This window comes from Aquarana catesbeiana, linkage group LG04 (assembly GCF_042186555.1).
Source record: "Aquarana catesbeiana isolate 2022-GZ linkage group LG04, ASM4218655v1, whole genome shotgun sequence".
Lineage (NCBI taxonomy): Eukaryota > Metazoa > Chordata > Amphibia > Anura > Ranidae > Aquarana > Aquarana catesbeiana.
The window spans coordinates 620,180,762-620,324,940 of record NC_133327.1 but is presented as its reverse complement, the minus strand read 5'-3'; the positions used below and the strand labels follow the sequence as shown (position 1 = coordinate 620,324,940).

At 43.0% G+C, this 144,179-nt stretch overlaps 1 protein-coding gene and 1 pseudogene across 1 annotated transcript; one reads left to right on the top strand and one right to left on the bottom strand.

Annotated features, from left to right (window-relative positions):
* Positions 1-30,021: 30,021 nt before the first annotated feature.
* On the bottom strand, positions 30,022-138,848 carry PARP1 (poly(ADP-ribose) polymerase 1). Its single transcript, XM_073628305.1, has 23 exons — positions 138,485-138,848; positions 112,327-112,489; positions 106,747-106,865; positions 102,778-102,992; positions 89,513-89,609; positions 82,199-82,315; positions 80,923-81,099; positions 80,696-80,834; positions 72,209-72,349; positions 70,904-71,137; positions 67,009-67,077; positions 65,249-65,381; positions 63,840-64,035; positions 59,170-59,298; positions 55,472-55,555; positions 55,262-55,384; positions 54,995-55,123; positions 54,241-54,339; positions 52,429-52,581; positions 48,498-48,625; positions 36,645-36,706; positions 33,853-33,967; positions 30,022-31,954 (listed from the first exon to the last, which is right to left on the bottom strand). The coding sequence occupies exons 1-23, from the start codon at positions 138,602-138,604 to the stop codon at positions 31,870-31,872; spliced, it is 3,027 nt and encodes a 1,008-aa protein (XP_073484406.1). The 5' UTR covers positions 138,605-138,848; the 3' UTR covers positions 30,022-31,869.
* On the top strand, positions 98,480-99,636 carry LOC141140612 (adenosine receptor A1 pseudogene; annotated as a pseudogene).
* Positions 138,849-144,179: the final 5,331 nt, after the last annotated feature.

Genomic DNA, 144,179 nt, shown 5'->3' with positions numbered 1-144,179 from the left:
TTAGATTTAATATTATTAATATAAAGACCAGAATTTTTTTGAAAGGCAACTAGTTCTAGATTTAGATTGCGTAACATGGTCAAGGGTTGTGTTATAAATAAGATGACATCATCAGCAAAAAGGCAGATTTTATGATGGTAATTTGCAATATCTAAACCTTTAATATTAATGTTATTCTTAATCGAAATTGCAAGAGGTTCAATCGCTAATAGAAACATAGTGGTGATAAAGGGCATCCCTGTCCAGTGCCTCTTTGAATTTCAAAAGGGGGCGATCGAAATCCAGCATATTGTACAAATGCTTTTGGTTTATCATAGAGAGAATTGATCCAATTGCAAAAGTGAGGACCGTAGCCCCAGTTTTTTAAGAAGGAAATTTAAGTATAGCCAAAGGACAGTATCAAATGCTTTCCTAATATCAAGAGATATAAGGAAACAAAGAATTTTTCTTTTTTTTTTTAGATAAATGGATAAGATGTAATATTCTGTGAATATTATCACTTGCTTGAAGTCTAGGCATGAAACCTAGTTGGTCTTACTAATTAACTTATTTATTCCAGTGTTCAATCAAGTCACAAACATTTTTGCATATATTTTAGCGTCGTAGTTAAAGTGATTGTAAAGGCAGAAAGTTTTTTTATCTTAATGCATTCAATGCATTAAGATAAAAAGCCTTCCGTGTGCAGCAGCCTCCCTAATACTTACCTTAGCCCCATCTAGATCCAGCGATGTTGTAGGATTGTCTCGGCTGCCCGGGACTCCCCTCCTCATTGGCTGAGACAGCAGCGTGGCACCATTGGCTCCCGCTGCTGTCAATTAAAGCCAGTGAGCCAATGAGGAGAGAAAAGGGGACTGGGCCGGGTCGTGGTTCCGTGTCTGAATGAACATGCAGAGCTGCGGCTCGGGTGCCCCATAGCAAGCTGCCTGCAGTGGGGGTACTCAACAGGAGGGAGGAGCCAGGAGAGCTGAAGAGGGACCCAAGAAGAGGAGGATCTGCTCTGTGCAAATCCACTACACAGGGCAGGTAAGTATAACATGTTTGTTAATTTTAACTTAAAAAAAAAAAAAACAAGACTTTACAATCACTTTAAGAGAAATAGGGAGAAAGTTATACCAAGTAGTATTATCGCAATTTGGATCAGGTATCATGCAAATAGAGGCAAGAAGTGTAATAGAATTTAATTTATCACCTTATATTATAGCATTATAATATGAGGATAATTGAGGGGCAAAAAAAAAAATTACCAAATTTCTTATAGTAAAGAGCAGAAAGACCATCATCTGGACCAGGTTTTTATTAGTTTTGAGAGGAACAGAAATATATTATTTTCTAGTAATTTAAAAATAGTTTTTGGAATTGCGGGTAGGTGTATAGATGAAAGGTAGTTTTCAGCTAGTTTATCATCATAAGTGTCTGGGGCTTGATAAAGATACAATAAATGTTCATGAAAAATTTCTAGAATTTTAGAAGGATTATGTGTAAATGAATTTGAGTGAGTCTTAAAATAGATTGGTTTAAATTTATGGTCAGTTTTTAATCTATTAGCCAAGAGAGTATGTGGTTAACGTTATATATATATATATATATATAATTTATTTTTTGTCCAATTGATATATTTTTCAGATTGTGTAGTTAAACAAGGGTTAAGTTGCGTCTGAACATCTGATAATTTATTAAATAAGGATACAGAGGGATATTTTTTATGTTGGTCAAGTAGAGTATTATATTCTTTTTCTATATTTTTAATTATGTCAGTGCGTTTTCTTTTAATTGAGCTCGCAATTTGTATGAATTTACCACGTATAACTGCTTTATGTGCACTCCATAAAGTATTGTTAGAAATGTCAGGGGAGGTATTGAGATCAAAATATTTTCTTAGGGATTTCTCAATTTCAGAGAGAATACTTAGTTCATACGTTAGCCTCAGTTCATACTAAAATTGCAACCTGTTCAAACGAACCAATTGTGGAGTGTATGTTAAGGACACCCCGAAATCGGTTTGCAAAACGCAGTGCGATTTGCAGAATCGGATTGCATGGGTGTGAACACCCAATGCGATCAGATTCTGGTGCGGACAAAAGAGGGTCCTGCACAAGTTTGCTGTGAATGCCGTGCAATTAGAGTCATACAAATCCATGGCTCAAATTGCACAGGAATGTGCTGTGATTCCTGTGCGAATTACATGCGGTGTCCCGCACCACATTAGTGTGAACCCAGGCTTAAATTGCTACTAAACCCAGGACCCTGTATTCACTATATCTGGTCTCCCACAGTACACAGAACATGGAAATGCAATTATTTAAGTAAATATAAATAGCTGAATACCTTTTCTCATCAGCAGTATACAGTGGGGACGGAAAGTATTCAGACCCCCTTAAAATTTTCACTCTTTGTTATATTGCAGCCATTTGCTAAAATCATTTAAGTTCATTTTTTTCCTCAATGTACACACAGCACCCCATATTGACAGAAAAACACAAAATTGTTGACATTTTTGCAGATTTATTAAAAAAGAAAAACTGAAATATCACATGGTCCTAAGTATTTAGACCCTTTGCTGTGACACTCATATATTTAACTTAGGTGCTGTCCATTTATTCTGATCATCCTTGAGATGGTTGTACATGTTGGAGTCCAGCTGTGTTTGATTATACTGATTGGACTTGGTTAGGAAAGCCACACACCTGTCTATACAAGACCTTACAGCTCACAGTGCATGTCAAAGCAAATGGGAATCATGAGGTCAAAAGGAACTGCCTGAAGAGCTCAGAGACAGAATTGTGGCAAGGCACAGATCTGGCCAAGGTTACGAAAAAATTTCTGCTGCACTTAAGGTTCCTAAGAGCACAGTGGCCTCCATAATCCTTAAATGGAAGACGTTTGGGACGACCAGAACCCTTTCTAGAGCTGGCCGCCCGGCCAAACTGAGCTAACGGGGGCGAAGAGCCTTGGTGAGAGAGGTAAAGAAGAACCCAAAGATCACTGTGGCTGAGCTCCAGAGATGCATTCGGGAGATGGGAGAAAGTTGTAGAAAGTCAACCATCACTGCAGCCCTCCACCAGTCGGGGCTTTATGGCAGAGTGGCCCGACGGAAGCCTCTCTTCAGTGCAAGACACATGAAAGCCCGCATGGAGTTTGCTAAAAAAAACACCTGAAGGACTCCAAGATGGTGAGAAATCAGAGTCTTTGGTCTGATGAGACCAAGATAGAACCCTTTGGCCTTAATTCTAAGCGGTATGTGTGGAGAAAACCAGGCACTGCTCATCACCTGTCCAATACAGTCCCAACAGTCAAGCATGGTGGTGGCAGCATCATGCTGTGGGGGTGTTTTTTAGCTGCAGGGACAGGACAACTGGTTGCCATTGAGGGAAAGATTAATGTGGCCAAATACAGGGATATCCTGGACGAAAACCTTCTCTAGAGTGCTCAGGACCTCAGACTGGGCCGAAGGTTTACCTTCCAACAAGACAATGACCCTAAGCACACAGTTAAAATAATGAAGGGGTGGCTTCACAACAACTCTGTGACTGTTTTTAAATGGCCCAGCCAGAGCCCTGACTTAAACCCAATTGAGCATCTCTGGAGAGACCTAAAAATGGCTGTCCACCAATGTTTATCATCCAACCTGACAGAACTGGAGAAGATCTGCAAGGAGAAATGGCATAGAATCCCCAAATCCAGGTGTGAAAAACTTGTTGCATCTTTCCCAAAAAGACTCATGGCTGTATTAGATCAAAAGGGTGCTTCTACTAAATACTGAGCAAAGGGTCTGAATACTTAGGACCACGTGATATTTCAGTTTTTCTTTTTTAATAAATCTGCAAAAATGTCAACAATTCTGTGTTTTTCTGTCAATATGGGGTGTTGTGTGTACATTAATGAGGAAAAAAAAAATGAACTTAAATGATTTTAGCAAATTGCTGCAATATAACAAAGAGTGAAAAATTTAAGGGGGTCTGAATACTTTCCGTCCCCACTGTATAGCAGTCTTGTGATTTCTATCAGTTCCTGGTGAAGCTTGTAGAAGGACTTGTCATACTGCACTGAGCTGTCCTATGAGGCTGCAGGGCCCCTGACCCTCTGTCTGGACAGTGTCGATTGGCCCTGTGCTGAGCACATGCACTCTCCCAAGAGGGGGAAATTGCAGGGAGGGGAGGATCTGTGCATACAACATCAAGCAGCTTTTTTACACAATGCAGAGTATTAACCCCTTAGGTTCCTCAGTGAATATAACAAGCATGCTTTACTGCATATACAGATCAGGGACGTGCAGTCAGGGGAGCAGGTGACCTGGGTCACAGTCACAGAGACCCCAAATTTGGGGGGTATATAGCTGAAGTCCTACCCCACCAATGGTCAATTTGGAGCCCCTACGACCTATGGTTCTGGAGATACAGGGCTTCTTGTGCAGCCTGTCAGACTACATACAGAGCGGCCAGTTTAAAAACAAGCTGGCACACTATTTGCAGCAGACTGAGAGGATAAGCTCACAGTGCCTCTCCTCACTTCTTGTCAGAGGCACTGAGCTCAATGGACAGCTTGGAATCTTGGACCAATGGTAAAGTATAATGAGCCCAAGCTGCCCAATAAAAATGCTGCAGTGGAGGCACGCCTCTCATTGCAGTGTCATAGAAGGGGGAATGTGTCTAAAAGCCAAATGCTCCCTACCAGCGCAGCCCTCTTAACTACAAGGAAAAAACGTGTTTATGGGTATAAGATTTACCCATAATCCGATGTTTTTCTCACACAATTAAGAGGGAGAATGAGAATCTGCTGCTGCTATAAAGGTACAAGCTAAATCATATATTATGCTATATGTTATAAGATAATGATTTATCTATTTACTGTGAGACTACTGGTTGGAAGTTATAACTTCAAACTTCAGTAATTTGTCCATTAAGCCACCTGCTTGAGTACAGTTTTGAAAATGTAGCAAATTATCTTAAAAACAATATATAATAATTATTTGTATATTACTTGCCACTTAGGCCAATTCTGACACTTCTCCCCTACATGTAAAAATCATAATTTTTTGCTAGAAAATTACTCAGAACCTCAAACATTATATATATTGTTTTAGCAGATACCCTAGGGAATAAAATGGTGGTCATTGCAACTTTTTATGTTACACGGTGTTTGCGCAGCAATTTTTCAAACGCATTTTTTTCTTATGAATAAAAAAAAAAAAAAAAAAAAAAACACTAAAGTTAGCCTGATTTTTTTGTATACTACTCTGCAGAGGCGCTTTGCGGTGGTTTTTAACCCTTTCTACTGCAGCTAAAACGATGGTAAAGCGTCGCTAATAATAGCGGCGCTTTACCGCCGACACACCTCCCGCCCAGTGTGAAAGGGGCCTTACAGAAGAGGTCTAGTACTAGAACTATTGCTCTAGCTCTAACGTTCATGGCATATGTAACCTGTGTGTATCTGGCTCTGATACTAGCCAGTGCCTCACCAGTCACTAACCTCACCGCACGTCCCTAATACAGATGGATTTTACTGTTGCGGGTTTGGTAACACTTTAAGATCCCAGAGTGATACCAGGGAACTAATGGGGAGAATTATGTGAACCTGAGTAGTCAGGGCTAAAATTTGACCCTTGAGGGTACTCAAGGCCAAGGCACTGATCCAAACCAGCATGGAGAAGAGACAGGATACGTCCCGTGGATTACCATCTAGAATGGAATTTTTACTACTCACACCATATGAGGTAACCCTTCCATGTGCAAAGATGGATTTTCTGAGAAGTCGACTTCCTAGCATTCAAAACAGACAACAGGCCTGGAAAAAGTCCACGAAGAGTCTACCAGGTGTCAGACTATGTACCAAGTTCTTCAAGGCTTCATTCCACCAGGATGATCATTTGAATGACCTTTGCCTCCATCTTGTGAAGCAGCTGAAATAGAAAGGCTTAGATCAGCCAAAAGAATACCACTTGGTCACCAGTGGATCCACTGCAAAGGTCTGAGGACCCCTGGTCCTGGCCATAAATTTGTTCATGTTGCTGTTGAAGTGAGATGCCCCAAGATCCATATCTGGTATTCCTCATAGGTGACAGAGGTCCCTGAACACTTCAGAGAGGAGAGACCATTTCCCCGAACCCAGACATTGAGGACTGAGAAAGTTTACCTGCTACCACTGTCAATCATCCCTGCAACCGATTTGTCCACTGTCTAAAAGGGATAGGCAAATGTCCCTAGCTCCAGAATGTTCATGGGAAGTCTAGGCTGCCTTGACGACCAAGTCTCCCGAACCATCTCTGACCCTGGGCACTTATAACCAAGCCCAAAAGGCTCTCATCAAAACCGTTCAGGTTAACTGATGAAATTACTTTCCCGATTCCAGCATGGAGCTGGTCAGCCACCAGATGAGGGATATCCTGGCCTTAGACAGACAAGAGCATAGTGCAATCCAGAGACTGGGGTAGTTTGGCCTACATTGTTAAAACACAGCTGCAGGGCCTGAAGTGAAACTAATTAAGCCTTACCACTTTAAAAAGGAGGCTACCATCAAGCCAGGAACAAAACTGGACTGCCAAAAGCTTTTTGAGAGAAGAGTAAAAACATGAGAGCAGAGGGTCAACACCTCCCAAGGAAGATATATTCAGGTCTAGGCCGTATCCAAGACTAGGCTCAGGTACTCCTGAGCCTAGATACAAACACAGGTACAAACACAGACTTCTGCAGGTTGAGAATCCACATAAAGTTTTGATGTGTTTGCATTGACAAAAGGGCAAAATGCTCCCTCAGGAGATTGTTTAGATACCCCACAATGTGGATTCCCTGAGTGTCCGCAGTTCAACAAAAGTGGGCCAGCGCCTTTGTGAAGCCCAGGGTGCTGTAGATCAGACCACAGAGAAGAGCCACAAACTGGAAATGCAGTTTGCCCACTGCAAAGCGCAGGGACCACTGATGCATAGGAAAGATGGGGGGACATGCAAGTACACATCCATGATGTAAATTCATGCCAGTAATTCCCCTTGTTGCAGCAAAGCAATAGAGCCAGATGATTCCATAGGACATTTCGGGATTTGTAGGTGGGTGTTAAGAATCAGGATGGGGTGTACAGCTCTACAGAGTTTGGAAACATAAATAGGTTGGAGTAAAACCCTTAAACCTTTCCTCCTGAAACCTGGAAGCAGATTTGTACAGTTTGGACATCCAGGATTTGCACCAGAAGTTAGTGGAGAATTTGGCCTCAGAGGCAGAGGACTAAAAGATCTCTTCCAAAATCCAGGAGTGGAGACCTTTGCTTTCTTCTGTAGGTAAGATTGTGCTTTTACTGCCTACAACCCCTTAGGCTGGCCATAGTTTTTTAGCAGGTTAAACAAAACAAAACAAAAAAAAGCATACCCGATTTCCCCAGCCAAGGTGCATGGGGGAATCCTCCCACTGTATTCCGATAGATGGGAGACTGCCCTGCCGTCAGAATACACTAATTGGTGCCGCAACAGGGTGGTTGTACAGAAGTTGATCGGCCATGAAGGTCCCTGTTAGGGCACTTCTCATCATGGGATGACAGCACTCAATCTACGCCTCCCAGTTGCACTCCTGTGTGTAACTCTGATTGCTGGAGCTGGGCAGAAAAATGTCAACTGAACAATAACTTCAGCCAATAAAATGCAATCACTTATTGGCTTTTCCATTAGATGCAGATCCTGGCAGTCAGAATACAATAGCTGGCAGCAGGAGATTCATCCAGTTGAAGGCAGAAAACTAAACGTGTATGGCCATATTTAGTGCAGCACTGGTAAAGCTTAAGGCTGGGTTCACACATGTGCAGTGCGAATTGAAGCTCCGTTTTCACAGCTAATTGACAAAGTAGTTGTTCAGTGTTTCACGTCAGTTTTTGATCAGTATCAGGTCAGGTTTACATCAGGATCAGGTCAGGATTTTATCCTGTTCACAACGGAATGCATCTGCGAATCAGATGCGTTCCCATAAAAGATAATGTGCTTGCAATTCGTACCGCAATGCCCAGAAAACGCACACGTTTTTTGGGCAATGCGGAGTGCGAATGCAATGCATATATGTGAACCAGCCTCATTCAAATGAACGTATTTTAAAATGTCATGTTAATTGGATGCGGTGTAATCCGCATCCAATTTGCATAGGTGTGAACCGGGCCTAACACATGCACCCTGATCCATATATGCAAGGCCCCTTAACTTACCCACTGCTTCAGCAAATCAATTTAATTCACATGTACTTCTAGAAAGCTGCAAAGGATATAAAGTCTGCTTTGTGAGCACGAAATGCAGTTATCCTATAAAAGCAGTGACATCATTATGCTGCACATAGCCTGTGCAGAAAGCTGAGCTGTGGGAGGGACCAAGTAGTTCCTCCCATTGCAGGCTGCCTCAGAAATTTAAGGGAAGGAGCAAATACAAGACCAGTCCCCCTACACAAGGGGAGAGCAGCAGTGACCGGTCTTTATTACAGGAAGCTTCTGCACAAAGACAAAGTTTTGTGCTGGGCTACAGCACAGATGTAGAAGAAATACACAAACCAGTAGCAATGGCTCTTGTATCTAGACAGTATTTGCTTATTCCATGACTCAGCTTTTAAGTCTTATAAAACCCTCAAGGGAAAACGCTTCCTGGAATAAAGCTGCACCTATATAGTATCGCTATAATTTTTAGTAAAGGTTTACCCTATACATGTTTACAAAATCGTTGCACTGTGCACATGAGGGTGCGTGCATACTGACTTGAAATGTGCCAAGCTACTTCAGGACTGCATGTCCCAAATACTGTACTATATGCAAGCATATCTTCCATGTAGGAGGCACGGTTGATCAAGCATGGTGGGTGTTAACAGGGGGAGTTCACAACAGCAGAGGCTACCCCCACCACCTGCTGTGCATGCCGGTATGGAGTCTTTGCCAGGAACTTGCATGATAGAGTGACCTTTATAGCTAGCAGTGTCAACCTATAGGCAGAAGCAGGATTTGAGAACTTCAACTGCTGAATTTCTAGTAGAAAGGAAAGCTGCTGGTGAAAAGAAATAAAATATAATGTATGAAGCATGTGTTTTTTTGTTTTATTGTTATCTACATACACTTGAACGTCCCCAACCCATAACATTTTCCTTGCAGCTAACATGCTTATACTAGAACATCCCAATCCATAAAACACTCTTCTCAAACGGGTGTCGGTTCTCTGTTACACGTTTTCAACTGTCCCAAACACGGCGCAGGTTGTTAAGCTCTCAGATCTCCTCAGCTCATACAAGCGTATAAAAAGGAGTATTCTATGTCACTGCTTGACAGCCACCAGACTGGCTATCCTCCTCTACTGGCGTGCGACCCATGTTTAGATTCTGGTGGAGTTGGTGGAGGAAATGGACCACATTGAACACATGGAATCTCTTCTGGCACAAAAACTAGGTACCCAGAAATATTGTTATATGTGGCTCTCCTGGAATATGTAGAGAATCTTCTGAGCTTCGGAACCTAATGGGTTGAAGGCAGACTAGCCTCTCTGGTCCAACTGGTAGCTCCCTTTTGGACTCCTGAGGGCGTCCTTCTTGGGCTATGCTATGAACAATTACTGTATTTCTCTTATTGTTTGTTTCGTGCACAATCCTCTTACATTTTTGCATTTTCTGTGCTATTGTTTTTGTGGTTTTGCTTTTCATTTTGTACTTGCCCCAGATTGTTGGGGCTTATGGCTTATGTTGTATTGGTAAAAACTTCAATTTTTTTTAAAAATAAAATTAGATTGAACACATAATACACTCTCCTTCACTCAACTATTCCTACTTCCAATAAACCCTTCCACCTACAGTATATTTCCTCCCCCCACAGAAGAGGACATTTTGAAACATACATGCTCAAGATGGCAGAGAAGAGGGTATTTGGATACAGCAAAGCAAGCTCTTTTTCTTACACCTCTATGCACATTAGTCACAATGCTGGTAAAGAAGCCAGAGAGTGCTCAGGTTTATGCTATAAAATAACAGGGCAAGAGGTTACATGTGCTTAGATTTATTCACTTTGTATTGAAAGTGCCCAAATTTTAAATATTTCCTAAATCCTTACATACTTTGTACATAAAGTTTATATTCAAAGATGCAGAAAAAGTGAAATGAAATCCAAGGACTTCCCTCTTCAGTCATCCATGCAAATCACTATTGCAGGCGAGAGCAAAACAAGTCTCCAATGCACAAAAGCCAACAAAACTGTTTTGTAGTTGGGCAATTCACTTTGTTTAGTACATAGAAAAAAGGTGGACTGATGTGGACCATGCAGTGGCTTTTTAATACGTAGCAGTTTAGTAGATTCACGGTTCTGAATTATCCACTGGGGAAAAAAATTAAAAGGTTATTGAAAATCCAAAGTGATGCCACACTTAGGTCTCATGCACACTGGACATTTTTACAGCTGCTGTTTTAGGCTTTAGTCTAGCTGTACTGAAGCCAGTCCTTTTTCCAGACTGATAACAGCTGATGCGGTGTTCCACAAGAAGGGCATAAATTCCTAGACAGATACTGTATAGGCAAAGTGGTGGGAATGGTAGATCTCAGCATTTAGTATAACAATGAAAATCTATTTTAGGCCCCTTTCACACGAACAGACCGTTCAGGTCAACCTGTCAGTTTTGTCGGCGGACTTGAACAGGCACTCCATGTAAGGCTATGGAGCGACGGATGTCATAGGTGACGTGTCTGTTGACATCCGACCCGGTCTGATCCGCAAAAATCAGACGGATGGCCCTACGTTCAAATCCACCCCTGGCAGATCGGATCGGGTAAGACCTGACGAAAACGGACATGCTGTCCGTTTTCGTCCGATCTCTCCATAGCGACCAGCGGCGCTCGACAAGCCCCTCAGTGAGCAGAGAGGGACCCGTCATCAACGGAGAGATCTCCCGCTAAGCCAGCGGACAGAGGCGGACTCCATGGCAGCGGATCAGCCTTCTGGGAATGAGGGCTAAAGTGAAGCTTTTTCAATGTGCTTTTGGCAGCTTTAAATTTAATTAAAACAATAACTTGAGTTTTTAGGGACTTCTGTGCATTATGGTAATGCTCAATAACATTTAGAGGATAACTCCACATTCTTGGGAAATGGCATATACTTTACAACTGCTATACAAGTCATATTGTAAGTGAACATTATTAAAAAGTCTTTGCTTTTCAATATGCTGCACTGTAATATGCAATATAGTTACCTGGAGGCATTCTGTACACAGCTGATGTACAGAACACCCTCAGAAATATAGTTTCCTGTCTATGTGATTGATGCACCGATTTTCCCAGAAATCTGCAGTAAGATACAAGTCAGATTTTGGCATCCCCTGTAAGAAAAATTTCATTTTTGGGAGATACTTCCTAAAGGGTTATTCGCTTTATAAGGATTCAGATCCTGCATTTTTCTCATTAAAACCCTGCAAGTGCATCAGCTGATTGATAATGATAAAGTCACTCCCATTCAGATTCACTTTGCACATCGACTTAGACAAACACCTTTTTCTTCAGAGAAGAAACAGATAGAAATCTTCAACAAACTTTTTGCCAAATCCTTGCAATGTAGGTCACCTAGATGGGTTTTTTTTCCCCCCCTAAATAAAAGCGGAGTTACTCCTTTTTTTTTTTTTTTTTTTTTTTTACAAGAAAAACATTTTTATTCAAGATTTAAACATTACAAGCGATGCATAGGCACATTTAGATATGATAACAGTATACATATAGTCACAAGATAGATGATTAATTTTTCCATATAGACAACATAAAGAAGTATGAGAGCAGTACATGACATTGCAGCAAAATATTGGTGTAGAGGTAGCAGATTAAAGCAATCAATCAAGGAGGTCTTGTGGGAGGGGATGGGGGGGGATTAAGGATACTTAGAAGATGAGAGGGGGGAGGGGCAGGAGGGGGAGGCAAGGAGGGAACCACAAATACCTCAATAGCTTAACTGAACATATACACTAGGTGAAGTTTAAAGAGAACTCAATCGTGTTGTATAATCATATAGCTGGTATCTCTGCGTCAGCTTGGACATCATTCACAACCTCAGCACCCCATGCGTCTATCCAACCCGACCATATCTTATCAAATTTTTTGGGGCAGTTACGATTAAGATATGTAAGTTTATATAGTGGGAGTATAGAATTCATTGCTAGGCGCCATGAAGATACTCTAGGGGGTAATGCATCCTTCCAATGGAGAAATATTTCTTTTCGGGCATAGAACGTAGCATAGCTCAACAATAGTTTGGTATGTTTACCTCTAACATTGGGACTGAAAATGTTCAATAGCATTGCCTTGGGATGAGCTCCCACATCTAAGGAGGTAACCTGGTTGAGTGTTAGCTATTTCCGTCCAATAGTCTCCGAGGCAAGACCATACCATATGAAGAAAGGAGGCAGACTCCAGACCACACCTGGCGCAGGCCACCGGACTGTCAGGTGTCATAATTGTCAGACGTTTTGGGGTGTAATAGGCCCTGTGGAGGAACTTGACCTGTATAAATCGCTCTTTTTTGCCGATATCGTATTAATCACAAAGGAGGATACACACGTTTCCCATTCCTCCTCTGATAAGTCAGGAATGTCTGCTTTCCACTTGACCAAAGTTTTCTCAAGTTTCTTTGCAGGGGTATGGACAAATGAAAATATAGAGTAAATAATGGTCTATCTATGATTTTAGCTGTAAGTAATCCCTCCACAGGGTCTGATTCTAACTGGAGGAGAGATGGAAACTGCTTCCTATATGCATGTCGGAGTTGATAATATCTAAACAGCATCCAACCTGGTAATGAGTAAGCGTTTTTGAGATCAGAGAAAGTTCTTAATTTGCCACCCAGCACAATGTGTTTTAGCTTAACAATTCCCTTTCTTGCCCAGACTTGGGGGTCTGGGACCGACTTCAAATGTGGCAGTCTAGGGTTGCCCCACAGGGGGATGTGCGGGGAGAACCTCTCTGGATTGTTAAAACTATTCCTGGCCCTGTTCCAAACTATAATGGTGGTGCTCATCAGATCCGTAATGCCAGGGTGGGATTTTATCCCTCTGAACACCACATTGCTGAGAGATCAATAGGATCCCATGATGGCGGCTTCCAGGGTCACTGCCGGGTTATCACGTGGTTGAGAGAACCACCACCTAACCGTCACCAGGACGGCCGCCCAGAAGTATACCTGGAAATCCGGTAAGGACAAACCCCCCTGAGTAATGGGCAGCTGGAGGGTAGTCATGGCCAGTCTCGGGGGCCTTCCGTTCCAGATAAAGGAAGACAATATACCTTTCAATTTAGCAAAAAATGAAGCTGGGGGGATCAAGGGTGAATTTCGAAAAAAGTACAAAAATTTGGGCAAGTATATAATTTTAATTAAATTTACCCTCCCCACTGGAGAGAGGGGGAGGGTTTTCCATGTTATACATTTTTGTGAAAGATTTTTTAGTAGTGGCTGAAAAAAATCAGCTCTAACCCTTACTCCCAAATATTTAAATTCAGGTGTCTAGTTTAGGGGGGTACCTGTCGGTGGGTTTTGACTGGATGCACTTAATGAGAAAATTATCAATTTTCCCCAATTTACCCTAATGCCCGAGAAAATGCCAAACTCATCAATTATTTGAAGTGCTGGTGAGAGGGAGGATATGTCTTTAAGAAAAAGTAGGGTATCATCAGCATAGAGGGATATTTTGTCTATCACCACTCCCACCTGAATGCCCTGTACCAAGGGGGAGGCTCTAATACAAGCAGCCATGGGTTCCATGGCCAGGGCAAACAGTCCAGGAGAAAGCGGACAGCCCTGCTTGGTACCCCTAGATAAAGGAAAGGACGATGACAATGAGTTGTTTGTTCGTATGCGTGCTGAGGGATTATGGTATAGCATCTGCACCCAGCCAATGAAGCGAGGGCCAAATCCAAATTTGCGCAGGACAGCCCAGAGGTAGCGCCACTCCACTGAGTCAAAAGCCTTCTCGGCATCAAGAGAGGCCACTACCTCCGGACCGTCCCCGCCTGCCCTAGAGAGGTGTGTAAGGAGACGTCTGATGTTTATATCAGTCCCCCTTCCTGGCATGAATCCAGACTGGTCTGGATGGACCAGTGCCAAGATCACAGTGTTCAACCGTCTAGCCAGTACTTTGGCCAATAACTTGGCGTCCACGTTGAGGAGTGATATTGGCCGATACAAGGCGCACTGATCAGGGGGCTTGCCAGGCTTAAGAATGACCACAATGACTGCTTCAGCCATAGTCAGGGGTAGTGAGCCCCTCTCCGTGGCTTTTTGGAGCATTAACCTAAACGATGGGAGAATTTCTACAGCGTATGTTTTGTAGAATTCGTCTGGAATTCCGTCTGGACCTGGTGTCTTACCGTTTTGCAAGGAGGCTACTGCTCGCTGAATTTCTTCTAATTGGATCGGGCCATCTAATGCCTCCCTAAACGTGGATGTCAGGCAAGGGAGCTCCACCCCGTCAAGGTACCCAATCAGTTCCTCATCCAAACATCCTATCCGAGAACCGTAGAGGTCTCGATAGAATGAAGCAAATGTACTGTTAATGTCCGCGGGATCAGTCAAGATTGTCCCGTCCGAATCAGAAATAGTTGAGATGGTCACCGGGGAGGAGCTTTCCCTCGCCAGCCATGCCAGCATACTGCCTGTTTTTTCTCCATGTTCGAAAATTCTTTGTGACTGGTGTAAGAATTTGGTTTTTGTGGCCGCCGTGCGTAATAAAAGAACATCTCTCAACGCTGCCTGGAAGTCTGAGTATATCTCAGGGGATCCCGTTGTGGAATATGCCGCCTCCAATGCTGCTACCCTCCCCTCGGCTGTCTGTGTTTCTCTCCTCAGATCCTTCCGGATCTTTCGGATATGTGTTTGAAAACTGCCCCTAGTGAAGGCCTTAAATGCGTCCCAGGATGTGGTCATAGTCACTGATTGGTCTAGGTCTCTCCAATAATGCATCGCCTCGGATCTATAGGGTTCAGATACTCTAGTGTCGGTCAACCAGAATCTGGACAACCTCCAAAGATTCTCCCCTGGGGCATTTGACACACAAAGCTTTAAAGCAAGCGGAGCGTGGTCGGATATGCCATGGGGGAGTATATTGATGTCCCGAACCATGGGCAGGACAGACCCCCCACATAGGCAAGATCTATCCATGACAGGGTCTTGTGGGAGGCTGAGTGACAAGTGTAGGCACGTCGAGAAGGATGACGCCACCTCCACACGTCAGTCAAGTTAGACGCCTCAGCCCATGAGGACAGCTCTGATGGCGAGCTCGTCCCCGGTGTGAGCCTGTCCATCGCAGGGTCCGGGACCAGGTTGAAATCCCCCAGTATTACCACATTATTCGTACCAAAGGCAGCTATTTTAGAGATAATTTGGTTAAGTACCCGTATAGAGGCCGGGGGGTAGGTACAATCCCACCACCACCAACTCTAATCTGTCCACAATGGCATGTAAGATTACAAACCGACCGTCAGGGTCAAGCTCCAGGGCCAGCAATCTAAATGGTGTGGACTTGTGCACTAAAATGCTAACCCCCCTGGAGTAGTTTGTATAGATGGGTCTCCTGTAGTATGTAGATTTGGGGGTGGTATGTTTTGAGGAATTGAAACACCAGTGACCTTTTAACAGAGGAATTCAAACCCCTGGTGTTCCATGAAATTATGGTACAATCAGCCATCTACACTCGAGAACACATTTTCCATCCATATATCACCATATAAAAACAGATGTAAGGCCCGGACCCTTAACAAGGTCAGGACCTCAACGTTGCAGGAACAGTTATATTTTCTTGGCCATGACCGACATTATCGGGGAGAATGAGGGGGGGGAAGGTGGATGTGCATAGAAACAATTGTCTCCCATTCCTCCTGTTAAAACATCTCAGGAAACCAATAGACATCTAGGAAGCCAGTGGACTCCCGGGCTCCCGTCTACCGTAAGGCACATTGGTGTAAATCACACAGGGAACCGACTGGGTCAAAAGTGATGATCAGGCCATTAAATAAAGGAGGCACGTCTCTAGATCACCGGTCGGCCATGGCAGACGTAGCTAGAAATAAACAGATTTTCTTGTGTGGTGAAACTTATCTGCGAGGTAACGTGTCGATCCACGTGGAGGCATCCTCAGGAGAATTGAAGAACCGTACCGATTCACCATCTTCCACTCGCAATCTTGCCGGAAATAGCATGCTGTATTTGATATGCTTGGCTCGAAGTCTGGCTCTCACTGCGTCGAAGGATTTCCGTTGTTTCTGCGTTTCCAGCGAATAATCTGGAAAGATCAGTAGTTTCGCATTTTCAAAGCGGCGTTCTCCCTGTGCCCTCGCCTCCTTCATCACCAGGTCACGATCACGAAAGTGAAGTAATTTAAAGATGAAGGTGCGAGGCGGCGCACCTTGTGGGCCCTTGGTGAAGGGTATGCGATGCGCTCTTTCCACGGTGAAGAATGGCGAAAACCGTGCAGAGGGGAGCAATTGTTGCAAGAGACGTTCAGCAAATGCGGTGGGGTCCGTACCCTCTGCTCCCTCCGGAAGCCCCAAGATTCGCAAGTTGTTCCTTCGGTTGCTTCCGTCCTTGCCTCCAGCACTTTAACGTTGGTTTTTAACACATGCAAATCAGCCCCATGGTCATGTACCGTGTCTTCATTTTGTGAAACCCTCTGCTCCACCTCGTGCATGCGGCCTCTCAGGGTATCAAAGTCCTTCCTGATAAATTCCACATGAGTCTGTATATGATCCACTTTTTCCGTTAGGGAGGTTATGGCCTGCATTACAGCTTTAAAATCCACCACCGAGTCCGGGAGCCGCTCCGGTTCAGTCGATCCGCCGGCCTGGTTCTCCATGTGGACAGGGAGTTTAGGCAAGACCGCGGCTTCGGCCTTGTCCGCGGTTCTCAGCGGTGCGGCCTTTTTCCGAGCTTTTTGCTCGTAGTTCCTCCTGTACATACCCCAGAAGTGTCTCAGGGATGAAGGGGGCACAGGATGGTCGTTTTTCCGGCATTTACACCCCAAGGAAGAGGATTTTTTCCCGGTCCGCGCCGGCCTGGTTCTCAGTGTGGGCAGGAAAATCAGGCGAGGCTGCGGCTTCGGCCCAGTCCGCGGTTCTCGGCGGCGCGGCCTATTCCTGAGATTTTTGGTGGGAGATTTCGCTTGTATACACCCCAAAGGTGTCTCAGAGGTAAGAAGGGGCACAGGAGGGTCTTTTTTCCGGTGTCTGCACCCAAAAAATAGCAGGATTTTGCTCCGATCTGCGGGAGCTCAGGCCTTACACACCTGCTCCCTCTGCCATCCCGGACACGCCCCCCGGAGTTACTCTTTAAGCAACAGTCTAATTGCATCATGTTGTAGGGGGACACTTGGACTGACCATATCCAACTTATACTCTTGCATTTGAGAGGTTAAACTTCTGGAAGCTCTTACAGCAAGACTGAATAACACTCTTGCGACCTTTGAAAGGGCGCGGGATCCTTGCGTCTGCCGAGAAGCCTCTCTTTAGAATATATACTGAGAATCCAATTCAGAGACTGACCCAGGCTTTCAGGCACTCTCCCACTTCTTTACCACCCCCAACCCTTCCACATACATGACGTGAGGACAAGATTTGCGTGTTCATCCCATTGTTGGCATTTTGCTTATGTCTACAGAATACATTTATCTCCCATATTATCATGTTACCAGGAGTATATTGTTAAATCTTTAGATACATAAAATATTTATACTTTGAATAAGAAGTTGTAAATTTCTACACTATGAATAGTATGTATTGTTACTGCTGGTCACGTTCTTATACATATGAGACAAGACCTCTTGTAGGTTGAATTTGAAGCGGCTTGTTTTATATCTGTAAACAATATTGAGCCATATTTTATGTCTTGAAAACTTTCTAATAAAAATAAATATAACCACTTGAGCTCCAGAAGGTTTTACCCCCTTCAAGACCAGGCTATTTTTTGCTATTTAGCACTGTGCTCCTCTAACTGGCAATTACTCGGTCATGCAAAGCTGTACACAAATAAACATTTATATAATTTTTCACAAATAAAGCTTTCTTTTGGTGGTAATTGATCCCCACTGGGTTTTATTATTTAATTGTGCAAAAAATAAACAAAAAAAGGCTGACAATTTTGAAAAAAAAAAACAATATTTTTAACTTTCTGCTATAAAACATATCCAAAACAAAAAGGTAAAATATCTAATTTCCTCATAAATTTAGGCCAATATGTATCCCTCTACATATTTTTGGTAAACAAAAAAAATCACAATAAGCATATATTGAGTGCATCCACAAAAGTTATAGCGCCAATAAACTATGGTATATACAGTGCTGTGAAAAAGTATGTGCCCCCTTCCTGATTTTTTTTTTTTTTAATTTATTTGCATATTTCCCACATGTAAAAGATTCATAACAAATTTTAATATTACACAAAGAACCTGAGTAAATCCAAGATGCAGCTTTTAAGTTATTATTTAATTTATTAAAGGAAAAACGCTGTTCAAACCTGCCTGGCCCTATGTGAAAAAGTAATTGCCCCCTCCCATGCTGAATCATGAATGAACTGATCAACCACAATTTTTTGGAAAGGTGAGTTAAATTTCACTTGCCACACCCAGGCCTGAGTACTGCCAGACCTGTTGAATCAAGAAATCACATAAATAGAAGCTGTCTGACAAAGTGAAGCATGCTAACAAATCACAAAAAGCCACAATCTAAAAAAAAAATCAATAACAGATTAGAAACAAAGTAATGTACATGTATCAGTCTAAAAAGGGTTTTCAAAGCCATTTCTAAGGCTTTGGAACTCCAGTGAACCACGGGAAGAGCCATTATCCACAAATGGCGATAACTTGGAACAGTGGTGAACCTTGGCAGGAGTGACCGGCCTACAAAAATTACTCCAAGAGCATGACGACAACTCATCCAGGAGGTCATAAAAGAACCCAGAACAACATCTAAAGAACTGCAGGCCTCACTTGCCTCAGGTAAGATCAGTGTTCATGATTCAATATTAAGAAAGACTGGGCAAAAATGGCATCCATGGGGGGGGGGGGTTCCAAGGCCAAAGCCACTGCTGTCCAAAAAGAACACAAAAGGCTCATCTCACATTTACCAAAAAACATCTCGATTATCCCCAAGACTTTTAGGCAAATATTCTGTGGACTGATGAGACTTTTTGGAAGGTGTGCATCCCGTTACATCTGGCATAAAACTAATACAGCATTTCATAACAAGAACATCATACCAAGTGTCAGACATGCTGGTGGTAGTGTGATGGTCTGGAGCTGCTTTGCAGCTACAAGACCTGGACGACTTACCATAATTGATGAAACCATGAATTCTGAGCTCTACCAGAAAATCCAGCCATCAGTTTGTGACCTCAAGCTCAAGTGCACTTGGGTTATGCAGCAGGACAATGATCCGAAACACAACAGCAAATCCACCTCCAAATGGTTCAAACAAAGCAAAATTTAGGTTTTGGAGTGGCCTAGTCAAAGCCCGGACTTAAATCCAATTGAGATGGTGTATCATGACCTTACACAGGCCGTTCATGTTGGAAAACCCTCCAATGTGGCTGAATTAAAACAATTCTGCAAAGAAGAGTGGGCTAAAATTGCTCCAAAGCAATGTGAAAGACTCATTGCCAAACAGTTGATTGCAGTTGTTGCCGCCAAGGGTGGCACAACCATTAGGTTTAGGGGACAATTACTTTTTCACATAAAGCCAGGCAGGTTTGGACAGCTTTTTTGCCTTAATAAATGAAACCATCATTTAAAAACTGCATTTTGTATTTACTCGGGTTATCTTTGTGTAATAATAAAATTTGTTTGAAGATCTGAGTCATTTAAGTGTGACAAATAAGCAAAAAAAAATTTAGAAAGGGGGCAAAAACTTTTTCACAGCATTGTATACTGGAATTTATTTTATTTATACTAATAATGGTGGTGATCAGCGACTGCGATACTGCGGCAGACAATCTGACTTTGTGGGAACCAGTGACACTAATACAGTGATCAGTGCTAAAAACATACACGGTCACTGTACTAATGACACTGGCTGGGAAGGGTTAAACATCTAGGGCATCTTAAGGCTGGGTTCACACTGATGCGGCTCGCAGCAGGGGTCCGGTGTGTCCCTGTTCTCAGTTTCAGGGACGAATCCGGGATGAATTTTTGCCTGAATTTGTCCCTGAAACGGAGCCAAAGACGCACAGAGCAAAAGACGCACAGGACTCTTGTGTAATGCAAATTGGATGCCGGGAAACTTGCATCCAATTCGCACTAGTGTGAACCCAGCCTAAATGTGTGCCTGACCAGTGTTTTTGTGTTTACTATGTGGTGCTTTTACTAAGGGATGTGCTGGATTTTATTTACTGCTTTGCAGGAAAACAAAATCCAACATGTCCCCGCAGACAGGGCAGAGCTCTGTTCTATCCTCCTCTTTGCCGATCAGTGGGTGCTGGCGGTCATCAGTCACAGCACAAGTTGTACGCCCCCTACCCAGTAATCCAGAGTTGCAAGCTCCAATCCCGATTGTGGCTTCCTTACCTAGTAAGCCACAGGCCACTCCTTGCAATTTTAAAAACAAATCACCCATGGTACCTTCTATATTTCCATTCTCATGGGTTCACTTTATCGGTGTCCCCCACTATCACTTTACATACAGCTACCGTAAAATGTTGCCATCAGGTCTCCAGTCAACTCCCCTATGCAGCTTATTACCCATCCAATAACAGCCATCTTACCTGTAGAATAGGGTTGCACTGATACCGATACCAAGCATTTGCACGAGTACTTGTACAAATGCTTCGATGCTTGACCTGATACCTGGCAGGAGGCCAAAACACCCTGCGTCCTCTGTGTAGCATGGGGGGCCAGGCAGCCTCATAGATGATTGGTGCAGCAGTGGGGGCAGTTACAAGCACTGATCTCCCTGTATAGCTTTTTTGACAACCGCTTCTCCTCCTCTCCCTGCCGTGGCTGTCAGGGGGATTGGTGCTGGTAACTGCCCCCACCGCCGCACCAATCATCCCCGATTGTCCGTGTCCTCCACGGCACCCCCCTCGTCCTGGATCTGTCAGGATGGAGAGCGGAGGAAGGAGCCGGTAAATCTGTCATTTACCGACTCCTTCCTTTTTTGAATGCACAGAGTCAGTGATCACTGACTCTGTCTATTCATAACCGAGCATCATAAACTGTATTTACGATGCTTCAGTTTATTAATGAACAGGAGCTGCCGTCTCCTGTCCATTCATCTTCAGTGCAGCTGAGGCTGCTGTGAAAAGGACTGGCGAATCTGTGTCCTCAGTCCTTTTCTCTGTCTCAAAGGGGAGGTGTCAGGGGTCTGTTTAGACCCCTGATATCTCATCTAAGCCCCCCCCTTTGGAAAAAAGATTACAAAGCAAGTAGAATCATTCTAGACAAATCATTAGAATCATCTGTTCAGCGATTATGTTTCGGGCTGATTTGTTTGCGCCCTTCCTTAGATCAGTCAGAACACATCTGATGTTGTTCTGACTGATCTAAGGAAGAGCGCAAACAAATCAGCCCGAAACATAATCTGTCTGAACAGATGATTGTAACGATTTTGTCTGGAATGATTCTACTTACTTTGTAATCTTTTTCCAAAGATTTGCTGGAATAAAGCAAAAATTTTTAAGTGCAGCAACCTCTGGAACTTTATTCTTATATATACAAGGTCGGTGGGAGGACCTGTTTTTGCTGTGTGCGGTTCTCCTCTACACTTCAATATTAATTATATATATATATTTTATATATATATTTTAATATAATAATAATATTTTAAAACTATTGACAGTCCACGCCTCATCAGTGCTGCATATTAGTGCCACTGTCACATGACAAAAGAAAAAAAAAAAAAAAAGTATCGGTATCGTCGAGTACTTGGGAAAAAAAAGTGGTATCGGTGCAACCCTACCGTAAAATGCCGTGAACAGAGCAGGAAAAGCCTGTCAGTTCATGCAAGTGAATGAAGGTGTGAAGGAATATGATGTAGATAATAATAATCTGAAAATGTCTATTTTCTTATGTGCATACATATCTTTCTCCTTACTCATTATATAAGTATTACAGGTTTGCTCTGTTCCTTTATTTTCTCAAGATGGCGGGTACCCCCTACATCCCACACAGCAGAAGAATGCGGAACTGAAGATAAAACCAAGGACAGCCAAACCTCGTTATGAAGATTCTCCATCTTCTTTCCTATCTTAACCAATGAGATGTACCTATTAGACTAACATAGCAATGACGTATTTTTCTGTATAAAACATTAGCACCGCCTTGAATAAATCAGAAGTGTAAGAAGTAACGGTGCTGAGCATGTCTCAGAGTGTTTACTTTTATATGAATGCATATCTACACTTTCCAATTAGAGACAGCAGCAGATAACCTTGAGCTCGATTGAAGCTCTTAATCATATCCTTAACAGCTGGTGCCGAAACCCGGAAGCTTCAGACTACAGTCAAAGCCAGACCACGATAAACAATTCAAGCAGCCAAACCGATAAGATAAGAGGGGGTTTGCGCAGCCCTAACAGTACGGTAAGTTTTTTATATTCTTACCACTGTACGACTTTCTTATCTTTTGGTTGACCGCTGGATTCTGTCAGTATGCTGAGACTGTCTTAGAGGCAGGAATCATTACCTCACCTGAGGCTGTTTTAACGAACCTGCCGATGGGTTTCTGCTGTCTGTATTTGTTCACTGTCTGCCATTCTTTGGGCTGTGAAACTCAGCAGACTGAAAGTGCTACATGTGTGTATGTGTGTTCTCTTCCCAAGACGAGCTGTCGGCCTCTGGGATGAGATGTATCCTTGTAGCAGATGGTTATAGATGGGCTCAAAGTTTGTCGGACCCCTGAGGGTTCTCAGCTGCTGATTTTGCAGTATGAAAGTGTTACAGAAGTCTCACCCCCAGACGAGCTGTCGGCCTCTGGGGCGGGAGGTGTAACAACATCTATAAACGGGGTTAAAAGGGGAGTTTTCTGCCCCTGTGGTTTATCTTAGCCTGCTGAAATTTTGCAGTTCGAAGAGTGGCAGGTGTAATGTCCTGTCCTGAGTGTATTTGTGGTTTACTGTTTGCTATACACGAGAGGGGTTGGGGAATGGTGAAAGTCAGAGAAGGGGGCTGCCCGGGAGATCTGTTGGGTCGCGGGCCGTTGCTCCCTACTACCCCTGACATGTTTGTTCTTGTTCTGAGATTAACGGTACATTATAGGGTTATAGCAGACAGTAGCAGCGCAGCAGGGTTATGTGCCCCCACCCAAGGAATTTGTTGATAAGGAGCAGTGAGAAAGAATATCAACCCCTTTAGTTGTACGTATTCTCCTCTCAAACCGTTAGCCGAGAAACAGAGAGAAAGGAATGTGATATTGTGAAGAGGAGAGAAGATGTTGAAATAGTTAACAAAGTTGAAGGAAGTGGCGAAAGTTATGTTGCTAAAGAAACAGAGAAAAATCCTGTGTGATAAAGAAAATTGGATAAAAGGAAGTTAAGAAAGATGGCGATTGTACTATATTATGTATCACAGAGTTGATGATATGTGAACCACCACGCTATGTTGGAACTTGAAACAGAAGGAGGGGAGGGACAGCACTGCCCTCCGCATCAACGACCACTCCATTCTCACCACCCAAGCCCAACCCACTGTGACAACTCAGCCCGGCGGCCATCTTAGTGCACCCATGCCTTCATTTTTTACCCAGCCCAGTGCACTTCCTGCCGGCGGCCATCTTGGTACATCCAGTAGGCTCAAACACAGCCGATACCCAGTCTTTCCTGTTTTAAACCAGGATGGTTCATATCACACACCTGTCTTCCCCAATACGGAAGCATCACATTCACAGGCCGGATGTGTTAATGATGAAGAAGCGTTTGAGTGGGAAGCCCAACAGGCAGCAAGGCCACCCGCTGATTTAACCCCCAATCCAGCACCGGACTCACAGTTCCGAGAGGATCTCAAACACATGCTGGCAACCGTAAGGAACAGTGCCCCTTCCCAGCCCCAACAACAGTCTCGGTTACCAGAAGGGGCACCAGTGATGTATGTCGCTTTTACTCCATCACAAGCAGCTGCCTTAGTGACTAATCTGCCTGACCCAGAGAAGCAGCCAATGCCCTTTTGCCGCAGGATAGTGCGGATAAAAGAAGTTTACTCAGCTGCCTGGAGAGACTTGATCAGCCTATGCCAAATCAAAGCAGGACATGTCTTTTGGCCGGTCATGCAGATGGCCTTCAATGATGCCTGCCTGACAAGTGCCAAGAGTTCTGTGCACAACTCCACGACTAGGCAAAGGAGAAATTGACGGATCAGACCACCACAATCCAAGATATTACCCAAGATAAAGGGGAGTCTGAAGAAGTATCATGCTAGACTCGTACAGGCATTTGATGATCTGAGTTTCTCCCACTATGAAAAGACACACACACACACACGTTTCCTGCGTGGGAGTGGATGGGGTGCCCCGATTTAGTCCATTTGCTGAGCCACTCCAAGTGGGGACATTTCCTGATTTGCTTGTCAGATCCGTGGTGTCCTTTACATGTCCCTTGAATCTACTAGGAGCTGATATGTTGTCCAGACTACAGGCCTCAATCATGTACATGCCTGAAGGGGGAATTAAGTTACATACTCCTCTATCTTTAGAAGACTCATCTGCTTTGTGTTCTCTGCCTCTCCTGATGACACTTCATGAAGCAATAACTTCAAGTTCAATACCGCAGGAAGTACTTGACAGAATCCCTGCATGCCTATAGTTCACAGGACCGCAAGACAATGGTCACTTAAAGGTGCCACCAGTTTCAGTCAAGCTAAAAGAGGGCGTATCATTGCCCCGGAAACTACAATACCCCCTAAAGTTAGCCCAACCTGCAGCTATTTCGAAGTATGTCAAGGCCCTTGTGTCAAATGGAGCCCTGATGCCCTGTACATCACCATGCAACACATTTCTGTTCTCTAGGAAGAAGAGAACCCCTAAAAGAGAACCAGGTACCTGCGGTGGATGCCTTTGACTGCAAAGTACCTCACAGTGGTGGACCTTACAAACGCTTTCTTCAGTGTCCACCCTCACCCCTCCTGCTGGTACCTTTTTGCATTCATCCACAGCAAGAAATGACAACGTATCTAGACAGTTGTGCCACAAGGGGCACAGAGCTCTTCAAGCCAGTTTGCAAAGCTATGGCTATCATCCTTGACACATGACAAGAGGAACACCCGGAGGTGAAGTGATTCTCTTCCAATATGTTGATGACCTTCTCCTTTGTGCAGCTGACTTACCCCCTGTTGAAGTCACCTCAGAAAGCCTGTTGTGCTATCTTGCCAACCAGGGTTGCAAAGCCCAAATTGCAGTGGTGCTCAACACCTGTCATTTTCTTTGGACACTGTTTGTCCTATGGGACAAGACACCCCACTGAAGACAGGGTGCAAGTAATCTGACATCCCACTGCCACAAAGCCAGAAATTCCTTCATGCCTTCCTTGGACTAATTTCCTAGTGCGGAGCATGGATTCTAGAAGCCTTCCTATTGATGTTCTGCAATCAGACCCCTTCCAGATGTCTCCTGAAGAAATATCTAACTCTGAGGCCCTCAAGTGCGCCATCCCTGGTGCTAGGGCTCCCAGACTATGACAAAACGCTCAAGCTCTTTGTATCTGAACGTTTGGGACATGCTGCAGGTGTACTCACCCAATCACACGGCATCAGCCTACGCCCCATAGGATATAATTCCTGTTGGCTAGATGCAGTAGCAAGAGGAGGCCTATTGTGTCTGCGAGATGGCTTTGCTGCACAAGCCTTGCTTGACAAAACTTTGAACTTGGTCCTCGGACACTGCCTCGTTCTGCTTGCTCCCCATGACATTGTTGCCATATTCAACCAAGATCCAGCCGACACACTTGTCCACTACCAGACACTTGAGACTCCTGTGTTCCCTCTTACTGGACAGTATTACTATTAAGTTGTCAAACACTGAACCCTACCACCCTTCTTCCACTTCTCGAGAGGGGAAAGGAGGAGGAGGAGTAGAGTCTTGACTTGTCACCCCATGACTGCATCGAACTAATACGGTTGGAAACCACGCATCTTCCCCCTGTGAGTGAAATACCCCTGCAGGATTCAGAATTCAGACTTAACAATTTATGTTTGCTGAAGAACGTGGCAAATACTGCACAGGACACGCGGTCACCACTGAAAACACACTTCTACAAGCTGAAGCCTTACCACCGGTGATGTCTGCACAGGAGGCAGAGCTGCAAGTGTTTACTACAGCATGTAAATGGGCAGAGGGAAAAAGAGCCAACATTCATATGGACTCAAGATATGCTTTCAGCATTGCCCATGATTATGATGTTATCTGGAAGGACAGATGATTCCTGACGGCTGTAAAGCACATGACAAAATGAACTCAAAGGAAGCTCGAGGCAATCATCTAGCCAATTCAGCTGCCAAACAGACAGCTAGTGGTCCACGGGAAGTGGACAGCAGGGTGGTAGAAGACCACCCTGTGCTTACCTTACAGACTCTCCCAGTGGACAGAGTTTATCTAAAAGAACTACAGGAAACAGCAAGTCCGGATGAGAAGGAAAGCTGGAAACAAGCAACTCTCAGAAATGGACTATTCGAGTGCAACAAGAAGCCTTATCTACCCAGGAGTATGTACCCAGCCGTGGTGCAATGGGCACATGGAGCTGCCCACTTGACAAAGACTTTTATGAACCCTCTTATCAACAAGTGTTGCACCAAGAGTTACTCCACTGACCGACAACTTCTGCAGATCATGCATTATCTGCACCAAATGTAACCCAGGACGCACAGAAAAAAACATAGAAGCAGCACCTGGCAAAAGCCCTATACCCATTCCAGAGGATGCAAATTGATCATTCTCAAGTGCCAAGAAGTGGCAGATTCGAATACGCCCTAGTGGCAGTGGTCATGACTGCCAGGACCACAGCTAAGAAACTACTGAGTGAGATAGTATGTAGATTTGGGTCCCAGAGTTGATATTGAGAGATCAGGGCCCAGCCTTAACAGCAACCCTTACAAAAGAGATTTGGGCAGCACTGGTGGTTCAGTTGGCACTACACACCCCATACCACCCTCAAAGTAGCGGGAAGGTAGAAAGGATGAACGGGACACTAAAAAAAAAACAGGATGTTAAAGATGGCACAAGGGACTAACATGAGTTAGCCAAACCGTTTGCCCATTGCCCTATTCAGTGTCAGACATATCCCGGGGGGGAAACATGCCCTATCCCCTTATGAAAATTTGTTTGGTTCAGCTCCCAGACTTGGTTGTTACCTTCCACAACAGTTACAGTTGCAGTCTGTGTTGACTAATTATGTAACCACATTATCACGAGAATTAACCCAAATGCATGTCCAGGTGTTTTCTTCCATTCCAGATCCTGAATTAGATACACACCAACTACTGTCTGGAGATCCTTGAGCCAAGACATGATGGTCCATTCCAAGTTTTGCTGACCGCAGCCACCTCAGTCAAGTTGGCCAGGAAGAACACCTAAATGCACGTTTATCACTGCAGGAGAGCGTGTTTTCGGGTGCTGCATATCCTTTTTCTGTTTGATCTGGGGGGGGGGGGGGGGGGGGGGGCAGGAGGTAGCCATCAATAAAATAATAACATAAGTTTTGGTATAACTCTCCAGGTCCACATGTGACCACCTTTACCTTAGATTACTGTGACATAGTACCTTGCCTGTTTGACCCTTCATGGCAATGTCATCGGTACAGTGACATCCCTGACGGTAAGGATATATATGTATGCCACACAGACCGTTACTGGGGACAGAGTTGTGGTTCCAGGGGGGACCAGTGGGTTGGAACACAGGGCCAGACTGGGTGACCCCAGAGTGTATTAGACAAGAAAGATGAAAATAGAAAGCCCCTGATAAGCAGAATGACTTTGCAGAAGACAGGTATTAAACCGGGTCCAGTCCCTTGGTGATGTGTATTGGATCTGTGGGAATTTGAAAATCAGGACCAGATTAGAGGGAATCTGGACCAGTGAATGTGCTCTTGCAAAGGTCATTATGCCCCCCATATCCTAACCGAAGATACCCCTGATACATACACTGACCCAGCACACAGTCAGAGGAGGAAGCGAGCAGTTCTCTCCACAAGCTTTGACCCTCATGTGCACATAGGGGTTCCAAGGGGGGTCCCTGATGAATTTAAAGCCAGGGACCAGGTAAAAGCTGGTTTTGAGTCTTTGATCCCCATAATAACTGTCAACAAGAATGTAGATTGAATTAACTACATATACTATAACCAACAGAGATTCGTAAATTACACTAAAGACGCCCTCCAGGGAATTGCTGACCAGTTAGCCCCCACTTCCTATATGACGTTTCAGAACCGGATGGCCTTAGACATGTTGTTAGCTGGGAAAGGAGGTGTTTGTAAAATCATAGGAAAAAACGGGAACCTGCTACACCTACATTCCTGATAATACTGGCCCAAATGGTAAGGTTACTCTAGCTATAAAGAAATGAGAAGATCTGTCATTGGAGTTGAAGAAGAACTCAGGTATCACAAACCCGTACTTTAGCTGGATGAGTGGGTGGCAGAAGGTGCTCGCCCAGATAGGGGTAACAGTATTAATAAATCCTGGTTCTTCTAGCCCTGATTGTATGCTGTATTCTACCTTTCGTAAAAAGTTAATGAGCAAGGCTGTAGACAATAACACACCTACTTTTCTCCACCAAGAAGAGGACCTCCTTATGATGGAAGATGACAAACCCTTCACTCCTGTACAGTCACCCCCTGTCCAAAATCTCACAATCCTATAGGGTTATAGGGATAGATAGCGCCTGACTGCACCTCTCCAGCTGTATCGAGGAGGGTAGTGAACAAGTTACTGCCTAACTATATACAGCCTAAAAGTTGCTTAGGAGAATGGGCCAGGCAAAGTAGGACCTTTAGTATTAGGGACAGAAAAGAGAAAATAGCCATTTTAGGGGGGACTGTGAAGGAATATGATGTAGATAATAATAATAATCTGAAAATGTCTATTTTCTTATGTGCATACATATTTTTCTCCTTACTCATTATATAAGTATTACAGGTTTGCTCTGTTCCTATATTTTCTCAAGATGGCGGGTACTCCCTACATCCCACACATCAGAAGAACGCGGAACTGAAGATAAAACCCAAGGACAGCCAAACCTCGTTATGAAGATTCTCCATCTTCTTTCCTATCTTAACCAATGAAATGTACCTATTGGGCTAACATAGCAATTACGTATTTTTGTGTATAAAACATTAGCGCCGCCTTGAATAAATCAGACGTGTAAGAAGTAACGGTGCTGAGCGTGTCTCAGAGTGTTTACTTTTATATGCATGCATATCCACACTTTCCAATTAGAGACAGCAGCAGATAACTTTGAGGTAGATTGAAGCTCTTAATCATATCCTTAACAAAGGTAAGTGGCGAGTCAGACACCCAGAGCTCCCAGTGATCTTTGGGCATAGTGTGCCATGAAACTAAGTGCCCAGGGTGTTTAGAAGTTTCAGGACCACTTGAAAAATATGTGCTGGCACCTTTTTCAGCAACTAAATTATTTTTATGTGCTGAGAAGTATAGGTGGGAAGTGTTTATGCTCTGGGAAGTATAGGTGGGAAGTTATGGGCAAAATTTCACTTTAAAGTGATACTAAAGTCTTTTTTTTCCCCTTCTTTAAAATAACAAACATGTTATACTTACCAGCTCTGTGTAATGGTTTTGCACAGAGCAGCCCCGATACTCCTCTTCTTGGGTGGTCCTGGCCCCTCTCTCCTGACAGTGCACCCACAGCAATAGCAGCCAAAAGCACAGCTGCTGTGTCTCAGCCAATCAGGAGAGAGAGTACCGGAAGGCCGAGGGACTCGTGGAAATCTCTGGATAGAGAGGTAGCTCAGGTAAGTATTAGGGGGCTCAGGGGGTTTGCTACACACAGGTTTTTTTATCTTAATGCATCAAGATAAAAACCTTCTGCCTTTACAACCAATTTAAGTACAATGGAAAAAGCACACAAAAAGATCAGTCTATACAAAAGTATAACAGGTATTTATTTTTATTTTTTATCTGAAAATAAACAAAAGATTGCATCTGAAAAAAGGCAAACAATCTTAAAGTGAAACTCCCAGCAAACGGCTACAAAACATCAGTGAAGTTTCTCATGAATCAGTATGGCTAGTAGTAGTTGGTCACATTCATCTAAACTTGTTCTGTAATATTGAAGAATTTTTTTTTTTGCTTAGCTAAGCCACCTCCTCTATTCTGATGAGTGTCAGGAACGAACTCCAGCATTGATATACACACAGGCAACACAGAAACCTTAAAGTATATGCAACCCATTACCTTGTAAAAATAACCCTGTTTAAAATAGAAATGAAAGTCAAAACACACACACATAATATATACATATATGTGGCCCCACAGAGTTAAAGCCCACCAACCTCTTCCTGTCAGATATGTGACCTCTCGGTGGGTGGGCTTTAACTCTGTGAGGCCACATATATGCATCCCAAATGTACACATTGCTGTGCTGAGATGTGCGCCTTGGGCACTGCCAGCACAGTTAGCAGTGGGTACTGGAAAGCTGCTAATGCCTACTTGCGACCAGGCGCTCTCCGATCATGTGACAGTCAATCACAGTGGTCATGATTGGAATGCCGCCTCTGCCATTTAGAACCTCTTAAAGGGCCAGGAGGGGGCGGGAAGGGGTTATTACTTCTTTAACACCTTTAGCCATGTAAACGGAGGAATTAACGCCTATACAGAGTTCCTAACAATGAGGATGAGATTAATTATCTAGAACAGGTGGGTTCCAAAACTTCTACACTTCCTAAAAGATCCTGTTTTCAGACAATTAACATCTACACATTCCATGGTGATTGGATTAAAGTGTCTGTGTGTGCATATAAATGCCAGAGTTACATACTAACACTTATTAGAACTGGAGTGGTGATTTGGAGAAGCTACAAAATACTTTTAACGTTACAGAACAAATCCAGTTAAATGTGACCTCTACTAGCTTGGCAGCATGAAAAAAAGTTTTAATACATCCTGTACACATGACTTAATGAAGGATGTATTACTTCTGTTCAACCAGTCTCATCTCCTGGTTCAGCTTTGCGTTTTCCAGCATCATCACCTAGAAATTCTCACTGCCGATTTGCTGTCTCCTACCCAGCTGAGCAGCATGTGAAGGTGAAGCACAAGACTGGCTGAGCAAAATCATAAATCCGAGATATATGCATTTTAAATGTATATCCTGTTTGCCTGGATTTCCAATGTAAGTAAATAGGGGGCAATAGAACTGTCCCAGAAAACACTATTAGAAAAGCCAAAACATGCCATACTTGTATCTTTTGGAATATGTTTGACTGGACACAGATTCAGGATTCTGTGAATATTGGTAGCATCTAGCATACAGGTTGCAGTAGTTTGAAATGGGCCTGACTGTCAGTTAATTAGTGGAAACTTTCTATGTCAGTAGCATACAACATTTTGCATTCTTGTACAGCCGTTTGCTGCCAATAAGGGAAGGAAGGCAAGGTTAGCCATGTATCATAGTGCATATTAGTACTGCCTCCCTGTGGTGAGTGGAGGTATTAAGCAGAGTCCTTATACTGTGTGTAAAGTGTGGCCGGTGTCAGGAAAAGGTTTTGTCAGTTCTACGTTTGCATATCTACAAAAGGTGGCGAGCAGCTGGTACATCATCTTCAGCTTCAGCTACTGTGGATATATATGTCCCAGCAGACCTTGACAGCTTAGCAGCTCATCTAATATATTCTTTGAAATGCATGGAATAATAGGACTTGTGGTTCCACGGATGCTGAAGGTCTACTGATTGCCTATCAAGGATTTAGATTATAAACCATTGAACACAAGGCAGTGCAATCACCACAAAAGTCCGCCTTTGTAGTTGAACTTCAGCTTCAGGAGGTACTTCAGGTTTACCTGGGCAGTGTCATACACAATATATCTGAAAAGGCAAGTTAAGGTACAAATACATTCTGGCAGCAGGACAACTCTTCCCCAAAACACATCACCAAAGCAGTGGTGAAAGTACATTGTAAACTCAAAATCACTGACATTAGTATGTCCAGCTGAAGCCTCTATTTTTTTCTGAATATGAAAAACAGGCATTACTAATACAAGCTAGCAAATTAATATCTGAAGAGAATTGTAATTCCCTAATTTTTACCAGCAAATACAGCTGGGAAATTGGATTTCTCCAGAATCATACTAGACAGTGTTGAAGGGGGTGAGAGGACTGAGCAGGGATTATACATGCTTTCAATCACACGGGCTGTGAGTAGAAGTGCAGCTCTTGCATTAATACTCAGATTCATCTCCAGAGCTGTCTTCCTCAAAGACTCTGTGCCAGCGATATTTAGTTTACAGTGGAACCTTGGATTACGAGCACAATTTGTTCCAGAAGAATGCTTGTAATCCAAAGCACTTGTATATCAAAGCGAGTGTCCCCATAGGAGTCAATGGAAACTTAGATAATTAGTTCCAGTGACTTCTATGGTATGCAGTACCGCATGTGGCCAGAGGGGGGTGGGGGAGACACAGGGATGCACTCGGAAACCGAGTGCATCCTAATGTCACCGGTGCTCCCGCACCTCTGGCCAAATGTGGCACTGTACACCGCAGAAGCTTGAATCCTGCTCGTTTTGCGAGACAATGCTCACAAAAATAATAGCTTGTATTGCGAAAAGGCTCGTTAACCGTGTTACTTGCAATCAGAAGTATTACTGTACTTCTTATGAGCCCAGGCTGTTGTAAACACTTATATCACCTAATCAGTCTGGGTTTGCAGTACAATAGCAGCATACAGTGGCCGAGTAACTGTAAGTATAGCCTTTGTTATTGCTGCAAGTAAACCATATGCAGTCAGTGCTTCTGGTTCTTATCTTTATTCGATTACTTTGAACCCTTTACCTTTAGGGGAGCATCAGGATTTAACCTCTTCACGCCGAGTGCACGCAAATATGTGGCATTGCGGTGGATGGGCCTTGGCACCGAGCGGCCACATATTTTGCATACAATATCACTGATAAAGCTGTGCCAAGAGCGCGGGCCCTGCGCAGTTATCGTGGCTAATGGAGAGCTCCTGCGCACTGCTTGCGATTGGGAGGTTTTCGATCATTTAACCACCGTGACAGCCAATCACATGACCCCACCTCTTGGCATTTTAAACACCTTAAAGGGCCAGTAGGTGCCGGCGCTAAGGAGTTAAAGAAAAAATAGAAGAATAAACATCTATACTCACCTATGTGGCTTCAGCATCTGTCTGATGCTGCAGCTGTCCATCGACTGCTTTAAAACCAAGAACTAAGTGAACACATGACCGCTGATCGCTCAGTCAGCTCTAAGCATGAGAGCAGTGACTGTCAGTCACCGGCTCTCTGCTCTGCCCCTCCAGCTTTCAATGGAGTGCCATGCTGTGGAGGGGGCAGAAACAACTGGCTCAGGCTCTCAGCGGCATGCTGGGAGGCCGATCCAACTGTTGGTCAGGCATGTGGGTGCATTCCAACAGGATCCTTGCAGAGCCTGAACCGGCGCTGTGATGTCAATTGACAGCGGCCTTTAGCCTGTTAGCTGAATCTGGGTCACAGGAGTGCAGAAATAAGTGCACTTCTGTGACCCAGAAGAGAGGTATGGCCAAAAAGCTTTGGCCATACTGCTCTTTTAAGCTTGGACATTAAATAGACATGACCCCTTGAGGTGGTTTCTGGACTGCAGCTGGGTCCATCTACAGCCTCCCTAATTTTTCTGTGGGTGTCACAATTTCTTTTTATATTGCCAGTACATTAAAGCAGAAAGCAGCTCCTCTTTTTCCAGTACTTTGAAGTGCAGATGATAAAAGGATACTCATTATACATTAGACTGGTGTCATTAATGTTGGTGGACATGCCTTTCCCGAGAGGAACGTCCACTCCATCAAGTTGTACAGTAGCAGCAGGATCAGGTGCAGTTCTGCCCAAACCTACATAACAGAAGAGGAATCAAACACATTAGTTTTTACACTAAAATGTATGGCCCCTGCTCACACCATTGTGTTAGAAAACACTCATCAGTTTTCCTCAATGCTTATAAACAGTTGTGCTGAAATGTAACAGAACATTTTACATGTGTATTACACTTGCTTTTGTCTTCATTCTCCTCACCATTTTCTGGGTTGTGCCCCCCCCCCTTTTTTAAATAAAGGACACATGGCTTGAAAAATGCACTAATTCAATTCGGCTTTTTGGTTTACCTGTAAAAAAATCTCCTATTGGAGTACAGGACACTGAGGATTTTTCATTTTTAAAATTATGTGGGTTAATACTCTCATATGACTAGACACTGACGGTAACAAATTATTTAAAGGCATAGACGCACCTGTACACATATATTATAACATTATTGCTCGGAGTTCAGCTTTAACAGCTTCCAACTCTTCCTGAGGAATTTCCTCTGACACCTCATTCTCCCTCAAAAGGGGCAGAAGGATGAGAAGGAAAGTGCACCCGTTTTCTTTTCTAGGAGTTCCATGCCAATGAGAACCCCACCCAGGAAGTGGAGGACTGTACCCAGAGGGGAGTAAAAATAAAAAACAAATAATGTGGTAGCATAAGTGTGTACCCCCTCTTATAACTTCGGATGTAGCTGTGTTCACAATCAAATTAATGTTAAATAGGAGGCAGTACACACCTGTCATTTAAAGTGCCTCTGAGTAACCCCAAATAAATTTCAGCTGTTCTGGTAGGTCTTTCCTGACATTTTCTTAGTTGCATCCTACAGCAAAAGCCATGGTCCGCAGAGAGCATTGTTAAATGGTATCAGTCAGGAGAAGAGTACAAAAGAATTTCCAAGGCATTAGATATACCATGGAACACAGTCATCATCAAGTGGAGAAAATATGGCACAACAGTGACATTACCAAGAACTGGACGTCCCTCCAAACTTGATGAAAAGACAAAAAGAAAACTGGTCAGGGGGGCTGCTAAGAGGCCTACAGCAACATTAAAGGATTTGCAGGAATATCTGGCAAGTACTGGTAGTGTGGTATATGTGACAACAATCTCTTGTATTCTTCATATGTCTGGCCTATGGGGTAGAGTGCCAAGAAAGAAGCCTTTTCTCAAGAAAAACATCCAAGCTAAATTTTGCAAAAACACATCTGAAGTCCCCTGAAAGCATGTGGGAAAATGTGTTCTGGTCTGATTAAACCAAGGTTGGAACTTTTTGGCCATAATTCCACAAGATGTGTTAGGCACAAAAACACTGCACATCACCAAAAGTAAACCATACCCACAGTGAAGCATGGTGGTGGAAGCATCATGGTTTGGGGCTGTTTTTCTTCAGCTGGAACAGGGGCCTTAGTTAAGGTAGAGGAAATTATGAACAGTTCCAAATACCAGTTAATATTGTCACAAAACCGCCAGGCTTCTGCTAGAAAGCTGAACATGAAGAGGAACTTCATCTTTCAGCATGACAACGACCCAAAGCATGCATCCAAATCAACAAAGGAATGACTTCACCAGAAGAAGATTAAAGTTTAGGAATGGCCCAGCCAGAGCCCAGACCTAAATCCAATTGAAAATCTGTGGGGTGATCTAAAGAGGACTGTGCACAGGAGATGCCCTCACAATCTGACAGATTTGGAGTGTTTTTGCAAAGAAGAGTGGGCAAATATTGCCAAGTCAATATGTGCCATGCTTATAGACTCATACCCAAAAAGACCGAGTGCTGTATTAAAATCAAAAAGGCGATTCAAAGTATTTTTAAGGGTGTGCACACTTATGCAACCATATGATTTTAGTTTTTTATTTTTCCTTCCCTCCACCTAAAAGATTTCAGTTTGTTGTTCAACTGAGTTGCACAGTTTCACATTAAAGGTGGAAAAAATTCTGAAATTATTTATCTTTGTCCCAATTTTTTTAAATCACAGAAACCTGACATTTTAAATACTTGTTGTACCTCATTCTTAGAAAGGGACAACTGCTGCTGTGATGTTCTGGAAGCAGAACAGCACTGAGTAAACAAAATCATAGTGGTATGTGACCAGGTATTCCCACGCTGTAGAGGCTCCAAAATGCACATATGAAGTGCCCGGGATCGGTGAAGATGGTGTCTGTGTTGTATCGCCCCGTTTTGAGCTTCACCACTGCTATATGTACAAAAAGGCCATAGCTACTGACCAATATAAAGCCCTGCTCAGAACTGTTCAGAGAAAGCCAGGACCAAGCCCTTACAGGGAAAATCTTCAGAAAGACATGTGTAGGTACAGCCATCACCCAAGACTGTTAGCTAAAAACTGACACTGAGCTGGAAAGGGTTACAAATGGGCAGATTTCCTGTTTTTTTTTTTTGCCAGTGTCCATTCACCTGAAGGTGACAGAATAACTCAAGTAGTTATGAATATTAGGTTGCCCAGAATCCAATACTTCCAGAAGACACTGACAGAGGCTGCGGGGCTGGATCAACAAGTATTTGCAATAAACCTGACTGAAAAAAGCGTGCACTTATGGACAAAATGAAATAACAAACAAGGGTTACCGCCCCAGTAAATTTAAATTTCAGTGATTGATTCACCTGCAGAGATGTTTGGGGAATGTCACTGTTATATAAACCTGCTTCAAGCTCTAGAATTCTATAGTCTAAAACATATCACAACTTACCTTTCACACTATGTTTACCCTTAGGTAATTTTGTTATGTGAGAAGCAGCTTTTAACTCGTACCTGAAATATAAATGATGTAAAGGTGAATATATAGTATACGTATTATACACACATACTGCTGGAAAGAAAAGGTATTTAGCGGTTTATATTTACTAAAATAATTGCATTTCAATATTCTGTGTACTATGGGAGGCCCAGATATAGTGAATGCAGGGTCCTGGGTTTAGTAACACTTTAAGGAGCCTTGGTTGCCAATGACCTTGTCACCAGTTCACCAATTGTCCTTAGATAGGTCCTGACCACTGCAGGCAAGGAACATCCTCACAAGGGCTGCGGTTTTGGATTTGCACTGACTGGGCTGCCAGGACAGTTTGGCTGTTGGCAAAATTGCTCAAATCCTTTACGCTTACCCATTTTTTTCTGCTCTCAACACATCAACTTCATATACATGTGTACTAGGTGCCTAATATATCCCACTCACTTTCAGATGCCATTGTAACAAGATAATCAATTTTATTCACTACCTGCCAGTGGTCAAAATGCTATGGCTGAGATTGGTACTGGCTTTTCACATTTCAAATACAACATTTAAGATTTCATACTACGCTGAATACTAATGCAGTTTACACATAAAATGATTACTCCCATTTTTCCGCACAATATAAAATCAATTGGAATGCAAAAGAAGAGGTCAAATGCTGACCAGGGAGAGGTCAGAATCACCTGTGGAGGAGTGCTTGAATCCATTTCAGATTCAAGCTGGAATTACCTGAAAGCTAGCTCCATTTACCTATGTACATAATCTCATTTTGGTTCAGTAAACTGTATATTTATTATGCATCATGTTTGCCAATTAAAATTCGCTAGACTTTTCACTGATCTACACATGGTCTTCAGAGTTTGAGGTCTGAAATGTGCTATGATGTTTTAGAAGAATTTGTAAGAAGTGCAGCATTACAGGTAAAAAAATCAGTGTTTGTAATGTCTTTTTTTAATGTTTTGCAATACCACCATACTATTCAGTCTAAACAGCACTTGGCCCTTTGAACATAATGGAAGAATGTAAGCTGTGATCTAACCCTGGTTAGGTATCGAACGGCTTGTTCACACTATTTGCAGTTACTTGTTTTTTTCCTTCTGAACACAGGTAATTGCAATGGCCAATGACACTAAGAAAACAATAGTTATCTATGTGTCATTATCACACCAGAATGCAGCTTTTCTCTGCATTCCAGAGCTGTGCGAGATTATGTAATGATAATAAACTGCTCTGCTTAAGTGTGCAGGCAAGTGTGAATGGTCCCTTAAGATATGAAAACGCCAGTAACCTGCGAATGAGGAGGTAGTGTACTCCTCTTCCAGTCTTTTTTCAGCATTCAACACGTCGGAGAGTTGGATGCCCCTATCCCTTGCCGTGTGCCAGTTTGATCCTGCAACAACTATATCGTAGTGATATTAGGATTAGCGGATAATCGTCAATTGCTAAAGTGGGTCTAGAGCAGAAGAAAAAGAGTGCAGGTTGGACAAATGGGCTGCCAGAGGAGCGAATTTACTACCTGTTCTACTTTTATACTCATAAAACAAGTAAAAAGGCGCAGAGCACAATTACCTTCAGAAAAACCGATTAGTCCAGAAACTTAAAATAGACGGGAAAAATGCATGAAAATGTTCATGCATATGTGTTGGGAATATAAATGGAGGTCAGTCAGGGCAGCCGCCAAAGGAGCCAAAAGCGGGATCCAGCAAGCTAGAACAATAACAAGGAGAGGGGCGCCTCTGAATATATATCGCAAACAAATTTTATCAAAAACAGCAATATCCACTCACATGAGGGTAGGAGAAGTTGCATTCAGGTCAGTTGGCTGAGCAGTAGAACTACAGGTCGCAGAGGTTCCTGCAGGGCATGTGAGATCCAGAGATGGGAGATAAGCTGGTGCAGCCGGATGCAGACTCTTGTAGTTATCAGTCCAACACATATCCTGCTGTGTTTATCCTGGTGGTTTCCGTGGAACCTAAGGGGTTAATCCTCCACATTGCGTAAAAAGGTTGTTTGATCATGTCTTCTCTGATTCCCCCCTTCTTTCACTGTCCCCAATCCATCTGTTGATAGTACACAGCCCTAGGAGGCACTCTGCACATGCTCAGTTTGGTGTGTATTAGTGGAGAGTTTTTTTTTTTTTTGTTTTTTGGGGGGAAGGTGGATGTGATCGGCACAAGAAAAAAAAATCCTCCTACAAGCTTTAACCAGTGAAGAACAGAGAGAAGAACACCGCTCAAGGCAAACTCAGGTGCAGGATGGATCACAGGTGCAGACCTCGGCTCACCACCGTGGAAGATGAACAAGACAAGGAATTGGTCGCACACTGGAACTCCAAATTATCTCAATGTCATCTTTATTGTCAAAAAAGGGTCTGACACTGATGGATTGGGGACAGTGAAAGAAGGGGGGAATCAGAGAAGACATGATCAAACAACCTTTTTACGCAATGTGGAGGATTAACCCCTTAGGTTCCACAGAAACCACCAGGATAAACACAGCAGGATATGTGTTGGACTGATAACTACAAGAGTCTGCATCCGGCTGCACCAGCTTATCTCCCATCTCTGTATCTCACATGCCCTGCAGGAACCGCTGCGACCTGTAGTTCTACTGCTCAGCCAACTGACCTGAATGCAACTTCTCCTACCCTCATGTGAGTGGATATTGCGGTTTTTAATAAAATTTGTTTGTGATATATATTCAGAGGCGCCCCTCTCCTTGTTATTATACTTTTATACTCATAGACCTGATGGGGACTCTATAAAACTGACTGACTATAGTGTCGCTGTCAAAAACTGCAAGCAGGAAGACTCTTCGTTACAGAAAAGACATGCAAAGTCTCTTTTGCAATAAAAGAAAAATCGGTCTGTTTACAGTCTTCTTTGTAATCTACACTGAGCTTCGTAAGCACAGCTCAATTAACATTCTGGCACAGTGCCTGTGTGCGGAGAAGACTGCATTTCTGCGTATGTGCAGAAATATCGTCATGCCGTACCAGCCAATGAAGATGGCCGAACACCAACACCCAGCAGAAAATGCTGGCACGGGATGCAGATTGTTGAAGATAAGGTAAGTTTAGCTCCACTTTAAGTGTAACATAATGATTGTATTAAAAGTAAATTATGTTATGCTCATTTTCTACACATGCAAAAATCTGTAATCCCTTTCATAAGACCCCTTTCACACTGAGGCGTTTTAGCGCTAAAAATAACGCTAAAACACTCATAAAAACGCTCCCCATGCATCTCAATGGACCCTTTCACACTGAGGCATTGCGCTGGTGGGGCGTTGAGAAAAGTCCTGAAAGCAGCATCTTTGTAGCATCTTTTGGGCGTTGAAAAAAAGCGCTTCAAAAACACCCCTCTCCATAGAAATTAATTGAAAGCGCTGTAAAAACGCCTGAATTATAGGCGCTATTCAGGCGTTTTTCAACTTTTCTCCTCAACGCCCTGCCAGCGCAACGCCTCAGTGTGATCCAAAGGGTCCAATTGAGATGCATGAGAGAGAGTTTTATAAGCGTTTTAATAGCGTTATTTTTAGCGCTAAACCCGGATCTAACCCTGGTTAGGTATCGAACGGCTTGTTCACACTATGTGCAGTTACTTGTTTTTTTTCCTTCTGAACACAGGTACAGGCTTGCATGTTTACCTTTTTGTGAGATCATGTGAGTTTTCTACAGCTCAGCTCAAGCAGAAAAGAGAGTAGCTACTACAAACAGGACTGAAATCGTGATGTAGGGAGGTGGGGTTGTTCTTTGATGCCCATGCTTCAATAACGCTTGAAAAACGCGGTTAAAACGTCCGCAGCATTGCGATAATTTTACCGCTAGCGCCCCAAAAAGGCAGTAAAAACGCGGTAATAGCGCTAAGGCGTTTTAGAAGCATCTCAGTGTGAAAGGGCTCTAACCGGAGACTTTATATATTTTTAAGGTTTCCTCTCACCCCCCCCCCCCCCCCCCCGTGTATTTCACAACTATTTGCATCCCATGTCACAAACGAGCTCTCAGTATGTGACTAATGTACAAAAAAAATCAAAATAAATAATTTGTGAAAAAAATAAAAATAAAATCTAGGCATAATATATCTGAATAGAATTGGGAATATAAAAAGAAAAAGTGTTTTAAAATTTTGGGTGGAAAAACATCTGTGGGGCTACAAAAAAGCAGCAGGTCTCTGCAGTACAAAGATAGTAAATATCACCATCAATAAAAATAGGATTTTTATAACAGCTCACCTGTAAAATTCTTTTCTTTGAAGTACATCACAGGACACAGAGCCATAGTAGTTACTATGTGGGTTATAGGCCACCTTCAGGTGATAGACACTGGCATGCCCTAAGACAAAAAGTGCACTCCCTATATAACTCCTCCCACTACTGGGAGTACCTCAGTTTTGTAGCGAAGCAATACACGTGTATACCAAAAAAGGTAGGGACCTCTGTGTCCCGTGATGTACTTCAAAGAAAAGGAGTTTACAGGTAAGCTGTTATAAAAATCCTATTTTCTTATCATAAATCACGGGATACAGAGCCATAGTAGTTACTATGTGGGATGTCCCATAGCAATGGCAACTGAAGGGAGGGAGACGCAACAAAAAAGTAGGGCATTAAGAGACTTGAGGACTCATACTGCAGTACACTGCTCCCAAAAGCAATATACTCATGACCTTTTACATCGATTTGATAGAATCTGGTAAAATGTATGGATTGAAGACCAAGTTGTGGCCTTGCAGATCTGAGCCATGGAGGCCTGGTTATGCACTGCCCAAGAAGCACTAACAGCCCTGGTGGAGTGTGCTTTAACATGAAAAGGAACAATCTTCCTCTTTAGACCGTAAGCTTGAACAATCACTTGACAAATAGTAGATTTTGATGCTGCCTGTCCTCTTTTAGGACCTTCTGGCAATACAAACAAAACGTCTGTTTTGAGAATCTGAGCTGTCTCATTTAAATAGACCTTGACCGCTCTCACTACATCAAGGGAATGTAGTGACTTTTCTTCCCTAGATCGAGGTTCTGGGAAAAAAGAAGGCAGAACAATATCCTGGTTTAAACGAAAACCTGTCACTAACTTTGGTAGGAATTCAGGACGAGGCCGCAATACCACCTTATCCTTATGAATAATAAAAAGAGCCGCCAATTCCGATACCCTTCTGGCAGAGAATATGGCAACCAAAGATAATCTTTCTTGTCAAAAGAACCAAGGGAATATCCCATATAGGCTCAAAAGGCTGATTCTGTAAAGCCGATAAGACTAAAATCAAATCCCAAGGGTTCAGGGGTGTCCTGACGGGAGGATTAATCTGCGTTAATCCCAGAATAAAGTTACGAACCAGAGAGTGAGAAGCAAGAGGCCGTTGAAACAATACTGATAAGGCCAAGACCTGGCCCTTGATAGTACTCAAGGCCAGCTTTATTTTCAGTCCCATCTGCAGGAATTCAAGGATCCTACCTATGGCATACTTCCTGGGATGCCAACCCCTGGATCCACACCAGGAGACATATGCCTTCCAGACTCTATAGTAAATGACTCTGGAGGCCGCTTCCTAGCATTATCCAAAGTAGACACTACTGAAGGAGCTAACCCACGGTCCTTTAGAATGTGGGTTTCAATAGCCAAACCGTTAAATTTAGCGTTTGTAAGGTAGGATGGAATACCGGACCTTGCGCAAGAAGGTCTGGCCACAGCGGCAGGGTCTAAGGGTCCCCTACCACCATCTTTATGATCTCGGCAAACCAAGATCTTCTGGGCCACCAGAATCACCTCTTTCCCTTCCTGCTTGATCCTGCGAAGAAGGCTCGGAAGCAGCAGAACTGGAGGAAACGCATATATCAGTGAAAACTGATCCCATGGAAAGATCAAGGTGTCTGTTCCGCATGCCAGTGGATCCCTTGTCCTTGACACAAAGTTCTTTGACACATCGACAGAAAGATGTCGGGGTGAAGGGACCATTCTCCCGGAAACAATTGTTGACGACTCAAGTAGTCCGCCTGCCAATTTTCTATCCCTGGAATGAAAATTGCCGATAGGCAAGGAATGTTGCTTTCTGCCCAAGATAGAACAATTCACCTCTTTTTGGGCTGCACGACCTCTCATGCCCCCTTGGTGATTGATGTAAGCCACAGCCATGGCAGTGTCGGATTGAATCCTGACAGGACAATTTCGTAATCTGAGCATCCAGGACTCTAGGGCCAGACGTACCGCCTGAATTTCTAGAATATTGATGGTTAAGGTTCTTTCTGACTTGGACCACTTCCCCTGGACAGAAGCCTCTTCCAGAACTGCTCCCCAGCCACGAAGGCTGGCATCCATTATTATCACTTTCCAAGATACTGGTAGAAAGGATCTTCCCTATTGAAGGTTGCTGGATATCAACCATCAATTGAGGCTCTGACGCACCTTGGGGGATAAGCGCATTGGAAAGTCCAAAGCCTGGATCTTGTTCCAGGTCAACAGAATACTGTTTTGCAGCAGTCTTGAATGAAACTGCACTGAGATAGAGTGAGGAATGGGGTCTTCAGACTTACATAGCCTTTCAAACGGGGTCAAGGAGGAAGGGGGGGGGGGGGTCGAACAGGATGAGGCAAACTACGGAAAAAGTGATGTAATTGTCTATAGCGCCATTCGTCCATTGGGAAACGGCCGAATTGAGAGCGGAGCCAGTCCAGGGAGACTAGGCCTTGCTCGTGTACAAACCTCCCACATCGCGTCTCCCCGTCTCTTGCCCACACGCGGAAGTAGGAGAGGTGTTCCCCTGGGGTGAACCAGGGGAAGCCCCCAAGAGGAGCAAGCGGGGACACAGGCTGTGATAGCAGCCCCCGTGCGTTCAATGTATCCCACAACTTCAGCGCATGGACAGAGAACGGCGACACAAAGTCCGAGAGGCCTCGACAATCCTGGGGAAGCCATGGAGCGTGAGACAAATTACGACCAACCAGAAATTTCTCAAAGGGAACCCAAGATTTGGTGGCTGTATGGTGCTGCCAATCGAGAATCCTTTGCAGGGCAACCGCCTCATAATACCTTCGTATAGAGGGGACCTCCAGCCCCCCAAGCCCCTTAGGACGTTGCAGTGTGCGGAGGGCCAAACGGGGTGTACGACCCTGCCATATAAATTTTAGGAACAGGCTGTTGAAAGCCGAGAAAAGAGATCTGGGTAGCGCTATAGGTACCATCTGAAGGTAAAAAAGAATTCTCGGCAGTACATTCATTTTCAGGATACTGACTTGGCCCATCCATGAGAAGGTGGTATGATCCCACTGCGAAAGATCGGCTTTAATCGTGGTGAGTAGAGGGGCAAAGTTACATGTATATAGTTGTGCAAATGTATTTGGAAGGTAAATGCCGAGATATTTTAATGAAGAGCCGCACCATGTGAAGGAGAAAGAGGCTTGCCGTTGGGAGCGCATCGCAGGAGGAATAGCGAGGGGAAGGATCTCCGATTTGCTATAGTTGATTTTAAAGTTGGAGAGAGAATGGAATCTCCGTATTTCCTCATAATATTAGGGAGACAGATCAGCGGGTCCGTGACGTAAAATAGAACCTCATCGGCGTACGCCGTTAGTTTATGTTCTGTCGTCCCTACTGTGAACCCCCTGATGTTAGGATTGGATCGTATCTTATTGAGTAGCAGTTCCAGTGTGAGAGCGAATATCAGGGGGGATAGAGGGCACCCCTGTCTGGTCCCATTTCTTATAGGAAAGGAGTTAGAAAGCGTCCCATTTACCTTAACCTGGGCTTCTGGGGAACTGTAATAGGAGCCTATCCACCTAAGCATATTATGTCCCAGATCCTATCTGGATAGTACCGCCTGGAGATAGGCCCAGTCCACCCGGTCAAAAGCTTTTTCAGCATCCGTGGATAATAGGAGACAGGGTGGACTGGGCCACTGTAGATTCGCCCAGTGAATTGTATGGCTCGTTTGGAGTTGACCCTAGACTCCCTCCCAGTTATAAAACCCGTTTGGTCTGAGTGAATTACCGTCGGTAGGACGGGTTTAAGTCAATTCGCCAAGACCTTTGCTAAGATTTGATGTCGGTATTCAACAACGAGATCGGCCTGTAGCTGCTGGGGGTGGATAGGTCCTTCCCTTTGTTTGGGAGAATGGCAATATGTGCAAGCAGTGCCTCCTTCGGAAGGGAAGTGCCTTATGCCAGGGCATTAAAGTATGTGCACATGCGACCAGACAGGAGGGATGAAAATTTGCGGTAATATGCATTAGTGAACCCATCCGGGCCAGGACTCTTTCCTTGTGGAAGGTCATTAAATGACTGCTTCGATCTCCGCCAAAGCTATAGGCCTCTCAAGCTGCTCGCTAATTGGTGTGGACAATTGAGGGGCTAATGCCTCTTCTAGGTATTGTGAAATACATTCCGTTTTCTGCGGAGGCGTGTGACCTTCGAGTGTGGCGGGGAGCTGGTAGAGTTGGGCATAGTACTCCCGAAAGGTTTCCGCAATTTTGGAGGACAATACAGTTTGGGAGCCTGAAGCAGTTTGCAACCTAAGGGCCCTTGCTAGTAGCCTCCCGCACTTGTTTCCAAACTCATAAAATTTATGAGACACATATCTCAGTCTATTCCGTGTGTGTATTTCTAAGAGTGGAAAGCTTTTCCCTAAGGGACACAAGCTCCTCAGAGGGATGGCGTCAGTTGGCGTTTATGTTTAAGTTCCGCGGTGCGTAGCTGGGTCAGTAGGGACTGAAGTTCCTCACGGCGTGCTTTTTTGATTCTGAATCCTTGGGAAATAAGCTCGCCCCGGATCACGGCCTTGTGTCCTTCCCACACAGATGCCATCCCCACCTCTCCCGTCATGTTCTCTTTGAAATATAGTGAAATGGTATCTGAGACCTGCTTTTGTGCCACTGCATCATCTAGCAGGTTGTCATTTAACCGCCACGTCCATTGATGAACGTCCGGTGATAGCGGAGCTAGGGAGATGGATGCATGGTCGGAGATAGTCAGGGATCCAATCGACGCACCGGAGAGCGATTCTAAAAAACATTGGTCTATTAATAAGAGGTCTATCTGCGTGTATACGGTGTGTGTAGCGAAATAGTAACTAAAGTCTTTTACGGTGAGGTGAAGCACTCTCCAGCAGTCGACCAGATGGTTGTCATTCAGGGTCTTACGAAAACGTTTAAGGAAGGCGAAAGAGTATAGAATGGCCAGAGGAAGTATCCAACTGCGGGTCGGGGCTGACATTAAAGTCACCCCCCACCACCAGCGGCTCCTCCCGAAACGTGAAAAGGGCATCTAACATCTTATCCAGGGGCGGCACAGTGGTGTAGTTGGTAGCACTCTCGCCTAGCAGTAAAAAGGGTCGCTGGTTCGAATCCCAACCACGACACTACCTGCCTGGAGTTTGCATGTTCTCCCTGTGCCTGCGTGGGTTTCCTCCGGGTACTCCGGTTTCCTCCCACACTCCAAAGACATGCTGGTAGGTTAACTGGATCCTGTCCAAATTGTCCCTAGTATGTATGAATGTGAGTTAGGGACCTTAGATTGTAAGCTCCTTGAGGGTAGGGACTGATGTGAATGTACAATGTATATGTAAAGCGCTGCGTAAATTGACGGCGCTATATACAGTAAGTAACCTGAAATAAATAAAAAATAAATAAATTATTCAAAAACTCCAATTGCTTAGAATTAGGAGCATACAGCGCCACGAGGGAAAGCTTGCGATCGAACAGAGTGCCTTTCAAGAAGACAAATCTGCAGTCTGGATCCGCACAGTGTTCTAGGGGAATGAAAGGGCAATTTTTATGTATCGCAACCGCCACTCCTTAGGTTGGGGTGAGTTGCTAAGATACCATTGGTTGTATAGTGTGTAGGGAGACGGGGAACCGAGTCAGTCCTGAAATGAGTTTCCTGTAAGAGTAAAATGCGTGCACCCAGTCTCTTTGGCTCAAGCCACAACTTACTGCATTTGGATGGGGAGCTCAGGCCATGGACATTATACGAGACGATCTTCAGATCAGCCATGGATGGTCACTGGTGGCTCCGCCCCAGGGGCATACGGATATCAGCTTTTTTAGCCATGAAAGGCATCCACAGATTGGGGAGGCTTTAGTGACCCCAAAAAGTTGAGCGAACCAACTTGGTAAGGGAGTGTACCAACAGTCTCTTGTGGGGCTGCTCCCTCCATATTAGGATCTTCGGAAGAGGAGTCATCAGCCTCTTTGATCCTTTGAAAGAACTTCATGATCTCCTGCCCCTTGTTCCTCAGTATGAGGGTCCTGAGCAATGGACGGGGATCTGCTACGCTTGGGCCCACTGTGGGAAGCGAACATAGCATCAATCTTCTGTTCCAAACTTAAAATGGTAGAAGAAAAAAAACCTCCTGAGTAATAAATATAGGGGCTGAAGTGTCCAGAGCTTTTGCAACACCCCCCCCCCCCCGACGGCTCGCTCTGACCGGCCGCATCACTCTCAGAGGAGGATGCAATTTTTTTTTAGACATGGATTTAGGTTGCCGTAAAGCAATCGATCCTCTAGAACCCTTTGAGGTGTTCCTTGTCCCCCTTCCGCTCATAGCCTGAAGCACAAAGCAGAGGCACTACCAGAAGGAATGCATACACTGCTAGGTCTACAGTCCAGCACAATTGCTGCTATTAATGCCTAGCCTGATGCAGCAGTAAAAAAATGTGTCAAAGGAAATGCCCGTGTCACCAAACCTGTTAATGCCACCTCTTTGCTCTTGTGTCCCTCCACAGTCTGCAGTAGCACACAGTGTGCTTTAAAAAACTCACCTCCTCGTGTCCTGGCATCGCAGAACGCAGACACCGCTAAGCCCCGCCCCCGTGTTGCCTACGGCTCCACCCTTTTTAAAATAAGGGTTTTCCCGCACGAGCGGCGGACTACAGGTCCTCTCAGACCTACTGAGAGAAGCATGGTGGCGCGCTGATCGTGCTTCCTGTCTTTTTTAAAAAAAGAAATCCAAGAGCTTCTTCCCCACAGGGGGGACACTATCAGCATAGGGGGGTGATAAGCGGGGAGAAACCCCCCCCCTCAAGCTTACCGGAGGACGAGGAAGCATTTCGGGCTTTCTGACACAGCGTTGTTTCCAGCATGAGGCGGTGAGTGCTCAATACAGCCCCCAGTGGTGACACATAGGCATGACATTTTATGTTAAAAGAGACATTCATAAGAAAATTCAAAAAAATTTCTTAGAAAACTCCACTTACCTTTCCCGCCGCAGGGTTTTCTGTGGTAAAACAACAGACCCAATCTTCACCCTTCGCGGTGGGTTCCGTTAATACTTCAGGAGCAGGGGATCCTAGAGGAAACCCACTATCCTGGACCTGCAATAGCACCCTGCCAGTAAAACTTTATGGCCTTACTACCAAAAAGTACTGGATCCCAGGGTCCAGCTCTCTAAAAAGAGAAGCATTCACAGGCAAAAACCTAGTTTCTTCGGATACGATGCCCAGGTACCATTCAATCTGGTCAGAAAAGACACTCTGAATGGATCCGGTCAGCGTGGTTAGCCCCAGCAAGGATTGCTCCAGTGGAGCTCAGCACAGCACATCTTTACTCGTGACCAACACCTTAGACAGGCGAAAAAACGGAGGTACTCCCAGTAGTGGGAGGGGTTATATAGGGAGTCCATCACCTGAAGGTGGCCTATAACCCACATAGTAACTACTATGGCTCTGTGTCCTGTGATGTACGATAAGAAACAATGGTTACACCTAAGTGAAAGATGCTGTAATAGATGGCAAAAACCTTCAATTACACAAGTTTTATCAGCTCATTTACATACATATCCATAAACCCATAATCACTCATAACAAAGAAAAGCAGTTGTCTACTTACATGCTTCCAAGAGCAACCTCTCCCAGTAGGATCAAACCTGTCGGGTTACTTGGCGTTGTGTGGCAGTAGTTTGCACTTTTAGACACCATGTCAGCAAAATAAACACCTTTACCGAACATGTAACCAGTCTACAACAGAACAAGAAAAAGGAAAATCAATACTCCACTAATGACAGCAGGCAGTTTTAACACTCAAGGTGCTCTGAATTTTAAACTTCAGAGCTGATTGGATTATTAAAGCGGAGTTCCACCCAAAAGTGGAACTTCCGCTCATCGTATTTCTCCCCCCCTCCGGTGTCACAGTTGGCACCTTTCAGGGGGGAGTGCAGATACCTGTATAATACAGGTATTTGCACTCACTTCTGGCATAGATATCCGCAGAATCTGCAGGTATTTATGCCACTCCCCACTCGTTGTCTGCTGGGAAACACAAGGGTCCCAGAGACAAGCCTCAAGCCTTCACTTCCTGATTCCCTTACCGAAGATGGCGGCGGCAGCACCCGAGGACCGAGAGACATTTCGGCCTCGGGTGCCGACATCGCGGGTGCCCTGGACAGGTAAGTGTCCATGTTTTAAAAGTCAGCAGCTGCAGTATCTGCAGCTGCTGACTTCAAAAAAAAAAAATTTCGGCAGAGGTCTGCTTTAAGTGCAACCTACTCTAAAATTTGCATTCATTTCTTTAGCTGGCAGGCCAACAAATACGAAATCCACATGTAAAAATAAAAAGTAGATCCAGATATGGGTAGCTGATGGTGTATCTAAACCCTTCCTGAAAAAAAGATTCTTGCCCCAACCCTCCTAAAAGTCGTCATTGGTCACTATGGCCACCAATCCCAATAAAGGAACGATAGAGAAAACCAAGAGGCAAGATTCAAGCTTAACCTTTTACCAGAAGTAGCTAAGACTTTGTTACAATTTCAGCTGCCCATACACTGATCAGCCATAATATTATGGCTGTGCACCTAATATTGAGAAAATTCCCCTGTGGTCATCTAAACAGCCCTGACTCGTCAAGGCAAAGACTCCACTAGACCTCTAAAGGAATGCTGGGATATCTGGCGCATCCCTGCCTCTGCCAACTTGTCTTCATCCCATTAAGTATCCTACCACTATCCCTTCCTCGGGTAAGAGATTCACATGCACCCATCCACATGTAAAAGAAAGCGCAGCTCATCAGGCCAGGTCACCTTCTTCCGATGCTCCATGGTCCAGTTCTGATGTTCACGTGGCCATTGTAGGCGCTTTTGGCTGTGGGCATGGGTCAGCATGGGCACCCTGGCTAACCTTTTCAGCAATTTAAGCCAATTAAAATCTTGGGCTACGATGACCGTCACTGGTTTGCCTTCCTTGGATCGCTTTGGTCCTGACCACTGTTGACTAGGAACATCCCACAAGAGCTGCAATATTGGAGTTGCTCTGACTCAGTTGTCCAGTCATTACAATTTGGCCCTTGGCAAAGTCGCTCAAATCCTTATGTTTGCCCATTTTTTTTCTGCTTTCAACACATCAACTTCAGGGACAACATGTTTACTTGCTGCCCAAAATATCTTATCACCTTTGCCATTGTAATATGAGAATCGGTGCTATTCACTTTTCCTGTCAGTGGTCAGAACGTTATGGCTGACTGGTGTATAGCTCTACTGGTTGATTCTCTTGGAAGGTAATCTCTGTTTATGCATTTTTATTTCCCGTAAGCTCAGTTTGAAAAGCTCAGGGTTGTAACAAGTCTACTTCAACATTATTGGTTGTCAGCTGGATGCATGCACATGTCGTACTCTCCTCCCCACTACTGGCAGGTATGAAGTGCTGAAATAAAGGAGCCTTACACTGATTTTTTTTTTTTTTCAATAAATTTTCCCACATGTGCAAGGTTGTTACCATATAAACAAATTTAGATTAACAAATTAATTCTTGTTAAGCAGATCTATTTATGCATTTTATAGTAAATATATAAAAAAATGTAACAAATTCTACAATTAAAGCGGAACTGAAGGCGGAAAATACTTACCTTTCCTCCAATGGTCCAATCATCTTTTTCTGTGTGCATGTCTCTCTGCAATAATAATTCTGCCTGCTCCCAGTGATCAACTGCAGAACTTTAGATATGCTTTAAGATTACTGCCTAAAACACATGTAAAGAAGAATTCCAGGTATGTATAATTTTATACATAGTAACACTGACGCTGGACCAATGTAACTATGTATATACCATACCTGGCCATTGCCCCTGGAAGCTGGTAATCATTGAAATAGAACCCGCTACTTCAGGGATTCCACTTGCTTTTTTGATCCTTGCCAAGTTTCATAAAAGGCATGAATCTTGGTGAGTCTATAAACCTAAAAACGGCATGCAACTTTGTAGTGCTAATTATGGAGCTATGGCATGTTTTAGGATTAGGAGGCATTAGCGTTGAATGATACAGTAAAGGAGTGTATCACACAAACTCCCAGCTGATAGAATATTCACAGAGTCACATAAAGTGTAGAAGAGTGGCAAGGACAGCCATCTACAACAATAAACAGTTTGAACTGTCATGACCAGCCTTAATGCTGAACTGCAGCCTAACAGCTAAATACACAGATGAAATACCCATAAGGGAACCAGTTTACCTGCAAAAGATTTCCATCTCTGTCCATCCAGTTTTGAGATCTTATGCAGCTCTCTCACAACACAACCTTGTCTGGCAGGGAAGGAGAACTGATTTTTCTCTCTGCTGCAGTTAACACTTACAGCTCTTGTCCCTCCCCTTGCCTGTAACTCTAACATGAAGGAGAAGCAGTCACTCTCCTCTTTCAGTATATTCCTTGTTAGCACGTGAACACTGCAACACAACTGACTGGCTTCTTATGCTGCCTTCCCTCTCTCCCAATCTGAGATCTGCTGTTTGGGGAATTACACGGTTTGCATTTAATGTTTTAGTGAACACAGGGCTGTAACAACATGTATTAAATCTAAAAATCTAGTCTTATACAAAACAATTTTAGGGCTGGGGAAAAAATCGATTTGAATCTTGAATCGAGTTGAGAGGTCAAATCAATTAAAATTTTTAGGAAATCGATTTTTTGAGAGAGATAGATCTATCTATCTATCTATCTCTATTTCCTCCAGGACCGGCGCTGATACCGCAACGGTCCTGGGGAGCTGCAGGCAGGAGTTTTTAGGCGAGGCCGCGGCTTCAGCCTAGTCCGCGAGGCCAGACGCCACGGATTAGGCCAAAGCCGCGGCATCACCTAAAAACTCCTGCCTGCAACTCCCCAGGACTGGCGTTGACACCGCACCGGTCCTGAGGAGCTGCGGGCAGGAGTTTTTAGGTGAGGCTGTGGCTTCGGCCTAGTCAGTGAGTCCGGACATCGCGGACTAGGCCAAAGCCACAGCCTCGCCTAAAAACTCCTGCCCGCAGCTCCTCAGGACCGGCGCGGTGTCCATCAAAAAAAAAAAAAAATAAGAAAAACACAAAAAAAAAAAAAAAAAAAAAAAACACACAAAAAAAAAAAAAAAACTCGATTTGAATCGTGAATCGAGTTTTTCTTTGGAGAAAAATCGCCCAGCTCTAAACAATTTACACTACTCATAAAAGTTTGTAAAGGAAATCCATTGAGAAAAATAGGCAAGTTGATATTACTGGCCTCCAGAAATGCTAATTTCCAGACAATCATTTTGCTTTACCAATATGAATCACTTACCTGAAATATGTATGCAGATAGGGAAGGTCAGAGAAAAGTTAGAAATCCTTATACGCATACATATTTTCGGGACAGTGATTCAATAACTGAAAGCAGAGGGACAGTGTTACAGCAAGACAAAGGAGTTCTGCTCAGTAGTTACTACTACTGAAGTAGTACTACTGAAGATTTGCAGCATTTTGTGCCGTCTACAGTATCCTGTTCCCATCCCTTACAATGTATAGAGAAGTTATGAGGGGTATACTTACAACAGGTGCTTCAGGAGGAGCAATCCGCAGACCTTGAGACAAGATTCCAGCAAAGTTTGTGGTTCGTGACCCGTGCCAGAGCAGCTGACGGTTATGTAACTGTTTAAACGGCTTATACCTCTGTCTCTCGCCTTCCCTTTCAATCTTGAAAACCTGAGAAAGTTTTAAAAAGGGATTTGTTTATTTTCCAACCAAAATAACAAACATGTCATACTTCTCTGCCCTGTGCAATGCTTTTGCATAGAGCAGCCCCAATCCTCCATTTTTGGGGTCCCCCACAGCACTCCAGGCCCCTGCTCTTCAGGGAATGCCCCCCAGCTTTCTCTGGGGGAACCCTTGCATGCTTGCTCCCGAGCCGCCCAGTCTGTGTCTATTGACACAGACCGGGCGACTTGGCCCTGTCCCCTCGTCATGGCATTTGATTGACAGCAGCAGGAGCCAATGGCTGTCACTGGTATCAATATGCCTAATGAGGAGGGAGACAGTGGAAAGACCTGATGCTCTCATGCAGGTCACTGGATCAGATCGGGCTCAGGTAATAAGGGGGGGGGGGGGGGGGGGATCCTGCAGTACAGAAGTTTTTTATCTTAAGGTGGTTGTAAACTCAAATCGCTCAAATTAATCTAGTCTCCATGTGTTTGTTCATTAAGCAGAGCAGTGTGTTTTTTTTCAGTCCTAAATAGCCTTTTTCTTTGTGCTCATTTGGGGTCACCCCCTTTCTCTGCACTGTGTCCCGTTCTAAGAGAGCCATTTTGGAAGGGCCAAGATTCCCCTTCTCTTTTAGGTAAAAAGTATAGTCAGTGAATGAAGGCTGGAGGAGAGGGGAGGGGCAGTGAGATTAAGTTCTCACTACACACTACGGGAGCTAACAGGAGAGAGGAGGGGGGCGCTGCAGAGACGTACAGGAGAGAAGCTAGATGATGGAGGCACCTATCCTGACCACAATCTCATGGCTCAGCAGCAATGATAAACGTGGTCAGCTCAGAGGGGAAGTCAGGACCAGGCAGAATCAACCAGGTACTGTAGGAGATACAAAGGGGCAATTGACTAGGCAAAAGTGGGGGGTACCTTCGAGGCTTTAGAACAACTTTAAAGAGGGTTTAAATTTTACGTCTCAAGTACCTGTCAGAAGAGAAAAATGGTATTCAAGCATCCCGGTCAACCTGCCAAATGTCTAATTGCAACGCAAATCAAATTAACCTGATAAATGTATATTAAAAAAAAAAAAAAAAAAAACACACAAAAAAAAAAATACATAAAACAAAGAAAAAACCTTTTCTTTTTTTTAAACACTTTCAGTTGCTATATGTCACTTCTTCACAGCTCAAACGCCTATCCACCAGCTTCATCTGATCCACCACTTGCTGACTCTGCTTTACAGTTTCAGGGTGGCTCTTTGGCTTTATGGAACCCTGTCGTAGCCACCCTTTCAGGCACACTCTAGGGACTGGGAGAGGATTACAGGCTGATTTGAGGACACTGCCGATGCCAACATGCAAAGGCAGCCTGAGAAAATTACAAAAAGCTTGCCTCTGCACTTCTGCTAAGGATTAGTGACAAAGCGGCCGGCAACGAAGCTATGAATTGTGGGGACATGCAGTCTAGAGACGGAGGATCAGATGGCTTTTTATGACGTTATGGGTTTGCGCTCCCTGACTCAAGTACAGGAAGTGGAAGAGGAGAAGCTGTGTTTTATAAACATATTAAGTTGCGTTTCTGGACTCTTTTGAAGCAATCACGTATTGTCCTCTGCTCCATCAGTTAAAAAAATAAATAAATCAGAGGATTCAGCATTCCTTTAAAACCACTTACATCAAGGACCTCAAGTTCATAGGCGTTGTGCGTCTCGGCATGTGTGTTCTTAACATATTGATGGATTATCTTGGCTTCTTCAGAGTCCTTATCGATAACCTGTAATAAAAGATAAAACAACTGAAAATCACATCTAAAAGCTAGACATACATGGTTCAGTTTTTTGTTCAGGCAGTGGGCTTTGAGGTGGATGGGGGAATACTCCCCGCTGTGCTATTGTATTCTGACCGCGGGTTAGACACTGTCCCGGTTCACACATATGCGATGCGTGAACCAGCGCAATTCATGTGCGGGTTCCCACATCGCATATCACTTGCAGGCAAGTTCACACTGCCCTCTGCGACCCGCTGCGGGTGTCAAAAAAAAGTTAATGTCACCCCTAGATCGGTTTGCAGATCGAACAGTCAAATGGTGCAGGAATCTATGCGATCCGATTTCAGTGCAGACCAAAAAAAGGGTCCTGCACCATTTGAGTGTGAATGCGATTTTAGCCAGTTTGTATGGCTGAATTTGCGTCGCACAGACATCGCATGTGATCTGCACATCACATGCAATGTCTGTGATCGCACAAGTGTGAACCCAGCCTCTAACTTTCAGACACGCTCCAAGCAAAAAAAAACAAAAAAACAAAAAAAAAAAAAACCACACAATTTAAGACCAGGCTGTTACATGTATTTAAAATTCTTTTTAATGGTGAAAAACATTTCAAAGAATCTTTCAATTCAATGTTCTGGACTGTATTCAGATTTCCTACCTTAATATCAGTCTTAACCTTCTCATACTTCACATCAATAGGATCCTTCTCGGCGTCATCTGTGCCACCCCTCAGAAGACTGTAAGCCACCTCTATATCTAGCAGATTATCCAGCATCTGGACTTTTGCCTGCAATCCAGGAAAATACATTTGCCTGATGTAAACAATGCAGCATTCCAGAAATATCATCTTAATCAAGGTTTTGGATAAAACTTTATTACAGCTTATGTCCAATTATCGATAATGCTACTCAATCTGTATACAGACCTGGATGTAGTCCACGTTATCTAGGAGAGGGGGCTTCTTCATTCCAAAATCATGAGGTATTAGTGTGTAGAAGCGATTGGACAAATCCAGCAAACGAGCTTCAGGAGCACTGTCAGATACAGCCTAAAACACAATAGAAATGGCTAGGATTAAAAACTGCGACTTACAAGTTTACATCATGTTATGTACACATTTAACATTGTGACTCACCTGCTGTACATCATTCAGGATAGAGTATGCACTTTGAATCTGACGCTTGCTAAGTTTGCCCAAAGGCATCTTCTGCAAATCAATCTACAAATCAAAAATAGTAATACAGTTTATCAAAAGGTAAGAAAAACATTTTAGTTCCTGGATGCGGTCTTTAAAGCTGTGATAAAACACACATTTTCCCAGGCACAAAATTTTAAAAAGGTGCTCAAATGCCTGCTGAAGCCTCCTTTTTTGCAAGCTTCTGCAATAGTGTTGTCATGTGCCTGGCGCAAACATTACAGTGTGTTCAAGAGCCAATGAGCTACTGTGGCGACTGGATTATTGCATCTCCTTATTAAAATACATATTTTCGGACAGCAGGGACTTCGGAGAAAAAAAATGGTGGTAACTGCAAAAAATTTTTTCACAGGATATAAGAAAACATTTAGCAAAGTATAGAAATCAATCGAAGCACAGTGCCACAGAAACTAAGGGGAAAGGGTACTAATAATACAGACCGCTGCTCACCTGATTTGATGAATCAAGCAAAGTGATAAAATGGGTAGTGCTGATCTTTCTTTAACCTCTTTGAATATTTGATTGTGAAATAATTTAAAAATGCTCGCGCGAACATGAAATGATCTCATCACACATACAATACACATAATATATATTAAAAAGTGCTAATATGCATAAAAATGTGAAAATACTATATCAGAAAGCCAAACATGCAAATTGATTCTAGTGCAAAGTAATTACATATATCCAACTAATATAAAAAAGTCTGTATTAATCAGAAAGTCCCAGAAACAATACAAGCCAGTGTTGTGTCAGCTTCTTAACCACTTTAGCTCCAAAAGTTTTGCCCCCCTTCATGACCAAGCCATTTTTTGCGATACGGCAATGTTAATTTAACAATTGCGCGGTCATGCGACACTGTACCCAAATAAAATTTATGTCCTTTTTTCCCCACAAATAGAGCTTTCTTTTGGTGGTATTTGATCACCTCTGTGGGTTTTATTTTTTGCACTTTAACACATATATATATATATATATAATTTTTTTTTTCTGCTATAATTTTTTTTTTTTTTACACTTATTGGACATGTAAAAAAAATAAAAAATAAATAATCAAGTTTCTTAATCAAATTAACCAAATATGTATTCTGCTACATATTTTTGGTAAAAAATCCCAATAAGTGTATGTAGATTGATTTGCGCAAAAGTTATAGCATCTACAAACTATGGCATAGATTTATGGAATCTTTATATATTTTTACTAGTAATGGCAGTGATCAGCGACTTATAGAGGGACTGCAACATTGCGGCAGACAAATTAGACACCAAGCGACACTTTTTTGGGAACTAGTGACACTAATACATTGATCAGTGCTAAAAATATGCACCGTCACTGTACTAATGACACTGGCTGCAAAGGGGTTATCAGGGGCAAAGGGTTAAATGTGTGCCTAAAAACATGCTTACTCATTGTGGGGGAGGTGCTTGCACTATGGGAAGGCAAAGATCAGTGTTCCTGCTTTGCAAAAACACAGGATCACTACCTTCCCTACTTACAGAACAGCAGCCTGCCTTGTTTACATAGACAGACCTCCGTTTTACTTCTGTCCCAAACGGATATCGAGTTGCCACTCCTGCTGTGATTGGACGTGCCCCAGACCCGAGACATGCGATACATGATTCTGAAGGAGAGCTGCCTTGTATATACACATTATACCATCAGCAAGCGGTTAAAGAAGTTCCTTCTGCCACTGTGTGTGTGCGCAACATCCAGTGTAATCCACCACCAATCACACTAAATTGACTCACTAGAAGAAATGGCTGGTCAGATTATAAACCAGCAAATATGCAAACAAGCCGATCTCCTCAATGGTTAATGGTTCCTCGTCTCTTGCGAAAGACAGGGCTCCTCACAATAATGCCACTTGTACATATTACGATCACAAGAGGATTATAGAAGAAAGGAGGCTTCCATAGTGAAAGCCTAAAAATAGGCTTTTATTTAAAATACATCAAACCACTCACATTTCCAAAGTGTCATTCCTGACACGATAACAACGCTTGATCGTATACCCATACCCATCGATTCCGGCTAGTAATCTGGACCGAGAGTACGATAAAGGCATGAGTGATAACGTCGACGTCCTTGGGGCAAGGAATGCCACTTTAAAAATGTGAGTGGTTTGAATTATTTTAAATAAAAGCCAGTTTTTAGACTTCCTTACAGTATGAAAGCCCTCTTTCTTCTATACTCCTCTCATGTGTGATCCTAATATGTACAAGAGGCATTACTGTGAGGAACCATGTCTTTAGCAAGTGATGAAAAGCCATTAGCCATTGTGGAGATCAGCTTGTTTGCATATTTGCTAGTTTGTAATCTGACCAGCCATTTCTACTGATGAGTCAATTCAGTGTGAACGGCGGTGGATTACACTGGATGTTACATACACAGTGGCAGAAGGAACTTCTATAAGAAGCTGACAACATTGTTTATGTGACGCTTTCTGATTAATACTGACTTTTTTATATTATATTGGTTGAATAAAAGTAATTTTTTGCACTAGGAATCACTTTGCACAATATTTGCTTTTATAATGTATTTGCAAATTTTTATGCATATTAGCGCATTGATATATATTCTGTATATTATGTGTGTAATGAGATAATTTCATTTTGCAAAGCACTTTAAATATTAGATTGTGAAGTAGTACAATAATTTAAAAGAGGTAGAGACAGATCAGCACTACCCATTTTATCACTTTATATATTTATGAAACACAAAATAATATTACCCATTTTTTTTGTTAAAATATTAACACGAGATTGTGTTGAGTGAAATCGATACCAATCGTCTCAAGCCTTAAATCTGCACACACTCATGAATCAACATTGTCCATAGGCGTGGTGTTAAAAGCCACTACATGTTATCAGTATAGAGTTCGCTATGAATGACAGTCGTAGAGTTACTGCTTTCACACCGGCCTGTGCAGCAATACCCAATAAATGTAACGCAATTGCGTTGGGGACCACGGGCTTAAAAAAAATATTTTCCATTACAGTATATCTTAACTTATTTTCTTAAGTTTGTTTGCTATCACATAGGGGGCTGGATAGCAAACCCATACCCAAGCCCCCTCCCCCCAATGTGACAGCACAGTAGAAAGGACAGGTCCTCTTTAAGGAGACATCAGAGGTCCAAAAGACCCCTAACGTCACCTATGGGCCCCACTAAAGCGGAACCACGTGCTTGATTAGCTTCTTCTCCAGCCATCTTCTGGAGTGTGTGGAACTGAATCTCTTCCAACAGAAAGCAGACAGTCCACTTGACAGTAGTAAACACAGCCACTGCTAGAACAGCTAGGAGTGTGCCTAGAAACCTTTGCTACCTACCGTAGTTTATAAAGCATGCTGGAAGACAAGTGGGTAAATACACCAATTCTACGCACAATCCATCAGCATTAGGCTTCTGTAATATGCTACTTTGTGATTGAGAGGTTAAGATGCAAGATAGATCCACTATAACCAAATTGGTAGCTGTGTCACTTAGGGTAACAATTAGCAACTATTTCAATATCTACAGAACTGAAACTGAAAGAAGTGTAAAAAGTATTGCAAAGATCTTTGCAATGTGGAACGGAAGGCATTTTTTTTTCCCCTTTCAAGAAAACAAACCACACCTACTGGATACAGAGTACCTACCTCAAACTCCACCATGGCTTTCTTCATGCTCTCCACATCAAATATCAATTTGATGAGTTCTTGCACCGGCTTTGCAAGTTTGGACTTTGTTCCAGCTCCAACCGAAAGCTTTTTCACCACATCCTCCTCCTGACAAGACACAACAAGCAAAGGGAAGAAGAAATGACATGATTAATGACAGTGTCAATTTTGTGATCTAGGTCCTGTTTTAAGTTTGGTTTCTAGACTACTGGTTTGACCCTTTCATGCCCTTAGATGTCCAGACCATAAGTTTGCCTCTTCAGTACATGTCCATTGACTTGACAATATGACAATTTTCTTGCTTAAATCATTTTTAGATTTCATTGATTTAACCACTTGCCATCCGGGCCAATTCTGACATTTCTTTCATATATGTAAAAATCTGTGTTTTTGCTAGAAAATTACTTACGACCCCCAAACACACACATATAATATAAAGAAAAAAACACTAAAGTTAGCCCAATTTTTTTGTACAACGTCAATAATAATGTTACATAAGATTGCGCACACCCGGGAATGGCGCCAAACTTCGGTACTTAAAAAACTCCATAGACTACGCTTTAAAAGATTTTTTACAGGTTACTAGTTTAGAGCGACAAAGGAGGTCTTCCACTAGAATTATTGCTCTTGCTCCAACATGTGTTGTTTGAACGCTGTTTACATATGTGAGTGCGACCTACATATGTGTTCGCTTTTGCGTGAGAGCATAAGGTTATGGGGGCGCTTTATTTGTTTTTTTTTTTACACTTTCTTTCATTTGTTTTGTTTTTTTTTATCACTTTTATTACTATTACAAGGAATGTAAACATCCCTTGTAATAGGAATAGGGCATGACAGGTCCTCTTTACAGTGAGATCTGGGATCTATAAGTCTATAAGTCCCCAGATCTCTCCTTTATGCTGGAAAGCCTGAGATAAAAGAAAAAAAAAAAAAAAAAAAAAAAAAAAAAAAAGTGACGTCTTGACTTCACTTCCAGCCTTCGAGGGTAAACTGCCATAATACTCTGGCTTGCCAATCGCACGGGCGAGACCGGAGAAGCACAGGAGGGCAGTTTTTAAAAGGCAATCAAGCGGCTAAACAGCCACTAAGAGGGATTTTACTTTGCAGGGAATCGTTGGCTGAAAAAAATAAAAATAAATAAAATCTCCCTGTAACCGCTTCAGCCCCGGAAGAATTTACCCCCTTCCTGACCAGAGCACTTTTTGCGATTCGGCACTGTGTCGCTTTAACTGACAACTGCGCGGTCGTGCGACGTGGCTCCTAAACAAAATTGACGTCCTTTTTCCCCCCACAAATAGAGCTTTCTTTTGGTGGTATTTGATCACCTCTGCGGTTTTTATTTTTTGCGCTATAAACAAAAAAATAGCGTCAATTTTGAAAAAAAAACGCATTATTTTTTAATTTTTACTATAATAAATATCCCCAAAAAATAATTTAAAAAACATTTTTTTCCTCAGTTTAGGCCGATACGTATCCTACATATTTTTGGTAAAAAAAAAAAAAAAAAAAAAAAAAAAAAAAAATCGCAATAAGCTATTATTGATTGGTTTGCGCAAAAGTTATAGCGTTTACAAAATGGGGGATAGTTTTATGGCATTTTTATAAATTTTTTTTTTTTTTTTTTTTTACTAGTAATGGCAGCGATCAGCGATTTTTATTGTGACTGCGACATTATGGCGGACACCTCGGACATTTTTGGGACCATTGTCATTTATACAGCAATCAGTGCTATAAAAATGCACTGATTCCTGTGTAAATGACACTGGCAGTGAAGGGGTTAACCACTAGGGGGCGGGGAGGGGTTAAGTCAGTACTAGGGATGTGTTCTAACTGTAGGGGGGACGGGCTAGCTGTGGAACGTCACTGACCTCTGCTCCGGATGACAGGGAGCAGACATCAGTGACACTGTCACTAGGCAGAACGGGGAGATGCTTGTTTACATCAGCATCTCCCCGTTCGTCCTCTCCGTGAGGCGATCGCGGGTATCCCTGCGGCAAACGAGTCCGTGGGACCCGCCTCACGGAGCTCCCGGCCGGCGCGCACGCAATGGCACGGTGGGGAATTCAAATGGGACTTACAGTTACGCCCATTTGCCCAGCCGTGCCATTCTGCCGACGTACATTGGCGTGCACCGGTCGGGAAGTGGTTAAAGCCCAGAACGTCATTTGATGGCCTTCTGGTGGGAAGTGGCTAAGGGTGTGTTTGTGTATGTAAAATTTCTAACACTTTAAAACACCGACAACAATAGATTGCATTGGCCTCTGCCAGCTTACTTATAAAATTGTAACATATTAGTGATCACATGACTGGATACATTCTGAATGATTACCATTCATAACTGTAAACTCACAGCGGCAGCTATGACAGCTGTTTAAAGGATCACTAAAGTTATTTATTTTTTTTTTTTTTAAATAACAAACATGTTATAATTACCTCCACTGTGCAGCTCGTTTTGCACAGAGTGGCTCCGAACCTGGTCTTCTGGGGTCCCTCGGCAGCTGTCTCGGCTGCCGCCCGCAAGGACCCAACACCTTCATGCGAGCTCCCACACATGGTGTTGAGTGCTTGCGGGCGCGCTCCTGTGATACAATCGGCGGCCATAGCTGCTCACTGTATCACTCGGCCCCGCCCCCCGGTGCACCACATAATTGGATGTGATTGACAGCAGCGCGAGCCAATGGTTGCGCTGCTTTCAATCCATCCACTCTAGCCAATCAACAACCAGGCTGAGTGGCGAAGAGGATGTCGGGGGCGAGCGCGGGACTTTCGAGAGGTCAGGTAAGTAAAACGGGGGGGCTGTATTGTCGGATGTTTTTTCACAGAATGCATTAACCACTTCCCGACCGCCGCACGACTATATACGTCCTAAGTTTGAACGGGGATATCGTTGTTATGGCAGCAGCTAGCTGCCATAACCCCGGTATCCCCGTTTTCGTGCGGCGGCCGGCTTTCAGATAAAAGTGGTCCCTGCGGCGGATTCGCCGCGAGATCACTTTTATCGGTGGCGGGAGAGGGCCCCCCCCCCCCCTCCCGCCGCGATCCGGTGCCCTCCGCCGCTTACCGGAGCCGTCGGTAGCGGCGGAGGCGATCGCGTCCTTCTGCGTGGTGTGTCTGGAGACGAGTGAGGCCAAGATGGCGCTCACTTGTCTCCATGATACTGCTGGGCGGAAGCGACGTCAAAACGTCACTTCCGTCCACGCCTCTTAAAGGCATATTTTTTCAAATGTCATTTTTCTAAATGACTTTTTTTTTTTTTATTGCATTTTAGTGTAAATATGAGATCTGAGGTCTTTTTGACCCCAGATCTCATATTTAAGAGGTCCTGTCATGCTTTTTTCTATTACAAGGGATGTTTACATTCCTTGTAATAGGAATAAAAGTGACACAATTTTTTTTTTTTTTAAACAGTGTAAAAATAAATAAAATATTTTAAAATAAATAATAAAAAAAAAAAAATTTTTAAAACCCCCCTGTCCCGACGAGCTCGCGCGCAGAAGCGAACGCATACGCGAGTAGCGCCCGCATATGAAAACGGTGGTCAAACCACACATGTGAGGTATCACAGCGACCGGTAGAGCGAGAGCAATAATTCTAGCCCTAGACCTCCTCTGTAGCGCAAAATATGCAACCTGTAGAATTTTTTAAACGTCGCCTATGGAGATTTTTGAGTGTAAAAGTTTGACGCCATTCCACGAGCGGGAGCAATTTTCAAGCATGACATGTTGGGTATCAATTTACTTGGTGTAACATTATATTTCACAATATAAAAAAAAAATTGGAATAACTTTACTGTTGTTTTATTTTTTTATTCAAAAAAGTGAATTTTTTCCAAAAAAAAGTGCGCTTATAAGACCGCTGCGCAAATACGGTGCAAAAAAAAGTATTGCAATGACCGCCATTGTATTCTCTAGGGTGTTAGAAGAAAAACCATATATAATGTTTGGGGGTTCTAAGTAATTTTCTAGCAGAAAAACCTGTTTTAAACATGTAAACACCTAAAATCCAAAACGAGGCTGGTCCTTAAGTGGTTAAGGTGAAAAAACTTTTACCTTTACAACCCCTTTAAGGGATGACATTTATTAAAGTATCTCCAGCACAGAAACTGTGCTCAGGAGCACTTTTATACAGATTGTGGGTGGAAGGGAGTTAAATAGTTTAATTCCTCAAAGCATGCAGATCTGCATCTATAGAAAATATTTATGCAGCATGGTACTATACAGGGCTTTCTCTCAGGGAAAATTCATGAAATATACAGTTTTAGATACTGAGTTCATAGATTGCTCAAAGGTTGTTTCCACTTTCATGCTACCCCCATACTTCATTAGTATTACCAGGACATCTTTCTAGATAAAGCACCCATGCTCTGACAACAGCCAGGCCAGAATGTCACATTACTGCACAGGCTCCAGAAATGTACCCTTGGGACCCTATTCGAATGAGATCAGATACAAAAATACACTGGACATTGCATTCACACTCGGCATTTTCAAGCTGTGCTTTAAAAAAATGTGTGGTGGCTTGGTCATAATAAGGCCATACTGCTGGCTCTTGTCCCATAAATCTACACAATTAGGTTTTTAAACTTGCTGGTGTGTTACTTTGATCAAGTAATTGATCATGTCTACTTTTATGCAACTTCACACACTTACTTGGCCATAGTCTATCTCCAATGGATAGAACTTATTGGGATATTTGGTGAAGTTGGTGGAGTGCCAGGCATTGCCAGTCTTCTCTTGATACAGATTAAGGAAATGGTCAATAGCTTCCTCTTTAGAAGACATTTCCTCCAGTTTGTTACTGCCAATAACTGTTCCGACTCGGCCCCACGACCGGAAGACCCAGAACCTGTAAAATTTACATGAGACTACAGGGTTAATCCACACACCTACGAAAGTAATAATGTACACTTTATTTTAAAACATTTTTCGTACTCTTTTTCTACTATAAAGTATTTGGTGCTATAAAACAGAGATAAAACAGGTTACATATTAGTAAAAAAAAAAAAAATAAATAATATCACGACATGCATTTTTAAATGCGACTTGTGCACCTGACTTATCAGCCTCTTATCCTCTCTGTACAGAACTAAAGCTGCCCACAGATGGACCAAAATTTGGCCAGTTCACCAGGGACCGTCTGAATTTAGATCAATGTGCGGCTGTCTCTGTTCGACAGAAGTTGGACGTTAGAGAGATTTAGGTCGAACAGACAAGTTAGAAAACTTGTCGCTGGTTCCCGCTGGCTGAACATTAAACAAATAAAACAAAAAAACAAAACACAACACTCATCTATGGCTAGCTTCAGACTGGGAAAGGGAGAGGCAGCACTAGGAGAAAATTAGGTGTGCAGCATTCACAGCACTAAAAACGAACATGCTGGGACCAGAGTAATGGCCTCATCTTCCTGTTGCTGCTCCTTTCCTGTCAAATCACAGGCTGGGGAGAGGGAGGCAAGAGGCACTGTATAACTAGGACAAAATCCAGTCACCAATCAGGCTCTGTTGTCACTAAAAAAAGTGTAAAAAGATTGCAAAACACAAATCCTTAGAAAAAATGGCTCTGGTGTTCAGCTTTAACTATTTGGTATCTGAATAACCATTCCCCCATCATTTCTATATTATAGAATTGGTGACCTACTATTTCTCCTCCGCAAAATACCGAGCCACCCTTTGCAGAATTCTTCTCCATCTCTACTAAAAAAAAAAGCATTACTACTTTTTCCTGTAGTGATAAGCAGATACAACCACGGAGTTCAGAGAGGGACCAGGCATACGGCACTCCCATAAGATTCCTCAAGCGAAATGTATCTTTTCAATATAATTGAGATCTATGGCATGGACAGCCAGTGTGTATTAAAAGGCTTTTGATGGCAGGGGCTTCTCCTATAACAACCTGCCTCTGAATTTTCACAGCTAGACTTCATCTACTTAGAAGCCACTTCTTTTGCCAAACACAACCCAAGCCTACAAAATCACTCTAATCTCCTTCTCATTTACTTCTATTCCAATATCAATGAATCATTTTAACCAATATTATTTCTCTAAAAATGAGATACAGACCTGGCATCTCTGTCATGTTCTATCAACTGCAGTTTATAGTAGGAGTTTGTCCCTCGGGATATATCCACCAGACCTAGGGTGGCACTATAGATCTTGCCACTTTTCTCCAACACATGACATGAATTTTCGAGGCCTAAAAAAAATCATATATATTTGTATCAGGTTATTAAAGTTTTCATGGCATAAAAGGTGTACCCTGTCAGTCTAATAAAATTGTGGTAAGAAGTGTAGGAAATTCATACTAGGGTTAGACTATCATATGTTTTGAAGAGGAAATCAAAACTCAGAAAAGCCACACTAAGGGCTTGTTCACAATTGACTAAATTTATAATGCTGAACAAACGCTCCTATAATGTTAGTATGAACGTTAGATTCGCATTAATGAGCTTTAGTATGGGTGCAAGACTGGAGTTTTAAAATACCGTAGTTAATGACGAGTTAAAAATGCCCCCCAAACGCCCTATGGCGCACCGCAACTGCCTGCCAGAGCACAGACTTGAATAGAAGGCGTTTAAAGGCTTCAAAACGCCTCCTGACTCGACATTAGGCTTCAAGTTTGAAGTGACGCAATGCGAACACTTCCTGTCTTGATAGTGTGACCAGCACTGTGTGCTGTCCATTGTATCAGCTGCATAGGCATTTGAGGGACGTTTTTAACGCCTCTCAAATGCCTGCTTATAATGCCGGTGTGAACTTAGCCTAACCCAAGCAAAACGTATAAAAACAGCAAATAGACCGAGTCCTCAGTGTGAACTGAATCCAGGGCTGCAAGGCTAGGATGCAAACTGCTTATCCACAATACTGCCTGCAGGCTCTCAGCTACGGTAACCAATGTTACATTAGAACTGAAAATGTAACTTGTAAAAAGCAAACTGAGGAACACAACATGGATTTAAGCAGAATTACTTGAAGAATATGCAGATTTTCTAAAATCTGCTGCCGTTTTCAATCTGAGTGTTTTTAAAAATGAAGTGTCCCCACAGATGTCACTGCGGAAGTAATCAACAGCCTAATCTCTGAGATGACTAGTTTGGTTTTGACACTTGCATTGTGTGGCCCTCTGTGTTTTAGTGCTAGAATTAAATATCACCCCAGAGCATTAAAGTGAGAGGTGTGACCAATTAGGTACATGAACTATAACTAACATGTGAGCACACACGCCAAGGGAAGCAGGGACCCTCTCAAGGTGTTAATATGGTACTGCGGGACTACCATTAGCTTTAAAGAAAAACAAAACCCAAACGAAGCAAATTACATTAAACATGGGGAAAATAAATGGTCTAAATAACCTGCAGTTCCAGCTTTACTGTTCAATTCAACTTGCCCCTGTGAAGCCTTTTCCAGCACTAAGCTTTGTTCTGTCTGTCAATCCAAACAGAAGACCCTTTGAAGCCAAGAAAAGCTTTGCCAGTTGAAATACTGGGGTAGGGCTTTTTGCCAGAAGAGGGCAGGGCATAACTGGGACTTTAAGATCTTGCACACAGCATGGGGCTCAGATCCAAGGGGGGTCTGTCCACAAGAACACATAATTTGACTTGAAAATAAAATCAAGCACCTGAAGACATTAAAAAGGTGGCTGGACTTCAGCTGTGTTGTTAGCTTGGGTACCTTTTAGGCCAAATCAAGCTCACTTGAAGGACAGCAAATTAGAGGGACAAACCTCCAGGCTAATGAAACACACAACTAAATAAAATATCCGCTTTTGCCATACTATTGGGGATTGTGGGTCTTAAAAGTTTTCTTCTTTATAGATTACTCACCTGAGTCTGGATCAACAGCGGCTCCACCTTTAACAGTTAACTTCATCTTTTTCTCAGACTTGCTGCTCCCTGAAAGAAATAAAAAAAAAAAAAAGAAAAAACTTTTAAAAAGAAGCAGTTTACATTGTAGAGGTACATTTATGTTGGCTTGTGCGTGTATAAACTGATATGAAGGGATGGTCTTCCTTTGTATATTCGGACACCACTACCTGCCAAAACAGCCCAGGGGTCCAGGATTTTTCTGAACACTACATTGCAGGTAAGCTAAGCAGCTTGGTCCATGATCAGTTCCTATGTAACTTGACAATAAAGGTGATGTACAAGAGTCACTTAGCCATTTTCCTTTTTTTTATAACTATGTGGTATGTATATAGTACGCGGTCGTATGGAAACCACAGGAGAGATATGTCTGATAACTCCTCAGCTAACGCCGACACCGATTCCTCATCTAATTTTTTACAAGCAGATCGGAGAGGGATCTCCACCACCCGGATGCAGACTAGATCTCGGTACAACAGAGACAAGATGGGAAGCCAGGACAGACACCGCAACACACGAGGCAATTATGGTCGATCAAGGGAGATTTAATACACAACATCTCCAGACGGGTCTTGTCACCGGAGGAGGTAGGACTTTTTAATCGTGGTTTATCATTTTGTCCCAAAAGTTACCTAGATCCATTTCAATTAGATCAGGATCTATACCGCTTATTCCGCAATATTAGATGGAAGGTCCATTTTCTTCACAAACCTTTCACCCAGGATGAAACAACTGAGGGGAGGTTGAACTTTAAAACTTTGGGGTTAACAATGAAATCTAAAATCGGTTCCCCCTACTACTTATGTACCGGTTGAAATGTTTGTGCAGGAGGTTACCCGTGATGTGAAAAATCTTATACATCAAGTTGATTACAAAGATCATGTACCTAATAATCTATCCCCCCAAGAAAGATCAGCTCTACGTGAGCTAACTAAACGGAATGACATTATTTGTAAACCGGCGGATAAAGGGGGTTCAGTCGTGATTATGGACCCTCAGGTATATGAGAGTGAGATTCAGCATCAACTGGATGATCCTACTGTGTACAAACGCATACATTCAGATCCCACATGGAGCATTAGAAAGATTCTAGAGAGCATTTTGAAACCAGCAGTCAAAGAAGGGTTAATCTCACAGGACTTATTTGAAATTTTGTTACCATCACACACAAGTATCCCTGTTCTATATGTGTTACCGAAGATCCACAAAGACAGTCATTCCGCACCAGGATGCCCGATCGTGTCAGGGAGAGAGTCAATTTTTGTTCCCACAGCTAAATTACTGGACAAGGTACTGTCACCTCTTGTGAAAAATACCCGATCTTACATCAAGGACTCTAATGTCTTTCTTTCGAAAATCAGAGAGTTACCACTGATTCATGATGATTTGATCCTTGTAACTTGGGATGTAACAAGTCTTTATACATCGATTCCACATAAGGCAGGCATTGAAGCAGCAATCAGTCTAATCAGAGATTGTCATGAATACTCAGAAGCCCAGATCTCCCTGTTTGAAAAATTATTCAATGTCATTTTATACAATAACTATTTTCTTTTTAAGGATCAATATTTTGTACAGCTGACTGGAGTTGCCATGGGTTCCAATGTTGCCCCGCCATACGCATGTTCATTCATGCATGATTTTGAACAAAGATACATCTTTGATAATGAGAATTTTCAAAGGTACTGCGCCACCTGGTGGCGCTATATAGATGACATTTTTGCAGTATGGCGGGGCAACACTGAATTGTTAAAAGCCTTTGATGAAATGATTAATGGTTGTTCTCCCAATATTCAATTCAAAATGCAAGTTGGTGATGGTTGGGTTCCTTTTTTGGATGTACGAGTCTATATTGAACAGGGACGGATTGAGACCAATCGGGCGGCACAGAGGTGTAGTGGATAGCACTCTTGCCTAGCAGTAAGAAGGGTCGCTGGTTCGAATCCCAACCACGACACTACCTGCCTGGAGTTTGCATGTTCTCCCTGTGCCTGCGTGGGTTTCCTCCGGGTACTCCGGTTTCCTCCCACACTCCAAAAGACATGCTGGTAGGTTAATTGGATCCTGTCTAAAATTGTCCCTAGTATGTATGAATGTGAGTTAGGGACCTTAGATTGTAAGCTCCTTGAGGGTAGGGACTGATGTGAATGTACAATGTATATGTAAAGCGCTGCGTAAATTGACGGCGCTATATAAGTACCTGAAATAAATAAAATAAAAATAAAATCTGTACACTAAGCCTACTGATAGGAACCAACTCTTAAGATTTGATAGTTACCACCCCCCCCCCATGTATTTGGCTCTATTATCAGAAGCCAGCTTCTTAGGGTAACACGGATCGTGAGCAACACTACAGTGAGGGACAATAGATTAGAAGAGATGTGCTGTAAGTTTAGAGAGCGGGGCTATCCGGATGGTCTGATCACACAGGAACTTAATAAGATTATAAAGCCAACTAAAATCTGTAATTATAAAAAATAATCGATCAACTAGATCTAGGATACCATTCACTTTTCAATTTCACAGTTATAGTGATAAGATCTTTAACCTAGTGAGGAGACATTGGCCAATTTTAAAGCGATCATATCCACAGATAGAGGAATTCCAACAAATTCCTATGAAAGCTTATCGGCGCAATAAAACTTTGCGTGACTCCCTTGTGCGATCTGAATTCAGATCCGATACCCAGGAAACAAAAACAACATTTCTGGGCAGGAAAAGAAAGGGTTGTCATCCATGTCTTAATTGCATTCAATGCAATTTGATGCTTAAGGGAAATCACTTCATTCATCCTACAACTAAAAATAAAGTAACACTTAATGGCTTTTATACGTGCCAGACATCCTATGTGGTATACATCCTCTTATGCCCATGCAATCTCATCTATGTAGGTGAGACTACCCAGAAAATCAAGGATCACATTGCACAACATCGCAGTACGATCCGACATCCACAGTCAGGTCTCCCTGTGTCACATCACTTCTCTGAGATGGGACACAGAGATACCGATTTGCGATGCATGGTTTTGGAGGAAATATCTCCTGACAAAAGAGGGGGGGGACAGGATTTTTACTGAGGAAACGTGAAGTTTGGTGGATCAATAGACTACAGTCTCTATACCCGGATGGTATGAATAGAGATTATGATCTATACCTATTTTTATAGGATGTGGATGCAGGGTAGTGTAATGATCTGATATATGACATGTATATTTTACATCTTCTCTAGATTCAATGGAATGAATTCCCATTTGAGAAATCAGCCAACAGAGTTAACAGTTGAAATGGGTTAAGAAATCTGAGACTATATTATAATGAACCAGAATGATTGCTGATGTATTAATGCATAGATAAAAATGTTTTGATGATAAGAGATCTTGTTGACTTCGAGATTATGTTTGAAAAGAAGACGATACTTTGTAGGATACATGAAGTTATTGTTTGTAAATATTTTTGGTGTATGGAATTGTAATGTCATTCACTATTATCTTTAGGCAGTGAGGGTTAATCTTTTAGGTTTAGTTAATCAGTAATGGTAATGGTTTGATTCGATACATGTGTGGTGATGTGTTGGGTGGGGATAAGAGAAGAAAATGATGTCGGGTTCTCCACCCACAGCCAGAGAAGCCTGATGAAGAGCGATTTACGCGCGATACTGTACAGTAGCTTGCACGTCTGCACTTTCAAGTTTTGTATGATTGGAGTTTTCAAGTAAAAGAAACATTTGCATCAAGCATCGGTCCATGTTTTTTATTAATAGTATGGTAAAGATAAACCATATATTTAGCTTGTAAAATAAAAAAGCTCAAACTGTGGGGGCTGCTATAGTTTGCTGTACCCCTACACATGACACTTACCCTGCTCCTCCTTTACTTTGCCAGTACTTTTCCCAAGTCCTGGCTTTGATTTTGCCTGGGGCTCCTTTCTTGCCTCCTGTTTTATTTCTGCACCCCAAGTAGAGATGCCATGCTGGGTAAGCAGGTCCTGGAAGCTTTTGCCAGACTGAAGTTCATTCAGGAAGTCCTCGCTCACCACTCGAATATTGGCTGCCTTTACATCCTCCATTTTCTTACTCATCTTCTCCACCTCCTCTGTAAATGCGCAGAGTAAAAGTTTGGTCAAAATCGAAATATCAAAGAAGAATTCTGCTACTGCATCTAAATTGATCACAATAAATAAGCCCAATGTCATGACAAAAACTATGGTCCTTTGCACAAAATTGCCTGTTTGAACTGCAGAAAAGGAAAAAGGAAAAGCTGGGCCTTTAGATACCTGTAGTAAAGTTTAACGATTGATCAAAAGGTCTAGGGGTCTACCCCTTAGAAAAATGAAAGAAAGCTGAATAGTCTCTCTCTAGCACAGAAGTATATCTCATCCAGAGGAAGCAAAATCCAAGCTTCTATAGAAAGGACTTATATCCCCATAGGTATGCTATTATCACCCAACAAATTATGAAACTATTAATACATAAAAAACAGTTTACAGCCAACTTAGTTGGCCTTTGCGACTAGAATAGCATCCAATCTTCTGGAAAAGCTTTCCATAAGATTTTAGTATAGTCTGTGGGCATTTGTGCCCACTCAGCCAAAAGAGCATTTGTGTGGTCGGGTACTGATGTTGAGAAAACTCAGCTTGCACTCTGTTCCAATTTTTTCCAAAGTTTCTCAAGTAGGGTTGTGGTCATACAAAAAGGTCAAAATGTATCTGTAAGATGTTGTTGCTATGTGATTATATCACTACTTACTTACCCTAATGAGATTTGAGTAAGTCTGCATTGTGGTTTATTACTCTGGACATCACCTATGTACTTCCTGTTGTGTACTATGCCATGCTATTGTTCCTTGGTTCTCTTTTTCAATAAAGTTGTTTTTTGAAAAAAGAAAAAAAAACAAAAAAAAAGTATTTGTATGTTCTAACATTAACAATTCAGATGGGTGACCTTATAGTGCATCTGTCAATGGTAGGTGTGTCTCGACCCCCCCCCCCATTATAGTTTTGGAGTAGAAAATGTGCCGCCTTATGTTTCTCTTGCACTTCTTATACACATACAGTTGACGAACAGTGTGGGAACACAGGTAGCCAGCCATCTGTTTTCCATGCACAATTTGCAGAAGACAGGCAGAGCAAACAAGAAAAAACATGCAAGCCATGGAGGTACTTACTTTGGGTGCTGACACATACTGTGGCTTTGTTGGCGGATCCAGTCGTCTTTCCGCCTAGTTCTTCAATTATTGCCTTAACATCATCTTTGTTCTTGGACAGCTTGCCGATGAGCATAACAGTCATATTTGTCAGCGGCTTGCCTATTGGGAAAGTAATTCCACAATTAAGGAAAAAAAAAAAAAGGGTTTGTATAGGAACATGGGAAGGAAAAACTTCCCATTACTGTCCTCAACAACTGGATTCCTGCAGGCATTCTCTCCAATGATGTGCAGAAAATGGAAATCTATTTGACAGGTTTCCTGCAACAAAGACCTTCAATTCAGCAAACCGATAACAGGCATTAACCCTTTTGCTGTCAGATCCATTTTTAACTACTTGCCGACCAGCCGTCATTATACGGCGGCAGGTTGGCTTCTATGCACAAATCGTTGTAGCTGTACAGCGGTTGCTTTAAGGGGTATAGGGGGCGCGCCGGCCGCATGACTGCGGAGCCGAAGATGTCCGCCTTTGACCCGCGATCACTCCTGAGATAGACAGAACAGGGATCTGTCAATGTAGAGAGACAGAATGTGAATCTGTCAATGTAAACAGACAGATCCTCGTTCTGTCAGGGAAGTAGAGAGAGATCTGCTGTTCCTAGTAATCAGGAACAGCGATCTCTCTCTATTCCCTGACAGTATACTACCCCCACAGTTAGAAACACCACCCTAGGATACACTTAACCCCTTCCCTGCCAGTGACATTTATACAGTAACAAGTGGCTATTTTTAGCTCTGATCGCTGTATAAATTACAACAGCCCCAAAAAAGTATCAAGGGTGTCCGATCTGTCTGCCGCAATTTCGCAGTCCTGCTAAAAATTGCAGATCAGCGCCATTACTAATAAAAAAATAAATAAATAAAAAAAGCCATAAATCTATTCCCTATTTTGTAGACGCTATAACTTGACGCTATGCAAACCAATAAATATACGCTTATTGCAATTTTTTTTACCAAAAATATGTAGAATAATACATATGGGCGTAAACTGATGAAGAAATGTGTTTTTTTTTATTTTTTGGGGATATTATAGCAAAAAAAAAAAAAAAGTAAAAAATAGCTTTTTCCAAGATTGTGGGTCTTTTTTTGTTTATAGCGCAAAAAATATAAACGGCAGAGGTGATCAAATACCACCAAAAGAAAGCTCTGTTTATGGGGGAAAAAAAAAGGACGTCAATTTTGTTTGGGTACAGAGTCGCACGACTGCGCAATTGTCAGTTAAAGTGACGCAGTGCCGTATAGCAAAAAATGGCCTGGTCATTAAGGAGGCAAATAAGTGGTTAAGGGCTTTTTGCACATGTTTAAAAAGATCACTTTAGGCCTGAAGATTCCTTCAAAACCCCACAAACATTTTCTGAAAGCAGAGACCCTGGAGAATAAATAGACGGTAGTTCCAAATTTTTATGTTACATGATATAAAACGTACATTTTTAATAAAAAAAAAAAAAATACACTAAAGTTAACGTTTTAGGACACACACACATACAATATAAAATATCCAAATTTTTTAATAAAGTATAAAAGATGAGGTTGCGCCAAGTAAAAAGATACCAAATGTTAAAGTGATTGTAAAGGCAGGTTTTTTATCTTAATACATTATATGCATTAAGATAGAAAGCCTTCTGTGTGCAGCAGCGCCTCTAATATTTACCTGAGGTCCCACTAGATCCAGCGATGTCGCAGGAATGTCTCAGCTGCCCAGGACTCCCCTCCTCATTGGCTGAGACAGCAGCGCGGCGCCATTGGCTCCCGTTGCTGTCAAAGTCAGTCAGCCAATGAGGAGAGAAAGGGGGCGGGCTGGGCTTAGTATTTAACAAAAGGAAGCCAACACGATGTCATGATTCAGATGAAAAGGAAGAGAACACTTTAGGCAAGAAAGAGGATCATGCCTCACCACCACCTAATCCTGGTCAAGAACCAGGAAAGGTTGCTTGCAAGAAAGCATGGCCAACTCTAAAACACGACAAGTCGAGGTAATGGCAGCCAAAAAGACAACCTTGCGTGTAAGAAACCGCAAGGGAATCAAAGGTTCAAAGGGAGAAGACTGCAAAATGGGGCCACACTGGAGGAACAATGTGACTGACACCTTGAACAAAAGCTTTGACCAAAGAATAGGATGCAACGGTTCTCTGAAAAAAGCATAGCCAAGGCTGTGATTTGTACTTCGAAAGCAGGCAAAGCCAAGACCACCTCCAGGCAAGACTGGAGAAAAGCTAGAATCTGCCCCAAAACATACTGTTGAGGACAGAATTTACGAAATTCACACCAAGTGAAATAAGCCTTCTAAGTACGATCTTACACCCTCCTTGAGGTCAACCTTCTAGCACTGAGAAGGGTAGGCATGACAGACTGTCTCTTAGGACCTGTGATTTAACAGCCATTTTGTAAAAGCCAGTGACCAGAAAGCAGGATGGAACATTGGGACTTCAAGACAGCAGATCTTGAAGAGCCCACAACTCGGCTGCCACAAGGACTAAGATCTCTGCATATCATATTCTTCTTGGCCAGGTTGGTGTGATCAGGATCACCAGAATACCCTCCACTTTCATCATGTGTAACAGAAGAGAAAGGAGCTGAAGTTAGGGGTAGGCAGAGATCAGAGAAAACTGAAAACAGGAGATACCAGTGCATGACAGTGGAGTGGAACGTGGAAAGGGAGGATGGCTTGAACATGATGTTCTTTCCAAGTCCATATTAAGTCTGCTTTTGAGAAGAATGACATCTTGTCCCTCCTTGAAGGCTAAAGTGGTTGTAAACCCTTAGACCACTTTTCGCTACAGGTAAGCCTATAATTCGGCTTACCTGTAGCTAGCATGGATATCTACTAAACCTGCACGGTTTAGGAGATATCCCCTGTATCAGCACATGTGCACTGAAGCAATGGCTCATTCGTGCTGTTGCTTCAGCTGATGTGCCGTTACTGGCGGCTCCCACGCGCATGCGCCGGAGTGACGTCATCGCGGCTCCGGCCAATTGCAGCGCTGGAGCCCGCGATACCCGGAAATAGCTCAGGGAGACATTTCGCTGGGCAGAGCAGTGTGCCAGGACTGCTGCGTGGGCTTCGATCTAAGGTGAGTATTTCATAATGAGCTAGTATGCTATGCATACTAGCTCATTATGACTTTGTCTTGCAGGTTTTGTTTTTTTTGGTGGGTTTACAACCACTTTAATATATGCCACCACAGTTGCATTGTCCGAGTCCATCCGGACAGGGAGACCCTGTAGGCAGATAGACCAGTACAAGAAAACAGCCGAATTGCCCCAAGTTCCAGGATGTTGAAAGGCAACTTCCACTTCTCTAACGATCATGTTCCCTGAACAAAGAGGTTCTCCAGAACACCTTCCCAGCCTGATAGGCTGGCACCCGTGGTAAAGACTTCACTGTAAGGAAGATTGCCCTGCATCCAGCGGTGGCTGGTGCTAAACTTTTTTTTTTGGGGGGGGGGGGCATACAAACCCTCCCTCCAGGTCTACACTCACCGCTCCATGTCCCCCCCCCCCTCTCACCGTTCCACGGCAGGTCCATCCGCGGCTTCTTCTCGCAGCCAACCAGATCCGTCTCCTGTCCAGATTGAGAAGCCGGAAGACAATAGCGAATATCGATTCGCTATTGTCACAAGTGGGTGGGTTCGGACATAGTGCTTTGCGCCCAACCTTTCTCAAGCCAATTAGAGCCTCAGACTCTAATCACGTGCTTGGGGAAAAAAATCATACAAACTTATGAGTCCGGCGCATCTCCGCATGCAAACTAGGAGGGTGGCACCCCTAATGAACTGGCTGCTCCTGCCTGCATCCAGCATCTGCATGGATATCCACCATTCCTGAGCTGCTCTGGTCTTGGGAGATATACAAGTTGGCTGTACCAAGGTCTCCTGGCACTTTTCCCGTCCCGCCAGAACACTGAGCTGCAGAGTTATGGAGTAAAACTGTGCTTAGGGGACTGCCTCAAAAGGCAACTACCATATTACCCCAGCTTTCTCAAGCATGTCCAGATTGAGGGACATTCCAGTTACTTAGATACTCCACCTGGGCTTGAAGAGACAGGCACTTCTCCTGCAGATGCGGTATCCTAGTCTGAGACTTATCCAGGACTTCCTTGGGTTCTCAACAACCCCAGAACCAGGGTGTTCACTTCGATAGCACCCTGGGGGCTATGGACAGCCCAAAGAGCAACACCAAAAACTGGTAGTGGTGATTCTCCACTGCAAAGTTCAGAAATCATTGGTGAGGCTGGAAAACTGGGATATGCAGGCAGGCATCCTTGATGTCAACGCAAAGAGGTCCTGGTGACAAAGAGGCCATGAAACACACAATCCCAAATTTGAGTTTGAGTTTTCAGGAACTTGAGACTCTTAGGGTCCAAGATGGGCCAATTGTCTCTGGCTTGTGAACTGTGATACTGGCAAAAGTGCAATGACCCCTTGAGACAGTAGTCTTTCCAAGTCTAGAAAATTAAATAAAAAGTAAAATGGTATTTTTGTACTCCCTGTAAAATCATTTTTCTTGGAGGACACAGCTTTTCTTCATGATGTATGGGTTCAATGTCACCTTCAGGAGAAGGACACTAGGTGAAACAGAATTAAAAGCAAGCCTAAGGAGGGGCCCCTCTGGTGGTGGCCGCCACCCCCCCATCAGTTAGTAGCCAGCAGTAAGAGGACAAGAACACAGAAACAGCCAAAAGAGGAGATTGAGCGGGTGCTGTGTCCTTCAATAAACTCAGAGAAAAATGATTTTTACTGTGAGTACAAAGATCCCATTTTCATTCCGTTCAATGAAGGAGACAGTTTTTCTTCATGATGGATGGGAAGTCCAAAAAAGAAAGAAGGGTGGGCCCCCCCAAAAAAAAAAATAGAAAGAGAACAGGGAACCACACCCTGGCAGAACTAAAACTGTCGCTTGCAAAACTTTCCACCTAAAGCTGATATCCACTAAGGCAGCTACATCAACTTTGTAGAACTTGGTTAACCACTTCCCGCCCGGCCTATAGCAGAATGACGGCCGGGCGGTGGTTCTGTTATCCTGACTGGGGGTCATATGATGTCCAGCAGGATAAGCCACAATCACATGCCCGTGGCGGTGTGCAGCGCGGCAATCTGTGTTGTGGTGTGTTACTCTGACACACCGCAACTCCGATCTAGGTAAAGAGCCTCTGACGTAGGCGCTTTACCACGTGATCAGCTGTGACCAATCACAGCGTATAACCAGGAAGTGTCAGTAAACGGCTTTCTTTGGTTCACGCTGACAGGGAGAGCCGATCGGCGGCTCTCCTGTCAGAGGGGGGGGTCTGAGCTGATAATCAGCGCATTGATTATCAGCTCAGCCCCCATCAGCGGTGCCACCACAGCTGCCAGTCAGTGCCCATAGTGCCCATGTCAGATGCCAATCCGTGCCATCTATTAGTGCCCATCAATTCTACGTATTAGTGCCTCCTCATTGGTGCTCATCAGTGCCCATCAGTGAAGGAGAAAACAACATTTTATAACAGAAACAAAGAAAAACTTCCGGTATTTTTTAGTTTGTTTAGCAAAAAATAAAAACCCCAGTGGTGATCAAAAGAAAGCTCTATTTGTGGGAAGAAAATGTTAAAAATCTAGTTTGGGTACAGTGTTGCATGATCACGCAACTGTCAAAGTGTGACAGCGCTGAAAGCTGAAAATTTTCCTGGGCGGGGAGTGCCCTGTATTGAAGTGGTTAAAGTGTGACAGACGGACCAGGTAGCCACTTGGCAAACCTGAACAACAAAAAGAATGATGACATGCCCAGGACACGCGGAGCACCCAGGCAAAATTCGCAGAAGCTGGGAACTGAGCTTCTTGGCCCAACAGGGCATAAGCCCACATCACTTTTTGACAAAACCATATAGAAATAGTGGATGACGAAGCAACATGACCTTGTCTAGGACCATAGGGAGTCAGCTCATAGGGAGGGAGCTGTAACGCAAAAAAAAAAAAAAAAAAAAAAAAAAAAATAGAAAATAGAAAAAAATAAAAAGAAAATACAAATGTTGCAGATGGGAGGTGGGGTGGTTTGTTTGGCCACCCCTTAGTCCCTGTTCACAAAGGTGCAATTTGGATTTGACAGTTCCAAATCGCATGACAAACCACGGCCTATTTTCAGCAAAGGAACCATTCATATGGGGCGGCACAGTGGTCTAGTGGGTAGCACTCTCGCCTAGCAGTAAGAAGGGTCGCTGGTTCGAATCCCAACCATGACACTACCTGCCTGGAGTTTGCATGTTCTCCCTGTGCCTGCGTGGGTTTCCTCCGGGTACTCCGGGTTGCTCCCACACTCCAAAGACATGCTGATAGGTTAATTGGATCCTGTCTAAATTGTCCCTAGTATGTATGAATGTGAGTTAGGGACCTTAGATTGTAAGCTCCTTGAGGGTAGGGACTAATGTGAATGTACAGTAAATTGACGGCGCTATACAAGTACCTGAAATAATAATATCGCCACGCCTCATGCACTACTTTTTGATGATTTCATTTCAACTTGCATAGACTTCTGTTAAATTAAGTCGCAATGAAATTGTCAGTGCAAATCGCACTGATGTGTGGCTTTGAAATCTCGCTAAAGTAGCGCGATTTCAAAGCAGCACCTGTGTGAACCAGGACTTAAATGTGCTTTTAATTTACTTGCACCTAGTGTCCTGCTCCCGAAGGTGGTAACAGCAAAGCAGTTTTCTTCAATGAAGGAAGAGAAAACTGCTCTTTTCTGTGGATCTGAAGGCACTCGAGTGCATAAAGCATGAGGGGGAAAGCAGACAAATTCACAGCTGTATCCGCTGGACACCATGCTAGGAGGACCCAGTTGACCGAGTCTATGGCATCATAAAGCCTTAATGAGTGGGGGCATCTTTTTACTGAGAAGGATTTGCCTCCAGAACTGGAGGGCTTGGGGTTTCAGTTCTTCTAAAACTGGGATGTGGGCTTTTACATGAAGAACCTGGCTGGTTGCTTACAAAAGGTATCCCTGTTGGACTCTGAAGACGTTACAGGATTCTGATCTGTAACCTTTAACCACCTTTTAAGAGGTAAGAGTACTCTTCCTCAGTTTCACTTTCTGGATATAGGTGTCCAAGGATGGTCGAAATAATCTTTCACACTCATAGGGCAGCCTCTCAATGCACTTCTTGCAGCAAAGTCCAGCCAACCAACACCTGAGACATAAGATCCTTCTCATGAGGATAGAGATAGTGCCCACTTATGAAAGATGTCTTATAGAATCCTCCAGGGCCGCATCTGCCAAGAATTTTAGGGCTCCAAGAAAAAAATCTTCCAGTAGTTGCCAAATAGCAGGATCTTTCACATCAGGTTCTCTGGAACAGAACATTTGCTTTGCCCAGACCTTAAGGGCTTGGCACACTCCCACAGCAGGCTGCAAAGCCACAACCACTAATGGGAAGGACACCCTAAAGAGGGCTTCCAACCTCTAATCCAAGGCGTCATTAAAGAACAGGACATCGCCCACTTGGAACGTCAGGGTTTTATTTAAAAAAGTTGAGTCAACAGTTGACAAACCCTGTTTATTACAGAACCAGAACACGTCACATCCTGCAAGTAAGTTTGCACTGAAAAGGACTTGGGGATTTTAAGAAAATGATGACTCATGTGATTGGGCATGTAGTTGCCATCATCCCTTTTATAATGAAGAAGAGGACTTGGGGATTTTTGTGGTGGCTGCCAGGAGTCAACACCAGGGGACTGTATGGGAAGAAGATGCATTTGCAACTCTCATTTTGGCAAAGAAGAAATAACTACTAAACTAATAAACTTAGTTGGTGATCTCGATTTACTGTAATTTGGGCAATACTGCATCAGCTGATACCGACCATTTTGAAAAATTTGTTATTTCAAAACAGTGACATCACTGCACTGCAGTAATGTAATATCTTGTGCAAATAGTTAAATCCAGACATGCAATTGTGTCTAAATTCAACATTTTTCTGTATAACAAAAATTCTTCCACTAGTTGTCTTCAATAAAACTTTCTTACCTTTAAGTCGCGATTCTTAAGTACACCCATATAGCAAACAATCTATATTGAGCCCTAGTTCAGCAAAGTGAATCTGGAATGCTTGCTAGGGGTAAATGGCTTAAAAGTATGTCAGTAAACACCCTCCCCCTTTTTGATACAGAGTGGCTAAAACCCCCCCATCAGCTTTGTTTGCCATCTGTATCCCATTGGGAAGCTTTCACTTTGCTTTCTGTCCTGTAGACACAAATGGAAGTGAAGTGAAAAAAAAATCGAGCGAACACTCAAATAGGGGGCCACATTGAAAGACTTCCCCCACTATTCCTGTTCTGATAGGCAGTAAGTACAGTATATAGCGTGGAAGACCAAAAAGATGGGCAGAAACATCCAAAGGTGGGGAAAGAACAGAGCTGAATATAAAGGGAAGGGAATCTTTCTACAAGAAGGTCCAAAAGAAACCAGTGCTTTGTTTACCTTCAGGAACGGCTTCCTCTTTAACTACCGGCTTAGCAGGAGCAGGAGCGCTGACAGGTGTTGGAGCTACAGATGGAGGGAAGGCTCTGTCCTGCCTCTTAAACTTGAACTTCTTCAAATATGGAACTTCATGGAACTCCTGGATTAATAATGCAGTAAAAAACAAAATGAGAATTCTATAATCCATATCTCTAAATAAGGAGTCAAGTTACAACCCTCCCCCTTACCTTTGGAGTAACCCAATCCTTTCTATTGGGGATTTGTGTTTTAGCAACACATTTGGTCCAGGCACTGATGTCCCCTGTACAGTAATAAGCATCAGTCTTGAAGACAAGCTGTCCCTGACATTCCTCGCAAGGAAGAAGAGCACCAAAAGCCATGCCGTCTGATACTCTGTCCAGGATCTGCAGCAAAAGAAAGGGGAAGGTTGGTCTTATGGGGATGTTTAAAAAAAAAAAAAATCTTCAAGATTTTCAAAAGCATTAACAGAAGCATTAGGATTATGCATTAATAAAAGGAAATTAGTTTGCAACATTTTCCTTTCATATGAACAGCAATGCACAACTACAGCAGCTTGTAACACACCTGTAGGTGTAAAAGGTCCCCCTAGATGTGCAAGTTTCTTTTTTGCCACTAGATTAACCCTTTCGCTGCCACTCATTTTTTTGAACACATTTAAAAAAAAATCATTTTAGGCCTGAAGATTAGCCAAAATCACCAAACAATATACATTTTATGAAAGCAGACACCCTACATAATAAGAGTGGTAGGTCCACTTTTTTTTATACTTCCCCAACAAAGGTGAAAATTTTCAGTTAATTTTAGGGCACAAAATACAATATATTTTTCAATTTGAGGAGGTTGCATCCAGTAAATAGATACCAAACAAGTCAAGCTTTAAAATTGTACACACCTGTTATGACGACAAACTTCGGTACCCTAAATTTTCCATAAGCAACATTTGAAAAACCTCTACAGGTCTTCATTTTAAAGTGAACTGTATATAATGGCCCTAGAATTATCGCTTTTAATGCCGCATGTGTGGAGATATGCAACATGTTTACCGCAAGTGGCATTTATAGTATGCATGTGCCCCTGGCAGTTGTGTTTGCAATCACATGTGTGTGTACAGGCATTCTCAAAAAAAATTTTTTGGGAGGGGGGTACACAAAGTCCTCTTGTGATAAAAAATTCCTTGTTACAGGTTCTTTTTAATGTGGAATCCAGGGTCTTTGGGACCCCCTGAGGTCTCATCTGTCCTCCATTAACAAAGCATCCCCTATTTGAGATCATTTCTTTGTGACCACCGGTTCTCTTTTAGAACCGTTGGGAATTTTTCAAACTTTCAACAAGAAAAATAAAAATAAAATTAGGTTGGCAGCAATTATATTTTTCACATTATGCTATGCGAATAGGAACATGTAACAAGGTGGGGATTATTCTAATTGGGCTACAAGAGTGGAAAGACACTGCAATTTGACATTAGTCATTCAGTATACTTACATTGGTTTCTCCAGACGGCACCTGCTGTTTGTTGGCTATAAGCAGCTCTTTAAGATCGTTGGTGCTGCACACTTTCTTCAGTTCATCTTTTATACTCCAGACAAGCTCTGTCTGTTCCTGTGTCAAGGCAAAAATAAAATGAGGGCTCAATATACATAATTAAAAACATAAAAGTAGCTTTCATAAAACAGCTAACCATTGAACACTGCCTGCAAAATTCCAGCATTTGTAGTTGGTTCAGGGGAGGATACAGATTGAGTATTCCAAACTGCTTTGCACAATTTGTCTTTATGGACACAAAAGGCATTAGTGAGAAAAGTTGGAAAATTTTGCTCAATGTGAACACAACATAACTGCCATTTTCCTAGCACCATTTTAAAAAGGAGAAATGTGATGGTTTTCTATGGTTTTTATCAATAGGCCCGATTCTAGGAACCATCAAAGTCTCTTGTATGTGTTAATGTTTGCCTATCTGATTACTTCAAAAACCTTAAAAGTATTAAATATCGTTTGTCTGGTTGATACAGCTTTTGTTGCAACTCTGGCATCTGCCCACAGCAGCGTTGGTGTCTATGTCTTCCCTCCTCTACACTGGGCCATTCACAAAATACACAGCCAAAGCTTGGTCACGGGCTGCACCTAGGAATGGCCAAATGGTCCGGACCACATCCAAACAAGCGAGGGAACAGAAAAACCATGTCCTGGTTGTGGTAAAAAGCCTAACTACTTTAGGCAACAAGGAAGTCCTGTGACATCACCTTGTCACTATACAGAACCAGAAAAGATTCTATATCTATCTATATCATATATATCTATCCATCTATATATACACACACACATATACATACACATTCCACATTAATAATTATGCTACCAAAATTAGTGTGTGCTCTAAACTGCCTCCAGAATAGTTCCGTTTTCTTCTTTGTGGAGGCTGCTGAAGCCCAGAGCCCCTGAGCAGCATTCAATATTCAGGCAGTTAGCAGATCGGCCTCTATTGGATCTGATTCACAGCACAATGCCAAAATGTAGAGCAACTGTGCATGTGCAGAGCAGGGTGAGACAGGATTTTAACCACTTAAGGACCAGAAGGATTTCCCCTCCTAATGACCAGGCCGTTTGTGATACGGCACTGCGACGCTTTAACTGACAATTGCGCGGTCATGCGACTCTATACCCAAACAAAATTGATGTCCTTTTTTTCCCCCACAAATAGAGCTTTCCTTTGGAGGTATTTGATCACGTCTGCGGTTTTTCTTTTTTGCGCTGTAAACAAAAAAAAAAAAGCGACAATTTTGATACAAGACCCCAAATCCCTCCAAATCATCCCTGTGCTTGCTTCTTAGCCGCATTGGTTTTTATCCAAAGAAAATCGACCGGGGTGAAGATGTTCACGGCTTGGGTGCACGTGAATTCATCACGTGCACTGATGGGCCGGACATTTAACAGCAGCGGCCGGGTGCTGCCCGCAGGTTGCCGACCCCTGCACTAGAGCATTCACCGTTTCCATTTCCACTTCCTTTTTCAGCAGGGGGTCAACCACAAGTTAGTAAAATTTCCTCATCGATTTTGACCAGTCATCCTTGGTTTGGCACCGTAATGTCTGGTTCAATACAAACAATGCATGTATGCATTTAAATTTGAAAGTATGTAAAATCGATCAAATGATAAATACGTTTAATTTCTCATGTAATAGTTGGGTTCTGAATATAATGCCATATGACTTTTGCAGAAAACATCACCAATCTTTCTCAAAAAAGCAGACTATAACTGTGGTTCTTTGAAAGCAAGAGCAGCGGTGGGGAGATGCTTCCTTGATGCCATTATTGCAGGAAAGAGCGTGGAGCATGTGCAACACTCCACATCAGGCAATTTCAGCACAGTTCCATGGCATTAACCCCTTCCATGGTGAAGACCAGCATGAAAACAAGCAATTTTTAAAGTCGCCTATGTATTTGAGGTTGCTCCCATTGCTTAGACTGACTTAGCTTTATTACAAAAGCGAGTCTTCAGAGACAAGACAAGCAATAGCTGTAGCTCTAGATCCAAGAAGCACTTTGAAGCTAACATTTTACTAGAATGGCTTCTAAAAACTGCCCTACGCAAAACCCAGTGCTCAAAAGGTCCTTTGCAGGCTATCCCCACAATGTCCAGTGGGGCCTAGACATGGCCTTCCAAAAGCCAGGCTGAGAATGGCCACCCAGAGATTTGGAATGGAATAGAAGCACTCTAGCTGTGATGTTGGGAAGAGTCTTGACTGAAGAAAAAGAAAAAAAAAAAAAAAAAAAAAAGTGCTAGCAAAAATAATTACTCTTCCCAGCTAAACAGCATCCCATCAATATTTTTAGGACACTAGGAAAAAAAACTGAGGCAAGCATGTAGTACAGCCATGGCCAAAAGTTTTGAGACTGACACAAATATTAATTTTCACAAAGTCTGCTGCCTCAGTTTTTATGATGGCAATTTGCATATACTCCAGAATGTTATGAAGAGTGATGAGATGAATTGCAATTAATTGCAAAGTCCCTCTTTGCCATAAAAAACATTTCCACTGCATTTGTGAAGAAGGCTTCAAGGGGCCCAAGTCCAGCAAGTGCCAGGACCGGCTTCCACAGTTAATTCAGCTGCTGGATCAGGGCAACGTCAGTGCAGAGCTTGCTCAGGAATGGCAGCAGGCAGGTGTGAGTACATTTGCACGCACAGTGAGGGGGCAGAGCTTCCAGCGTGTGTGCGTCACTTCCGGTTTTGAGGCCGTGGAACGCGAATCGTCCCGGACTCACTGGTTTTAAATGCAGTTTTGTACATTGGCAAACTGTGAGTACATATACAACCATTAAACAAACAAAAAACATTTTTTTAAATAAAAAAAAAAAAAAAAAAAAGAAGAGGTTTAAAAAAACGGTATTAGTTAGGCTATGGAAGCAATCTTTTCTCTGCATGTGGATGAGACAGAGAGGCTGAGCTTTTAGGGAGCAAGGAGAGGAAAGTCACAGGAGCAGGGATTTGCTATACAGTGACATATACTGTGTGAAGGTATAATACCCACTCGAGGGGTGAGTGTTTCTGGTGAGTGCAGCACCATATGAAGCACAAGCATATAATTATGAAAAGCATATTTGTGCATTCACTAAGGACTGTGTTTTTTGGTTTAAATTTTTAAAAATTGACCAATTGCTAATCTGAGAGCACCAGTCACATTAATATATATCACTGTTCACCAATTTGCATGAATTTAAAAGTTAATTTTGGGTTGATATTTTCTGAATGTTTATAAATTTAATATTTTTATATTTTTTTCACCTCTAAGGCAGAGGAACCTTTAACCCACTTCAATCACGGAAGATTTTACCCCCTTCCTGATCACAGCACTTTTTACAATTTAGCACTGCGTTGCTTTAACTGATAATTGTGCTGTTGTGCGACAATGTACCCAAACTAAATTTTGCTTCCTTTTTTCCCCACATATAGCTTGCTTTTGGTGGCATTTGATCACCTCTGCGGTTTTTAGTTTTTGCGCTATGAACAAAAAAAGACTGACAATTTACAAAAAATAAGACTTTTGTTTTACTTTCTGCTATAATAAAATATCCCACCCCCCCCCCCCCAAAAAAAAAAAAAAAAAAAAAAAATTATATAATATATATATATATATATATATATATATATATATATATATATATATATATATATATATATATATATATATATATATATAGTCTTCCTCAGTTTAAGCTGATATGTATTCTACATTTTTTTCCCCACAATAAGTGTATATTAACCGAATTCACCAAAGGAAAATTATAGAGATGCCAGACACTCTTATCTCCAGCCAGTGAGCTGAATACAGATGTACCCCATGATTAAATCTTTATGATGAAACATGTCAGGGCGTGGCTACACGGCGATCTCACACGAGTACTAGAGGAGGGAGTGAAGGGGGACAGAGCGGAGCCAGTGAAGGGACGAGTGCTGCGGACGGGTGAGACGAACGTGAGCACACACACCTCCTGGGTCCGCCGTGGCCTGCCTGTTATTTCAGTTGCTATTGCTTGCTGTGCTGTGGGAATTCTCCATTTGCCGTGAAGTGACTTGCCTGTTATTTTATTTTAAATGTGAGTTAATTACAAGTTGTTTTATATGTGATTAAATCTTTTAAATGAGATTACACTATTGGAGCTTCTTTTATTTTTATGTCATACTACCAACTTGAGAAAAGCGGTGTTCCTACGGAGCAGTGGAGGTGTATGCTCGCATGTTAACCCCCATGTAAGTGGGTTAGAGGCTCTGTCAGGCCAAACACGAGAGCGAGAGGCCTTAACAGCTGGTGAGTTTGAATTTCAGCAGGGAGTGGATTCACGTCACAGAGGTGTGGTGGATGTTTGAAAACACAGTTGAGCAGTTTTGGAGTCATCCTCACTCTTTTTTTGGACTTTCTTCAAATATTTTCACGATTATTTTTCATGATTGATTGGTTTCTAGACTTTATAGATATTTACTGTGTTCAATTTTCATTATATATTTTTTCTTGGATTTATATATTTGTATATCACTTTCACTGAGTGTTATAATTTATATTAGCTCATATTGAATTTATTGAATAATTTATTTTATTTAATATAAATTTTTACTTTTTGGGATATTTAGCAATATATGTTTTTTCACTTTTTCTCTAGTCACGTCTGTATTCAGCTCACTGGCTGGATAAGAGTGTCTGGCATCTCCCCACCTGGGGATAAGCGCCACTATTTCATCTATAATTTTCCTTTGGTGAATTCGGTTTATATACATTTTATTGTTAAGTGGCAGCTTTGGTAGGGTTTTGACATTTATTAACATAGCGCGGAGGTGGTAATACAGGTCAGGGGTGGCGTAATTTGCACCTGGTTATCTCCAGTTTTCAATAAGTGTATATTGATTGGTTTGCGCAAAAGCTATAGCGTCTAGGGAATAGATTTATGGCATTTTTATAATTTTTTTTTTTTATTAGTAATGGCGGTGATCTGCGATTTTTATTGGGAATGCGACATTGCGGCGGATAGATCGGACACTTTTCACACTATTTTTGGACCATTGACCTTTATACAGCAATCAGAGCTAAAAATAGCCACTGATTACTGTAGAAATGTCACTGGCAGGGAAGGGGTTAAACACTAGGGGCAATAAAGGAATAAAGGAGTTAAGTGTGTTCCCTCAGCATGTTCTAACTGTAGGGGGGGTGGGCTACCCCTGACACGACAGAGATCGATGTTCCAGATGACAGGGAACAGAAGATCTCTGTCATGTTACTAGGCAGAACAGGGAAATGCCTTGTTTACATAGGTAGTTCCCTGTTCTGCCTCTCCTCGCCGTGATCACGGGCCGCTGGCGGACATTGAGTCCACGGGACCCACAGGCACACTCCAACGGCGGCGAGTGCCGTGGGCGGCACACGCCGCTATTCTGCTATTGTGGACTGACATACAGGTACGTCAGTTTGTGCAGGAGTGCCATTCTGCTGACGTATATCAGCGTGAGCGGTCCGCAATCGGTTAATATATCTTAGGATTAAATTACGATCTATTCAAAGTTAATTACTTGCTTATGTCAAGGATTGAGAGCACCAGTCACTTTAAATTTTCATTGGTTACACTATGCTTAAGGTCAATTAAATTTTATTGGTATTGTTTACACTAGGCTAGAGGCCCATATATTCCATTTTTGTTTCTGGGTCATTAAAAAGTATGTGGACTAAAGCCTGGTACACATGATCAGATCAGACAAATTATCATCAGTTTTTTGTTGCATGCTCGTCTCATATCGAAAGCGAAGAGGTTACGCAACATAAGAAAATTTTTGTACAACAGAATTCAATGTCAGAAGTGAAGTAATGTGTTGAATTGTTTTGTATGTGTTTTGTTTGACCATGCCTAGTCTAGCTCTTACGATTTTTTTTTCGGCTGAAAATGTGCTAATTAAACAAAAATCGTACGTTGTGTTCACATTACACAAAAATTTTAGAGCCTGCACATCCAGTTTATGTCATCCGAAACTTTGTAAATCAGCTGTGGAAAGCACCATACTAACGATCAGAAAAATCGTCAGATCGTTCATCGGACAAAATTTTACTGCTGATTTTCTGATTGTGAGTAAGGGCCTTTAGGGCACTTAACTTTGTAAAAAAGGACATATTCACCCATAACAGAACAGCACCACACCTACTTTAACCCATTCCTCACAGTGCAGCAAAGACTTTCAGAGGATGGCCTGGTGTCAAGAAGGGCCGCAAAGAAGCCATCTCTCTCCAGGGAAAACATCAGGGTCAGACTGATATTCTGAAAAAGGTACAGGGATTGGACTGCTGAGGACTGGGGTAAAGTCATTTTCTCTAATGAATATCCTTTGCTGTTTGGGTGATCCAGAAAAAAAAAAAAAAAAAAAAAAAAACCTTGTCCGGAGAAGAAAAGGTGAGCACTACCATCAGTCCTGTGTCATGCCAACAGTAAAGCATCCTGAGACCATTCATGTGTGGGGTTGTTGCTCAGCCAAGGGAGTGGGCTCACTCACAATTTTGCATAAGAACACAGCTATGAATAAAGAATGATACAAAAACATTCTCCGAGAGGAACTTCTCCCAACCATCCAAGAACAGTTTGGGGACAAACAATACCTTTTCCAGCATGATGGAGCATCTTGCCAAAAGGCAAAAGTGATAACCAAGTGGCTTGGGAAACAAAAACATCAAAATGTTGTGTCCATGGCCAGGAAACTCCCCAGACCTTAATCCCATTGAGAACTTTTGGTCAATCCTCAAGAGATGGGTGAAAAAAAAACAAAAAAAATACAAATTCTCAAACTCCAAGCATTGATTATGCAAGAATGGGCTTTCATCAATCAGGATGTGGTCCAGAAATTGATTGACAGTATGCCAGGGCACATTGCAGAGGTCTTGAAAAAGAAGGGTCAACACTGCAAATATCTGCATACATTTAATGTATTTGTCAATAAAATCCTTTGACACTTATGAAATGCTCGTAATTGTACTTTAGTATACCATAGTAACATCTGACAAAAAAAGATCTAAAAACACTGAGGCAGCAGACTTTTTGTGAAAATTTATATTTTTGTGTCATTCTCAAAACTTTTGGCCTCAGCTATAAGAGGAGTTATCTTGGGTTATCATAGTGTTTTTTTTTTTTTTTTGCAGGCGCCCAATCCTCCAGTAAGCAGCCATATAGCCCAAATGTAAAAGATTACCTGTGTCTCTTGACGAGAAGAAATTACCATCACCCTATAAGAATAACAAATGCAAGTTTGACCTATAGGTAATTATTTTACCTTTAGCAGCTTTTCAAGCTTAGATTCCTTTTCCTTTTCTTTTTTTAGTTTCTTCTTTGACATAGCAGATCCATCCAGCTCATCCCCTTTTCTCTTCCTATCAAGAAAAAACAAACAAATGTATTTTCCTTTTCAAAATTAAGTCCAAACAGTGGTTGTAAAAGCAATTATTATTATTATTATTATTATTTTTTAACAAACATGTCTATATTTGCTCTGTGCAATCCTCTTCTCAGGTCCCCTGCCAGCGCTCCTGGCACCTTTCTTGCTTGTCCCTCCAATAGGAAACTCCTGAGCCCCGTTGCTACATCCATTGAAAAGACAGCAGGGCTTGGCTCCGCCTCCCTGTCACTGGAATTGACAGAAGCAGGAGCCAACGGCCCACACTGCTATCAATCTGCCCAAAGAGGAGGGAGACAGCGGCAAGAGCCGCTGCTCTCGTGCATGTCGCTGGATCGAACTCAGCTAAGAAAAAGAAGGGGATCCTGCAGCAGAGAAGGTTTTTTACTTTAATGCATATAATGCATTTAGGTAAAAAACCCTGAGGCTTTAGAACCATTTTAAAGTTCACATTTACACCTATTATTTGGACTGAGTATGTGTGGTTCTTGGAATAATCCCTTAGCAGATATTAAAACAGAAGTATGGCCAAAGATTTGTGCAGCAGTGAGACGTTAGGTCACTGATGTGGCGGATCTCTAAAATCTCAGAACTGTATGGACAGGAATAAAATCCTTTAGCAGTAGAGAAGAAAAAAAACAAAAAACACCTCAGCTTGCGTTATAAGTTTTTAATCAGTGTATTTAGATCAGAGATTCTCAAACTGTGTGCCGCATGAGATTTGCAGGTGTGCCGTGGGAGTTTTAAAAATATTTCATTTAAAATTGCTAGCGTTTTGAAACCTTGAACATATCGAAAACTTAAATGGTAAATCAATGTCGCAAAAATTAAAAGTAAAATATATAAAAATGCAATCTGTCAGTCTGTCATTCATTGATTCCTATCGTAACGCGTGACTTGTGCGAGATCTCGGGAGAACTTGATCGCTCTAATTATATTATAATAGAGACCGTTCCATTCAAATTTTAAAGCTTACAAATAAAGTTTGTTTAGCGATGGAGAAATACTTAATCAAGTCTGGAACTCTGAAAGAGAAATGGTTAAATGAAAAGCAAGCGAAAGTACAAAGAAGATTACAAATCGCTTCAATCTGATTTGCTCTCGAAAGCAGGCACATCCTTCACAATAAAATTTTAAATTAAATATATATGTAAAAATAAATAAGTTCTTCACCACAAAAAATTGCTAAATCTTTTCAGGTGTGCCATGAAAATGTTTTGATCTTTTTGGTGCGCCGCAAGACAAAAAAGTTTGAGAAACACTGATTTAGATGCTTGCTTGGAGTCCAGCTTTAATGCTGGAAATTTGACAGATCATACAAGCACTGGGCCTTAACTTGTGATGTGTAAAATGGATCCCATCTGCACTACATCCCTAATTAGTATATCTGCTTGAAAAGCTGTGAGGCCTGTTATCTCTCAAAATGGATATTTTCTACCCTCCAGAGTGGAACATTACAAGGCATTAGTGCCTCAATGGCCAATTATTACAGTCATTAATCAGAACTACTGTCAACACCTTATTGAAGTGATGAAATGAAGCAGCTGGCCTGTCATAAAGCTGGGAAAATAAAACACATAAATAGAGGGGGGCAGCACTGACCAACCTGGGGAGGAAAAGTCCACAATCTCCATAAACTGCAAAGCAGAACCTTCCAACCATTCACAAGCCTGAAACTATCTCCTGCAGCAAACCACGTAATAACAGTAAGTCTTGAGTAGTGTAATTGGATTTTCAGCAGAAATATTTTTGCACATTTTAACTATAGAGGCGAAGTCTAGGTATATATTGTCATATTTTCATCTCTGTTGCCAGAATTTGACTTTATAAGCAGAACGAAGCCCCCCAGCATCACGCTGTCACCACTGACAGGGCTGCCATCTTCACCTGGTCTTCCTCCCAGGTTGGCGGGCACACAGGAGCCACTGTTCATGGCGCGGGCATGCCGTTCCTTCAGAGCACATGCGCCAGTGACGTCACCAGCCCATTCACAAGTAAATTTCTCCTAAACGGTGCACAGCGTTTAGGAGATATTTACTGTACCTATAGGTAAGCCTTATTCTAAGCTTAACTATAGGTAAAAATCAACCATAGGAGTTTACTTCCCCTTTAAGACTCCTTTCACAATGACGGCGCCCGCCGTTAGCGCTAAAGCGCTGCTCGTGTTAGCGGCATATTTGCAGTGCTTTTTGGCCGCTAGCGGGGTGGTTTTTAACCCCCCAAAAAAGGGTTAAAAATCCAGTTTTACTGCGCTTTGGAAGCGCTGCCCATTCATTGCAATGGGCCACTAAATACGGCACTTCCAACCCTCCCCAAAGATGCTGCTTCCAGGACTGTTAGTAATGTCCCTCAAGCACACCGCACACGAGTGTGAAAAGTCACACTGCAGTGAATAGGAGGTGGTTTTCAGGCACTTAGCAGAGGCCATTTCTAGTGCTAAAGTGCCTGAAAACCGCCCCAGTGTGAAAGGGGTCTAAAAGAAAAAAAAACTACGGGCAAAAGGAAAAATCATATAGTCAGTCCCGGGTTACAAGCAAGATAGGATCTGTAGGTTTGTTCTTAAGTTGAATCAGATACAGTTTAAGTGCAACGCCAGACAAAAAAATATTTTTGTTTTTTGGATAGCATAGGAAAGGGGTTAGCATCCCTGTAACGTTTGTTTTGCTGTCTGTGACCCTGTTCAGGAGATTTCACCTTACTTTCCTGTCACTGTGACAAATGAAATTTCCCTTCCTTGGGGTAGATTTCCTCTCACTTCCTGTGGTCTCCATCCGTTTGTAACTAGGAGTCATAGGTAAGTCGGATGTATGTAACTCGGGGACTGCCTATATAGGTCATCATCTAGGGCAGTGTTTCTCAACTCCAGTCCTCAAGATGCACCAACAGGTCATGTTTTCAGGATTTCCATTTTGCACAGGTGATTTGATCAGTTTCACTGCCTTAGTAATTACCACAGCTGTTTCATCTGAAGGAAATCCTGAAAACATGACCTGCTGGTGCGCCTTGAGGACTGGAGTTGAAAAACACTGATCTAGGATACTGGTCACTGGCGTGTGTGTGCGCACGCCACAGTACTCTTGTGGTCAGCAGACCATTTTCAGTCATGCCCAATCAACAGAATTCCGCCAAACAGCCGGCTTGTCGGACCTGCTGCAGTACACATGGGCTGAATGTACTAGGCTTAAGCCAGACCTACAGCTCTGTAAATCAGCAAAACTTGAGGGGGAAAAAAAAAAAAACAAAAAGGCAGAATACTAATCTGCTAGCTCTTGGATTACATTTTTACCATTTCGACTTAAATTACTTTTTTTTTCCTTCTCATTGTTCAGTTCCTGATGGAAATGCATGTTGCCCTGTAACATTAGATGTGTTGAACAAGGGGCCACCGCCCCCTTTGGCGCATGGCTGCTCAACACCGCAGCTGGATAGGAGACAGCGGATTTCACAGCAAGAAGCCAACTTCGGCTCCCATAACGAAAAATGCAGAGGGAGGCGAGGTATGTCAGTTTCCTGTCCCTCTACATTCCTCTTGCCAGTGTTTGTATCAGGCAAGTGCTTGGAACCAGAGACGGGCATTCGCTATCAAAGCGGCCATCTCCTTGCTAGGAGCAATGCTATGTCAAGCTAGGACACCCCATGACATCCCAGCTAGTGTTACAGGGCACTTAGGAAGGTAGCAAAAAGAAGGAATAATGTTAAAAACACCCCTCACACCTGTTCACCCCATATGGACCAGAGCAATTTTTACAAATGTTGCTATGGACCTATTAAGCAATAACTTTGTCATTGCCTAAAGTGGTATTAAACCCAAAAGCAAACATATTGCAGCTTACCAATTCATTGAGGTGGTGGCTGCATTTGTTTTCTTTAGGCTTTATTTCCTTTACATTTTACTTGGTGATCAAAAGAATCACTTGACTAGCAAAAGAAAAAGCTTTCCTGCAGATGTAGCAGTTACAGCATTGGTGCTCAACCTGTGGCCCTCCAGCTGTTGCAGAACTACAAGTCACATCATGCCTCTGCCTTTAAGTCACGCTTGTAACTGTCAGCCTTGCAAAGCCTCATGGGACTTGTAGTTCTGCAACAGCTGGAGAGCCACAGGTTGTGCACTCATGGGTTAGAGGGTTGAGACAAACCATTTACCACCGACAGGGTGCTTACAGCAATCAACTTTTATGTATGTAAAACCTTTATTCCAAAAAAGGAAAAATGTAACTGCTCATAAAGTGTGAGCTGGAGTTTGGCTTCAACGTGTTAAGGTATCTAAATCTGTTGCATCTAGCATTCCCCTCCCCCAGACTGACAATGTTGCTTTCCAAAAGGTACCCCTGTGCTACTTCAATCAGAGTGTAGACACTCTAATACAGGAGGTATGTTATTGGCCAGATCACCAGGTGAAAACAGTTGGGGAAAAAAAAAAAGTCTAGGAAAAACAAAAACAAATGCAGCCACCACATCTAATGACTGGCAATATGCAATATAGGGTTACCACTAGGAGAGTACAAGTACCAATACTCACCCCCCCCCCCCCCAGTACTCACCGATACATTTTTTTTTTTTTTTAAGGTCATGTGACAGTAGCAATAATATGCAGCACTGATGACGCGTGGACTGGGGGAGTGGATGGTGTCAGTGTGTTTATTTTATTTTTATTATTTTTACAATTTAATCTTTTCAATGTTTATTAAATTTTTCTTTTAGCCCTGTTGGGGGGTGGCTTTGGTGAGATATAAGGGGTCTTAAAAGACCTTGACATCCCCCTTTTGAGACAGGGAAAGGGACTGAAGATGAATGGACAGGAACAACGGCTTCTCCTCATTCATAAACTGAAGCACCATAAACACAGTTTACGATGCTCAGTGACAGTTATGAATAAACAGAGTCAGTGATCACTGACTCTGCATTCGGAAAAGGAAGGAGCCGGTAAATTACATATTTACCAACTCCTTCCTCCGCTCTCCAACCTGACGAATCGAGGGCAGAGGAGCACAGAGGGGGACCGGAAGAGGATATGGGGGACAGAGATGATCGGTGCGGCGTTACAATCACTGATCTCCCCGTGTAGATTTCAATAAAGCAACCGAAAGCCGCGGGAGAGAGGAGGAGGAGGAGAAGCGGCTGTGAGCTGCTTTACTGAAATGTATACAGGGAGATCGGTGAGTGTAACTCACCGATCACCCCTGACTGTTCAGGTATCAGATTAAGCATCGGAGCATTTGTCAGAGTACAAGTACTCGGTATCAGCACCGATACTAGTATCAGGACAACCCTAATGCAATATATTAAAATTTCTTGGGTTTTGGGTTTAATACCACTTTAAGATAACAAGGTAGTAAATATAATAAAGACAAACAATGCCTTCTATTTGGGGATACTGTATTGCAGAAACGCATATTTTTTCCAAAAATCCTTAAACAAGAACATAACTACACAAAAAACACCCTTTTTTGATCAATGGTAGTTTACAAATAATATTACTTTGGATAAAGAGTGCACATTTTATTCTCCAATTTGTCCTGTTTAACTGCTTCAGCCTCGGAAGATTTTTACGATTCGGCACTGCGTTGTTTTAACTGACAAGTTATGCGATTGTGCGACATTGCACCCAAACAAAATTGATGTCCTTTTTTTCTCCACAAATAGAGCTTTCTTTTGGTGGTATTTGATCACCTCTGCGTTTTTTATTTTTTGCGATATAAACAAAAAAAATGTGACAATTTTGAAAGAAAAAGAACGCATATTTTTTTAACTTTTTTGCTATAATATCCCCCAAAAATATGTTAAAAAAAAAAACAATTTTTTTCCTCAGTTTAGGCCGACGTATTCTTCTACATATTTTTGGTAAAAAAAAAAAAAATCACATAAAGCGTATATTGATTGGTTTGCACAAAAGTTATAGCGTCTACAAAATAAGAAATAGATTTATAGCATTTTTATTATTATTTTTTTTTTTTAAACTAGTAATGGCGGCGATCTGCGATTTTTATCGTGACTGCGACATTATGGCAGACACAGCGGACAATTTTGACACATTTTTGGGACCATTGTCATTAATACAACGATCAGTGCTATAAAAATGCACCGATTACTGTAAAAATGTCACTGGCAGCGTAGGGGTTAACACTAGGGGGCAACACTAGGGATTGTGTTCTCTATTGTGTGTTCTAACTGAAGGGGGGAGGGGACTGGCTAGGGGAGATGACAGATCACTGTTCATACTTTGTATGAACAGACGATCTGTCACTTCTCCCCTCAGAGAACCTGGATCTCTGTGTTTACACACAGAGATCCCGGTTCTCGCCGTTTTAGGAGCGATCACGGGAGCCTGGCGGTCATCGAGACCACTGGGCACTCGCATCGGCTCCGGGGGCGAACTGCAGTAGTGGCTACCAGAGGGAGCAACGTAACAACAGCGATTTGTGCAGTCGAGACAAGTTGTCGCAGTACAACTGCGGCGGCTGGTCGGCAAGAGGTTAAAATTACACTAACATTATGAATCTGACACAAAACATTGCAAAACTATTTACACCTTTTTTGCAATTTTTGTTTAAATGCGACACTAAACTAAAGGAGGAGAATAAGGCCCCTTTCACACTTGTGCGGCTTGTCCTGTGACTTTGGACTGCAAAGTCACATGACAAGTCGTACCCCATGATTTCCAATGAGTACCGTTCATATCTGTGTGACTTCAAAGTAGTCCCTGCAATACTTTAATCTGACTTTGATGTGACTTGAGGTCCATAGTCCTCAAGATTACACAGGCATTGCTGAAGTCACGTCAAAATTGCAGCAAATTTGTGCGACTTTCAGGTCCCAAAAGTGTGAAAGGGGCCTAAGGCGTTAAATAGGGCTGCTTAGTGCAAACTACGGGTTAATAAGGGGTTAACCGGTTCCCGACCGGCGCACCCCGATGTACGTCGGCAGAATGGCACGGCTGGGCAAATGGGCGTACCTGTACGTCCATTTGAATTCCCCGCCGTGCCATTGTGTGCGCGCCGGCCGGGAGCTCCGTGAGTTGGGTCGCGGGTCCCGTGGACTCGATCGCCGCGGGGATACCCACGATCGCCTCACGGAGAGGACGAACGGGGAGATGCTGATGTAAACAGCATCTCCCCGTTCTGCCTAGTGACAAGTGTCACTGATCACAGCTCCCTGTCATCGGGAGCTGTGATCAGAGTAATGACACTGCTAGCCCATCCCCCTACAGTTAGTAATCACTCCCCTAGGACACACTTAACCCCTCCCCGCCCCCTAGTGGTTAACCCCTTCACTGCCAGTGTCATTTACACAGTAATCAGTGCATTTTTAATTGCACTGACCGCTGTATAAATGACAATGGTCCCAAAAATGTGTCAAAAATGTCCGACATGTCCGCCATAACGTCGCAGTCACAATAAAAATCGCTGATCGCCACCATTACTAGTAAAAAAAAAAAAAAAAATTATTAATAAAAATGCCATAAAACTATCCCCCATTTAGTAAACGCTATAACTTTTGCGCAAACCAAACGCTTATTGCGTTTTTTTTTTTTACCAAAAATATGTAAAAGAATACGATCGGCCTAAACTGAGGAAAAAAATGTTTTTTTTATATATTTTTGGGGGATATTTATTATAGCAAAATGTAAAAAATAATGCGTTTTTTTCAAAATTGTCGCTCTTATTTTGTTTATAGCGTAAAAAATAAAAATCGCAGAGGCGATCAAATACCACCAAAAGAAAGCTCTATTTGTGGGAAAAAAAGGACGTCAATTTTGTTTGGGAGTCACGTTGCACGACTGCGCAATTGTCAGTTAAAGCGACGCAGTGCCGAATCGCAAAAAACGCTCTGGTCAGGAAGGGGGTAAAATCTTCTGGGGCTGAAGCGGTTAAACAGGGGACATAGTTATGAAAAAAAAAATTTCAATTGGGCTATAAAGCAGAACTAAACTCTCAATCAACATTATTTTTAATACCCAAGATGCTAGCATTAGCAAGGAGATGGAAAAGGTATATTATTTTCTTGTATTTTTGACTTCTCATGATTTGAGGGGTCAAACCTTTCTGGTAAGCCTTCAGGTGTGCCATGGAGGAGTGGATTGTCACACAGAACACACATGAAGATTTACCATTGCTACTCTTTGATTGCAAATGTGGTCATATACAAGGACTGGTTTATTATTGCACAGGGTTGTTTTTTTCTAGCTCTAATTTTATTTTATTTTTTAATGCATACAGGCATTGATTCACTAAATTTGGAGTGCAAAATCTGGTGCCATAGAAACCAATGAGCTTCCAGTTTTTTTTTGTCAACTTAAAATAAACTTTATGTCAGCTTAAAAGACTATGCAAACTCAACATGTCATATTCCTGATATGTGCCTGATGTACCAAGTACTTGTATGAAGTACTTTGTATTGCTTCCTCTGTGTGAAATACCAGCTGTTACTGCCAATGCCTCTGCTCTCCTATCAAAAACTGACCACACTAGGCACAGGAAGCACAGCATGGTCAGTTCTCTGGCTGTGCTCAGAACTCAGCCTGCCCACCTCCAATGATCAGACTTGTGCCAACATGCCCCTTGTCTGCACAGCCATTCACGTTGAAAACCAGCGTACTGCGGTTTATCCTCCCCAGCTCTCTGAGCTCCTTATTCAGCTGAGAGCAGGGAGTATGTGATCACTTAAAAAAAAAAAAAAAAAAAAAGTATTTATAATGTTTTATATCTATACCCAAATGTTTTGTCTTTCATTTCTATTTTAAACTGAATTGGTTGTTTTACAAGGTGAGGGTTCAAATATATGGTACTTTAAATTTTACACATTCCATTTTTAGTACTGCAACCCCATTGAGTTTTTTATTTTGGATTGAAATATACAGTGATGTGAGTTTTGAGATTAGCGTGGCATTGCTTACTACATAAGAGAAAACAATGTACATGTTTCTGGGGGTTCTAGTAAGAAAAAGAAGACATTTATACACATGAATAGCTTTCTTTAACTTGTTCTCCTTTTAAAGTTTTATTCATGCAGCTGAACCCAATATGTTAGAGAAAATGAACAACAGTCTGCAGTCCTCTTCTGAAATAATATTGTCCATGGACACAGCCTACACGGCAGGGGAGATTACTATTGCTGTCACTGCTGCTTTAGGAAATATTCTTGTGTGTGTCGCAGTCGTTCGTGATCGGAGGCTGTGGACAGTGACTAACTGCTTCTTGGTGTCACTGTCTGTGGCCGATGTGTGTGTCGGAGCCTTCGCCATCCCCTGTGCTATTCTCACCAGCATAGGCATCCCCCAACATAATTTGGAACTATGTCTACTGATGCTCTCTGTCCTCATCATGCTTACTATGAGCTCCACCTTCAGTCTTCTGGCCATCTCTGTGGACCGGTACATCGCCATTTTGTACCCTCTACGATATAAAAGCATCATGACATCCACAAACACCCTCATTCTGATCATCACAGGTTGGATCGTGGCATTTCTCAGTGGACTGATGCCACTTATGGGTTGGCACAAACCATCACCCAGCCATGGTTACTGCATCTTCACCCACGTCATTGACATGACATATCTGGTGTATTTTTTTTCCTTTGTCTACTTCTATCTGCCCGTCATCATCATGGCCACCATCTACACCAAGATCTACTCTGCAGTGAAGAAACAGCTACACGGAACAGTGGTGGGTTCCCACCATGGTATTGTGGGTAAGCAAGGGGCGGGAATGAAGGAGTTAAAAACGGCTACTTCTCTCTTTACAATTATTTTCTTTTTTATGTTGTGCTGGGCTCCGCTGCATATCATGAATGGGGTGAGTCTACTCTGTCCAAACTGTTACATTCCTCCGGTCATCCTGGAGATCGGAATCCTACTCACTCATGCAAACTCCGCCCTCAACCCTGTTATGTATGTCTACAAACTGAAATCCTTCAGGAACACATTCAAGAACGTCTTCCTGTGTAGGGACAGGTCAGTCGGCCCAGCTAGATGGACAGATCAAACCTCTGTATCTCATCTACATTAGTATGCAAACAAGACTTTTATTTTAAAAACACAAGGAGGTCTTCTGTCCATCACCTACAGGAAAATGATAACAGACATCTGTCACTTCCCTCCAACAAAGAGAACCAGCATACCCGATCTTACGCTCGATGACTGGAAAGCAGTGTGTAGTTCATATCTGGATACGGTTATCTCTGCTATGGATAAATGTAAGCGTTACCCAGCATGTCATATGCATGTAATGTGCCTGCTGTACTATGTACTTGTATGAGAAAGTATCCTGTTCTCTTGATATTGCTTCCTTTATGTGAAATCCCTGGTGTTCCTGCTAGTCCCTCTGCTTTTCTATCAAACACTGACCACACTAAGCTGGAGAGCACAGCGTGGTCAGTTCTCTAGCTGTGCTGGGAACTCAGCCTGCTTTCCTCCAATGATCAGATTTACCCCGACATGCCCCACCTGCATAGTCATTTACTGTGAAGCTCAGTGTACTGTTTCCTTTCCCCCAGCTCTTATGCAGCTGAGAACAGAGGGAATGTGATCACTTACAAGAAAGGGGGTGGGGGGAAAGGGGTTTACAATATTTTTTTTTCAAACACAGATGTTTGCCTTTCATTTCCATTTTAAACTGAATGGGTTATTTTACAAGGTGATTGTTTACAAATCACTTTAATACAGCTAAGGTATCTACATCGAACATACTATAACCCAAAAAGACTTTTTGATGCGTAAGTGGACTTCCCCCACTTGTCATAAGTGCGAAATAGAGCAGAAGGACTTCTTTCATATATTGTGGTCCTGTAATAGGAACAGACTGTTCTGGTCAGCAGTGACTACATTTCAGAGGCTTTTGAGCTCCTCAATATCTGCAGCCACAAACATCTTCTGAGTGTGTTCCTAGCAGGACCAAATTGTTTTTGTGTGTATTGCTTTATTACCCTAGTAAAACAGTTATATTGTATTTGGTCTGAACCCTTAAACATTGGTCTGTGGAAGCGAGTAATTAATCAAAACCTCCCGTTATACAAGTTAAAGTGATCGTAAAGGCAGAAGGTTTTTTATCCTAATGTATTCTATGCATTAAGATAAAAATCCTTCTGTGTGCAGCAGCCGCCCTCATACTTACTTGAGCCCATCTCTCTTCAGTGATGTTGCATGAGAGACTCAGCTGTCCGGGACTCTCCCTCCTCAATGGCTGAGACATCAGCGAAGTGCAATTGGCTCCTGCTACTGTCAAAGTCAGTGAGCCAATGAGAGAGAGGAGACTGGGCCAGGCTGCGGCTCCCTGACTGAAGAGACACGGGGAGCTGCGGCTCGGCAGCCCCATAGCAAGCTGCTTGCTGTGGGAGCACTTAACAGGAGGGAGGGGACAGGAGAACAGAAGAGGGACCCAAGAAGAGGAGGATCTGGGCTGCTCTGTGCAAAACCATTACACAGAGCAGGTAAGTAAAAAAAAAAAAAAAAAAAAAAAAAAAAAAAATATATGAACAGGACTTTAGCATCACTTTAACTTATGAGGCTAGGGGGTGCCCTACGAAGTTTACCAAAATTTGGAGTCCTTGGTAAAACTTACAAGACACGAGTGACACTTTGTTAACTTTAACATTTAATCCCCCTTAATAGTGCTGGATTATATATAGCGGTGACATCAAGGCGCCTTCCTGGTATGGGATCCCATTGATTTGAATAGAGGTCGCACCAGAAGTCTGATCATGATGATCCAACTTGCGGCACGATTTGCGTGCTGAGGATCTTGAAGGGGAACTCCCGCCAAAATGAAAAAAAAAAAAAATTGGCGTACGGTCCCCGTCAGAGAAAACCTCCACCCTCGATGAGTATCAGGTGCAGACTGTGCACAAGTCTATGAAAACAAGAAAATCCCAGCTATGAGTAAGCATCTTTGTATGTGAAACGCGTCAGTTATTGCTATTCTCTGATCCTATTGATGGCTATTATTGGATTTTATTCATAATAAAGATGTCCGTATCCAGAGTGCAGCAGTCCGGGATTTTCTTGTTTCCATAGGTCAGGAAAGGGCGTGGGGACGAGCGAGTGCCCACTGTGTTTATTTTTGACACTTTTTTTTGTGAATGGGTAGGGGTAGAATGTACCCTATACTCATTCACATAGGGTGGGGGGGCGGATCTGGGGGCCCTTGTTAAAGGGGGCTTCCAGATTCCGATAAGCCCCCCTGCCCGCAGACCCCGACAACGGCCAGGGTTGTCAGGAAGAGTCCCTTGCCCTCATCAACATAGGGACAAGGTGCTTTGGGGTGGGGGTGGGCGCAAAGCACTCACCCCCCCCCCCCATGTTGAGGGCATGTGGCCTGGAATGGTCCAGGGGGGGCGCTCGCTTGTCCCTACCCCCTTTCCAGACCTGCCGGGCTGCATGCTCAGGTAAGGGACTGGTATGGATTTTGGGGGGATCCCCACGCCATTTTTTTCATTATGGCGTGGGGGCTCCCCTTTGAATCCATACCGGACCGAAGGGTCTGGCATCGTCCTGGCAGTTCCCCTTCAAGATCCTCAGCACACAAGTCACGCCGCAAGTCGGATCATCATGATCCGACTTCTGGTGCGACTTCTATTCAAATCAATGGGCTCCCATAGGGAACCACTGATTTTGAATAGAGGCAGAGAAATGCCTGACAAGGCTTAACGATGTGTTTACAGCGTTAAGCCGCGTCTAACAGCGTTTACTGGCGTCTGGCACTTTAACAGCTCTAGCTTGGAGCCTCAGAACACGTTGGTCCTGGATTTTTTTTGGAGCTTAAAAACACCTATGCTTACAGCTCAAAAATGTCTGTGTGGGCATGAGGCCATAGAATAACATGGAGAGGTGTTTTTAAGCTGTGAAAAAAGCTCCTAAAAGCAGCCGTAAAAACGCACATGGGCATGAGGCCTAAGAGTGTAGTCATCATATCACAGGCCTAAGAGTGTAGTCATCATATCACAGGAAGTTAATAGAAAGGCTACTATAAACAGGATTGCCAGGTAAGATTAGAGGCAACTAAATAATCTTGTTATTCAAGGGATAGACTCATTGTTTATAGAGAGAACAATCATTCTGTGAAATATCAATTATGGGATAACACACCCTTTAGGATTTTCTATATCTAGGTTTTGGATAAAATGCATTTTCATTTTATTCAGTAGACACATACCCCTCATTCTTCACTGCAGGCAGTTTGGCTTTCAGAGTCTCCTTGTCTTCGGCATTCAGAATGATAAAACCCTTCATCTGGCTAGCGTTGTACATTGGTAGGAAGCCAAGCTCTTCTCGGCGGCTTACAAAGCAGTCTGGGTGGTACCAGCGATCAATCATGCCAAGCTGAGGTCGCTCCACATCCAAGCTTTTCTTAGATAATCTGATCTGACCCTGCACAGAAGAAACACACAATTAAATGTAAAACTCAAAGTAAAATTAATGGTAAACTTTTTATTTATTTTTTTCTAAAAAAACACTATACAAGCGATAATATTCATTCTCATCAATAAGTGTGAAAGTCTGTACAGTCTGTATGTATAAAGTGTTAAAAAAAGTCACACAAAAAAAGGCTTTATGGGGAGAGGAAATAAGCAAAGTCTCTTCTGTTAGAAAAAGTCTTCCTGTTTCACACAAGTTTTTTTTTTTTATGTAGGCCTCATGTACACTGCTGCTGGTAAACAGGCATTTAGGAGTAGTTGGGCGTTTTTTGCAGCTGCCCCTGAACTCTCCTTTACGTTAGCTTATCAGTACATGTACACAGGGTCATTTATAGTTTTTTCCAGGCAGTTGAGGTTAGAAGCATTTTTTGGAAAGCAAAAAAAAAAAAAAAAAAAAAAAAAAAAAATGGATTCAGGATGGATGTTCAGAGGGATTTGAAATGCCAAATACATGTAACAGCGTGTAAACGCGGTAACTTGCGTTTATAGGAGTTTTTAATGGAGATACATTCCTGATCGTATTTGTAAAAAACGCTTCTAAATGCAAGCGCGGCATTTTAGTAAATATAAACAGCTAAATACCTTTTCTCATCAGCAGTATATAGCAGTCTTGTGACTTCCATCAGTGTCTGGTTAAAGCTTGTAGGAGGAGTTTTCATTCTGCACTGACTGTCCTATGAGGATGCAGGACCCCTGACCCTCTGTCTGGACAGTGTCGATTGGCCCTGTGCTGATCACATGCACTCTCACAAGAAAAAAAAATAAAAAAAAACCCCCAAGCAATACATACCAACCTGAGCATGTGTAGCTTGTCCCCCTAGCCTCTGTACTATCTGGAGATGGGTTGGGGACAGTAGAAGAAGGGGGGCATCAGAGGAGACAGGATCAAATAGCCTTTTTACACAATGCAGAGGATTAACCAATTAGGTTCCACAGTGAGTATAACAAGCATGCTTTACAGCATATACAGACTGATTTTACTGATGTGGGTTTAGTAACACTTTAAGGCAAGAGCCCACCCACCATACGATTGGTAAACTTCCACTTTAATGCATATGCATCCATAGAAGTCTATATAAAAGAGTCCAATTGTGGATCAAATACAAGCTATAATGTATGTGCTATACGCCATAATAATTGTTATTTACAACCATCTGATTAACTTCTTTCAAAGTCATTTGGGCAAATAATTGGTATAGCTTAGTGAACTTGCCTACTATATGTCTTTAGGAACTGAATGTCAACCTAAAGGCCACGTCACACTGGCAATACCTGGCCAGCACAGAAACTGCTGAAACATATCTTTTCCTATGGTGTTGCTACCTTGCTGCTCAAAATAGTGAATAAAGGTCCCCCTTTAGCAAATAAGTCTGTGCTGCATTTTGACTAGAGGGGGAAAGGTGGTAGGTAAAAGCTGCATTTCATTGATTATGACAGTAACAAGGAGGTGCCAGTGTGGCATGCCCTCAGTTGGCTAAAGACATAAAATGGGACAAGAACAGCTGTGCACATAGATATGTACACTTGTGTCATCTTTATATAAAATACAAAAGGCCCTCTGCAACCAGAATGAAACACTGCAAAGACATTTAAATCAAATCTGTTTCCAGCATTACCAACCAGTAATTTATGTAACCTGCTGCAGATATTTCTTGGTTTTTAGAAGGCACTTTAAATTTTAAGGTCATATTAGCAGCCCAATTATTTTTTTTAATTATCCCATACTGTAATGGACAGCAAGCTCAGTTTGATAAAAGAGGCCAAAGGATGCTGGAGAGGTCCATATATATATATATATTTATTATTCACGATTTATATAGCGCCAATAGTTTACGCATCGCTTTAGAAAAAAAAATATATAATATATATATATGGGACGGAAAGTATTCAGACCCCCCTTACATTTTTCACCCTTTGTTATATTGCAGCCATTTGCTAAAATCATTTAAGTTTATTTTTTTCCCTCATTAATGTACACACAGCACCCCATATTGACAGAAAAACACAGAATTGTTGACCTTTTTGCAGATTTATTAAAAAAGAAAAACTAAAATATCACATGGTCCTAAGTATTCAGACCCTTTGCTTAGTATTTAGTAGAAGCACCCTTTTGATCTAATACAGCCATGAGTCTTTTTGGGAAAGATGCAACAAGTTTTTCACACCTGGATTTGGGGATCCTCTGCCATTCCTCCTTGCAGATCCTCTCCAGTTCTGTCAGGTTGGATGGTAAACGTTGGTGGACAGCCATTTTTAGGTCTCTCCAGAAATGCTCAATTGGGTTTAAGTCAGGGCTCTGGCTGGGCCATTCAAGAACAGTCACGGAGTTGTTGTGAAGCCACTCCATTATTTTAGCTGTGTGCTTAGGGTCATTGTCTTGTTGGAAAGTAAACCTTCGGCCCAGTCTGAGGTCCTGAGCACTCCTGAGAAGCTTTTCGTCCAGGATATCCCTGTACTTGGCCGCATTCATCTTTCCCTCGATTGCAACCAGTCGTCCTGTCCCTGCAGCTGAAAAACACCTCCACAGCATGATGCTGCCACCACCATGCTTCACTGTTGGGACTGTATTGGACAGGCGATGAGCAGTGCCTGGATTTCTCCACACATACCGCTTAGAATTAAGGCCAAAAAGTTTTATCTTGGTCTCATCAGACCAGAGTATCTTATTTATCGCCATCTTGGAGTCCTTCAGGTGTTTTTTTTTTTTTTAGCAAACTCCATGCGGGCTTTCATGTGTCTTGCACTGAGGAGAGGCTTCCGTCGGCCACTCTGCCATAAAGCCCCGACTGGTGGAGGGCTGCAGTGATGGTTGACAACTTTCTCCCATCTCCCGACTGCATCTCTGGAGCTCAGCCACAGTGATCTTTGGGTTCTTCTTTACCTCTCTCACCAAGGCTCTTCTACCCCGATAGCTCAGTTTGGCCGGACGGCCAGCTCTAGGAAGGGTACTGGTCGTCCCAAACGTCTTCCATTTAGGGATTATGGAGGCCACTGTGCTCTTAGGAACCTTAAGTGCAGCAGAATTTTTTTTGCAACCTTGGCCAGATCTGTGCCTTGCCACAATTCTGTCTCTGAGCTCTTCAGGCAGTTCCTTTGACCTCATGATTCTCATTTGCTCTGACATGCACTGTGAGCTGTAAGGTCTTATATAGACAGGTGTGTGGCTTTCCTAATCAAGTCCAATCAGTATAATCAAACACAGCTGGACTCAAATAAAGGTGTAGAACCATCTCAAGGATGATCAGAAGAAATGGACAGCACCTGAGTTAAATATATGAGTGTCACAGCAAAGGGTCTGAATACTTAGGACCATGTGATATTTCAGTTTTTCTTTTTTAATAAATCTGCAAAAATGTCAACAATTTTGTGTTTTTTTTTGTCAATATGGGGTGCTGTGTGTACATTAATGAGGAAAAATAATGAACTTAAATGATTTTAGCAAATGGCTGCAATATTAAAAAGAGTGAAAAATTTAAGGGGGTCTGAATACTTTCTGTCCTCACTGTATATATACATATACACACACACACACACACACACACACACACACACACGTACGTGATCCAGCGCACAGCTGCCACCATTTAGTTGTTCATTCCCTTGCTGATCTTTTCATCCCCAATTTTACAATGATATGTTTACATTTCTCAGATTTCACCATTCCTAGACACTGGGCCGATCAAAATATTTGATCATATTCACGTTACCTTCTCAATTTTCTGTTCACAGCCTTTGCAGGTACTTCTGTTGGACTTTGCATATTCAGCTGCAAAATCATTCAGTGTCATATCTGCTTTGCCTCCTTTGGCATCCCCCCCGCCAGCCCCTGTAGATATAAACAAAATTATCAATATTAACATTTTGGCCAACGCTCGTCAACACGGCAAATTTCTGTAATCCTGGAGAGCAAAAGAAACTTCAGCTATAAATTCTGCTAAAAACTGAACTCCAGGCTCAAAAACCTTTAATTTAAAACATATTCCTCAATAGTTACCAAGGATATAAATCCACTTTGTGTGCAAATGCCTTTGCAAACCCAGATATCACCTTGTAAAAGGAATACTGTGTTATACATAGTCTTTGCAGAGAGCAGAGCTCTGAGTGGGACCCAAAAAGACAACCCACTACTGGCTGTCTGCAGAAAGCTACAGGAGGGGGGGGGGGGGGGGACAAGATTAGTCATCCTGCACAAGGAGAAAGAACAGTATCAACCAGTTTTTAGGCAGTCGCTCCATAAACGATTACCTGCGAGTGGCTGCAATTGGCTGCGAGAGCTGTCCGTCTCCCATTGTTTTCAATGGGGCTGTCGCCAGCAGCTGATCGCTGGGAACTCTTGCTGGGTCTCCTGCATGTAATCATTAACAGTCTTTCTCATAGGCGTGAATGTAGCCTAATGGTGCCCATATACTAGACAAAAATTTTTCTAAAATCTGTCATTTGGACAGTTTGTTCATTTTTCGTCCAGTTAATGGGCACAAATCGAAAATCGATTGTGACTTTTTGAGCCAAAACAATTGAAGCAAAAGTTTGGAACGGCCGATAAATTGAAAGGTTAATGCGTTTCTCACCTGTGAACCACTTAAGGACCAGCCTCGTTTTGGATTTTAGGTGTTTACATGTTTAAAACAGTTTTTTTTTGCTAGAAAATTACTTAGAACCCCCAAACATTATATATTGTTTTTTTTTTCTAACACCCTAGAGAATAAAATTGCAGTCAATGCAATACTTTTTTTGCACCGTATTTGCACAGCGGTCTTATAAGCGCACTTTTTTTTTGGAAAAAATCCACTTTTTTGAATAAAAAAAAATAAGACAACAGTAAAGTTAGCCCAATTTTTTTTATATTGTGAAATATAATGTTACGCCAAGTAAAATGATACCCAACATGTCACGCTTCAAAATTGCGCCCGCTCGTGGAATGGCGTCAAACTTTTACCCTCAAAAATCTCCATAGGCGACGTTTAAAAAATTCTACAGGTTGCATGTTTTGCGTTACAGAGGAGGTCTAGGGCTAGAATTATTGCTCTCGCTCTACCGATCGCGGCAATACCTCACGTGTGGTTTGACCACCGTTTTCATATGCGGGCGCTACTCATGTATGCGTTCGCTTCTGTGCGTGTGCCTTTAAGACGTATGGGCGGAAGGGACGTTTTGCCATCGCTTCCGCCCATCAGTGTCATGGAGACGGGTGGGCGCCATCTTAGCCTTACTCGTCTCCAGGCACAGCACGGAGAAGGACGCGATCGCCTCCGCCGCTACCGACAGCTCCGGTAAGCGGCGGAGGGCACCTGATCGTGGCGGGAGGGGAGGGCCCTCTCCCGCCACTGATAAAATGATCTCGCAGCGAATCCACCGCAGAGACCACTTTTATCTTAAAGCCGACCGCCGCACGAAAACGGGGATACCGGGGTCATGGCAGCTAGCTGTTGCCATAACAACGATATCCGCCGCCAAAGTTTGGACGTACATCGGCGTGCGGCGGTCGGCAAGTGGTTAAAAGTTGAACTGTTGGTACTGCGCATATGTGACCCAGAAGCAAAAAAAACAAATGAGAAACGGGATTCATTTATGTCCATTGAACAATTTATTTAGGAGAAAAAAGGAAGGTGGGACTTTAAATGAGGCTATTGATTTGATTGATTTACCATTGATTACACTGCATAGTGCCATTTAAATGACGTGTACATATATGAATTTGCAATAATTCATTTTATCCATATTAAATCTCTTGTCAATTTTATACGCTGTCCCCTTGATATGTATATGCATTGTATTCATGAGGTCAAAACCATGTATGTGTATACATATTAAACCTTTTCTACTATGTGCATCATATCATGTTATGTATTGTCAGACTCAATATGCCAATTAAATATATTTTCTAATTATCTCGCCCACCAAAAATCAATAGCCTCATTTAAAGTCCCACCGTCCTTTTTCTCATACCTGAACCAGGGATGGAGGTACACACCATGTGCTTCATTTAAAGTCCCAAATTCCCCCCTATTACTCTTGAACAATTTATTGCTCAAAATTCAGTCATTGCACGATGGCAAAATACCAACTGCCAATCACAACCCATTCAAGTAAATGGGGCCACCCTGCATGTGCCCCGCATCTGCATGCTTCTGTGGGGTCCAAGGGGTTAAAGCAGGTGGTGAGAAAGCAACAACGCTGCCTGATTTAACCCCTTGTTTGCTATACTGTACAAGGTTGCAGGACACTTGGCAGAGCAGCCTCATTCACTTGAATAGGTCATGCTTGGCAGGTGCTACACCCACCGACGACGACAGTGTATATAACTCCTGAAGCGGCATGTGTACACCTTTGGCCACAGTCCTAAATATGGGGTTTTACCACCCCCCCCCCCCCAAACTGCAAATGTAAGTGAACCCCTATTGTTCTGAGCCCCCTATAAGGCTGCTTTCACACTGATGTGCTGCGGTTTACCTGCACCACGAGTGCAGTGCATCAGCAACTTTCTGGGTCGGGTTTGCTTTGCCATAAACTTCTATTATATCCTGCATTTCTGGGGCACTTTCTGAAAGCGCACCAAAACTCCTGCATTCAGGCTTGCAGAAGTCTACAGCTAAGCGCAGGAAAGCTGTAGATACACTGCCCTGCACCCACAGCGTGGGAAAAACATGGTGCATCAGTGTGAAAGCAGCCTTATACTATTATTCCCTGTGTATTGCTTCACACCGACCTGAAGATCTGCTCTTTCCTGCTGCTGGCACCACTCTGGAGACCACTAGTCAGGAAAAGAGGTGGACTGCAGTTGGTATCACTCCGCATGGGACATGAGCCGGCACTACAGAGGAGGCATTGGCTTATGCGGCTCTTGCTCCCTACCACAGCTCCAACTTTACAAGTAGCCCCTCTGCATTACAGTCTGTTTGATGCTATGGAATGGCAGGGTCGCCAAGCCCAGACCACGATCTACCAGTCACCTGTCCGTGATCTACTGCTTGCCGATCCCTGATCTAAACTGTTCAAGATGGGCAAATTTCCTATCCTTAAAGAGGAAGTAAAGTCTTCCTCTTTAACCACTTCAATACAGGGCACTTATACACCATCCTGTCCAGACCAATTTTCAGCTTTCAGCGCTGTTGCAGTTTGAATGACAATTGCACGGTCATCCATCACTGTAACCAAACTAAATTTTTATCATTTTGTTCCCACAAATAGAGCTTTCTTTTGGTGGTATTTGATCACCTCTGCTTTTATTTTTTGCTAAACAAATAAAAAAAAGACTGAAAATTTTGAAAAAAATAAAAGTTTCGCTTTTGTTTCTGTTAAAAAAAATTTGTAAATAAGTAAGTTATCTCTTTCACTGATGGGCACTGATAAGGCGGCACTGATACGGTGGCACCAATGCGTGGGCACTGATATGCGGTACTGATGGGTACTCATGGGCGACACTGATAGGCATCCCTGGTGGTACTGGCAGTGGTAGGCATTGGAGTGGGCACTGATTGGCAGCTGCCTGGGCACAGATTGGTATTTCCCTGGGGGTCTAGGGGGCATACCTGGTGGTCCAGTGTGGTGGCCATCCTGGTGGTCCTGGGCAGGATCCGAGGGGGGCTGTGCTGATAAACAATCAGCACAGACCCCCCCTGTCAGGAGAGCAGCTGATCGGCTCTCCTCTACTAGTGTGTGTCAGACGCGAGTGAGGAAAAGCCGATCACCGGCTCTTCCTATTTACATCGTGAGCAGCCGTGATTGGACACGGCTGATCACATGGTAAAGAGTCTCCGTCAGAGATGCTTTACCTAGATCGGAGTTGCGGTGTGTCAGAATGACACACCGAAACAACGATCGCTGCGATGCGCGCCCCTCAATATCCTGATCACGTCATATGACGTCCAGTCAGGATATTGAAACCACTTTGCCGCCATCATTTTACTATATAGCAGGCAGCAAGTGGTTAAATTGTACCTACATATAAGCCTATAGTAAGGCTTACCTGTAGGTACTCTAAACATCTCCTAAACTTGCACCGTTTAGGAGATATTTACTATATACACTGCCATCGGCACATGCGCACTGACAGAAAGGCCCGCTTGTGGCATTTCTTCAGGACCCGTGCCACGATTGGCAGCACCCGAGTGCATGCTCGGGAGTAACGTCATCGTGGCTCTGGTCAATCACAGCCCTGGAGCCCGCGAACCCGGAGGTAACACCAGGAAAGACGTCGGCTGTGTGAGCGGAGTGCGGGCGGCACTGGAGGGCATCGTTCGAAAAAGTAAGTCATAATGGGCTAGTATGCCTTTGTCTTGCAGGTTTTTTTGGGGGGGAATTTTTTTCAAATGTTTACAACCTCTTTAATTGTCACAAACTTACCATTATAAACATCTTTCTACATATAAAACACAAACACCTTCTCTGCCTACTTTTATGCGAAGAAAGCTATAGCTCTCCAGTGGAAATCCTCCACCACTGAAAGCTGCCAGGGATCACCCAAGCATTACCGTTATACAAAATGTCCTACAAAGCTCAAGGCTACACAAAAAAAAAGCTTGATAAGCTGTGAGAACCCACCACACCATTCCCCTATGATTGATGAATGATATCTACTGATATAGTGTACTGGTTTCTGCAACTTCAACAGTGTGTCCAAATATACAAGACAGACCAAAATTGTACAGATAGGCGCACACAGGTAGAGGGTGGTAGCTTAGCTAGCCTATTTGAGTATTAGAAACATTTGGTGTTTTTATACATTGTATTGAATACGGATTGCATAAACCACGGAGAACAACACACTCATATGTTATATGTTCAGCTCTACATTTACTCTTCCTCGAGGTATAACCATTCCATTCTGTTTTCCTGTAAATAATGGATTTATACAGTTTTTTTTTGCAAATAAAATAAATTTTAAAAGTAATAAAAAAATATCCCTTAAAAGAAAAAAAAAAAAAAAAGTTCATTGTATAAAGATTGTTTGGTCAGGTTGAAATGTGTATAGTCACCCTACTGGAGCACATAAACCAACCTCTAAGAACTGAAACACTTGCCTGACGAAGGGGTCCTGCGTGGCTCTGAAATGTTGCACTACACTGTTTTGTGATGTGATTGTTCTTTGAATAAAAAAGCGTTTGGACGAAATTGATGATCCTTGGTGTGCTGGTGAATATCTACATATAAACTGAAAGTGGGACATCTGCTTCCTGTCCAAGTCTTTACTTCATGTCTATCCTTCAGAGGGCAAAGCTAATACCACAGAGGCCTGCTAGGGCCCCAATGAACAAAGAAAATAAGTTTGTGCCAAACCAAGCACCTACCTGCTGAGGCACCCCCGGTTTCGATTGCCTTCTTAATCTTTTCCTGATCTTCCCATCGAAGCTCTGTGAAGCCATCAATATCCCCATGGGATAAGACCCGTGCACGCTTCCAGAAACAGGAATAATGGTGCCAATGTGGTACTTTCCCATCAAACATGGGTGACTAGGATAGAAAATTAAATATAAACAAAGTCATTTGTAATAACTAAAATTGGTTAAAATTACGTAACATGTTCCCGCCGGGAGCTGGGATTGAAAGGGTGCCAATAACAGAGTCTAACAGACACATAATAAAATTCATAATCTTTTATTCTGTTAGTTAGAAATATAGGTGTAGCAAAAAGATACATATACACATGTATAAATGAGAACACATTATAGAATTGATGGATCAAGTTTGTTGCAGAAGTTGACAAATGTGATCATGTATTTACAGTGGATATAAAAAATATACACACCCCTGTTAACCGCTTGCCAGCCAACGCACGCCGATAAACGTCGGTAGAATGGCACTGGTGGGCAAAAGGGCGTACAGGTACGTCCTCTTTAAGAGGCGGCACTGCAGGCGCCGCGTTCTCCGTGACCGCGGGTCCCGCGGACTCGAAGTCCGCTGGGTGCCACGGAGAGGTAGAACGGGGAGATGCTTTTGTAAACAAAGCATTTCCCCGTTCTGCCTTGTGTCACGACAGATATCACTGCTCTCTGTCATCGAGAGCAGTGATCACTGTCGTGTGTTGAAGCTCCCCCACAGTTAGAATCACTCCCGAGGACACACTTAACCCCTTCGACGCCCCCTAGTGGTTAACCCCTTCACTGCCAGTGTCATTTACCAAAAATATGTAGAATACATAGCGGCCTAAACTGAGGAAAAAAAATTGTTTAATATATTTTTGGGGGATATTTATTATAGCAAAAAGTAAAAAATAGTTTGTTTTTTTTTCAAAATTGACGCTCTTTTTTGTTTATATCGCAAAAAATAAAAACCGCAGAGGCGATCAAATACCACCAAAAGAAAGTTCTGTTTGTGGGGAAAAAAAGGACGTTAATTTTGTTTGGGTACAACGGCGCACGACCACGCAATTGTCAGTTAAAGCGACGCATTGCCGAATCGCAAAAAGCGCTCTGGTCAGGAAGGGTGCAAATGATCAGACTTGTCCTGACTTGCCCCTGCTGCACAGCCATTCACTAGGAAGATCAGTGTACTGCTGCTCCCCCCCCCCCCCCCCCAGCTCTATTGCAGCTGAGAACAGAAAGAAACTGATCACTTAAAGGAAAAAAAAAAAAAACACCTTTTTTTACTTTTTATCTATACACAAAATGTTTTGCTTTTCATTTCTAATTTTAAACTGAATGAGTTCTTCTACAAGGCGATCATTTACAATCACTTTAAGTCCGTAGCGGAGAAAAGATCAGTTGTAGAGAACCTCAAAGGGATACTGGCAACTAGACAATCATTTGCTTGCCTTTTTTCTTTTGAGCACAGCTTCCACAGTTCAGTTCCTCAACACAGCAGTGCAAGGGAAGATGCGTCTGTTATGTGCTGCTGAAGGATTTCCAGCTTAATAATAGCTGGAGTTTTTATGCAAAATGTTTATAATTTAGGAATAAAGTGGCTTTGTTAGGTTTCCTATTATGGGAACTGAAGTTCGTCAAAGCCATAGTTGCCAAAAAACATTTATACAATGGCAGAGATATGAAGCAATAGCAGATATAACTGCTCAGCTGTCATCAAGTCAGTGTACACAGCTGGTTTAAATGGAGCCAACATGCAAGGGGCTGTCTCAACATGAGCTTCTCAGTCACCTTATAGACAATTTTTCCTGACAGAAATGGGCTGCCATTGCCAAATACCTTACAAAAATGCTAGCTGCATGGCCATTTCTCAATCTTCAATATTTTGAAAAAGATGCTCCAAACACAGCTAGGATAGAACATACCCACGCAGGGGTTGAAGGAATCTTATAAAAACACATAAGCAGAAAATGTGCACAGGGAAGACATGTCCAGATCAACATGAAGAATAAATATGTGAAAAGTGTGGCGTGCATTTGTATTCAGCCCCCAAGTAAATACTTTGTAGAACCACCTTTCACTGCAATTACAGCTGCAAGTATTTTTGGATATGTCTCTACCAGCTTTGCACATCTAGAGTGACATTTTTGCTCATTCTGCTTTGCAAAATAGCTCAAGCTCTGTCAGATTGGATGGAGAGCATCTGAATAGCAAATTTTCAAGTCTTGCCACAGATTCTCAATTTAATGTAGGGTTGTTGTCCTGCTGGAAGGTGAACTTCCGCCCCAGTCTCAAGTCTTTTGTAGACTCTAACAGGCTTTCTTCTAAAATTGCCCTGTATTTGGCTCCATCCATCTTCCCATCAACTCTGACCACCTTCCCTGTCCCTGCTGAAGAAAAGCATCCCCACAACATGATGCTGCCACCACGTTTCATGGTGGGGATGGCGTGTTGAGGGTAATGGGCAGTGTTAGCTTTCCGCCAAACATAGCATTTTGCTTTTAGGCCAAAAAGTTAAATTTTGGTCTCATCTCACTAGAGCACCTTCTTCCACGTTTGCTGTGTCCCCTACATGGCTTCTCGCAAACGGGACTTCTTATGGCTTTCTTTCAGCCACTCTTCTATAAAGGCCAGATTTGTGGAGTGCACAATAGTTGTCGTGTTGACAGATTCTTCCACCTGAGTTGTGGATCTTTGCAGCTCCTCCAGAGTTACCATGGGCCTCTTGGCTGCTTCTCTGATGAATGCACTCCTTGCCCAGCCTGTCAGTTTAGGTGGACGGCCATGTCTTGGTAGGTTTGCAGTTGTGCCATACTCTTTCAATTTTCAGATGATGGATTGAACATTGCTCTGTGAGATGTTCAAAGCTTGGGATATTTTTTTTTTTCTTACGTTAACTCTGGTTTAAAAACTTCTCCACAACTTTATCCCTGACCTGTCTGGTGTGTTCCTTGGCCTTCATGATGCTGTTTATTCACTAAGGTTCTCTAACAAACCTCTGAGCGCTTCACAGAACAGCTGTACTGAGATTAAATTACACATAGGTGGACTCTTAATTAGGTGACTTCTGAAGGCAATTGGTTCCACTAGATTTTAGTTAGGGCTATCAGAGTAAAGAGGGCTGAATACAAATGCACATCACACTTTTCACATATTTATTTATAAAACATCTGGAAAACCATTTATCATTTTCGTTCCACTTCACAATTGTGTGCCATTTTGTGTTGGTCTATCATATCCCAATAAAATACTTTTACCTTTTTAGATTGTAACATGACAAAATGTGGAAAATTGAGGGGTATAAATACTTTTTCAAGGCACTGTATATCTGTCTCTGACTGCTAGTCTCAGGACATATACTGCCCACTCTTTTCCTTACTGGAGGCTCTGACATGAGGAAGCAAAGCCCTGCATCTACCAAGATGGCTACCTGCACACAGATACTCGAGAAAGAATTGCAAAAAGAACAGCTGTAGGGAGACCACAGTCAATACTGCTCACTAGTCCTATGCACTCTGCCTGCACATCTTCCACGGGTTAACAGTTTCTCTTAACTTACATATTTTTAAAATGAGCAGTATTGTCAAGTAAAGCAAACAAAAGTGCAATTAACGGCTGTGGCATCATGACAAGGATGCCGTTTTCCAACCAAATATAGCCAACATTATGCATTGCTAATGAACTATGAATGTAATAGTGTGTCAGAAATGCATATCCTGCTTTATGTTATGTGTGCCTTTTACTTTATTTAACCACTTGAAGCGCGGACCTCAATTTCCAGGAGGCCGTCATAGGACGTCCTCCCCTTTCCTCGCTCACCATGTGCACTCACGAGCGCGCATCGGGGAAATTCTGTGCTGGCCGTGTCCCTTGGACACAGCCAGTCACAGATCGCTGTAAATGGCCAATCACAGCATCCGTTTACAGCTTGATCAGTGTGGTCAATGAGAGAGGATCTCAAATGTAAACATATGAGATCATCTCTCATTGCTGGCTCTCTCCTTTCACAAAGAGAACGCGTGTGAGGAGAGAGGACCTGACAGCAATCTGTGCTAGTTAAAACACAAGTTACAGTTCAAATCAGTGCCCCATCAGTACAGTGCCTATTTGGGATCTGTGCCCACCTGTGCCATCGGTGATGTGTCCATCTGTGCACACCTTTGCAATCAGTGCCCACCTGTGCCGCCTCATCAGTTCCCATCAGTGCAGGCTTAGCACACACCTGTATAGTCGCATCACCACCAGCAACCATGTCCAAAAAATGCTTTTCCGCCGAGGAGGCGTACCAAATACTTTCCCAGGCCGACGAGAGCAACGGGGAGCTCTCTTTTTCGGATTCCCTTTCAAACTCAGATTCTGAGTCGGACGTAAATTATGAGCCAGTCCTCAGTAGTGGAACACTGAATGACTCAGAGGAGGAAGATATTCTGCCCGCCAAACGAAGGCGTTGAGGTGGCAGTGCCATCCACCAACACCGCAGTACCTCGGCAAGAAAGGCCAAGGACCCATATGCCAGCCTTCCCTATGCCCTTCAGAACCCCTTGTGGCTTCCTCCTAATTCAGGAGAATCCAACATTCCCCCTTTCACTGACCAGCCAGGAGTTCAGGTGGACATGGAGAATTTTTCCCCAATCAATTTTTTTGATTTAATTTTTTACAGAGGACATGCTATCAACAATTGTGGCCCAGTGCAACCTCTATGCACAGCAATTTATTTTAAATAATCCAACGTCCTATTATGCCCGTCCCTACGAGTGGAGAGACCTAACGGTGGAGGAGTTGAAGGTTTTTTTTTGGCCTCACATTTTGTATGGGACTCACCAAAAAAAAAAAAAAAAAAACTTTGAATTTCTATTGGTCAATCCACCCCATGCCAATCTTCTCCAAGGTAATACCCAGAACCAGATACCTAATGATAATGAGGTTCCTCCATTTCAATGAGAATACCCAGTGCCCTCCCCGAAATGACCCAAATTATGACAGGCTTTTCAAAATTCGGCCACTTCTAAATTATTTTCTGAAATATTCCCCCAGCTGTTTACCCCAGGCCAACACGTGTGGATGAGTCCCTTGTTAAATTTAGTGGCAGGCTTAAAATCAAACTATTCCCAGCAAAAGGGCCCGCTATGGGGTGAAGGTATACAAATTATGTGACCGAGTCACAGAGTACATATATGCCTTCAAAGCGTACGAAGGGAAGGACACCCAGCTGTAACCCCCCAATTGCCCAGACTACTTGGGATCAAGCGGGAAAATTGTTTGGGACCTCATATACCCCCTACTGGGGCAAGTCTGCGGAACAAGATTTTGGCAGTGAAGTGGAGAGACAGAAGGGATGTCTACATGTTGTCTTCGATCCACAATGATACCTTCGTGGAAATCCCCAGAAGGAATGGCCCCATCCAAAAACCAAAATGCATCTATGAATATAATTTGTTCATGGGGGGAGTTGACTTCAATGACCAAATGTTCGAGCCATATCCTGCCACAAGACGGACATACCATTGGTATAAAAAAGTCATAATTTATTTTTTTCAATTGGTCATATATAAAACTCATATGTCGCTTCCTTGGCTACCAGGAGGAAGTTTTCACTGCCCTTATATTCCCGAATGGCCCACCAGAAAATATCCGATCAGATGTTCTTATTCGACTCTCCGAACGCCACTTTCCAGATAAACTCCCTCCCAGACCAACAGGCCAATGACGTTAAAAAAAATGTAAGGTGTGTACCAGAGCGGGAGTCAGAAGAGACACAATATTGTGTCCAAATGTCCTCCCCAACCAGGCCTCTGCATAGGTGAATGTTTTCGCCGTTACCATACTTCAATAAATTATTAGTGAAGTATGGAAGTATGGTAAACGTAATCCTCAGTTCCTGCCTTCACACCCCTTATGCCACTGCCTTATCTGGAACGGACCCTGTGCTGTTATTCGACCATGCTTCTGGCTAACGATTCTGTACATACCTCTGCCTGATCTGGAACTGACCTTGGACTGTTTGACCATGCCTCTTGCCTGCCTCATGGACTAATCTTGTACCCTGCTACTGGACTAGTGGGATTCAACACAGGAGTCTCACACATATGTGAGGGGGTCGAGAATTGTTTTTCTGGATGAAGAAAATTTTTTTTGTTTTCTCATTCCTAGATTAGGGTCTGGAGACTTCAAAGAGATTTATTTTTTTTTTCCCACATTTTCCAAAAACTTCTGGAAAAAAATGAACCATTCAAAAGACTCATTATGCCTCATTGATTATACGTTGGGGTGTTAGCTTTCCAAAATGGGGTCATTTTGTGGGTGTTTCCATTGTCCTGGTGCTCCAGGGCCTTCAAAAGTGTAATAGGTGGTTGAGAAATGAGATGTATAATTTATGCTCCTAGAACACATGATGGTGCTCCCTGGACGTTGGGCCTCTGTATGTGGCCAGGCAGTGAAAAAGTCCCACACATGTGGTATCGCTGTACTCAGGAGTAGCAGAATGTATTTTGGGGTGGCATTTGTGGTATGCACATGCCATGTGAGAGAAGCTATTACAATGACAATTTTGTTAAAAAATAAAAATCTTAAATTTTGCAAAGAATAACTCGCCATGTCTCTTACTAAATACCTTGAAATAGCTACTTTCCAAAAAGGGGTAATTTGTACTTTCCTGGCTTGAACTGAGATAGGCTGCCAGTACATCAGATGTGGTAAATTTTTTATGATTTGCACCATAGCTTGTAGACGATAAAACTTTCACACAGACCAAATAATTTCCACTAATTTTGGGTTATTTTTACCAAAGATATGTAGCAGTATAAATTGTGGCCAAAATTTATGAAGAAAAATTACTAATTTGCAAAATTTTATCACAGAAATTAAGAAAAATTTGGGGGTTTTTTTCGATCATACTTGATTTGATTGTAGCCGTATTAGTGCAATTGTGACAGAGAAAATTGGAGTACTGTCCAATGATAATCAGTACTGCTTGGACCTTGAAGAAGGGGACATACCCTGAAAGCTTGTCCTGAAAAATTGTATATTAGTGCAAATAAAATAAGTATCATGGACAGTACTCCATTTTTTTTTTTCAAAATTTTCGGTCTTTTTTCATTTATAGCGCAAAAAAATAAAAAACCCAGAGGTGATCAAATACCACCAAAAGAAAGCTCTATTTGTATGAAAAAAGGACAAAAAAAATCATTTGGGTACAGGGTTGCATGACTGAGTAATTGTCATTCACAGTGTGAGAGCACTGAAAGCTGAAAATTGGTCTGGACAGGAGGGGGGTTTAAGTGCCCAGTAAGCAAGTGGTTAAAGGAACTTCAGCTGGACCAATGTAAGTTGGCAATATATATCCTGGAAATAGGCTTTAAAATTTGATTTCAAATCTTTAACACCTTCCCACCTGGCCTATAGCAGAATGACGGCCGGGCAGGGGTTCTATCATTCTGACTGAACGTCATATGATGTCCTTCAGTAAAAGGCACTCATGCGCACCCCGGGGGACTCAGAACGTGGCGATCGGTGGTGCGGTGTGTCGCCCAGACACACTGCATCTCCGATCATGGTAAAGAGTCTAGGATGTAGGCTCTTTACCACGTCATCAGCTGTATCCAAATCACTGAACACAGTGTAAATAGGAAATGCCGGATAAGCAGCTCTCCCGACAGGTCTGCGCTGATAATCAGTGCAGCACCATTAGCGATGCCTGCCAGCGTCCACCAGTGGTGCCCGTCAGTGCCTCCTCGTTGTTGATGCCTATCAGTGCAGCCTCATTTGCGCACTTCAGTGCAGGAGAAAAATTACTTTACAAAATGTTGTAATAGAAACTAAGAAAAACGCTTTTTTTCCCCCTTTTTTCACTTGTTTAGCAAAAAATAAATTCCCAGAATCGCATGCACACGGGAGTATCCGTGACCGCATCCATTTACCACGTGATCGCTCCGTCAAGCAATCACTTGTAAACAAACCAGCGTCATGGTTCCTCTCTCCCCTCTCTGTACCGATCGGTACAGTGTGAGAGGAGGAGAGGAGAGAGATATGGGTTGCAGCAGCGATATGGCTAGATCTGTAGTGCCCACAGCGCTGCTCTGTGCCCATTGCAGCCTCATCCATGCTCAGCCATCCCTCTGTCATACCCAGCCATCCAGCCTCAGCAATATTTAGCCATACCCAGCCATCCACATTTATGGTTCAACCATGCTCAGCCACCCCCATCCACGGCTCACCCATGCTACTACAGTGCCTCACAAAAGTAGAATTGGTAGTCAAATTACATTTGAGAAATGTATGCCCCTAGAACACCTAAAGCTGCTCCCTGCACGTTGGGCCTCTGTATGTGGCCAGGCTGTAGAAAAGTCTCCCATATGTGGTATCGCCATACTCAGGAGGAGTAGGAGAATCTATTTTGGGATGTAATTTTTGGTATGTACATGCTATGTGTTATACAATATTTCTAACTGTGTAAAAAAAGAAAAAAAAAAAAAAAAAAAAGTGTATTCATTTTCTTTCCACATTTTCCAAAAACTTGTAGAAAAACTTTCCGGCAACAAAAGTCCTATGGTGCAAAATCCTATTGTGTGTACACAAGTCCATAGGACTTTAGTCCAAAGTACAAACACGCATGCTCAGAACCAATACAAAAGATCAGACAACAATACAGAAGTTGACCAAAGGGTGGCGGTAAAGAGCTGAAAAACCACGTGATTTGGTGAAAGCTGGCTGAAAAAGTCCTGCCGTGTGTATGCATAGTTTACGGCCGACGACCTTTGTACAAAAATCCACAGGAAAGTTTGTATAAAGTCCTATCGTGTGTATGGGCCTTTAGACCCCTTTCACACTGGAGCATTTTTCAGGCGCTATAGCGTTAAAAATAGAGAATGCAAACCGACCTAGAACAGCTGTTCCATTCACTCCAGTGTGAAAGCCCTCGGGCTTTCACAGGAGAGCGGTGCGCTGGCAGGGCATCAGAAAAAGTCCTGCCAGCAGCTTCTTTGGAGCGGTGAACTCACCGGTCCTCCACCGCTGCTCCCCACTGAAATCAATAGGGCAGCGCTGTGATACTGCCGGCAAAACGCCGCTCCGGCGGCATTAACCCCTTTTTGGCCGCTAGCGGGGGGTTCAAACCGCCCCGCTAGCGACCGAATAGCGCAGCTAAAACAACGGTAAAGCAGCGCTAAAAATAGCGCCGCTTTACCGCTGACGGCACAGTGTGAAAGGGGTCTTAAAGTCTCACACATGTGGTATCACCATACTCAGGAGTAGCAGAATGTATTTTTGGGTGTAATTTGTGGTATGCATATGCTGTGTGTGAGAAATAACCTGCTAATATGAAAATTTTGTGGAAGAAAAAAAAAATCTTTAATTTTGCAAAGAATTGTGGGGAAAAATTAATTAAAAAAAACTCATCATGCCTCTTACTAAATACATAGGAATGTCTACTTTCTAAAAAGGGGTCATTGGGGGGGGGGGGATTTGTTAGTGATGCACCGACATTTGGGCCAAAATGCCGAAAAGGAAATCTTGCCGATAAAACCCCCGAAAATGGGGGCGGGGCCCTGTCCCTGGTACTGCCCATTAGGGGGTGGCCTGGCGCAGCGCGCCGCAGTCCTCTCCTCTCTGCCCCTCCTTGCCGCGATCTCCGTTGTGTCACGGAGCTTAACTACACAGACCGCAGTAACAATGTCCCGCCCCCTGTGACAGACGGCACACTGATCCAATGGTGGGACATTGAATCAGTGTGACGTGATTACAGGAGGCGGGACATTGTTACTGCGACCCGGGCAATTCAAATGCAGCTCCGTGATACACGGAGATCGCTGCTCTGATTCAGGCACTGGCAGGCTGCATGACGGGCACTGGCAGGCTGCATGAGGGGCACAAATGCAGGCTGCATGACGGGCACTGGTGAGGCTACATTGATCTCCTGTACCGTGTCCACAGTCTCTGACCATCTCCTGTACCGTGTCCACAGTCTCTGACCATCTCCTGTACCGTGTCCCCAGTCACTGACCATCTCCTGTACAGTGTCCCCAGTCACTGACCATCTCCTGTACAGTGTCCCCAGTCACTGACCATCTCCTGTACAGTGTCCCCAGTCACTGACCATCTCCTGTACAGTGTCCCCAGTCACTGACCATCTCCTGTACCGTGTCCCCAGTCTCTGACCATCTCCTGTACCGTGTCCCCAGTCTCTGACCATCTCCTGTACCGTGTCCCCAGTCTATGACCATCTCCTGTACCGTGTCCCCAGTCTATGACCATCTCCTGTACCGTGTCCGCAGTCTCTGACCATCTCCTGTATCATGTCCCCAGTCTCTGACCATCTCCTGTATAAAAATATTTTAAAAACAGTGACTTTCGGTATCGGTTTTCAGGATCAAGGAAGATTTATTTTCGGTATCAGCACCAAAAAACGCATTCGGTGCATCCCTAGTATTTGTACTTTCCTGGCTTGTTAGGGTCTCAAGAAATTAGATAGGCCATCAGTACTTCAGGTGTGATCAATTTTCAGAGCTTGGCACCATAGCTTGTGGACTCTAACTTTCACCAAATAATATACACCAATATGGGTTATTTTTACCAAAGATATGTAGCAGTATAAATTTTGGCCAAAATTTATGAAGAAAAAATTACTAATTTGCAAAATTTTATAATAGAAACAAAGAAAAATGCATTTTTTTGAATTTTCAGTTTTTTTCTTTTATAGTGCAAAAAATTAAAAAACCTAGCGGTTTTAAATACCACCAAAAGAAAGCTCTATTTGTGTGAAAAAAAGGACAAAAATTTCATATAGGTACAGTGTTGCATGACTGAGTAATTGTCATTCAAAATGTAAGAGCACCGAAAGCTGAAAATTGGTCTGGTTAGGAAGGGGGTTTAAGTGCCCAGTGGTCAAGTGGTTAAATACCACCTAAAGAAAGTTCTGTCTCAAAAAAAAAAAAAAAAAAAAAAAAAAAGATAAGTTTAGTTTGGTTACAGCATTGCATGACCGCACAATTGTCAAAGATGCAACAGCGCTGAAAATTGTCCTGGACAGGAAGGGGGTGAAAGTGCCTGGTATTGAAGTGGTTAAACAACTGAATGTGAAATCAATGTTGCATTCTTAATGGTTTATTTTATTCAGGTGTACTTTAAGGCAAAGCAACAGGATTAAAAGTGAAATTCAGCACTAAAAATGATAACCAATGGTAAAAGGCACATCAGACATGGTGACCATAGCTGAAACACAAAGCATAATACCAAAAAATTGAATATTAGACGGGATATAGTAAAGTCCCAATGTATGGCTATGAATCTGATACAAGAGAGTCCCAAACATAGGCTAAATACGAATGTTGGACTGATGTAGAAATCTTCTCTTGTATATCATGAGTTGTACGATCATGGGAAGTGAATAGATGGAATACGCTTACCAGCAGGAGTGGATTCGGATGCCGGTGACACCGAATCAAACAGGCTCTGAGATCCTTAATGGACGATGGTTGGTCCTGGAAATCTCTTTAAACCTCTCTTGAAACCTCTTTATTTATCCATAATGTTCTGTCAAGTTTTAGTTGTATTCACTTACATTCACCTATTCACATTGCATATTTTCACCATCATTTTTTCAGATTATAGGTCCATAGATTTAAATATTACTGGATGGACACACATTTCCATATCATTTTTTATTTTTATATTTTCACTTTCTCACATTATTATTTTTTCAGTCATGTCCCTATGGGATAGTGACCATGTACGAGGGGAAATTTTCTCCTTTCTAGCGCATTCGGGGATTTAATCCCCCACACTTAATTTCAGAATTTTATTCAATTCCATCCTCACTTATTTATGCAGTGGGGAGGATGCCATTTTCCCCTGTCTGCTGCTTTTGAGCTTTGTTTATTGCACATTTACATTTGCTGACTAAATAGTCTTACACATTATGCACTCACGTTTTTATTTTGCTACATATCCTAAATTTAACATATAATTTATTATTTTATTACGGCACACGTATAGATATATATCTGCACATGTTAGTGGAGGCACATACACTTCTCATCCTTATTGTTCAACATATTGTTCAGCCATTTACAGTTAACATGGAGCAGCTCTTCGGAGCATGACACCAGGAGATGGAGAGATTTTTCTCTCTTCTGTCTTTCCGGTTGTCCCCGCCGCAACATCCGTCACTTCCGGGCTGTAGTGGATGGAATTACCTTCCCTGCTTAAAGCTCAAACGAGTGGGAGATATAAGACTGTTCTATTGGCCACAGGAGAGCATGTGACTTCCTTTGTTGCCACATGACTCTCAGGCTTCTAGTGATTGAGACGTGATTCGTCTCTCGAGATCATGTGACTATGTCAGCAGACATGTCACGTGATCATTTCCCTGTGGTTCTTCCTGTTTACTACACAGATCCAATAAGAAGGATCGTGCAGTATGCAATACGATTGGCCATGCTAGGAATGATGCGGTCATGTGACCCACAGGGGGCTTTCATTAATAACCTGCATAATGTTTCCCGGGATACCCACATTTACAATCTGGATTTAGGCATTATGTATATGCTTTTACGACAAATGTACTGATGCATTGTAGAACTCTGAGTGGGCACAGATGATTACAGCACTGCGGAAATCATGATCATTTGGGTTCTCTCCCTATCATCTTGTTTGTTATCTTTATTCTTATTAATTCCCCATTGGTCAAGGGATACGTTCCTTCCCCATTAGTGGGTGGCCTCATTGGACAGTCCCAGGCAGTCAGCTGATTCCTCTTTGGCCTATCAGGAGTAGATTTGTCACATGACTCCATTGCTGGTGTTTGATTGGCCATATGATTGGCATAGTTTTTATATAAATTTGTACAGTGTAGGAGAGGAGTTTGATGCCCCTGTTGAAGTCCATGTGGACGAAACGCGTCGGGTGAGCCTTACTCTTTCCTACACTTGATTTTATGGTTTTACACGTGATCACATTTTAATATCGTTTGTTGATTATATCCAATAAAATACGTCATTTGATCTGCACTATTGGCGTCCTATCTTTTTGAGAACCATCCATGCTCTGGAGACTTGTTTGTGGCGGAGAATTCCCCCTCGGGCTTCTGAACGGACAGTCGTGACGTGGACCATAGAGGATAGATCCCCCTCGAGATCCGGGATTTCCAGGACCAACCATCGTCCATTAAGGATCTCAGAGCCTGTTTGATTCGGTGTCACCGGGATCCAAATCCACTCCTGCTGGTAAGCGTATTCCATCTATTCACTTCCCATGATCGTACAACTCATGATATACAAGAGAAGATTTCTACATCAGTCCAACATTCGTATTCAGCCTATGTTTGGGACTCTCTTGTATCAGATTCATAGCCATACATTGGGACTTTACTATATCCCGTCTAATATTCAATTTTTTGTAGGGCTGAAACAACTAATCGATTAATCGGCCAGCCGATTATTTGGCCTGCATACAGAATGCATTATTTGTTTACATATCAGGAAATACAGTGCAGCACACACAGAGCTCAGTACATCATCCATACATGTCAGGAAGTGCCTGAGAACTTGTGAATGTGAATGTGTGAGGAGCAATGCCTCATGGGACATGTAGTTCTGGGCAGGAAGTGAGTGGGTCTAAAAGCAGAAGTTTTTTTACCTCGCTATAAGGGCACACTATACTATAATTTGCAGCTTGCTATTGGGGCACTCTAAAGGCAGGGGGAGCCAGAGGCATCGGTGGGGGACCCCAGAAGAGAAGAATCGGGGCTGCTCTGTGCAAAACCATTACACAGAGCAGGTAAGTATACATGTTTGTTTTTTAAAAAAATGACTTTAAAGACTGTGCAGGGAAGATCAGCATCTGAACCCAGAGAAGGTGGAGGCTGATAGACTGGAGGTAATAGAAGGCATTACTATTACATTTAAAGTAAACGTTTACATGGAGGCAAGCCACATTACATGGGAGCAGGGCACATTACATGTGTCCCAGTGTGAATGGGATCTAAATAAAAAATGTGATCTCTGAGTCTGATGATATTTACCAGATTCAACCTCCAATAGTATATACAGTATATCTCTTCTGTCTGTTATTCTCAGAGTGGATTAGAGATTTTGCTCCCTAATCATATAGTTGATTATTTATATTTACCATTGCATATAGAATTTTAAGAATAAACTGCCTTTTTTTAAACTTTACATATTATACACCACGCTTTTTTTAAGGTTATTATCCGATTAATCGAAACAATCGGCCAACTAATCGATTATGAAAAAAATCGTTAGTTGCAGCCCTAATTTTTTGGTATTATGCTTCATGTGTTTCAGCTATGTATATATTGGTAATGGTCACCATGTCTGATGTGCCTTTTACCATTGGTTATCATTTTTAGCGCTGCATTTCACTTTTACTTCTGTTTACAATATTGGTCATATTTTATGTAGCTGCTTTTCACATTGTGTTAGCACAGTGTTATTTATATTTTCTTTGAAAGCAACAGGATTGCTTTAATAACCGAAAGCATAAAGCTTTACTTTGCTCAGCTGTCACTTCTAGCTGACAGGAGTGAACAAAAATCCCCAGAATTTCATGTATGGAGGAGAGTTAGTGTTGGTGCTTGGCCCAGTACTGTCACATGGGGTAGATGAAAGTGCTCAGCCCTGTGAAATAAGTATTATATCCTGCAAGATTAACCAAAATATATACAGTATGGATCCTGGAAGACTGCCTAACTGGCCAGATCAAAACCCTATAGCCTTATGCTTAAGAGTACAATAAAAAAAAAATTAAAAAAAAAAAAAAACCCATGCCTGTAAATGTCGAGTTGTTACTCAAATTTAACCCCAATCCTCCCTCGTCCCATCTTGTTTATATTTCAGTATTAGGTTTTTTCGTTTACATATCATAATGTAACAAAACCGCATTTATTAGGCTGGGGTCACACTAATGCGATGCCAGGCACCGCACTGCGAATACAGCAATACAGTTTGTATGGCTGAAATCTCATCGCGTTTTTGGTGCGCACTGGAATCAGATCGCATGAGTGTTCAGACTCATGCGGTCAGATTCCACAGTTTGCACTGTGTTCCGTGAATCGATTTGCGGGTGTCAATTTTATATCGACACCTGCAGCGGTTCGCAGAGAGCAGTATGAACTGCCTGCGAGTCAGATGCGATGCGGGAACCCGCACAGGAATCGCGGTGGTTCCTGCATCACACCAATGTGAACCCAACCTTAGAAGTTGAAGCAGCAGCATTGTTATGTTGAAACAGAAATCAACATGAAAAAAAAGAAGAGCTGCAGATAGGTGGAGTCTGTGGTCCAGCAGTCGGGGCACACTACTCTGGTTGGGTGGTGAGCCCAAACAGGAAGATAGAAGCACTCTGGATTTCTGGAAAACCAATAGATATTATTCTGTACTTGCGTTATTTGTCCTTACATACTCTTTAATACATTTTAAAAAAAGCACACGTTAAGTACCTGCAATATAAAGAATAAGTCAGAGGGAGGTTCCTTCACAATGAGAGGGAATTTATTTAATGAAGATGCAAGCTGAACCCTACTGACCTAGAAATTTCTGCAGGATAAGATTAGGAAGTAGGAGATTATAAAAGGAAGATCTCAATTTTTATTACCTGGCAGCCTCTGAAACAACCAACCTAAGCTGGCAGCGTGTCGGCAAACAAAGTAAACATTTAGATTGTACAACAACCTAGTTTACAATAGAAAAGCAAAGCAAAAAATATGAGTATACTTTTTTTTTTTTTTTAATTGATCACATGACCTCTGTTCTCAGCTGGATATGGGGCTTAGAATAGTGGGTTTGTAGGCTGCAGGGTTGGCGTTTCAGCACACATATGACCATTGGATTACAGACAGGTTGTGCTTCCAAGTAGAATGCAAAGAATAAAATTGACCATGCTGGGATGGATGAGCTCTCACGTCTAGAGTGGTCAGTCTGACATAGGAAAGCATGGGGACTGACAGGAAAACTGGGAATTTCACACAAAAGAAAAATAATACGTAGAACAAGTCTTTTAATACAAGTACATGGTTACACAGACACATGTCAGACTTATGAAATGCTAGGGTAACATATACCTGTGCGGAGATTAGTGCTGCATTTAGCAAGTATGTGCAACAAAACACAGCAATAATTCACACTGCACAGACTATATGTGTGCAAATGCACAAAGGGATAGAAGTACCAATTTCAGGATGCAATTAATTAGTAAGCACAAAAATATTAAGGGCGGCTGAGCACAAAAACAGCCCTTACAAGAATCTACAATAAAGGATGCATGATCACAGCTCAGGGACTTTCCAGCTTTGCTATTACAGTTGAGCTGTCCAGACAGACAGCAACCAGAGATTAGAGAGCAAACACTAACAAAAGTTGCAGAACTTTGAAAACTACAGAAATCAAATGACCATAAAAGCTGTAATACATCAAAATTATTGTAAATGTATTTTTTTATTTTAAAAGGCAAGTATGGGTCTGGGAACCCTTTATTTTTTTTTTAAATCATACTTACCTAGGTGGATACTGCATCTGTCCCCCACCAGCCAATGGATCGAACACTGTTGCATGCTCGGTTCGCACAGCTCCCCGAGCAGAGAGCTGGTGGCTGTCAGTCACCGGGTCTCCGCTCTGACCCCCCTGCGCTCACTGGAGCGTTGGGCTGTGGAAGGGGCGGTAGCTGGCGTTTTAGGCTCTCAGTGGCTGAGCCGGGTGCCGGTGTTCTATAGGATGGTGCCCGCTATCGAGAAGTGAGTATAAGGGGTTGGACTGCACACAGGTTTTATACCTTAATGCAGAGAATGAAGTAAAAAAAAAAACCTCCTACCTTTACAACCACTTTAATACTAGCTAAATACTAAAAGCAAATGGCAGAAAAGAAACATGAGGAAACCTTTGTGTTTACTTGTTTATGTAAGTTTTTCTTATCTTCAGCACCACTCCGCTGTAAAGGGAGCACTGGACTATCAGATGAAAAATTCCAACCTAGCTTAGAACCATGTCCAGCCCCGCTCCCCAGCCAGCGAGTTGAACATAAAATAAACTCAGATTCCGTAACCACACAAACTATGTGGATGCAGAGATCTCTCCCATAGCACAATTGTATTCTGACAGCAGGGCTCTTCCCCCGCCACACATACACTGACCAATTAGTTTGGGCTGAGCACCTCTTACCAACAATATGTAGAATACATGGTGTCCTAAATGTATGATTCATTTTTTAAATTTTTAGTGATTGGATTGAATACCCTGGGGCTGTGATTTCCCTAGAGGTCTCGTGGGCTGTTTCTTGCATTTTGAAATGCTTTTTTGAGACATCTCTTGCTATATCCATGGTTCAAGAAGCGTTTCTGTTGTTCAGAGGCTTGAATTTTAAAGTCATCCTCATTGGTACAATTCCGTCGGGCCAGTAAGTATTGGCCCTTGGGGATGGAGCCAATTAGATGTGACGGATGAGCGCTTGTGGAGTGTAACAGGGAATTACCTGCAGTGTCTTTCCGATGTAGATTGGTGGTGACGGCTCCCTCTGTATCTTTATGTATGTTCAAATCGAGAAATGGGAGAGTTTCTCTATGCCAATTGTAGGTGAAAGACAAATTGTAGTCATTATGATAGTGTTCCTCCACAAACTCCGCAAGGAGTTCTGGGGTCCCTGTCCATAGAATCAGGATGTCATCGATATACCTGCGCCACACTAGGGTATATCAAGAAAGCATCCGAGGAGAAATCCTCACGCTCCCACCCCCCAGGTACAGGTTGGCGTAGGATGGGGCACATTTAGTTCCCATCGTCACACCCTGTACCTGGAGGTAGTGGGAGCCGTTAAATGTGAAGGCATTGTGGGTCAAAATGAAGTGCAGCATTTCTATTATGAATGCATTGTAGGGGATGGTATCAAGGTCTCTTTCATTTAGAAAGGTTGAAATAACTGCATTACCTTTGTCGTGAGGGATGCTGGAGTAGAGGGCCTCTACATCGATGGATACAAGAATGGTGTCAGCAGGTACAAATAAGCCTTTCAGGGCCATTAAGACATGAATAGTGTCTTTTAGATACGTGGGTAAGCTTTCTACATGGGGGCGTAGGTAATCATCTATTAGGGAGCTTGCTTGATGGGTAAGGCATCCTATCCCCGAAACGATGGGCCTGCCTGGAGGCAAGGATAAGGGAGGGTTTTCTCCTCGTAACAGCCCACTCCATCACAGCCCCAGGGTATTCGTTCAATCACGAAATTCAATAATCAATCTCAAATCATCAAACGTGTATTTTAAATACCCACTGGCACCTTTTGAGTGATGACCCCACTCTAAGATTATTTTTAGAACCTGAACCACATGGCATTTATAAACGTAACCAATCACTACGCGACATCTTAGTCTCTAGCCATTTTATGCCGCAGGGATCTAAAGACCCATGCGGTAATTTACCGCGATGTACTGTCCAATGCGACAATCGTGACTTCTGCAAGTATATTATAACTGGAAATAACGTTGTTCTACCCACAGGGGAACATTTACGTATGCAACATTTCGTTAATTGTGACACCATTGGTATAGTGTATTTGTTAACATGCGGTTGCGGTAAACATTATGTAGGTAAGACCAAGAGAAAATACCCAGGCAATTTGCGGAATGCCATGATTATAATACCGAATCCTTGAAATTCCAGGTACTGGCCCAGGTACACCCCCCCCTATCTGTGGAGGAAACTTTGACCAAAGAATCCTTCAAATAGAAGCTAAGTGGATTTTTAAATTAAGGGCAACACATCCACCAGGAATGAATGATGCGATCAGCTATGCCCCTTTCTTATAACACTATAATTCGATCCATGCACTTTTTGCCTGCTTTCATATAAAATTTGTTGTTTTTTTCCTCTCTTCCCCCACTTCCTTTTTTTTTTTTTTTCTCAATATCTCCACCCTTTGCAACCAACAAAATATTTATCCACTACAACCCTCCCACGGTACAAACTTAACATCCTCTGCATTTGTTTTACCCATTTTGGCTTAATAGTGTATATATTAATTTGGATGTATATATATGGCTGAAACAGGGAGAGGAGCTGGAGGGTTTGTTTTAGTTTTTCCTGTATTTATGCATCGATGTGTTGGCAACTATGCATTTATCCTGTCTAACTATTCACTTCTATTTGTTTTTTTGATGTGCCTCCTCACCCCCTGCTTTGGACCGTTCCTGGAAGTGAACCCCGACTCGTGAGGCATTTGGCCACGCCTGTGTCTATTCACTGCTTGAGGGGTCTGCCAATGTTCCATCCTCATAGATGGCTATACATTTGACAGTTTCTTGGTGATTTCACCAAGTCCCCACAGAGGAGATTCCAACAGATCCTCCATCGGGGGACACAGACACCCGACGGCCTCTGAGCCGACAAATGTACGGCCCCTCCCCCATTCTGAGGAACGCAGCATCGCCGACGCAAATCCACTAGCGCCGGCTAGACGCCATGCCGTCCAGGTCCCACCCCTTTTCTCCACACACTGGTGAGGCACAGCGAACCTCCCCCCTTCATTCTATCTGGACTGTGGAGCTATCAGGGTGTGGATCGGGGGTCTTCTGCATGCGATTCTTTCAGCATGCACTACCCATGGCATTCAGTGCATAGATGGACTTGCTCCGGTCCCTCCGGATCCCTCATCCGGGCGACTTGAGCAACTCCAGGAATCCTCCCTCCCACACACACCTCCCAGGGCTAATTATGGCATCTGGGCTTCCCTATATAGGATGTTATCCCTCAGTCTTTCCCCAGCGGCTCATCCCCTCAGTTGTGAGGAACATTGTGGAGAGACTTTGGGTACTAGATCGCAGGTATTTGATCTTTTCTTTTTCCCCCCTTTTTTTTTTTTTCCCCCAGCAGCCCTTCCTTTTAGACTAAAAAACCCTTTTTTTTTTTTGTTTGGATTAGACTACCATCAGCTGTAAACTGTGCCCTCTTTTCCACTCTGGGACATGTTTTAAAACTCACATATACATCACCTTTCATTACAATTGAAACCATTGGTTTAATCTTTGGAAACAACCATTTTTTTTGCCCTTAATGGTGCTTCAACCTTTCAATTAGGTTTGGTCTAATCCCAGTATATTTACTTGGTGAGTAAACTTCAATATACATTCTCTTGCCCTAGGGGTTATCTACCTTTTTTTTTCCTTTTTTCTTTCCATTTGTTATTCTTTTATTTAATTTTACTTTGATCACCAAACTCACTACCTCCTATTAACCATCTGCATATTTAGGGGCCCCTCCTCTTTCGTCTGTCCAGGTGGGGAGGAGTATTCCCACGGGCTCCTAGGCCTCCTCTGTCCCACTGAGCCGGTGTTCTCCATGTGCGGTCCTTTTTGGTGAGTTGAGGGGCATGTCATTAAAACTTCGCATTTTGTATTGTTTTACATTGCCACATAAATATTTAATTCTATCTACTTGATTTTCCATACTAAATTCACTATAGGCAAAATATGACTGTACACCAATGGGTATATATAGAAACCATCACTGTGTTTATATTTTCAATATAAAAATGTTTTATTAATATTCGTTGCAATGTATATATTTCTTGATATGAATCCATGTAAAGACAAACAGATCAACACATGTATGTTATTTGTATCATTATGTATTCATACTAATTAGGGGTGCAACGGATCAAAAAACTCACGGATTGGATCGTTCCTCGGATCAGGAGTCACGGTTCGGATCATTTTCAGGTCAACAAAAAAAAAAATCTCCCCCACTGTAATATCCACGTCATCTCCCCTACTGTAATATCCGCAATCTCCCCCACTGTAATAATATATTAGCAGGGTATTGGCACTGCTGCCATCTGATCTCTCCCCTCCACTGTACAGATCAGTACATTTGACGGAGCGATCACGTGGTAAACGGATGGCCGCCGCTCCGGAGCTAGGCCGAAGCCGCGGCCTTTCCTAAGGCCGAAGCAGCGGGGCGCTCCGCAGAGCGCATGTGTGCCGATCCGAACAGGCTGAACCGTTCGGATCACGGATCGGTGAAGATCCGTTGCACCCCTAATACTAAACATATGGATGTATGGTACACTAATTAAAACTCTATTTGTAGAATTCACATGACGCTTTCAACTGTGCTATCCGCAAGGCCCTGACGAAGCGGAATATCCGCGAAATGCGTAGGCCATTCCTTGTATAATTTGTTGGGAACCAGCACATCCCTGAACTCTAATTGAATTACCAAGATTGTAAAGCATTTTAAATAATAAAAATGTGATTATTCTTGTATAAATATACTGTATCTCATTTTATTTATACTCCTACGAGGCACAATTAGAGTCCCATTTTTTTCTACAAGTTTGTAGACACATATTTACATAAATTAGTTATTTTTATTCTTCACACATCTAGAGCTTTCTTTTGGTGGTATTTAGTCACTACTGGGTTTTTTTATTTTTTGCTAAACGAATACAGATCGAAAATTTTGAAAAAAAAAAACATTTTTCTTGGTTCCAGTTATAACATTTTGGAAATAAGTCATTTTTCTCCTTCACTGATGTGCACTGATGGGCACCGATTGGTAGCAATGCTAATCAAGACATGCCAAGATCAGTGCCCTGATTGGAAGTGTAAATGTCCCGTGTGAATTTGTCAGTTTTCTTCTCACCCTGCAAGCGTGGAGAATTGTCGATAACCGGCAAATCCTATTTACATCCGTGATTGGACACAGCTGATCATGTGGTAAGGAGGCGCCGTGATTGTCTCTTTATGCCGATCTGTTCAGACGAATTGATCAAAGATCAATGCCTATGCGTGCCGCGGGGGGGCGCTTAGGCAGCGCGAGCAAAGAGGGACGTCATATGACGGCCTTCCGGCAAAGTGCGGCAGGCACCCTAAACACAGGTAGCAATCGGCTGAAAAACGGGCAAAAAGGCACTCGACTCACCGCCATAAACAGTTGCAGAAACTATTTTTGGTGCATTTGTCATGCAATGGGGCGGCCCAGTCAATCGCTCAAAAAATAAAAACGCACCAAAAACCACAGGGGGAAAAAAGGCATACAATACAAAAGGTGTGAATGCAGCCCAAGGCTCTGTTCACATCTGAGTGTTCCGTGAACACGTGCAGAAACGTGTTTCCAAAATGCACACCAAACTCGTGCGCTGCCATTAATTATTAAGGCTGCAGTCACACCTAAGCGACGTGACACGCCACTTTTTTTTCGTTGCGCAACATAGAACCGAATGGGCTTTCCTACGCAGGGCTATCGCACCAAAGTAGCTTACCTACTGTTTATGGCACATGGGGGGTGCACATCGCGGCGATCGGTGATGTGCGTCACACCACACCGATCTCGGTAAAGAGCCTCCAACGAAGGCTCTTTACCACGTGATCAGCCATGTCCAATCACGATGTAAACAGGAAGAGCCGTTGATCGGCTTTTCCTCACTCGCATCTGACACGAGTAGAGGAGAGCCGATCGGCAGCACTCCTGACATGGGGGGTCTGCTGATTGTTTATCAGCGCAACCCCCCCGTCAGATGCCCACACTGGACCACCAGGGAAGCCGCCAGGACCACCAGGGAGGCACAACCTGTGGATGGCCAGGTACATCCCCCATGGCCATCCACATGTGCAAATTAATGCCCAATCTATGCCAATTAGTGCCCACAAATGGGCACTGACTGGCACCATTATGGAACATATTAATTCAGTGATGCCCAGCAATGCCACCCATCACTGCCACTTCATTGGTGCCATCTCATCGGTGCCCATCAGTGATGCCTTATCAGTGCCCGCCAGTGCAGCCATATCAGTGCCAGTCATTGAAGAAAACTTAATTTACAAAATTTTTTTAAACAGAAACAAAGAAAAACTTGTTTTTTTTCAAAATTTCCAGTCTTTTTTTAATTTTTTGCGGAAAAAATCAAAATTGCAGAGGTGATCAAATACCACCAAAAGAAAGCTCTATTTGTGGGAACAAAATGATAAAAAATTTGTTTGGGTACAGTGTAGCATGACCGCACAATTGTCATTCAAATTGCGACAGCGCTGAAAGCTGAAAATTGGCTTGGGCAGAAAGGTGTATAAGTGCCTGGTATTGAAGTGGTTAAAGACTGCCTACCACTGTAACAAGGCGGCTCTACTGCTTGACACGACGTACCTGTATGTCATTTCGTGCAATAGACAGCAGGGGTGCACTCTGAATGGTCAGAGGGGGAGGTAATCAGCGGTTGTCCGCCGGGACCCGCCGATCTTTCCCCAGAGGCAGAACGGCGATCTGCCTTTGTAAACATGGGGAGAACACAGTGATCTTGTGTTCTTGCTAAGCAGGAACAGGGATTTCTGTGTTCACCCAGTCAGTCCATCCCCCACACAGTAAGAAAGCACCTGGTCCTAGGGACATACTTAACCCTTTGATCACCCTAGATGTTTAACCCCTTCCCAGCCAGTGTAATTCATATGGTAACAGTGCATATTTTTAGCACTGATCACTGTATTACTGTCACTGTTTCCCCTCAAAAAAAGTGTCAAAAATGTCAATTAGGTCTGTCCGCCGCAATCCCACTAAAAATAGCTGATCGCCACCATTACTAGTAAAAAAAATAAAATATAAATTCCATAAAAATATCCCATAGTTTGTAGACGCGATAATGTTTGCACAAACCAATCAATATACGCTTATTGGGATTTTTTACTAAAAACAGGTAGCAAAATACATATTGGCCTAAAATTGATAAATTCATTTTTTTTATTGGATATTTATTATAGCAGAAAGTAAAAAATGTTGTTTGTTTTCTTCAAAATTGTTGCTCTTTCTGGTTTATAGAGCAAAAAATAAAAACCGCAGAGGTGATCATATACCACCAAAAGAAAGCTATTTGTGGGAAAAAAAAGGACGTCAATTTTGTTTGGGCACAACATCGCACGACTGCACAATTGTCAGTTAAAATAACGCAGTGCCGAATCGCAAAAAATGGCCTGGTCATTAAGGGGGTAAAACCTTCCGGGGCTGAAGTCAGACATCTCAAGTCTCCCGCGACTTGCATTTGACTGTGGGCTCCCGGACACCCACGAGCGCCAGGCAATCTCCCGGCTGAGCCAGTCACTCAGGGGGCAGGGGCTGTGAACAGGAGGCGGGGCTGGCTGAGGAAATGTCTAACAGCGGAGGGCTGGAGGAGCAAGTGTATCGTGCAGCAGAGTTTAACCCTCTCCCTCTCCAGTCCGCCACATTTGACTACAGAGGTGCTGAATGGGGCCGCCATGAGGGAGATACACAGTACCTGAAGCCCGAGGACATAGCAGAAGAAGGTATGACCACAGCAAAATCCTGCAGCACTGAGCACACACATCATTCTGGCTGAATGGAAATAAGATCGTGGGGAGCGCTGCACAGTCACGTGTAATGCTGGTTGGACAGTGTCTTCCAGAAATGTATGTCTTCAGGCAGTGCAATGTTACTGATCAGCCTCTCCCTCACTTGGTAATCTATTTTTTTTTTTCTTTATAGCCACACACTCTGATAAGATCTCTAGAAGACCCTGCAGCCATTCTGTGTCCAGTGACAGGTCACACATGTCTGGTTGTTAACCATTTCAGTTCAACTATTTAGCCAGAGCTCTGTGTGTGCTACATAGTTTGATGTTTTTGTGAAGGATTTACTGCTGATTCAGGCTAGAAGTTTCACAGACCCATTAACTGTTTACTGTCCTCCACTAATCCTCACCAGTTCACTGTTTGTAAGAAATGTTTTATTTTGGAAATTAAATGTGCTGCTTCCTTGTCACTTGGTTGTACTTTCCAAAGGAGGATTACTGACTTGATCTTGCAGAACTGGTTTAAATAGAGTGACACAGCCCTGCGATACTATATACTTGTACATTGAGTTCAACCATAAACGCAGTCTCCGACCACCTCCTGTGCCATGTCCGCAGTCTCCGACCACCTCCTGTGCCATGTCCGCAGTCTCCGACCACCTCCTGTGCCATGTCCGCAGTCTCCGACCACCTCCTGTGCCATGTCCGCAGTCTCCGACCACCTCCTGTGCCATGTCCGCAGTCTCCGACCACCTCCTGTGCCATGTCCGCAGTCTCCGACCACCTCCTGTGCCATGTCCGCAGTCTCCGACCACCTCCTGTGCCATGTCCGCAGTCTCCGACCACCTCCTGTGCCATGTCCGCAGTCTCCGACCACCTCCTGTGCCATGTCCGCAGTCTCCGACCACCTCCTGTGCCATGTCCGCAGTCTCCGACCACCTCCTGTGCCATGTCCGCAGTCTCCGACCACCTCCTGTGCCATGTCCGCAGTCTCCGACCACCTCCTGTGCCATGTCCGCAGTCTCCGACCACCTCCTGTGCCATGTCCGCAGTCTCCGACCACCTCCTGTGCCATGTCCGCAGTCTCCGACCACCTCCTGTGCCATGTCCGCAGTCTCCGACCATCTCCTGTACCATGTCCGCAGTCTCTGACCATCTCCTGTACCATGTCCGCAGTCTCTGACCATCTCTATGAGTAAGCACTCAGCTCAGAGTGCGAAACGCGTCAGCTAATCCTGTACTTTCTGCATGATGGTCTTGTATTTTTGATGATCCCATCTTTCTAATAAAGTCAAGTTTTCTACTACATCCGGTGTGCGGCATCCAGATCTTCTCATTTCAAGCCTGTTCCACTTAGCATTCAGCCAGCACCTGGAACTCTTCAACCCTGGAAATCTTACATCAATCTTACACCTGGGTTTGTGTCCACCTGAGCGGTGAAACACCCTCTTTGCTATGTATGTGAAGTGGTTATGTATGAATGCTGCCTAATGGCACCCTAAATGCAGGAAGCAAACGCACGGCTTGCCATACACAAAGGCGCACTACGAAACATGCAGTTAAAAAAATAACGCAAACCAGTACAGGTTTGTTCCATGTAGGGCAGCCAATTGCAATGAACAGGTTGTCCTGTGTGTGGGGTACCAGGGGTGAATAGGGCCCTGGGTGCAGTTAGGTTTGGGGGCCACCACCACAGATTGGGGTGAGGAGTGGGGGAGGGTTCCAGGTTTGTTCTGTGGGTGCAGACAGGTTCGCTTTAACCAAAGGCTATTGTAGGACTACAAGTGCCAGCATGCCCTATAGGCCTAAGGAGGCCCCTGTGATAGACAGAAGGGGGGCTCCCCCAGCACACACCTACCTGCACCATGATGGCCAGCCGCAGCGTCTGTTTGGCGATGTTGTCGCCGCATTTCTTGCAGGAGGCTCGGCCGCTCTTGGCGTACTCGGCCCGGTACAGCTTGTCGGTGGACTCGGCCATGTCTGGGGCGGATGTCGGTCTGCGTCTCCCTCACACACACACACACAGCGAGTCAGCAGCGTGCAGCCAGGAGCCCGCCACACAACAAAGCAGGCCAAACTAGCCGCCGGCCGAACGACCGCCCCCCTTATGACACACTATGGGGCTGCTCGGCGAATGATTACACTGGCCTGCCCCGGAGCGGAGTGGGCGAGCTCACGTGGCCTGGGCTGCACAGAGGGAGAGCTGGCACATGGGGGGGGTTATGGTGGGCGGGGCTAGACAATAAAGTGAGCACCCAATAGTTCATAGGAGTGCAGTTTACCAGTCCTTAGATGTGATTTTATAGTTCATGATTTTATAGTTCATGGAGCTGTCAGGGAACAAACAAAAAGTTATCAGTTCAGGAGATTATTAGCTAAGTAAACAGACGTAGACATACGCAGAGCGAAAACATTTGTTTCAATTCGTTATTTACATAAATTTGTTAAATTTATTTTCAGAATTAATTTTGTTTATTCGAAACGATTCAAATCAAATTACATTCAAATTCAATTCAAAATTACATTTATTCTATTCAAATTTTGGAAGATGGTTATATACTTTCTATTCCATTCTATTCTATTGTTTTTTTCTATTTTTTTTTTCTATTCTGTTCTTTTTTTTCTATTCTATTCAAATTTATTCTATTCAAATTTTGGAAAACTGTTATGTTGTTATAGTCTTTCTATTTTATTCTATTCTATTTTTTTATTCTATTCTATTCCTTTATTTTCTATTCTATTTTATTTTATTCTGTTTTTTTTTTTCTATTCTATTTTGTTCTGTTTTACTCTATTCCTTTATTTTCTATTCTATTTTATTTCTCTCTCGGAAATTTGAAAAGTATTCAAATTTGATTCGAAAACTATTCGAATTGGAATTTTGTCCAAAATTTTGATTCGTTATTTCGGATTCATTTAAATTCATTACTATTGTAATTCCGAAATCTGAATACATCTAAATTTCCGAATAATGAAATATTTATCCAAATTAAAATTTGGAACAAAACGAACAGAGAAACCACTGCTTCCATACAAACAGCAAGAGTCCTTCTCTGCAACATGCTGGCAGGCTTTTCTACGGAGGCTGTGGTTACTTTTTAAAGAAACAAAAAACTAAGATTTTGCACATCTTCTTTTCTTTGATGCACCTCTAATGTATTTAGCTGATTCTAAAGGCCTCTGTGTTGCATGTGTCCCCCCCCATCGCCCCTAATACTTACCTGAGCCCGATCCAGTGCTGTGCACAAGAGCAGCAGCTCTCACTCTCCTCAATGGACAGATTGATAGCAGCAAGAGTCATTGACTCTCACTGCTGTCAATTCAATTCTGTGATGAGCAAGCCTGCATGAGTGCCCCATAGGAAGCAGCTTCCTATGGGGTACACGCCAAAGGGGAGGAGCCAGGAGCGCCACCCCAAGAAGAGGATCGGGAGTACTCTGCGCAAAACCCTTGCATAGCGCAGGTCAGTATAACAATTTAGTTATTTTAACTACTTACCGTTTTACTGCCACAGGGCGGCACCTGTACACCAGATCACATATATATTCTGGGTAGGGGGCACGCATGCGCGCCGCCGGTGGCTCGCTCTCACTGTGATTATACACAGCGGGAGCTGATCTGCGAGTACCGCGGACTTGTCTGCTGGCACCCGCCAACCTTTAGGAAGAGAGCCAGAACTACAGTCTGCCTATATAAACAAGGCAGATCGACATTCTGGCAGGAGGGAGGTATGGATCCTGTGTCTCTGCAAAGCAGTGACATGGATCCATGCCTTCCCCTAGTAAAAACACCTCCCACAGTACACATAAATACAGGCTAGGAACACAGTTAACCCTTTGATCTCCCCTGTCAACCCCTTTCCTGCCAGTGTCATTAGTAAAGTGACAGTGCATATTTTTAGTACTGATCACTGTATTAGTGTCACTGGTTCCCAAAAAAGTGTCAGTCAGTGTCCAACTGTCCGCCACAATATCCCAGAAATAAAATGTAAAAAATAATCCTATAGTTTGTAGACACTACAACTTTTGCGCAAACCAATCAATATACACTTATTGGGATTTTTGTTGGGTAGGTGGGTGATGATGAACCTTTCCTCCATGCTTTCTGTTAACTTGTTGGGCGCCAAGTTCTGGGTCACATGAGAGAACTGCCCCCCCCCCCCCCCCCAGGGGTGGGTTCTTTGGGCTAACCAGGCAGTGTCTGGGGTCACTCAAGCTATCATAGGGGTAACACCTCAGCTGAAGGCGTGATCACTAATGCCCAGGACCAGACAGGGGCCACGGTTATGTGAAGAATCAAACATTAAGGCAGTTCCCCCAATTTAGAGATGAGCCACTTATGTGTAGTGTTGTAAGCAGTGTCCCTCCAGAAGATGTTGTCCCTTGTCCTACACACTTGTACAGGTGTATGAGTGGCATTAGGAGGGGCATGCAGAGCCTATGCCCTCTCCACCAGTCAGCGTACCTCTTGTGCCTCACTCACAGTAATACAATGGGGTTCCGCTGAGCACATAGAACAGACCTCATGCGTGCTCTCACATAACTCTTGCCTTACGTACCTTGTGACCAGGCCATAGATCTCTGTTCGGCTCCCAGGGACTGCTGGAGAAAGACAGCTAGAGAAGGAGTCAGAACCCCAAGCCCCCTCTCTACCAGAGGGTCAGTCACTTAACCAGGTACCATGCCAGCGACTGGTTGCTGTTTCCTCCTATGGTTACCTATGGCAACTTCTTCAACCTCTTAGGCTCATACGCTAACCTTGCATTGCAGTGACACTTCACAGACCCCAATGTGCTATTTAAGACTCTGGTTCCTTACAGAGACGCCAGGACCCCACATGCACCCCTTGAGTAACTTCAGACCAGGCCTTGACCAGTTGAAACAACTGTACTGAACTTTTGGCAGAATATGTATAACATGCAGTAACGTCTTTTTCCCAACTGTGGCTGACCGAGGTTACCTGCACAGGAGAAGACTCTTAGAGGAGCTTGGCGGTGCTCTAACAGAGAAGTCCATGTTCCAAGTATCTTCCGGTGCATTGGTGGACCAGAGGTCCCTGCAAGTCTTTAGTGTAGGTTCCCTATGCATTTCCCCAAGTGTTCCTCAAAGCCCCCTAGGATCTGGACCTCTTACCTTTTATAGAATATGGGAGGGAAGCTGGGCCCAAGCGAAAGCCCGCACACACATTGGGGAAAAGCCAGCAAAACATTAACCCCTTCCCCTGACCTGGGCAGCCGGGTGCTAACTATGCACACACAGTAGGCAACCTGCCTACAGTCAGTCATCTGGACCCATGCTGAGCAACTGTATAGTAGCCACAGGGGGTTGCTCAGCACTGCTGCTATTCACAGATTGCCTTCTGTTTTTTTTTTTTTTATGAATACAAGGCATTCTCTGATTGGATGAGGTGAAAAAACACACAATATACTGTATATACACCAATTTTTTTTGTAAAATGTGAAAGATTATGTTACGCTCAGTAAATAGATACCTAACATGTCACACTTTCAAATTACGCACACTCGTGGAATAGGAACAAACCCACAGTATTTACAAATCTCCATAGGTGATGCTTTGCTTTAAACGCCTTTACAGGTTACCAGTTTAGAATTACAGAGGCAGTCTAGCACTACAATTATTGCTCTTGTTCTAATGTTTGTGGTGATACCTCACATGTGTGGTTGCGAATATCGTTTACATATGCATGCACGACTTACATATTCGATGCTTCTGTGCACGAGCACAGGAGGGTGAGGGCGCTTTAACATTTTTTTACATTTATTTTACTTTTATGTTTTATTTTTACACTGTCCCTTTAATTTTTACATTTTTTTTGTAAAATGTGAAAGATGATGTTTTATTTTTTTTACCACTTTATATTCATATTACAAGGAATGTAAACATCCCTTGCAATAGAAATAAGGATGACAGATTCTCTTTATGGAAAGATCTGGGGTCAAAAAGAACCCAGATCTCTCCTTTACCTTTAAAAGCAATAGATAAAAAATACGTTTTTGATCTCTGTTTTTTCCAGTCTGGACCGGACATGACATCATGACGTCGCCCGGTCCTCCAAGGCCATAGAGGTGATCAAAGAGGATCTACTGTTCGATTGCCTCTGAGACTAGCCAGCTGCACCATCAGATCGTTTCTCGGGAGAACCGGCCGAAACAGTAAGCCCGAGAAACAACTGCGTGCAACGGGAGGGGGGATGTCCCCTCCCACCGCTTCTGCAAGTGTTCCAGCAACTTATGAGCCACTCGGAGCACTTTCATGAGAAAGCCAGCCGCCCGCTGTAAATAAAATTACCAGGGTTATGACTGATTTCTTCTGCCATAATCCTGGTAATTAGGGTATTGAGGTATTAGGGTTGGTTCACACCAGAGCCATTGCAGTACATTTGGTAGTATTGCCCAACGCAATGTCAAAGGAAATAACATTGATGGCATTTGATATTGTTCATACTTATGTGTTGCTTTGCCTTGCGTTGTGCTAAACCAAGGCATGCATCATTCGAGTGAAACGCATCTTTGGAGCCATGCTATACAGCACAGTACAAATAAAGTTTGTAAAAAAAAAAAAAGTGTTTCCCCTTCTTGCTGTCATCTTTTTTTTCTACACCACACTCAATCAGCAACCAAGGGGGGGGCGTGGCTTGGCAATGGCGCTGTGAGTCTGCTTCTACTGGGAGCTCCGTGCCTCGTTCAGGCTGAGAACCGGTTATAGCGCACTTACCGCCTGAATAACTACATGTCCATGACGGACAGACCTCCGGGATCACCCGCAGCCAACAGAACCGCGGACATAGCAGCCTATTTTCTCCGGAATTCGGCCACTCCGTCACAGGCCCCGGAATCCAAGATGGCGCCGCCACGCACTGGCACAGCATCGCTCAAGAAGACAGGCAAAGGGTTCCCCAGTGCCTCTCAAGGTAACGGGTCTCTCCCTAACAGACCAGACTCCCCGATCCTATCCCCAGAAATCCCAGGGATGGATAGCTGCACATCTGTTCAGTCTGCCAACACTCAGGGGCAATCATTCCCTGAAGGCTGGAAAGAGTTAATCGCCCTCCTCCCCACTAAAAAAGACATTACTGAGTCTGCAGCTTCTATTGTGAATACCCTATCTAAGAAAATTGATGACCTTAAGCAGAGGATAGATACTGTGGACTCTAGGGTATCTGAGGTGGAAACATCTACTTCTCTGCTAGAATCAAGAATGTCAGACATGGAAAAGGCTCATGTGGATTATAAAAGGCGCCTGATCCTGATGCAACTCTCCATAGATGATGGCGAAAATCGCAGCAGGAGAAACAACATCAGAGTGCGCGGCCTGCCTGAAGCCACATCAGGAGGTGATCTTAGAGCTACGATAGTGGCCATATTCAATCGATTATTGGACAAACCACCCACAGATGAGTTGTAATTGGATCGAGTGCACCGTGTGCAGGGTCCTAGGGGAGGAGATGATCTCACACCGAGAGACGTATTGGCGAGAGTTCACTACTACACAATTAAGGAAGAAATACTGAGAAGGGCATGGACTCAAGGCCCT

What these genes read in the sequence shown, in the direction of transcription:
- PARP1 (XM_073628305.1), bottom strand. Translation starts at nt 138,604, where the DNA reads ATGGCCGAGTCCACCGACAAGCTGTACCGGGCCGAGTACGCCAAGAGC. An exon ending in GTGAACAGAAAATTGAGAAG is followed by an intron (nt 102,993 to 106,746) that starts GTAACGTGAATA and finishes TCTTCTGTGCAG; the next exon opens with GGTCAGATCAGATTATCTAA. An exon ending in CTCCTCCTGAAGCACCTGTT is followed by an intron (nt 48,626 to 52,428) that starts GTAAGTATACCC and finishes GTTCTGTTGTAG; the next exon opens with ACTGGTTACATGTTCGGTAA.